The following is a 121,896-nucleotide window of genomic DNA, read 5'->3' on the forward strand; positions in this document are numbered from 1 at the left end:
CAGAGGAAGTTTCATCATCTCCCTCAAAGTGAGGATGGTAGTTACCGAGAGCTTTACTGCCCAGAGCTGCTAGTGAGCCACCTGTAGAGCCAGGGGCGGAACCAGGTCTGCTGACTTGCAAAGCTCTGTGCTGCCTTAAGAGCTTGTTGACAAAGTAGAAAGTGCTGTTTAGCAGTTCCAAAAAGCCCTTTGTGATCCAGCCTCAACTCACTCTGTTCTGACTTGTTCAGGAGAAGCCGAGAGCCTTGCTGATCGTTTACGTTCATCCCGCCAGAGGGTAGTGGAGCTGGAACGTACTTTGGCCTCCGTCTCCCTGCAGCAGAAACAGGCAGAGAAGGTAAGAGTCACCTCTGCTTATGCTTCACCAGCAGCTCTGCCTTTGGCTATTTGCTTGTCAGTACACTAATGCAAAGTCTGTAGTCCCTGCTCACAGAAGAGGCAGAAATTAACATTCTGAATTGTTAATTAACCTTGTAAAGCCCTGTGTTCTCCATGGTCAAGGCAAACTTCATTCAGGTTTCTGTGACCACTAATCATATGGTCCAGTTTCTGTCTTCAGATCCGGCACCTTACTTCATTAGTCTTGCCAGCTCCACGCAACAGAAGCGCCACTGAGACCTTGTCTCAGGAGGGTCTCCATCAGGCAGACACTTCAGTATTGATATTCATCCAGAAGTCTGCAGAAAGGACCTCACGTTCAGTTAGTAGCATCGCGTTTGAAAAGGCTGAGCAGATTTATTCTTGGCAAATTCAGGAGGTTCTAAGCAACCTGTCCTGAAGGATTTTGCCAAAGTTCTGATGCTTTCCAGTTCAGCTGATGTGCTAAAGGTGAAGTATTTTGCTGAAGTCTGCAGCTGAATCATTCATTTCTTTTTTCTCCAGCATAACGAACAGTTAATGAAGGAGGTAGAAGACCTGAAAGAGGAGCTGTACAAACAAAGGTAAGTCCATCTGCTGCTTGTTACTGCAGAGTAACACTGCTCTTCCCGGTAGAGCCACAACACATCACAAGGGGCATGCACCACAGGTGGTGACTTGGGAGGTTGGATATTCAGCTTAAAAAACGTGACTGGATGTGATGTTTCTGTGATTCTAAGTGTTAAGACTAGCTGGATTGTAAATTTATGACATGTACTTGCCCAGACCCATAGTACATACAGTGATGCTGCTTTAATTTTGGTTTGTTTCAGCAAAAGTAATGAGGTAATTAATCAGAAGAATTTAGAGCTGTCAGAGAAGATTCACTGCCTGTCTTCCAAGATCTCAGCTAAGGATTTGCGTCTGGATGATTTGCATCAGAAACTGGAAATGGCTGAACGGAGGATCCAACAGGTGCCCATACTGCTTCCAGGCTGTGAGGGTAGATCACACTGACCGTTGTAAGACTGTGCTTCTGAGAGTGGGGGCAAGGCTTAACTCTTGTTCTGAAAGGAAGGCACAAAACCCCATCAAGGCATCCTCTTGGTCAAAGGCCTTCAGCGAGGCCTCTGAGGAACAGAAGGTCTGTTTGAAGGAGCTGGAGCAGGAGGCTGAAAGCTGTTGTGACGCTGGTCTGCAAAAAGAATGTTCTGCAATATGAGAGGGTGACTGAACATACAGCGCGTGACAATACGAAGACTTTTCCTGCTTTGTATCTGTTTGGCATTTTGGTTACGCAGCTGTCTCGTGGTCTCACTGAGAAGCCAGTTGAATAGGGGTGGTGTTTGTACCCACCCTTGCAGAAGGTGAATTGGACAATGGTAACTTGAAGGTCAGCTGGGGAAAGTTAAGAGAAGCAGCCAGTTAGGAAGGGACTTCAGGAAGCCAGCTGTTAGCAGTTCAGAGAGCAAGCCGGTGTGAACCTGAGCCTGTGAGGGAAGAAACTGCTCTTTTGTTTGTTTTTGGGTCTGGTTTTTTTTTCCTCCCCAGTCAGTGGCTTAAGTTACCCTTGAAATAAAGGCAGCTGCTCCTCTTCTGGGAAAAGTACTGTGTGCCAGCTGACATGCTCCAGACATTGGCTTTAAATTCCTGATGTGTTTGACAACTTTTAAAATCACAGGTTTTTATACCATCTGATCTGGCTGTGTAATACAGACTCTGGAAATGCACAGAGTTTCTGAGCCAGATTTTTAGATTAAGAAAATAGGTTTTAATCAAACAAATAGTAAATATAAAATTGGTAGGGAGGAGCTGTCTAGCTCAGCCTGTTTTACAGGGCTAAAATCTAAGCTTTTTGATTTTAATCTCCTTCCCCCCTCCTCTTTTTTTTTTTTTTTTTTTTTTTTTAATTGAACATCACCGTGAGTTGGAGCACTTTAAGGTTGCAACATGGATCATGTGGCAGGTTGCTATCAGGGGAAAGGCTATGCAGAAGTGGCGTGTTAACATTTTGCCGTGACTTTTTGATTTTTCTTGGCAGTTGTCAAATCAGGCAGGGAGTCTGGATGCAAAGCAGCAGTTGCAGGTGGCACTGGAGGAGAAGGGCAGGCCTGGAAACCCGGGTTGCTCAGGACTTGTACGAAATGACATCCAGATCTTCATGTCTGTAAAGAAACTTGTGTGGCAGAAGAATGCAGCCTGAGCTTTGCGTTAACACTGGTTTCTTCAGGCTTTATCCCTGAAGCAGTCACTGCCAAATGTATTTAGCCAATATGATTTTCTTTGTGTTTTGTTTTGTTTTGAACAGCTCTCAGGGTCAGTTCCCCGGCTCCAGGCAGAAAGACATCAGTATGCAGAGAAACGGAAGGAGGTGCGGAGAATGTGGCAGCAGTAGGTGCAGCAGTTCTCTGAGCAGGTAACACCAGGGGCAGCGTCACAGCTGCTCTAGACAAACACAGGCAGGAGTGAATGCACCATGAACGTTGTTTTAACTTTTATGGTGTGGCCTTGCAGGTCCATGCAATGGCAGACGAGGAGGAGGAGCACATTGCCTGAGGAGACGATGACGTGGACTCCCGAGTTCAACCAGAAGACCTTTTATTAGTCCAGAACCCACGCTTATAATATCCTCGTTTGCTGTTCACACGCCCCATACTAAATTATCATTGGTTAATCAATACTGTTCACACACGTCTTGGCTACATATACTTGGTTAATTACTAAGCTGCAAATGCACTGAACTTCTTGCCTTTTTTTCTCTCTTCTTTCTTATCTCTGTGGGTTTCATGTTCTCAGCCAGCCGCCGAGATGTGGCATCGCGCATCCGCCCTGGCCTTGCTTCATATCCCGTCTTCCTTCCGGGCGTTCAGCCAACCTTATCGTACTTTCTCTCTTCTTTAGCCTTCAAGGCCCTTCACAGGCATCGTGGCCTCCAGCACTGGCCATAAAGCTCTCTACACTTCCCCCGTCTTTATTTTGAGCAGAAACAACATTAGAGGTTAAACTACTTTTGAATCATGGGTCTTGTACAGTTCAGCATACAGGGAATAATGGTCAGTATAACTACAATTAGCAATAACAATATTCCTCCGCGTGTTGTAAACTCCTGCAACCGTCTGGTGGTTCCCCGAGACTTGAAAAGATTCCGCAACCCATCTCCCAAAAGTTCATGCCGTAAGCCCTGTGACATGTCCTTCAATTTTTGTAACTGACTGTGAATCGACGCGGAACGGCCCGGAAGGTTCATACAACACATTCCTTAGCGCTGTGCACTATAGGCTACTGCAGAGGAACGAAGCTGGGTTAATGAGCATTGATAACAGACAGCTGTGGGCTGGCTTCAGGGGCGGTGGGTTGGCTGGTGTAGACAAGGTGCAGCTGTGGCTGGTTCTGTGAAGCAGTTGGGCAGCCGAGGAAGAAGCAGAGAGGGTGAGCGTGCCCTGGATGAGGCGAGACTAGAAGGCAGCAGAGGGACTGCCCTGGAGAGTGTGATGGTAAAAGACCTGGTTGCAGCTGGCTCCTTTGGAGAGTGCTGCGACAGGCTACTCTCTGCTGGTCACTTGCCTTCCACAGGTGAGATCACATCCCTCCTTTCTTTGTGTCTCATGCTGGTTTCTTCTCGTGCTCCCTCAAAGTTATTTGACTCTTTGCTGCAGGTTCTCAGCTGCACATTACCAATGTCAAAACAACCCACTGTCTCTGTTCTCTACAATTCACCCCTGTTTGTGGTTTTTGGTTTTGTTTCTTTGTTGGTTTTTATTTTGTAAAAGGTTGTAAAAGTAGAAACAGGAATAGGCTGTGGTGAGTTCAGTTTGTATCTGTATCTCTAATCTGTAGCTAGTGAAAAAAAAATGCGTGGTGGTAAAGCAAAAAAGCTTTGGGAACAGCCTTTGTTGCTCTGCCGTTTCCATTCTCTGTACTACACGTGACCTTAGAAAATAACACTCCTTTGCAACAAATAACCCACAGAGATACCCTCTCTTTAAAAACCAAGCAGCAACTTTACCTCAAAAGAGCTGCTAATAAGCAGCTGCCACAGTAGGTCATAAGAAACCACAGTTAAAGCAGTTGCGCTACCTTGTAAGCGGCACCCGTCTCTTTCCAGGCCCTTCGCTTGCCTGGGAAACACCTCTGCTTCTTGAACACAAACGTTTAACCCACTTGCTTCAGACAGGAAATAAATAAACCCTTGATCAGGATGGAAGAAACAAGGAAACCGTTTCATCCGGGGCTAAACCGGGCAGGTCATACAAGCCACAATCTCCATTTTAATTCTCACATGAGCAAGGCCTTCTGGTAGCATGATGTGTCATAGCATCACGACGGTTAAAACCGTTCATTCCCAGTTTACAGGTAATTGCCTCAGCAACACCTGGGGTAAAGTTAAAATCCTCCTATCCGAGCTCCTAGTAAAACCTGGGTTTGCTTTACCAAATAAAGTGGAAAGAGTTCTCTCTTAACGGGTCCCATAAATCAAGACAACGCTGTAATCAACGTTGCACAGCGCCACGATAAAAACGGTGGCGTAAGAGGACGGCTTTTAGCTCTAAGCCCTAGACCACTGGGGTTTTTTGAAACAAAAATAATTGAGGCATCACAGCGGCCACTGAGCTCGCCAAGGACGTACTCGGACAATAATTGTGCAGTTTCCTGGTCTAGAGCAAGGTCTTTCTGTTTCAGCTCTTCGATTTCATACTGCAGGGCTTCTTGGCTCGTTCCGTTAGGCTGGCAGGACGCGGGACGGGGCATCTGTAGAGCACAGGAGACATTTCACGCTACCTCAGCCCAGGGGAAGATGCTGCGGTGCTGGGGGGCGCTAATCAGAAATGGAGAAAAGAGGAGGAAAAAAAGGAAAGGAAAAAACACCGTGTCTCCTGGGCAGGGAGGGGGGAAGCTCAGGTAAAAGACTGATGGGTTTCTGTAACGTTGCCCCGCCCCCCATCATATTCTACGGCGTTTTGTAGATTTACAGCGTCAGGTGACAATAAGACCGTAACCCCCACAATTTCGGTGTTCAGAGGCGCTGCCAGGACGAGGCAGCGCCGGGGGGCGAGGCCGGCAGCTCCCCCCCAAGAAAACACACCCCGGCCCGTGCCGGGCCGTGCCGTGCCGGGCCGGGCACTGCCGTGCCGTGCCGTGCCGGGCCCTGCCGAGCCGTGCCGGGCCCTGCCGTGCCGGGCCATAGACGGCGGCCGGGGCAGCCCTGGAGCAGGGCCCGCTCCCCCCAGCCCGCGCAGGGCCTCACCGCGGACCTGCAGCCGGCCGCGCCGCTCCGCCGGCCGCCACCGGAGGCCCTGGCAGAGCAGGGGGGCGCCGCGTCAGGGGCCGGGCCGCGCCGCCTCAGCGCAGGCACGGCCCGCGGCGGGGGCGGGGCAGCGGGGGGTACCGAAATCTCGGAATGAAAAACTTCCCGACACCGATGTGAGGGAGAGAAGCAGACACTTCTTTATGGACGGCCGGGTGCGTGAGTGAGTCCTCTCCCGATCAACGCACACCGAGCTTCGACACCGTACACCTCATCCAGGACTGAGTCATGCATCTGCAGTAAGTATTCATGCATGAACATACTATTTCCCCAAAATCATTAACAGACTCTCGCTTCGTATGTTAATCAGCTTCTCAGTCCTTCGCGCCTGCGCAAATCCTTCCAAGAATTGTGGGCAGGGGTCTGCGGGACGTGGGCAGTGGTCTCTGGGAGGAAGGCCGTAGGTCTTCCTCACGGGGTACTTTTCACCTTTTGCCTGGTATGTGATGGTCTTGCAAGTCTGCAGTGTTCTCATCGGCCCGAGCTAATGGATGTCCCTGTCGACCATCTGGTCCTTCGGCTTGTTTCTTTTACTCGCTCCCTCTAGATAACTTATAAACAGGCCCCTTGTCAGAGAAAGTTAGAGAAACGGACTCCTTCTTTCGCTAGCTCTTTCATTAATCATTTCTTTCAAACTATGGTTCCATGACCTGATTACTAGACCGACATTCTTTGCGTAAATATATTTACCCGTAACTGATTGTCCCCATTCCATACCATTTCTTTATATCAATATTATTAGAGTTCACGATTTCTTGGCAGGTAGCTACGAGTTGTTTCATTCGGTTGCTCTCAGTCCTTGGCCTTGGTACAGGGCTGTACGGAGGATTCCATAGCAGCTTTTGTTGTGCAACTGCTAGTTCCACTGAAATATATTTCTTATTCCTCTATAGTTCTGTGGAAATGATTTTATAAAATCAAATAAGGTTAGTTAATTCTAACCGTTAGCAAATCTGTAACGCGGGGACCCGGCTCCTACCGCCCGGGCCCGGGCCGCGGCGGGGCGGGCGCGCTGCGACCCGCGCTCGGCGGGACCCGCTCGGCCAGGGCTGCCGCCGCCCGCCGGGCCGGCCGGGTGCGCGCGGGGCCGGCCGGGAGCGGCAGGCGCGGGCGCGCCGCGGGGCACGCTGGGAAGTGGAGTTTCCCAGCGACAGGGCCCACTGTGCCGTCAGCGCTGGGGAACAAACTGTCTCCTGTGAAGCTGCAGGTGAGGTTTGGGTGGGGCACGACGGGCCAGTCAGGTGTCACCCGAGCAGCGGGCAGTGCCGGCTGTCACCCGAGCAGCGGGCGGTGCGGGCTCCAACATGGGGAGCAGGCACTGCAAGGTGGCACCGGCTCCCCCAGTGACTGAGGGAAAAGCGGAGCTGCCGGGCCCGGCGGGGCACTGCGATGGGCCGGGCCTCCAGGACGGCAGCGCAGGCTGGGCGGGCCCTGGCTGCTGCCGCCGGTGGTGGGCGAAGCCAAGGCGGCGCAGGCGCGGGGCGGCCGTGGCGGACGGCAGCAGGCGGAGCGGGCTGGCGGCGGGCAAGGAGAAGGTGAGGGGCGGCGGGGGCCGGGGCGGGCCGGGCCGGCGGTGCCGTGGGTCCGCCGGGTTCGGTTTGGCGGTTTTCCCTCCCCCTGGCCTCCCCCACACCCTTTTTTGGGGGTTTTTGGTCTCATGTTACTTATTTCCCCGGCCGCGGCGTCGGCGGCGTATGTGAAAGTCCTGGGGAGGGGAAAGTGTCCTGGAGCGGTTCGGGCTTCCATTTTGGAATTCTGCCAATAACGGATCCTTCTTTCCCCACCTGGAGGCCGAGGCGCGGCCCGGCCCGGCCCGGCCCGGCGGGGGACCGGAGGGCGGGCTGCGGGCTGGGGAAGCGGGCGGTTGACCGAACTGCCTGGGGCTCGCTTGCCTGGGGGCTTCACCCTGCTGGAGCACAAACGATTCGGCTCGGAAGACCTCGCCGAATTCAAGCGAACGGCTTATCCGACTAGCTTTTCCGGGGTGAAGTGGGTGTGATTGAAAAATGAGTTGTAGGTTGCTTCTCCCCTTAGTTCACAGTGACTACGCTGCTTGTATTAACATGGCATTTGTCTGTAAGGACTGCAATTTTCCTTCTCAAAGTCTTTCACAGAGTGGGAGATCTTACTGTCAGGTGCTGATGTTTCACTTAACATTCAGATTTCATTGCCCTTTACTCGTTTTTCCTCAATGCTCTTAGTTAGAACCCTAAAAAAACCCCACCCCAAGATACTTCTTTTCATCTCCTTTTAGTTGCAGGATGGAGTGTCAAGTCGTTTCCCAGCAACTCTTAGCTGTGTACAAAAGTTGAACGTTTGCAGCTCTGAGCTCTTGTCGTAAACGCATCACATTAGATCTTACTTTAGCCTTTTTTTTGGACGTGTTTTGATTTTTATTTTTCTTGCCCCCCGGGCGACAAACTCATTGAAGAGCGTTTCTCTTGTCCTTACACTTGGTCTTTTTACCCAGTGGAGCTGGGGCTGGGGGGTTGACATCATTCTCACAGAAGGCATGTTCTGTTTGGATTTCAGATTATTATTATTTTTCACAGCTGAAGGAGTATCAGCAGAAGAAGAGCCCTGGAGCAGCTGCAGCAAGTAAGGAAAACCGCAAAACTAACGGAGATGGTCGACCTGAGACTCCCCCGGGCGATGACCAGCAGCCTCCAGAGAACGTGAGTGCCTCGGTCTTTGTCCCAGCTCACTTGCTACCTCCTTGTTCTTTGGTTTTCTGAACAACGTGACTAGAGCCGGGAAATGGTTATGCGGGTGTAATAGATGACTGGCGCAGCTGCCTGTATCGCCAGCACGCGAAGCGTGCCACAATAGTTAGCAGCTACCGCTGCTGGAAGGTGCACACTAGAGCTCAGGGTACGTGCCAAAGCCGCGTCTGATCGTGCGGTGCTGTCACGCAGCCCTGGGTGTGCCCAGAGCTGCTGCTTTGAGCTGCGTGCTCCTGGCCAGCCGGAGGATGCCGGTTTCTTTGGCTACCTTCGATTGACACTTTCTCTCTGTCCTTTTCTGAGCCGTTTCCCCTTTTCTTTCACCTCCTTCAGATTCTGAACATTCTGAAGGTGCCGGTGTCAGACCTGAAGCGCTCCAATGGGGTAGCCATACCCTCATTGGACAGGAGGAAGGTGAGGCAGTGCTCGTGTCCCTCGCAGTGACTCGCTCTCCCTACTGCATGCTTCAGGTTCTGTTTACGCTGGCCTCGATTTCTTGGGTGGAGCCTTGTCCTGACATAGCCCCTCTCAGTTGCTTGAGTTTTGTTGCTGTTTTTATTATCATGGAGCTAGTTGATACCATGCGTTGCCATTGCTCGTAAAGTGCTTGCGCCCTTCTGGTTTGTGTCGAACTGAACGTGTGAAAAAGTGAACCTTGTCGGAACCTCTTCCGCGAGACAGCTGAGCTTTGAGGAAAAGGAGGAGTGTGGGGCGAGGCGATAAACTAACTGAACTGCTGAGGGCAAGCGCAGCAGGGAGAGGTAGTGTTTTCTTGGTCTGTATTTCTCCCGCTGTGCGTGTCGTTGCTGTAGTCCCTAGGGCCTTGTTTCTGAAGGGCATGACTCTGCTGATCTGCAGGCAAGCAGCTGCCCTGAGGAAGCTGTCTAGTTATTCCTGCCAACCCATTTTACAACAGGCGATGAAACTTGCGCCGGGGATGTACAGTCTGGCAAGTTCCAGTACTGGGTTTAAATAGGTTTAGGCAGGAAGTCGGATCCTTTGAGTCAAGCGTTTACAGGCTTTAGCGTCTTCACGTTGCCAGGCTTCTGAAGAGGAAAGGGCAGGAACTATGCCGATAAGCAATAGAAACGTGTTCAGGCACAAACATAACCCCCCAGCCTTTTTAAAACAATTCTTTTCAGGCAGTTTATTTAAATGGAAGGCTTGCTCAAATTGTGATAGAAGCTCAGGGAAGTCAAATTTGGTAGCCCAGAATTGTCTTCCGCTGTTGCTGTGGCAAAGCTCTGATTTTCATTTCACTTGCATCATTTTGGTAGCTTATTTTCCTACCATTGTTTCAGTTCAGTTGTCATAAAGTAACTCCTGTTTCCTACATATCCGTGCGTCTCTTATCAATAAGCGTAACTATAGTAATCACCAGGGGTACCGGATAGATGCAGTGAAACCTGCAAGACGGAATGGAGTTCACTCTGATTTGCCTTTGTATTCCTTTTGTCCTATTAATTCTCTTGATATTTGATGTGGAGCTTTAAGCAGTCAGCTCAAGAAAACACTCCTGGATCTCAGCGGTGTCTGCAGTCATCCTACTGAACAATATGATATTTAAGCACTGAGAAGCAAAAAATCCTGGTTTAGAACGTAAACTTTCAGCAGTGGGAAGAAAAGCTGAGTGGGATGAACGGACAGCATGTATTTGTGGAAAGATGTATTCTTGATTTAGTGGAAAAGAATGGGAAGTCAACCTGCATCATTGACATTAGCTTGTCGCAGAGGGAGTCTGCATCTATCCTTACCCAGAAAAGGATGTTTTCTCTGTGTGGTACTTTGGAGTGAAAGGTGCTATAAGGAGTATTATTGTGATAGTCAGTTCTTACTTAGTAGTGACTTGTTGCCGTGGGGAATAAAACTGGCTGACTTGACTGCTTTGCTTGTAGTCTACATCATATGTGAATGGAGAAAGTGCTGTTTCTTCCACAAATATTAAGGAAACGGAAGGAGGTTGTTCTCAGTGTCCCCGTCCCCCCCGTCCCCCACCCCCCCGCCCCCTTTCTTATTTGCTACTGTTGATAACTTACTGGGACTCTGCTTTCGGCAGTGTTAGCGAGACCTAATTGAATGCACAGTTCTCGTTCATTGCTGTCTAGTGTTGTCTTGTGCTATCATCGGGTAGTTGTGATCAACACTGGGAGGCAGGTATCGGAGGTGTTTCCAGTTTGGGGACTGGGGATAAGCTGGCTTCCGTGCAGCTGCCGTTCTTATTTCTGAGTCACTGTTAGGTCAAAATGAAGCCTTGGCAGAATGGATAAAATGTGTTGATGTCTCAGCTGCTTTTGTGGAAACGGCAGATTTTTGTTTTGTTTGGAGAATCTGGTTATCACAGTTTGATAGGATTTATTTTGCTGTCCTTTTTAATTACTGCTTTTTTCCTCCCCTCCTCCTCTTCTGCTCCTTCCTTTTTCTCCTGTCTGCATGTGCCCATCAGACACGTTACCGGGAGCTGGCAGTAGCCCTGGATTCCAGCAATCTTAACGAACAAGCAGTTCGTTACACAGATAGAGGAGTTGGTAAGAAACAATCCAACCAACCAGTCTGACATGGTCCTCGCTGCTCCTCCAAGCTCTTTGGGTGTCTGCAGAGTTATGGGTTCTCTCCTAGTGCCACAAGGAAGGCTGCTTACACAGCACTCTGTAGGGAAGAAAATGAGCTGCACGGAAAACCTTCCGTGTCCCATCAGTGTTGTCTTGCCTGGGGCTTGAAAAAGTTCTGCTCGTTCTGACCCTGTTAACTATAGGGGAAGGAGTCAGAGAGTCTTTATCAGGTTCTGACATTGAGAACTTTTCTTTGCCTTTAGACCTGATATCTCTCTCTGGTTTTGTTGGGCAATTAGGTCCTGGTGGTTTTTGCCAGAGAGATCTGCAAAAGATTTACTTCTTTCATCTGTCTCTCAGAGGAAGGAAAGTTGAAACAAGATTAGTGATTGTGTTTAAAAAAAAAAAAAGGGTGGGGGCTGGGAGAGTATTCCACCCATCATAGCTGTTTGCAGGTGATTTTATGTTTCCTGAAGTAAGTTAGATTTTACTTTTTTTTTTCTAAACCATATTTTCATTGACCTGGTGAGCATTATGCCCTCAAGTATAGTATCTGCATCTGTTTGTTAACCGTGCTGCATGGCTGTCCTTTTCTGTGTTACCGTAGTTCCTGTCTCTCATCTGCATGTATTTCCTCTTCTTTTTAAAGCGTCCTTTGTGGGCCTGACACTCTTTTGGTTCATTGGGTGTCTGTGATGGAGCCCTATGCTTTCCCACAAGACAAGTAATAAATCATGATATCCAGTGCCGTAGGGACTTCCATAAAACAGTGTTACCTTTTAACTGGTACTGGGTTGTTTTCTTACTGGGTGCAATGCCTCTGTGGATATCCATATGTGTTATTACTGCTTTTTAAAATGCTTTTTTAGACTATTGTTAACCACTTTTGAAGGCTGGCGTGGAAAGTAAGTGGAAACGTATTCTGGTGTACCCTGGTTACTTTAAACTGAAATTGTGGGGTGTGGAGGGCAGGATTCAGAGCATTTATTGCAGACAAAAATGTAATCAGGCGAGTTTGGTCAGGCTGCCAAGCCCCAAGCAAGCTGGGTTAGGGATGGCAGTCCTGGTGGTGCTGCAGGATAAGCATCACCTCCCTAGTGTGAAGCCCAGGAGTTTGCAGCTATTTTGCAGAGCTGTTCACCTGACTCTTCTGGGAGCAGTGAATCTGTTCAGAGCATTTCTGGGAGCCTACAGGTGACCATTATTTCAGAATTTTTTGTGGCTCACCTTGAGAAGGGAAGTATTGTGTGTGTATGTGTATTATAGATACAGGCATATCTGCATACACACTGTTTCTGAAGCAACGTTTGCACAGGCTGCATTAGGAGGAAAAAGAATTAACCGCAGTGTTTGCTGTGAGCAGGTAAGTACAATAGGAAACTTTATCACTCAGGATTTTAGTTGTGTATCCCAGTAAGTGGACCATGTTGTGGAGTTAATTTAGTTCATTAGTTTTAATGTTTTGCTATATTTCCACTGAGGAGAATGTGTATCTGCAGGCGTGTGACTTCCCAGAAAACCTGCTTCTACTTGGAATATGTTTCCACCTGGAGCAAGTGTGCGTGTTGCAGGTCATTCTCCAGATGTAAATCTCCTATTATTTTTTATTTTTAAGACATGGGGGGTGGGGGGTGGGGTGGGGAGTGTAGATAAAGTTGGCCACTGTTCAGCTGACTGCATATGCTTCTGAAAAGCTCTTCTTAGCTGCTAGTATATTTTAGGTGAAATCCTTAATTTTTTGAGGTCAGAGGGGAATTATGTCAAAGGCTTTTGGGAGAGTCATGATTCAGGGGGCTGCAAAGAATGGCTTGCCACAGCCGACTTGTAATTCTTGTCAGCATATCACCAAAAAGGGTCTTAGATCTCATGCCACTGTTTCAGAGATGGAGCTCATAAGTGTCATGCTATGGAAATCCTTGCCCAGAAGCTGAAGGGTGGATTCTCTTTGTAGTTTACTCACAGATCTTGCTGATAAGCACCCACTGGTTTCTAAAAATAAGTGACCGACCTTAAGTTGTGCTGAGTAGGTCCTGCCTGAGTAGGGGACCCCAAATTTCGTCTTGTCATGTAGAATACTACACTTTCCATTTTGACTGTTTAATATATATCATGCTTTTATAGAAGTATGTGTGTATATATATATATATATGTATATGTATGTATGTATGTGTCATGGGCAGTTGCTGTTTATGGCAGAGACTCAAAGGAGCTGTGATGTCCAAAACACCAAGAAAAATCACAATTATTTATTCAAAGATCTACAGTTTAGCCATACTACTTGCTGGAGATGGCTAGTCTTCAAGGTCGGGGTAATTTCTTGAAAAATTAACTCTAAATTCTTGGCATTTGATGATGTAAAGCAAGTGGTTTAAATAACAAATATGTGACGCCCTAGATTTTTATACAGTTATTTGAATGACAGGCTGTAATACTTAGGGAGAAAGTCTTTTCTTTTGCCTGCCTAGCTTTTTTCTCTGGACAGTTCTTCAGGTTTCACACACTCCAGACAATACAAGCTTAAAAACAGATTTACTACTCTGGCAAACAAGTCCATAAACAGCACAAAGTAATCCTCACTCTGCTGTTCATAATTTCTTTAACAATGCAAATACTTCTACAAGAGCTTTCATGTTCTCCTTCCTAGGCTCTCCAGGGAACTGAAATTCTAACTTTGAGGAGGGGTTACTCAGTAGGAGTCTATTCTTTGTAGTCACTATGCTCCTTAGCAAAACTCCAAATACATCCAACTTGTCCGATTTGGGTCAGCCATAAAATAATTTCTAATTTCTGAACCTGCTAAGTGAACTGTATCTCTTCCTGACTTTGGAGGGGTTTGGGGGTATTTTTGTTTTGGTGGTTTGTTTTGGGTTTTGTTTTGTTTGTGTCGTTGTTTGCTTTTTTGGTTTCCCCATATTTTTTTTTTCTCCTGTGGTGAGATAGACGTCAGTCTGGCCTCTATGGCATTCAGCCAGCCTCCATGGCAGACAATCTCTAACTTTTGAGGATGCATTTGGGTTTCAGTCTCCTCCAGCTTATCCGTGTCCTGCTTCCTGTAGCTCACGGTTGATGCTTCCCAGTTTATAGCGATACAAATGATTTTTTTGTTTGGTTTGTGCGTTTGGGCAGTGTCCATCTGGGGACACCACTAATCCTAATGAAGCCCATTTTGATTAGATACCTAAAAAATCTCTGCTGGTAACAGAAAAGTTATTCCAGATCAGCATTATTTTAGCAAGGCTAAGAATTTAAGTTATTGTTTTAGATGGAAATGATACTAAAGTGCAATATCAAATGAACTTATGATTTAATATGAAATCTGAAAACGGTAAACAGATTCTTTTTCCTTAATTTATCTTAGGCTAACCCCTTGATACTCGTTTATCTAACCGCCTCTATGATGATATCTACTATGGTGGTTTATAAAAGTTTTTTTACCAGTGATCATAAAATTAATCTTACTACTGGCTAAAATAAAAAGCTAGAGTAGAGTAGTTTAAAAATGGGGTGAGTTTTGTTGTTACTCAGGTTCTGCTGGCCTCACCACAATTTGTGCTGCATTATATGTGAGATTTCAAGGTTGTTTGTCAGAGTTCACTGTTTTTTTGGGTCTTTTGGGGGGGGTTTAATTGGTTTTTGTTCTTTTGTTTGGGAAACAGTTAAGTATCTATTGTAACAGCAATGACTTTGAGTGCGGTGGGTAATAAATGGTGTGGTTTTCCATATTGAAGGCCCCAGTCTGATTTGCAGTGTGAATTTGTAAAAAGGACTGGTCCACCTGGCACAGCACCTAAAGCTTCCTTTATCGAGAACATGAGCATCTCAGTGTTATGGACCAGTATCTGAAATCCTGATATTTTAAGTGACGCCACTGTTAGGTTGGAGGGCAAGTTTAGCCTAACGGTTGGTTATACATCTTATGCACTGCAGTACAGGGCTTTAACCATGGACTCTTTCTGTATCTGTGCACCATTTTTCTACACTGGAAAGTTAATTCACATGAAGGAAGCCTGTGAATTTAAAGAGCAGTCATATCCAAGTATCTTCTTGTGCGTGCCTCTCATTACAAATGAGGTGATACACTGCAAAGGAAAAGATACTTGGGAATAGCTTTTTCCCATGATGGAGCCTAAATATTAATGTACTTGCATTCAACCTTTCTGTTGGAGACAGCGTTTCATTTGTCTGTTGTTCTCAACTGATTGCTTCTGCTTTAATTAAAACCATTTAAGTGACGTTCAGGTCAGGCTGGGATTGTACTTCTGACCTCTGATTTGAAGGTAGGTTGGCCCTGTGTTTTTGGAAAGCACTTAAATGCAGTTTCCTTTCCTGCCACCTAAAAATCTTCCTTCCTTTCTGTGACCTTAGCAAACCTGTTCTGAGCTGATTCAACTCTACCAGTCCAGCAGAATCTCTCTTTCTCTCTCCTCTGCCTCCCCGCCCCCCCCCCCCCCCCCCCCCAGTTTAGTTTCTTGGTGGACTGCTAAGTTGACATTCTTCATGAAGGGATGCAGTGAGCATCAGAACTGAGTGCAGGTCCAGCAGCTGAACCATGGCTGGAGATAGGAGGGCTTGGCTGGGTGAGAAGCAGGACCTACTTTCTCTTCAACAGCAGTGGGCCTGGTATGTCAGCTTACCCTGAACCGCTGCCTCTTTAGCAGCATGGAGGCTGGCCCTCGGTGATGCCTTGCCTTGCAGTATGCTGTAACGGTGTAAATATTAGCAGCAGAGGCATTTACTGCTGTAAGTGGGATATTTGTGAAGACGAGAGCTTGTCCAAAGAAACATTAGTTGCAATTCTCATCACTCACTGATGAGGCAACGGCCCGTGAGTCCCAAAAGTTGGGAGTGGAGAACCAGAAAGAAACGGCAGTACTGCTGTTGCACTGCTTTCTCCTGCAGGTCTGGTTCGGTTCAATGCCACGTCTCCCTGAGGCAGTCTGCCACCTTGCCTCTCTCTCTTTACATGTCCTCAGTCACTTCCTACTGTCAGACTCCTCCATTCGTAGTTACCATCTAGTTTCTGTGGTCTTGCTCCTTTATCACTTCATGTCCTTTCCTCATAAGGCCTCACAAAGACCCGTTTCCCTTGTGAATGCCCATCCTTGGGTGCAAATGCATTGAATTCACTGTTCTTCCCTCTTTCTGGTGATCTTCCACCAGTCCTCTTTGCCCATTATTTGTGGATTTATTTTCTCTTTTCACCTATAGGAAGAGCTAATGTAATACTTAGAGAGTTTAAGAGAATCTAATATTTTTACTAATGAGAATAGCTTCTCCATACTTTGATCTGGGTTTTGGAAGAGTGAGGGGAGAGAAGAAGGGCATTTACTAGCTGGGCATAGGAAGAAGATGAGGAATATCAGTGGTACGAAGTATGAGCAGCAGAAGTGCCCAAGGATGTAGCTGTCTGGTGCTTAGTTCTCTGGCTGCTGTTCCTGGGCTTCTTGGACATCCAGTGGGTGCTAGAAAGGGAGAGTTGTTTCTGCATCACCCTCTAGGGTGTCTAGAAATGTGGAAGGAAGAGATCTTCCATGGAAATAAAAGGTATTTTCCAGAAGGCTGGTACCTAGGGGCTGAGGCTTGCTTCAAAGACGTGCTGTTTGGGACTTGGCTAGGCTTTTCATTGTGCTCCTGTTTGCATCCTCGGCTGTATTGCCTTGGAAAATGTTTTCTGTGTGTAGGTTTGGCAACCCCTATAGAAAACTCTCTCTGTGTTTACTACACCCTTCTCCTGTGTCTCCTCTTCATTGTGGAGGAGGGTGTCAGATGTAAACACGGTGACAAACATCTATTGTATTTTCTGTCACATAACCTGAGAGCAAATCCCTAGCAAGCGTCACTTGAGTGTTATAATGGAGCAGTTTATGGAACCATAAGATAGTTGACCTCAGCCTCCACCTAAAATGCACATGGAAGTGTGTGAGAGTGTTTTTAGCTTTTCTCTTGTTGCCGTGGCGGGGGTGTTGCACAGCATGTGTTTCTCTTCTGTCTTTCTGGTATACTCCATCCCACCATGTAAAAGGATGCTCTTGCAGTTTGTGAAGTCTGTTCGTAGGTGGGTGTTTATTGGGTAAGGGGAATCACTGCTGGTGGAGGTCCCTGAAGGAAAGTCACAGGGTTGTTTGTTTGTTGTTTTTTTTTTTTTTTTAATATCTTCTATAAAATAGGAATCCAAGATAGCCTGGGGGGATGTGGGTATTTGATTCTCATGGGGAAACGCAGGCTGAGGCCACACTCCTCTCTCGGAGGATTATATCTAGTTCTCTTTTTCCTTTCTCTAGCAGATTTTGGAGTCCCTAATGGAGGAGATCAGATAATATCCCCATTTTTATCACTGAGAAAGCAATCATCTGAGTCACAGAGGGAGAGGCAGGAGTGGAGAGTGGCACTGTCGAGCTCCACCTTTGCATTGCTGATGGTTCCAGCTGTTTGGCCACGCTGGCTGCCTTCAGTCTTCATTTCTTCCCCAGGGGAGCTGGATGTGAACTGTTCCAAATATTTGCTGCAATGCCTTGGCACTAGCCACCGTCTGTAGGATGCACCTTTAACCCTTCTGCAGGCTGAGAGTAGAAGAAAACTGTTCCCTAGAAAAGACACAGTGTTGTATCCTGTTTAATTTGTTGTCAGCGTATGTAGAGAAAATTGGGTGGGAGAGAATAGTATTTCCATACTCGTATACCAATCCCGAGTTTGCAGAGAACTTTGGACCAATGAGGATTTTAAGCTGTTCGGTACTGGATTGATATTTGTGAGCAGTGAAAATACTGGGGAATGGGAGTATTGTGCATTGGACAAATGTCTGTTCTCACGATCTTTAACCTGAGTTTTTGTTTGCTACTAATAATGATGAGATCAGAGGCCAGGTATAACTTGATTAAGGAAAAGGGAGACAGAGAAGAAGCACTGAGCTGTGCTTGCACGTGTGGTGGGTTGACCTTGGCTGGACGCCAGGTGCCCACCAAGCTGCTCTATCACCCCTCAGCAGAATAGGGGGGAGAAAATAAGATGAAAAAAATTGTGGGCCAAGGTAACTGCAGTTCAGTGGAAGCAACAGCAAAAGTTATGTGTATGGAAGGTAAGGAAACCAAAAGATGATATTCTCTACTTCCCATCAGCAGGTGATGTTCAGCCACCTCCCGGGAAGCAGGGCTTCGGTACGCGTAGCGGTTGCTCAGGAAGGCAAACACTGTAAATAACAAATACTCCCCCTTCCTCCTCCTTTCTCTTAGCTTTTATATCTGAGCAGGTATCATATGGTGTGGGATATCCCTTTGGTCACTTTGGGTCAGCTGTCCTGGCTGTGTCCCCTCCCAAGATCTTGCCCACCCCCAGCCTGCTGGTGGTGGGGAGGTTGGAGAGCCAGCCTTGATGCTGTGTGAGCGCTGCTCAGCAGCAGCCGAAACACCAGTGTGTTATCACCACCTTTCCAGCTACCAACACAAGCACAGCGCTGGGAAGGCTGCTGTGGGGCTCAGCCAGGCCCAATACAGCATGCTGCAAATGAATGCATTAATGAGACTTTATATCTTAATAGCGAAAAGCAGGGCCCTGATTTAGAAAATCACTTAAACGTGTTGCTTCTCTTTAGGGAGTGACAGTCACATAAGGCCTGTTGACTCAAGAACTGTAAGGGATTTCAGCTCATACCCATACCTGAGTAGGCTTCAGAATAAGAGGGGGTAAAGGATTTTTTCATTATTGCTTTCTGATATTTTCCGCCACCCCCCACCCCCGACTGAAGGTGAACTGTGTGAATATTATGTACTGGGGAATTACAAACACAGAAGCATTCCTCCAAATTAGTGGGAAACCTTTTCTGCCAGCATGTTGTATTTGCCTTTGGGAACAGTAAGTCCGATTTTTACCTGGGCAGACCAAATCATTTGCAGAGCTTGTGAAAATAATTATCTCTACATTTCCAGCTTTTGTTTCACTGCCCTTAAATATGCACCGAAATGTCACTCTCAAAATTCTGAGCCAGAACATGATGTTGCTGGGAAAACTGCATATAAAACCTATTTAATACCATCATCCCACACTTTTCTTTTAAAAGTACATCTACTGCCATCGTGGCTCTAAATGTAACAGAGCTCAGCAAGTCTCTAGCAGCCAAGAAGACATGTAATTTAAAGGCTATTTCAGCATTTGATTAAGCACACAGTGATAACTACAAGCCCATGCCCTGCAGGCATGACAAGAGGCAATTATGTTCGAGGTCAAAAGCAAGGGGGAGAAAAAGCACAAGATTTTGATGACTTACTTAATTTTCCAGCTCCTGAAATCAGCAGAGACAAAGAAGTTCTAAATCGCTCAGGTAAAATCCTGTCGTTATCTGTTGCCTTTTTACCCTCTGCTCTTGCTTTGCCCTGCAGAGGCTCAGGAGGACGATTTTCAACCAAATGGCTGCACTTAGAACACTCAAGTTGGCACACGTTTAAATGTTAAAAAGAGTGTTTTTCAAAATCTATAAGTTCTGTCATCTGTATTTAGATGGCTGTCTGCACATAGGATCGTGGAAAAAGACAGCTGTTTTCCAAAGTAGTGAGCAGCCATCAGCTCCTCTTGACTTCAAGCCAACAATTAGGTCACTTATTTAGGAGATTAAATAAGGAGCTCAGTGAAAGACTGCAAAGATAGAGAGCTACTCAAGGAAGTGAGAAGTGTATTAATGAATTAATACAATTGTGCTGTGTATTTCACAGATGGCCTTTGATGTATCTTATTTCATAGCAAAACCAACAAAAAATCTTTGCTTCTCACAGGAGAACTAGTAGAAATGTTTAAGATTATCATATAGGGACACAGCATCGAGAAATGTGCTTACAAGGAGATAAACAGCCAACCTCTAATCTCCCTTTGGAGTATTTATTGCAGATTATCAGGGTAGAAAAAAAGCCATGCAGAGCAACTGATTTGTGGGAGGATGGCAGGATGTAAAGCATGCACCATTGCTTTCTCCTATTATATTCTATTATAGTGTTCGGCTATTCCTACGGTTTCTCCAGAGTGTCCCATTTCCTTTATGTCATATATCCAGGAAATAAATGTTAACTCCGTGATTCCACAGTGGGGTGCCCGTAAGTAAAAGCTGCCCTTCTAATGGCAAGCGGTCAAGTGATTATGTGAGAAACAAAAAGGTGAATACCAGTAAACAGAAAGCCACATCTAGAAATGTTTGCATCTGTCCAGAAGTTCTTCAATGTGAAGTAGAATGTGAGCTGTTACTTTGGGGGCAAGGGGTGGGTGGGTTGGTTTTGGTTTTTAGGGGGACACCAGGCACTGTCATTCATGCAATTTTAGTAGATCAATGCCATAGAGTCTCATGTACAGGGAAGTTACCCAAGGTACAATAAATGTGCTTTCTAATCTGGTAAAGAAATTTGTTTAAAAGCTTTTACTAAACTTCTGTATTTTCGTATTAACTGTGAAATCCTCCACCAGAAGCCTGAAGTACTGCATCGTCATGGTTGATAGAGTTGCTGTGAGATTGAAAATGCTACCTTTGCCCTCAGATAAGGTTCTATTTTAATAGAACCATATTGCTCTTAGCAGATCCTAATGTCTTCTTTCCAACAAAACACGAGAGTTAAGACTAGCTGCATATGTACAGGATTGCTGTTTGAGAAACACACCAGGTTTGTATGAGTGAACTCCCAGACAGTTCATTTCTGTGATTTTAAGCGTGATATTCCTCAACTATCATATGTTGAATGTTTGCTTTCTTTGACAATACAGGATGGTTACCGCAAAAAAATGTATAGGAATTAACAGCAAAAATACACTTTCTGAAGCAATTGGGTTGGAGGTTTGAGTTTTGTGTTCTGTAATGGGAACTGTGAAGTAGTATTAGCAACCGTCTTTGCTGTTTCTGTCGTCTACGGTAGCCTCCCAGAGACAAGGATCCCATTTGCCCAAGAACCGGACTGAACCATACCCCCAGACAGCTAATGTTTACTGTAAACCTGATTTTTCTGCTTCCTTGGCAGTTAATAGGAGTCATCTAAGCACATGGCAGGAGGGAGGGAGGGCACTTGGCCTCAGCGTTCTGCCAAATGCTGCTAGAAACTTTCTGCCTCCCGTGTCGCTAATCTGCTCAGGTTTAGTGCAGAAGAGGCTTGAAAAGAAAGCTCACCACAGCTCTTGTGAAAAGTCAGCAGCCTGGCATCAAACGTTTTCTAGTCAGCACTGGGCCTGTGAATGCTAAAGGTAATGCAGGCGAATATAAACTCTCCCTCTGTTGCCACAGAGCCTGGCGTTTCACGGAGCAGGGGCTGCTGCAAGCTTCTGCAGACAGATCCTTTTAAGCAGAGTTAATAGCTCTTGATGTCGTGTGTAGGACAGGTTAAAATTGCTGGGCTTTGCTGACTCTACCTTTCTGACAGGCTTACCTCTTTGGTCAAATGTTGTCTCTAACTTTATGTCCCGTTCTTCCTCCGCTCACCTTGTTGTTTAGTGATGTAAAGCCACAGGTAAGAACAAGGTATTGTGTCTCAGAGGTTCACAATTGTCCTGGCTTCCTTCCTTCTGTAATAGGAAAACTTGTTTGTGGTAAGAATTTACTGCATTACACAAACATAGGGTGTGATACAAGCTCAGGGCAAAACTGTTTCTCCGATATCAGGGAAGGACATCGTACGTGATCCAAGCTCTAAAGCTGTCTATGCTAATTGTAGAAGCTATTATTCAAGAATAGATGCATGTCTGTCTTGGGAGTTTGGCAATTAGTCCACAACTCTGGCACATCAGTAAGAATCTGATATTAGAGTAATCCCTGCAAATTTACAGAGATGGGAATTCTTATAGGTCCAATAATACAACTCTAAATGAGACAACAATAATAAAAGGCTTAACAGAAGTCAGAGTAACGTATTGGATTGCTGCTTGCTAGAAAAACGCAACAGCCTTGATGGAGTTAAGGGGTATACTGAGAATTATCAGTACACTTTTATTTCCATAAGCGAAGTTGGTGTGCATGTACCGTGCACAGAGTTTTGGAAGGGATTTTTTTGATTTTGAGAGGGTATAGCGGCTTTTAAAATGGTGCTTGAGGGTGAGTGAGTTGTTGAAAGATGCTTGGTGTCAGATGGGCCCTGAATCTGTTAGAGGGTTAAAACTTCCCTGACTGCTCTGTGACCATCACACAGATACAGACTTCGTTTCTATCTTTTGTTTTGTGGTTGGAAGTAGTACAACATGGAGCCAGAAGGGCATGTCATCCCTGCAGCTGCAAAGCTTTTGGTGTGGGTGAGTTTTCATTCTCGTGTAATAAGGAAGGGAAGGGGCTAGCTTTAGTTTCAGCTTGCAGCTGGTGTGTTCGGCTGGAAAAGAAGTATTTTATTCCCAGTTTCACCATGGATTTCCTTTGAGATCTTCTGGAAGCCACATAACCCTTCTGCGGCTGAGACGAGAAAGGCAATGCATAGCTACTTCGTATGGGTATTTGGGGGATTAATGCATTAATGTTTGCCAAGCCGTTGAAGATCTTTAAATCAAAGACTCTGTAAAAACGGGAAATATTATTGCTTGTTGTCATGTGAGTTTATGTACTAATAATTCAGGGCTTTGTTTTCAAAGCATCTCAAAGCGTGTTTCTTTTTTCTTTTGCAAACTGTAGCCTGGATTTCTTTTAAAACGGGTAAGATTTCTGAGAGATCTTTAACTTTGCAAGTACGTGCCAGTATTGAACATTCAGGCAGATCTGATGCAAAGCTAGGGCTAAACTTTAATCACCTAGTGTCCAATATATTGGCCTTTCCATGGAAAATATCACTGCAGGGCCCAAACTTTGGGATGGTTGCCAGAACCTGCAGACCATCCCCCGACACACTGCAGGCAACAGCAAAAGCCATTAGGCTCGTTTTCTAAGGACCAAGAGAAGTACCAGGAGCAATGCAGATGCTGTTACATCTGCAGGAGGACAGAAGCAATCTCACTGAGCAGGTGGGATCCTGGTGCTTGGATTGCTCATGGTCAGAAAATTTTCCCTGGTTGATCAGGTACGACAAAGGTCTGTAATTTTATATATCAAAGCCAACTAGCTTTTCACCTGGTAAGTAGAAGTAATAACAATGCCATAGTTGCTATTTACCTCATTCAATAGGGTATTTCTAAAGCTAGCTTTAGAACAAAGGAGATCGCTAGCTTATTTTTGAGATGAGAAAATCAAGCCACTGAGTGGAGAAGTAATTTCTCTGGGCAGCCAGCAAACTGGGGATCAGACCTCACTTCTGCAGATCATATCTCAATGGTACTGAAACTATCTCAGTACAGCATATGGATAAAATCTGCTGCTAAAAGTCGTTCCGCTTTTAATCCTAGGCTGGGTATGGAAAGTAAATGTTTGCTGTGTTTCTGTGTTAATCCTTGCAGCTCTTGCATTGGGAAATAAGAGGCAGGGATGTGCGTATTTTACAGATAGGATAATTCACTGCAATAATTCAAGAAATAGCCACAGGTTTTGATCGTACCAATTTTGGGATGTTCTGGCAGAGTTTTTTATAAAGTAGCTTGTCCCGGCGTACGTGGGGGGAAATGTGCAGGACAAGGAGAGCTGCAGATCTGGAAGTTCTGTAATGGCATGCCTGTCAGTAGGACTGAATGAGCAGACTTCAGCTGAATTGCAGCACAGTTGTGTCAGGCTCTTCAAAATTAATGGCATATTTCTCAGAAAAAAAGCCCCCTGCTTAGACGTTGTCATCACCTCTGACCTGCATACTGAATGTCCCATTTGGTAGGAACCCCTCCTCCTTCCCCTGCATCCTGAGTACATTTTGCAAAGACTGCCAAGATACTACTCATTTTTCTAAATTCGTTATCACACAGATGGCATGGGAAGTACATTTTTGAAGGACTGAGTTGTTGCAATGGGAAGCTTTTTTCGCTTCCTGGGAAGTGTGTCTGGTGCTTTGAGATTGCCACGTGAAAAGCATCTATATGGAAAAATATTAATGTTTCAGTTAAGCAGTAGTTTCTGTAACCAGTAGAAATTAATAGGGAATACTGAAACTCATATTCTCAGGATTTAGCTTCTAAAGGCTAGAAAACTAGCCTCATGACTTGATTAAACACTCTATTTTCTCACCATGTGGAAAGATATTTTAAAATGAAGTAAATTATACTGATCTCATTTGCACTTTGACCCTGGGACAAGGGCACATATACTATTGCTAAGAGTGGGGAAGAAATAAAAAAGAAAAAAACCAACCCGGTAAGTGCTGGGTGGAGCAGCGTGCACTGAGCTGTTGTATCACTGTAAAAAAAGACAGTACTTCCCAGCCTGTACAGTCTTAATTTATCCCACCTTTTCCTTTCCTGAAAATGCTGTCAGACCCGAGCAGAGGAGTAAATTCTGAGACAGCCCCCTGGAATTGCCCTGGTACCTTAGTAAATCAGGTCTTGTCAGTCCAAGCATCTCAGCTGACTGCAGCTGCCATGGTAACAGATGAGGAGGCAGTAGTTTCTGAAGGTAATCAGGTTCCAAATCGTGGAAGGCTCTGTAGATCAAAAATAATGCTTTAGGCGTCTTTGGTTACCAACCGGTAGCCGTGGTCTGCCATAAACCACCACACTTAAATAAATGAATAGACAGTTGTGTTGTGCCATGGCCGCTTTTTGTTGCTGTTAGCATGCAACTCCAATCTGCTATCATTTGAGAAGATCCAGGCTTGCACTGGGAAAGCGATGTGCAACTGGTGACCTCTGTGGCCAAAGGGAAAGGCCACCCTGAAGTGCACAGGCTGGAGGAAGCTGGAGGAATTAATCATTGCTGTTTTCTAAGACTGTTTAAGTTTTCTGGCTATTTTGTTTTGTTAATTTCATTCCCCCCCCCCCCTCACTGGCCTTAACTGACAAAGAGAAGGCATGGGATAATCTCTTGGATAAATCCTGTCTTGAAGTGGCCTCAGAAGCGCTGAACACTTTGGTGTGCTGAAAACCAAGCAGGGAAAATCCAGGTTTATTACTCCATCCATTTCTTTAAGAGTATGAAAGTGGCCAGCTCAAGCCTGTCAGAGGGAAGGGACCGGCCAGCCCCTGGCAGCTCGCTGCGTGTAGCTTTTGCCAGTGGGAGAAGGCCTATGTGAAACATGCTCCTGTCATCTGTTTTTTCTGAACGTTTGAGGCTTGTTGAAAATAGCAGCTAGTAATTTGTACCCAAGGAGGAGGTGTTGAGCAAAGATGGAGACATCTTGCTGACAGTGGTGTCCACCATTTGAAACGTGTGTTACATTTATTACTACGTTGCAGGAGGCAGGTGCAAGCTCATAGAAAGCCTTCCTGTAGCTGCAGGGAGGGCAGTCGGGGAAGATGCAGCTCTAGACCCTCAGGTACTGTTCTCTGCTTTTGCTGAAACAGATTTTGTACCTGAAAAGCATTATCCAAGATGCCTGAAAAGCAAAGTTTAAACCAAGTATCTGCGTGGTGCCCATGGTACCTCCTGTCCATTGCCTAAATTGCTGAAGCAGTCAACATTGAAGATGCTTCCGCTCAGTCTTCCTACATCTTCAGTCCACGTGAATGTGACAGCCTTACAAGGCCATCTCAGGGCTTGTTCTTCAGGTGCTTGGTCTTTTTGTCACAAGGCTTAAACTGATTTAGAGCATTGCAAGGTAGTGTAATGAGTTTATTCAGGCTAAATGGACTTACACTGTCTTAAGATAACAAAGAAATAATTTAGTTTCAGGAAATAGATACATGCATGCTCCTTCTCCAGTTAGTCTTCTGGCTAGAAATAATGGCTAAAAGGCTGAGAGGTAAGATGACTTTGAAGTAGTGCATCTATATCAGTTTATTTTGCTTTTATTCTTTCTTCTTGTACAAAAGAGCTCAGTTAGTCTTTGCCTGAGGTCAAAACTGGGTTTATACAGAGGGGATTGTCTGTTCTCCAGGATATTTCAAAGCTTGCATTCAGCACGTTTTTGACTGCATCATTTGTGGAATCTTTGGAGCTTGAACTCCATATTCCATTCCAAGACATGTAAAACCTGTGCTGGGTTATACCACAGCCTCTCTGTGTGTATCCCTGGGGTTTCTGTACTGCTCTGCGGGGCTGGAAATGCACTCTGCAGTCTTCACTCACCTCTGCACGTTTGTACTTTGGCATCCACAGTGTAGCTTTGCATTTTGTGTAACCACTCTGCTGATACCAAATGCAAACAGGCAAAAGATGGGCATTAGGCAAAAGTCATTTGCTTCCCAGTGTCAAAAATATGGACTGATGCAGGCAATGTTCCTGGATCATCAGTTCAACATGGTCCTTAAATTTTGGTGTGAGTTTTTTAGTGGGATGAACTGAAGTTTATTTCAGCCTCTTTGAGGAAAAGAAGGAACGAATGGCTATTATCAGGAGCAGTGACCCAAGAAAAGGTTTTGCTGCCATTATGATTCAGGAGAAGGAGTTTATGTATCAGTAAGCAGAGTGCATAAGAGATGCCAGGCCGCATCTGTGATGTAAAGGAAGGGCAGGATATGGAATTTATGATTAGAGCCATCTTCTATGCATTATGCATAAGATAATACATTGGTGTCAGTTATTTACAGTAGAAGCCTTAATTCAGCTGGAGTCCTGCTGACATCGTAAACTGGGAGACAGCAAGTAGTTTATGGGCAGTGGTAGAGCCTCTGGACTGAATTACGGTCTCAGCATTCAGTCTGTTAATGAGAGTTGCAGTTTGTGGTAGACAGTGTATTGCGTGCTTTTACCCAGAGTAGGACTGGTGACAAAGGAGGAAAACGTTTATTGCAGAGATGCTTTGAGGAGTGGGAGATGGAGTTACGGGCAAGAAAACCATAGAAAACTATAAAACTAATGCAAGGGAAGAAGGGATGATTTGGAGCTAGCCAGAAGAAAAGATGCCAGAATGGGAACAGGATTCCCCCATGCAGTCACTGGGCTACCGCTGTGCCTTGGCGTGCCCACCTTGGGCAAGAACTGCCTCTGCCACTCCCATGCATTTTTTTATCCTGATCCCTCATAGTTAGAGAGGGACTTTCACCCCAATGCCCAAAATTGTTAATACTCTTTCTAGGGTGGTTTTTTGTTTTTTTTTTTTTTATTAGCATTAATTGCAATTGCTAGGTGTTCTTGCTGTCCGCATAAATGGCCAAATCCTTTCTGAATCTCATCAAATCCCCGGCCATGATGACTTCCAGCAGGATAACAGCTTATCATGTGAAAAATGATTGTTTTTTTGTCAGGTTTTAATTTTCCCTCCTCAGACTGTGGAGAGGGAGGCATCCAAGCTACCTTTTCCGTTTCTGTTCATTAGCTTGTATGCATCCGTCATGTTGCTTCTAACTTATCTGCTCTCCAAGGGAGAAAGTTATGATCTTTCAAGTATTCCTTCTTATGGGTGGTGTTTTGAGTTTTTATTGAGTATGTGAAGGTTCTTCTTGGTTTTTCCCTGGTTACCCTTGAATTCTACATTGCCATGTTTGAGGCAAGATGAGCTGTACCAGTGTTTCAGTTCAGGCTGCATCCTGACCTATATAAAGGCAAGATGTTGTTTTTTTATTATTATGTGCTCTTGCTGCCCCCACCCCCTGTGAAGCCTACTCCAAATGCTGAGGGTTTTCTTTATTTTAAGCAAAACCAAAAGGACAGGAGAGGGAGAAAAAAGATCTTTATGATAAATTTATGATAAATTTGAGAGTTTGGAGCCATTTCTCTTTGGAAAGCTTGCTTCCTCTCTTCCTTTCCCCAAAGTGGCTTTGAATTAAGCAGAATGTCCCATTTGACTCAAATATTACAAGCCGCATAAATATATAGCTATGTCCTTCCCCAAAATGCCTGTGCTGTTCCTGATAAATTAGCTCTCTTGGTCACTTGGAACAGATTGTTCTACTTAAATGATTACAGTGGTGCCCAGCTAGCACTGATGGAAAGTAAAGTTTGGTCCTTGATGCTAGTACTAGCAAATGTGTGGAGTAAAATACAAAAGCAACCATTAGCTTGGAGGGAGCAAGGTTAATTCTGGAAAAAAATTAGTGCTTGTTGCAGATGTCCTGGGTCTTAACCGCGCTGCATATCAGAGCACCGTGCTGTTATCAGGGATGCTGGTGGACTGGAGGTGTGCTCAAGTTGTGATTTTTCCCATGGGTAACAGAGAATTGCGTGTGTGGAGACAGATGAGTAATCTCTGTTGACATTTAGGGGAGCAGGGGAAAAATCTGTAGGAACCCTGTAAAATCTGCCTGTGTCAGAACTGCTCCTTGGCATTCTTTGGAATTACTGGCAATGTTGGCGACAGCTGAACACAGACATCTAATATCTGAGACACTTTAAAAAAACTTAAAGCCCTTACCTATACACACACACAAATAATATAGGTCACCTTCAATGCAGTGGATTTAGACTGAGCTCTGGAAAATCAGTTTCAGTTGATTAGTTGCACTTGTAGCCAGATGTAAAGAGTTAAAGCCAGGTACCAGGCTACACAGACTAATGTCTGTTGTGTCAGGCTGCAATCCAGAAAACACATTGGTGCTTGTGTAATGCCATGCATGTGACAGGAGCTGTCTGAAGCCAGTGCAGAGGTAGAAGCATTCCATGAGATCTCTGCAAACTTTGTGTGTCGTGGATGGCATCGAGGCCAGCAAAAGCACATGGTGGGTCATCTTACCAAGTCACTGGAAGTCAAGGGGACGTAAGGGCAACTAAGCAGCCAGCTACTTCGCTGCAAACTGTGCAGGTGATTGGGTTGGCAAGCCAAGGGTGGATTGTATCCTAGTCACCACTTCCCCCGTTTCTGATCACTGCAGTTTTCTATGCCCAGGGGTGGCTGAAGTGAAACTGAAATTGTAAATATTTGTCAATTATTTAAAAACCAAAAGTACTCTATAAAGAGTGAAGGGAGAGGAAGAGGGTGGAGATTTTCTTCTATAGTGTTTAAAGAACACGCTGTTTCATCAGTTTACAGATTCAGTGCCAATTAACACAGCATCCGCCAAAGGTGTTTTGTGTCAGGAGACTTTGAGTGGAGCAGAAACCTCCTATAACGAAAGTATCCTTTCAGAAGGACCCACGTATTTTCACTGGTTTTGACAATAGGTGAAGTAAATTCTTTTACGTCTTAACAACCTTTCTCTGTAGCTTACAATTTAAGGGCTTAAAACACTCAAAAGTGCCCATTGCAGCCAGGAGCCTGACTCGCGCTGAACTGGCACGAGTCCTGGGTTCCCAATGTCCAGAAATTTCTTTTGGAAAGTGGAATTCACTCTGAAGTAGCTTTAGTGCATTTTAATATTTTGCTCATGATCGAATTAGGATCTTAAGTATACCAATTTGGAAACAGCCTGCCTGACATCAAGCTCTGAGTTTTTAAAACTCATGTGGTTTAATAAGCTTAACTTGCTGCAGTTCTGATACAGTCTTCTGTGAAAGCTTGTTCAAATTAAGAATCAGTCAGAGGGGAAGTAGCCTCAAGCATAAAGTTGGAGTGAGGTGGTGCCAAAAATCGGGGCTCTGAGAGGCTCTGTTGTCTCGCCCTTCAGTGAGAGCAGAAACCTTTAAGCAGCCAAAGAGGAGGGGAGGGGAAGCCTAATTAAGAGATGAAAAGCAAATATTCCCTTTTTCAGCTGTCGTCTTTGGAGATGTACACAGACAGGCACACACAGGAATGGATATGTAGTTCAAAAACTCATTTTTGAAGCTGTATAATATATATTAATATATGTGGGAACTGGGTACTTTCTCAAATGTCTGCTTGAATTACCAAGAATAATTCACAAAGTAGAGCATGGCCACTAAAATGAATGAATAAATAAGTGAGTCTGAGGAGTATTCCTGCCAAACCTGTGTTTTGGGGCTCTTCTGCATAAAGTAATTAATTTATGTTTTTTAATCATTTTAGTTTCTTCCAGTGTTCCCCTTGCATTTCTGCAGGTGAGCATCTCCACCATGAATTTAGTATCCTCAGTGTTGGTATGGGAAAGCCTGATTGTGTAACCTCTTTTGACCCAAGGTTGCATCTTAATCCTCTTCCTCCCAGGGGAAGACCCTCACGTTTGATAAGTACTGTGCAATTTTCAAATGTGTACCATATTGATAACATGTATATGGAGTCAGGGCCCTTCTGGTTCCGATTTGGATTCTGAGCATGCTGGGCATTTTTTTCTTCTTCCATGAAGAAAATTTTCAGCAGAGTTTCCATGCATAATTTCATTCCACTGTTTCAGCAGGAATAAGGCAGCTGTGAAAGAGGAATGTGAAATCAAGCGCCCATCACTTTCTGATAACACAAATTTTATTAAAGGTGTTGTAGGAAGGAGAAAATCTATAGGACAGGTAGGGCTTTGGTCACAGTCCAGTGTTACTCGTCTGGAAGAGAAGCTAATTTAAAGACATGCTTAGCATGGGCAGCAGGAACGGGCTGGAGTGCTTAGTCGTGGATATGAAGCCCTGGGGTAAACAGTAGGTGATTCTGAAATCCCTGTGCTGCGACAGGAGCCGTTGTCAGCTGTTGGTTGCCCAGACCTGGTCCAGGGGAGGACTTAACTAGAAATAAATGGTACAAAAAATGTGTTGACCACACAGGAAAATAAAAGATATTGAGAGGCTGAGATTTTCACGGGGTATGTCCTTTGTAGCGGTGGTAAAAGTGTGTCTGTCCTATCTTCCACAGCAGTTTACAATGCACTGAAAAGCAAGATGGTCTTCTGCTGATGTTGGTTGCCACTTGATGTAGCCTGGGTGTCCCTCATAAAGCTATTGCAGTAATGGGTAATTTGCTTGCAGAACAAAAAGCAGCTGGTAAATTTTCTTTGTGTAGGTTGGCAGAAGTGTACAAAATCTAGTTTGATTACATTAAGTATTTCTTCTATGTTTTTTTCCTCTTCCAGATGGCTATTGCCAAAATAGACAGTATACAGTATGATATTTTAAATATATGCATTTCTTTAATGTGAAACATTTGGCATGTTTGTATATATCTAGGTTGACTTGCATATATGTAGAAAGGGATATACGTATGAGAAAGTACAGAAACGTGCACAGAAAAATAGCAAATGACAGCCTTTTTTAAATGGGAAACTTCACAATTCTTCCCTTTCATGTGCACAAAGAGTAGAACAGACTTAAAATAAGAAGGAAAGCAGAAACAGCTCACTATCTCTGAAGATAATTAAACCCACTATCAACATCCAGAAGACCCCAAAGGTGTTGTAGCATACTGGCAAGTCCACATTGTTTTATGATGCATATATTTGTTGGTCATTTGTTTTTCTTTGAAACCACAAAGCAAGTAAGAAAGTTGCACGGTCCTGGATGTCTGTTAAGCCTGCACTGTCCCACCACACATAAGGCTGAAAAATTGCTGTGTCTTCATATCCCATACAGGTGTTGTGACTTTCAGCTTGGCACCTCCAAACTTGTGTGACTCCTAATCAATGATCTCACACTGTGACCTTATAGCCCACTTGGTGCGTAAGACCATGGGAGGCAAATAGGGTCCAAGGGAGCTGGCTCCATAATACACCCAAGAATTTAGACTTTGACTTCCAACTGTATAAATTTTTCCATCTTATCCAAGCTTTTAACTTTATTATCGTATTATTATCATCTCATTATTAGGCAGTGGAGAAAGCTGTAACTCTTGCTTTTAATACTTTCTATTTTTTCCTGACTTTATATCTGTTGGATTTTTTTCTTCCTAGGAGCTTTTCAGCGTCCTTTTGCTCCCGGGTGATCACTGTATTTTCTCTGTAACTGTGAAACCCGCACTGTTGTTGCTTATTTATAGGTAATCCTTATGTTTGGGGGTTTTGTGTGGTTGCAGGGACTCTCATTACGCTGTATGGAAGTCTAGGTCCTGAACTGCTCGAGGTAAGCTGCACTTTGCTGATGCAGTTGGAGCACCTGATCTGCAAGTTCTGAGGATCTGTTGCATTCAATACATCCATTGCATGGCTGCACCAGCAAATGCCTTCCATGGGGACAGCATCACCAGGGAGGGAAGTTTCTACTTTTAGTGACTTCATATGACCAGCAGCAGGCTATCTTCAGATTCAGGTTTTGCACTGAACAGGCAATCTGTGTCTTAGTGAGGTACATTGCATGACTGGAGAAGAGGGGAATTTTTCTGAAGTTGCACAGTCAGCTGGTATGGAATTACGTGAATATTTTGCAAGGCACTTGTTCTGTGGCTGTGTTCAATCCCTTCAATCTTTCTAGTACCTAATGAGGTGGGACCCCTGACTTTGTGGGCTGTGTGTGCGGCTCTGCAGATAAATCTGTGTTTGTATTCCTGGCCTTGGGCTGTGGTCTGAGCTGGGCATGGAGACTCTTCCTGCCATTTCAGCTCAGCTCAGCGTAAGTGGTCATGCTTCACTGAGGCTCTGAACAGCTTGAGATGGTGTGCAAAGCATCCTGAGCAGCACAGTAGGGTGGAAAGTACAGGGCCTGTACGCACAGGGAGCAAAACCAGATGAGTTTCTAGCCTGGGAAGCATTGGCCATGGTCAATGATGGTTCTAACGGTGTTTTGGAGCATGAAAAGCCTGATGCTGGAGGGTCTGAGGTAATTCAAAGCGCTGTTGTGCATTAGTGGCTTGGTTCAACTGAAGACATTTCCTGAGTCATAGTGGTCACCTTTGTGATGTTTGCAAGATCCAGCCTATTGCTTTTGAAGGTCTCTTGCTGTGGATTTCAGGAGGCCACAGGAAGGAGGGAGGTGGAAGAGAAACGTGCTTCGCAACAAGGAGAATAAAGAACATTTTTGAGGCAAACCTTAATCTGAGGAATTGGCTTTTTTCATCAAGTAATAAATTCATTAGTCATGTACAGCAAGGAAGTTGATTTATGGCTGTTAACTCTATTGAATTGATGAACGTAGCTTCTTGAAATTTAGTGGCCAAAATTAAGGCCTCTCCAGGTGTTAATAGATTAGACCGCTTAAAACAATTTATTAATTTATCCTGTGCAGGTGGGATAGGATACTTCTACAGTGATGCCTGTATTGCTTTAGAGATATTTTAGTATACATGTGATTAAAGGTCTGTTTGTGGTTCCTACTAATTAACTCATGGCATGGAGTGGTGAAGGATGGCAAGGACCTTGGCTGAGGGTTAAGAATTCTGAATTTTGGAGACTTTGGAGTGGGAGACCCCACCCCCAAAATCTCAATTTGATTTGAGCAATGCTCTCTTCCTCTGCTTTCCATAAACTCTTGTCAGCATCTGTTTGTAAAGGAGTCAAAGAAGTAAAATCAGAGGCTATTAACAGTACAGTATGTCTGCATTAAAATACAGTATTATGCATATATACTGTTATTTTTATTGCTGTAGTATGTGGATCAAGTGACATCCCATCATGATAAGCTCTGCATAGACATAATTTCCCACCTGGAGACCTTAAAAGATCACTGTATATTTTTGTGACGGATCATGTCACGCAGTCATGCCATCTCCAGAGGAAATGACTTATGCTGTAAGTGGCTCGTCCTTAAGTGCTATCCTACCCAGAAGAGAAGGAAATAATTAAGATGGTATGCATTCTGTAAAACAAACTTGAATAAAGAGTGACAGAAGGGCTGGTTGTGACAGCTGGATGCTAAATGAAATTTGTTTCTGTTGTTACAGATGCATAGACTGTTTTTAAATGTATAATTTATTTAGACTTATTTAAGGGGTAGAGGGAAGAAACAAGAAATCCCTGATGCGGAGAGTTGAAATAATGAGTTGTTACACATACATAAATAGTCACTACAAAATATTTTATTGGTCTGTTTTTTCTGTATTTGTAAGGGCATTTTAAGACTCCTTGAGTCTGCATTTTACGTGCATGCAGATACACGCTGCATTTTACCCAGCAATCCTTATTGCCTACTTAATTGAGTTAATAGCAGAAAGACATGAATACTCCTGACTGCTTCAGCTTGGCTCTGGGGACAGAATGGATTTTTCGTCTTTTCTAAAAGAGAATTTATCCTGAATGGCTGTACCTCAAACTGTGTTTTATTACTCATATCTTTAAGGATGCCAGCGCTTTAGGTAAGGAAAGGCTTTCTACTCTAAGCTGCAAGAGCTTTCTTTAGCTATGAAGTCAAAACATCTACAAAGAAATACTTAAGTTGCAATATAATGGTGGGGGAGAAAGGGCTGTTTCCAAAAAACCTTCAGATGGATGGCTGGAGTAGAGTTGATCCTCTGGTTATGATTGCAGAGTGCTTTGTTGATGTGTCATTAACACTGTGGACCAAGGATTTATACAGCAAGGGGAGGAATGATTTATCCTGGGTTTGTTAGACCAAGTCACATCAGAATTCATCTACTATTTGCTCCTGACTTTTCCACTTACGCTCTATGCGAATACTTGTTATCACTAATCTTTATAAAGAAATTGCTTTCAAAATTGGCAGTATTCAGCACCGCGTACTGATTTTATGGAGATTAAACTGGAGTGGTGCTTAGGACTTGAGTAGTCCCGAAGCAGGCAATTGTGAAAATTTGCCTTTAGGGCAAGTTCTTGCCACCTCTCCTTTCTGATCCTTGCTGTCACTGATTTAGTAGGTTTCACCAGACATAATATTACACATGTTGTTCTCTATTCTCTTTTTCTGGCATCCTAATAGTGTCTTAGAGCTCTTGGGCACCCCTGGGGCGAGTGGCAGAGGTTTCTGTTCTCCTGACCAGCTGCCTTGCCAGCACTGTGCTTTTGCTTTTTCTCAGTGTGAATACCTTCTGGGGTTTTTAAGGCTTATATATCGCTTCAGTGTAGAGAGAGCTGTCTTCCTGCCTGTCCGTGGCATTTACATTCCTGTAAGATGTTTGGAATGAGTTGATGTCCCTGGTGCTTCTGCTTCTGCTGATCCTTTTTGTTGCAGATGCCTTTGGTTGCTGCTGACAACAGGATTGTCTGATAGCCTGTATCTCTGTGTTATTGCTTAATTGCCTCTATGATACCTGCAGTAATATGGTCAGGAATTTGTCGCTTTGGTCCTGAAAATCATGAAATGTGTGGTTTGCTCTCAGGTATTTTGTGATTCTTACAGAGAACTCAAAACTGAGCCTCTTTCTTTTGTATTTTTTATGTATAGTCCCAAAGGTGCCTCCGAAGTTGCTTTTACACAGTAAAACAGAACTAGTTTTCAGTTTGGTAGGCGCACAGGCAGAAGTGCTGAGGGGCAATGGCATGGTAAAAATCTCTGATTCCTTCTCCAGTGCAGACTGTTGGCAAGTTCAACAGAGGAAAGAAGGCAGCTTCCCATGCCCTCCACTCCTCATCCTAATTCCACCTGAAACGCTCAATGGGTGGATCGCTGGGATAATTCCCGTTCTCTGTTGTCCAAAACCGGAAAGCATATATGTATTCAAGTCAGGAATTAAGTTGCAATAATGGTATTTCATCATTGTGTACCTCTGTTGCCTATATTGCTGACAGACAAATGAGAATTTCACCAGGGCAGTGAGAGCAGAGTTGGATGGTCAAAGCCTCTGGCATTTCTCGTGTTCCTACAATTTTGTCTTTTATGTGCTTCCTCAGAAGCAATCTGAAGAAAAGTCTTTCCCCTCATTTGAAGTGTGCAGTAGATTCTGTTTTCTGAATCCAGAAGTGATGCCATTCGAAAAGCCTTTTCTGTGATGAAAAATGTGATTACCTGATTGTGTGTCTAGATCTACCTAGATAAAGAGGACCAATTAGCATGTGAATAAAGTGTGAGGATTATTCTTTAATTATTGTTTACCTGAGTATGTTGTTCTTTGATGAAAACTGTTCTTTCAGCTTGCTGTCAAGTAAGAAATACCGCCTTGAGATCCCTTCTTAAGGGAGGACTATTTCTGGTCATGAAACAGAGAGACTGTTGGCTGAGACTTTGTCCACCAGTGCCTTTTCTCCACAAGTAAATGCATGCTTTCGGGAGAAACGTGGATCCTTCCCACGTCAGAGATGATGATTTTGTACTAGTTGATCACAAGGAGGGCCATCAGTGGTGTTGGCAGCAGCTGCTCACAAGTTGCAGAGTGTAAGCAGAACCTCTCCCACATCCTTAGCTGGGCCCTTTGGCTGCATCAAGGCAGCAGAAAAGTTTTAGCAGCTTCACAGAAGGAGGGTTATTGAGACCAAACTTGTAAGGAAAGCTGGGTGTCGCAGGAATCTGAGTGAACTTCTGGGTGAAGTTGCAGTTTGTCCCTTTTTTCTGTAATTGAAAGGCACCGGGTTTTTTGCCTTGGAGAATGGCAAGTATTGAGTACAGTAAGGATAGAGTAATTCCTTTTCTGTTAAGTCATTTTAGCGTGCGTTTTGGATCAATAGAAAGAATGAAATGCTTGTCAAAAGAGAAATTCTGGGAAGAATGTGCTGGGGAAACTGACACCGTAGATACTTGAATATATTTGTTTCCTGGCTCTCCAGAAGCTGAAAGATGGTGTGATTCAACTAACATAATAAAAACAGGTACTAGCAGGTCCCATTCAGGTTACCAAAGGTGTTTTTTGTGTGCTGAATCAATGTTTAGATGAGTGTTGTGAGCAGGGAGAAGTCCTCTGGACAGCCATTTGCAACTATTACTGCCAATAACCTTTCATTTCTGTTCAATTTTCTGCTTACAGGTTGCTTGATCTGAATGTGGGTGCTATATATTAATTTTACCCTTAATTTTTATAGGACAAGTTACTTGTGAACAGTAAGTGATTTCTGTTTCCAAGAAATATTAGAATACTCTGTCTCTTTGACATTCTTGTGTATTAAAATACATGGTTACATCAATACATGCTAAAAAAAAGTATGGGATAATCTGTAAAGCTTACTTGGTATCCTTTCCACCAACATTAAAAAGGTAATGGGGAAGAATGGGACTGTCTCTGTTAGCAGAGTCTATATTTTAATTAAATGTTGTGTCCTTTACATTGTTTAAGGAAGATCTTTCTGCGCGTAAAAGTTTGCATCCGTATCAGATAGCTTTTGCTTGAGAAGTACTTTTGTCTCTTAGAGAAATTTAGACTGGAAAAAGCCTCCAAGATATTGTAACCACCTTTGAGGAAGAAGAGATGTGTATGAAAGCCTGGTGAAGGACTGGATCATCTTGTTAAGTGCTGGATGGTTTGGTTTTGTTGGTTTGGGGGTTTTTTTGGTTGTTGTTTTTTGTTTGTGGTTTTGGTTTGTTTGGTGTGGTTTTTTTTTAGCGGGTGTGGTGGTGTTGGCGGTGTTGCTGCTGTTACCTACTACATGCTGTGCACTAGCAACATTAACTTGGAGAATGATGAGAGAGCAAAGCATGCAACAAGCATGCAACAGGCACAACCCGGAGGCAGACAGATTTGGTTAGTATTAAATGTGTGGTGGCAGGGATGGACATCTGTATGATAGCTGAGAGAGTTTTCTAGGCAAGTATTCTGGGAAGGAGCCTGGAGAGAGGATCTGAGGAAGAAAAGGGGGGAAATGTGGGTAAAGGCGGAAGAGTGCACTGACATGGATGCAAACCTGGATCATGGGACATCTATCTCAGTGATTCTGCCTGTCCCCTGGGCCATGGAAGAAAACGGAGGCAATCCCTGACTTCCATCACATCCCAAGTTAGATTGTGGCCATGGTGGAGATGTAATTTAATTATCTCAGAGAACCTCAGTGTCATCCAGACGCTGGAGTGACTTTGCAAGCATCCCTATGACTTCATGGTGTGTTCGTTATCCCAGCCTACTCTCCTGTCATGCCTCCCGCTTTCCAGTTGACAAGAGCCTCTGCCTTTCCATTTGGTCGATTAAATGCTGTAAATTCTGCGATGAGGGGCAAAGCATTAAATTTCTGAAGTGCGTCTGTGTGCCTTATCGTGGAGCCGCTTCCACGTTAACAGTGTTTGATTCATACTGAAGGAAAATTGATGACCTGAATCCTCCTCACGTAAGAGCTTCATTGTTAACATCTCTTGTTCTCTGTCACACATCTTTTTTTTTTTTTTTTTTTTTTTTTTATAATGCTATCCCATTCAGTTTATCAAGCGTGCTTTCAACGATCAAAGGCTGGAAAATCGGTTCTGTTCTTGAGGAAGATACTCTGTGTCATTTTATCAAGATGCGGAGCTTGATTCTCTGAAGAAAAGCGAAAGAAGTGGGGGCTTTAGCTTAGCACCGTCTTCCAAGTCACATTAACAGAGGATTGCAGCCAAGGTGACAGCAGACCATTCCCAGTAAAAGAAAGCTCCCTCACATGGTCAAGGAGCCGTGGGTAAAATGACCTTTCTCATTGTATCAGTGTTCAGTACTAAAATGCACCGAGTCAGCTCTGGCACATTGTAAACGGCTTGGGGAGGAGTCTTTGAAATGCCTGACTTGGAAGCTGTAGAAGGATTGCAGTGTGTGGATTTAAAAGAATAAGGAATATCAAGGGAGTTGATAGAAGGAAAAAAAAAGAAAAGAAGACAATTAAAACTGGTCAGACAGCATCAGCCCCAGTTCAGATAATCTCCTGCTTTACAAAGAGTTGAATTTCAGGTGGATTTTGTAGCCTGAGTTGACAGGCTGTGTGTGGGCAGGCTGCTCTCACCATTAGTACCAAGTATATTTTGTTTGTGCTTGTAAGATTAATTCTAACTCTTTGCTGTTGTTTTAATACAACTAGTACTTGCCCCGTTTATGTAGACCCAGTATCAGGACAAGCAGATCTAGGAAGACACAGGAGTAATTAAAGTGCAGTTAGCTGTGCAATGGACCCATACTTAATTTTAAGTTGCGTGCTCAAGACAGGCTTGTTTGATGTTTTTTAAATGGGGCTGAATAGGTGAATAATCCAACTGAAAACTTTTTTTTGCAGTGTCCTTCTAGTGATGATACATGTGACTCTCCAGTGTTTTGAGGGATTTGGCATTTGCTGTTTGTACAACCCCCGGTCTAGATGAGGAATGGCAGCATGGTTTTCGGCTCTGTTTTTACAATCAGAAGGGAGAAGGCATGTCATTTTGGAAAGTAAATTTGTTGGGAAATAGCTGTGAGACTGATCATTTTGCTGTCTGCCAAACCCTTTAAATATGACCTGGTTCACCTAACAACTCTAAACAGGAGCTGAGCGCGTTGGAGAATTTAGCCCAGAAAACATGACAGTCATTATGTATGACCTGGTGCTGGATACCTCAGATTTACACAAGCAAGATTCACGCAATTGCAGTTTATTGGAAAGAGGACTGAAACAAGAAGTCATATAAACTTAACTGAAAACATCTGTCTGGTCACCATTTCAATTTCAGTACAACTGGTAGGTCTGCCTGCTGTGTGGCAACTAGCTCACAAAGGTAAGGGGTAGGATGGTTAGTTATGCTAGTAGAATGAGGGGGAAATAGTAAGAAAGAACAATGAAGGGGGGGAGGGGGCAAAGATTACCTCACTATTTACTTTAAATACCTTCATTTATCTCTTGCTTGGTTGCTGTAACCTGACAGCTTTCACTCTGTGGAAGCTGTTGTCTTTGTAACCCCAATAACAGCTGAAATTTGTCTCTCAAGTTGTTTCTCATCATTGGTACTTGTCACTGCAGCCCTGCCAGAAAAGCAGGATAAACCCTTTGTAATGAAGTATCAATCACCCTATATGATTCACTCTATTTTTGTGCAGCTCTTTTTTTTCTTTTTTTTTCTTTTTTTTCTTTTTTTTTAAATCCTCACTTGTTAATGCCCTGGGTAGTTCAGCCCCTATGCAGGAATTTCTCTGACGCTGATCACCTCCCATCTATCTAGCCATTCTGTCTGCTAGGTAGTGCAGTCGAATAGCTTGAAGGTATGCGGCATGAAAACCATTGGAAAACGGTAAAAAATTGTATTTGGTGGTTTGCCAGCTGGGATTTTCTTGGTGCAGTCCATTTGGGTTTGACATGGTGATTTTGGAACATGTGCTTTCCTTCTCATTCGCCAGTTTTGGCTTTTGTAAAAGTTAACTGAAATTGCTTTCAGAGACTTCCTGCATTCAGGTTGCAGAGATGGGCTGGGTAGAAAATGCTGAATAGTCCTCCAGATACACTTAATTTGACGGCAATCTTAAACTAACAACCTCTTTATTTCTGTAATGCTTTAAAATAAACTGGTGTTGTAGCCTTTTCAGTTAGTGCTTTCACCCTGTTTTGTTTTCTGAGGGTCATAACAGGTAGCATATGCTTTCTCTGTTAAGGTTTCTTTGTTTTTGTTGGGGATTTTAGGTAATTGTTGGTTAAGTTGCTGTGGAGCTCTGCAGAATGTCTCAGGATCTAGATATGATATGGAGAAATAGTGTGAAATGGGGACACTTTGTGATTGTATATGTCTGCTCAAGGAATGTGGGTATGGTGACTGGTCATGGGTGCGGTGTCTGGTCACATAGGCACACAGCTCTGAGGAGACAACTACAGTTTTAGAGGAGACGCCTGCCCCTCTTCCTCTAACAAAGGGGAGACGGGGAGACGCCTGCCCTTCTTCCTCTAACAAAGGGGCTATTTAAAAAAGAATGAGAAAAGGATGAGAGATATTCCAATGCTATCTAGAGGGAGGGAGTGCTAAGTCTCCTTGCTGGAGAAGATCAGATGGTCACAAGAACATGAATCACCTACAAACCTGCAAGACCACCACATTCCAGGCAACGGACTGATAAGCTAATTAACATACGAAGCGGGGTTTAGCTAACGAATATGTATAGGCGTTAATTGAATATTCATTTGTTTCATTGTATAAATGTGGGATGGTTCGTCACTTCGGGCACGCACGCTTGTGGAGGAGCGATCCCCCGTGCATCTGCGCGCAATAAACATACCTACTTTATAACTTTCGAGTTACAGAGTCTAATTCCGCACGTCATTTTGGCGAGCCAGGCAGGAGGATTTCTGCTCGGCCGAGGGACCAGCTGCGGAGCGGCCGCTCCTAGGCGCGCCCCGGGAGATTTCCTCGGAGGAGCCTCCTCTTCTCAGCTGTTCAGCGTAGTCCCCAGGAGGAAAGGTACCTTGGGAGGGGGTTTGCTGACCAAGGGGTGGCCGCTAGCGATCTTGAGGGCAGATCGAGCAAACCCGAGGTTACTGCCATTCCTAAAAGCCCGGAGGCCTCGTGACGGAAAGCGGGGGGCGGGACGGAATGAGGCGGAATCTCACAGGAACAAGAGGGACCTCTTAGCAAAAGTAAAAGGGAAACTTTTGCGTAGGAAAAAGAAAAAGGGGGAAGCTAAAAACTTCCATTGGGTTGTCTTAAGAATTGGGGAATTCCTAGAATATAACAACTGAAATAGCGCTCTGTGTCTTGTTTGTTCTATGTGTTGTCTTGTTACATGTTCAAAACTTGGAGTTATGAAATGTATGTTGAAAAATAATAATATTCTGGTAATTCGTGGCAAATAGCGGAAAACTTAACACTCTGCTTAAGACCAGGAAAAATGTGGTTTTTTGTTTGTTGTTTGTTTTTTGGCAATTGTTCATTGAAATGCATACTTTGTGAACTGTCAGTGTTCCTAAAAGTTGTACATAAGTGCACGGTACCGTATAACATACTGCTTGTGTGACTGAGGGCTGCCCGGAGAGTGTGAATGGTGTGATTGAGATGCGCATTTTGATTTTCCGTGTATAGCTTAATTATTTTGACTGAGTGTGAGTGCAAGAGTGCTTGAGACGCGCGTTTGAGTGCAAAACAAGTAAGGAGCTCTATCTGTGTTTCCGACCTTGGGTGGCTAAGGCGGCCGGAGAAAAAGTAATTAAAATTGTAAAATGGGAAATGGAAGGAGTAAGCCCTGTGAAAAATCGCCCTTGGGTTGTATATTAAAACATTGGAGTGATATCGTAGGACATGGTGGTACCGAAAATAGAAGGAAATGGATTAAATATTGTAATCAGTGGTGGCCTTTGTATAAATTGGGGAGTGATGCGAAATGGTCTCAGGAGGGAGGAACGTTAGATTATAACACTCTCCTGCAATTAATGTTGTTTCTGAGGAGAGAGGGAAAATGGGACGAAGTATCGTATACAGACATGTTCTTCGTCCTCCAGGACAAACCTGAGTGGCAAAAGGACTGTGGATTAGTACCCCCTCGGGATCCTATGGTACTGACACTAGAAAGAGTGCGGGATTAACATCACCTGATCTTTGATTATGGCTCTAGAAAAGGACAGAAAAAAAAAAAAAGAACAACTGAGACCTAAACTAGAAAGATGTTCTTGTTGAAATTTTTGTGTTTAAAAGCTCAGGTTGCGGTTCCTTCTGTGGAGCAACCAGAATGAAACACGTTGTAAGATAAAAACTTGTACTAATGTATGTAAAACCTGAGGGGGGTGGAGAATCAAAGACCTTGTGAAAGTGTTAAAGTATTGGGGTGAGTTTGTACAAACCCCCGTAGCCCCTCGAAGGTGCGGCTGAGTCACGCTGGACGCATGGCAGGATGTTTGCTATTTGCCTGCGAAGGCTGATATGTAATAACACAGACTTAAAGCAACAAGTAGCAGATTTGCATTCAGGGTAAGAAAGAGTTAAAACAGAAGTGCTGTTGCAGAGGCAGGCCTGTGTAACCTGCAGAGCAGGAACAGCATCTCCTGCCCCGAATCCTCCTGATGGTGGGGAGGAGGGGGTTGCTGTTGCTGACAATTGAGCAGAAGGACCTGACAATGTCACCCCAATTGCTGCAGCATTTGCAGTACAACAGGACCCATAACTGCCCTTTAGGGCAGGGAATGGGTATGAGGTGGAATTTTAGTGAATACGAAACCAACTTATTTGTTGAACTTCAGTAAAAAAATAATTATTTGTTACAGTTGTGGGAGCTGCTGGCCACCAGGAAAACATCCTGAAACCTTTAAAGTACAAACTAAGAAAACAAATAAGAATGCCAAATTCACCAAAATCTTTGTTGGGATGAGATTTATTAGAACGTCTAGACGTTTAAAAAAGGGGAAGTTACTCTGGAAGTAAATGATCACCAATACATACAGGTTATGAGCCTATCTTTGGCCAGTACTCCTATAAAAAGGGAAATTGATACCAGAATTATTGATCAGGTATATCCCGGAGTATGGGCAATTGACATACCGGGACGTGCCAAGAATGCATCACCTGTTATAGTAAAATTAAAGGAAGGACAGAGTGCGATAAGAATTAAACAATACCCACTGAAAAGGGAAGATAGGGAAGGAATTTGTCCAAACATAGAGCGATTCATAGAATTAAAACTACTAAAAGAATGTGAGTCAGAATTTAACACACCTATCCTCCCAGTTAAAAAACCTGATGGGTCTTATAGGATAGTTCAAGATTTAAGGGCCATTAACAAAATAACAGAGGATCTGTATCCTGTAGTAGCTAACCCCTATACCTTACTAACCACCCTGACACCTGACCTAGCTTGGTTCACAGTTTTAGACTTAAAAGATGCCTTCTTTTGCCTCCCTCTCCACGAAGCCAGCCAAAGAATTTTTGCTTTTGAATGGGAAAATCCCAGAAGCGGTCGAAAGACCCAGCTCACATGGACGGTGTTGCCACAGGGGTTTAAAAATAGCCCCACAATTTTTGGAAGCCAATTAGCAAAGGATTTGGAGATATGGGAACCACCGTCAGGAGAAGGGAAAGTGTTACAATATGTAGACGATCTTCTTATTGCAACCAGAACCGAAGAATCTTGTATTATTTGGACTGTGAGCCTGCTGAAATTTCTGGGACTACAAGGATATCAGGTTTCTAAGAAGAAGGCACAGGTGGTGTTACAACAAGTCACATACCTAGGGTACGAGATCAGTGCCGGACAACGGGTCCTAGGGAAGGCCCGAAAAGAAGCCATATGCCAAGCCCCCCGACCACGAACTGTAAAGGAACTGCAGACATTTCTGGGAATGACAGGATGGTGCAGGCTTTGGATATGTAATTATGGCTTGCTTGTTAAACCATTATATTCCCTGATAGCAGCTAATCAGAAGGATCTTCAGTGGGATGCTGAATCAGACAGAGCTTTCCATGAACTGAAGAAAGCCTCGATGTCGGCACCAGCACTAGGACTTCCTGATGTGAGTAAGCCATTTTTCCTATTTTCCCATGAGAAACAGGGAATGGCATTAGGAATACTGGCACAGGATTTGGGACCATACAGATGGGCAGTGGCATACTTCTCTAAACAGCTGGGTGCCACTGCAAAAGGGTGGCCTGGTTGCCTGAGAGCAGTAGCAGCTGTCATCCTAAACATCCAGGAGGCCCGGAAGTTTACCTTGGGCCAGAAAATGACTGTCTTAGTATCCCACACAGTGTCTGCAGTCCTTGAAACAAAAGGGGGGCATTGGCTCTCCCCACAGAGATTCCTAAAATACCAGGCCATAATGGTGGAACAAGATGATGTTGAGATCGTGACTACAAACATTGTCAGTCCGGCCTCATTTCTTAATGGGAATGTTGGCGAATCAGTCGATCGTGACTGTCTAGAAACAATCGAAGCCACTTATTCTAGTAGGACAGATCTCAAGGATGTTCCTATTAATGGAGCTGAACATTGGTTCACGGATGGGAGCAGCTATATGCTGAATGGAAAACGACATTCTGGATATGCTGTTACAACCTCTGAAGAAGTGATAGAATCGGGACCGCTACCAGCTGACACTTCGGCACAGAAGGCTGAAATCATAACCCTTACTCGAGCTCTGGAGAGAGCTCAGGGAAGACCTATAAATATTTGGACTGATTCTAAATATGCCTTTGGAGTGGTACATGCTCATGGAGCAATATGGAAAGAAAGGGGACTGTTAAACTCCCAAGGAAAAATCGTCAAACATGCAGAAGAAATTCTGAAACTCCTAAATGCGGTCCAGCTTCCTGAAAGGGTGGCAATTATGCACATCAAGGCACACCAGAAAGTGAGCACAGAATTAGAAAGAGGAAATGAACTGGCGGACAGGGAACCAAAACAGGCAGCCAGAAAAGCAATCAAGGTAGAGGGTGCGCTAATACCCGATGGACAAATATCTCTAGAAGGTAAACCAGACTATACTAAAGAAGATCGCAAACTGATTTCTGACCTAGAGGGATCATATAATGAGGAAGGGTGGGCTGTAATCTCACATGGGAGAATAGTGATTCCTTCCTACATGGTATGGTCAGTAGTTCGGGAAGAACATAGAAAAAGGCACTGGGGGGCAGAAGCTCTCACTAAAAACATAATAGCACGAAACTCGTATACTACTATTAGACAAGTAACCCAACAATGTGATCTTTGTCTCCAGACTAATCCTAAGATTACCAGGGGGCCAAAGTTGGGAAAAATTGGGAAAGGAAATGTTCCAGGGCAACATTGGCAGATTGATTTCTCGGAACTTCCTAAAAAAGGGGGGTATCGATATTTATTGGTACTAACAGATACCTTTTCAGGTTGGCCAGAAGCCTTCCCGTGCAGAACTGCTAAAGCCCGGGAGGTGACCAAAATACTGCTCCAAGAGATAATACCTGGGTTTGGAGTCCCAGCGGTAATGTCCTCGGATAGAGGACCACATTTTGTGTCCAGAATAGTGCAACAGATCAGCCACCATCTAGGAATAGATTGGCAATTACATACCCCATACCGACCACAATCAAGTGGCCAGGTGGAAAAGATGAATCATCTAATCAAACAACGGATTGTCAAGCTAGGTCAAGAAACAAATCTAACTTGGCCCCAGTCTTTGCCATTAGCTCTTACACAAATTTGAACTAGACCAAGAGCAAAAGAGGGGCTTAGCCCATTTGAAATTTTATATGGACGACCCTATGGGGTACAAAAGGGGACGTCTTCACAGATTGGTGAAGAAACAATGACTTCCTATATGGTGGCACTAAACAAACAATTAATAAGAATTGAGAAGCATGTGATGGAACACGCAGTAGGGGTCTGGATGGACCTGTTCACGATATACGACCAGGGGACTATGTATACGTTAAGTGTTTTGCAGATAAAACCCTGGAACCACAGTGGACCGGACCTTTTCAAGTCCTACTCGCCACCTACACTGCAATCAAGGTTGAGGGACAGAATTCTTGGATTCACCATACCCGGATCAAGAAAGCCCCTGCAACTTCGTGGAAAGTAACCCCAGATAAAAAAGAACTGAAACTCAAATTTACTCGGACAAATGGGAACAATGTGGGTGGCAAGTAAGTGAACCTGAGCGGTTGTGGATCCACCATATGGGAAGGGCACCACAACAAACAATATAGAACAAAAGAGTCTGGGACTGAGCCAGTGGCCAGTCTTGCCCAATTTGTTATCGGTAAGCCCCAACTCAAACAAAGATATTTTTTATCAAAACAGATTTTATATGTATATATGAGGAACGTTTAGATTCTTAAAATGATCAATAGTGGGTTTAAACCATTTGTGTTTTTTTGTACCCTCTCTCTTGCCTACAACCAAGAGCCTGATAACTGGCCTTGGAATCATGCCCAGAAAAAACACACTGGAATAATGGGAAAGGTGGACTCAAAGACGAAACTAGCTATGGTGTTTTTTTTCTGAAAATGAGGTGTACCAAAGGAATCAATGGGATCGGGAGGATGTACACAAAGTCGACCGATTATGGGGAAAATTAGGAGATAGGATAAAAGTAGGGTGTCAAACATACAATGAAAAAGATAACACCAAGATTTCAGGAGACACCCTGATTAATGTCAGAAAGGTAAATAAGGAATTTACCCTTCTAAATACAGCCATGTGCTTTAATTCACGGGAATGTTGGCACAATTTTACCTTAACCGAGCCCATCTTTATAATATGCCTAGGAAAATATCCTTTTGAACATAGAACATGGGCCAGAAAGATAGGCGACAAGTGGCAAACAGTAGATTTAGAATCTTGTATTATGCGAGAGCAGCAGGGCTTCCTCTGTGAAAGCAATACTATAATGGCTCAGGATACTTGTTTAGATACAGATCAGAAAATATGTCATTTCGAGGCCCGACCAAATGCAAACTTGAAAACAGTAATTATATATGCAGGGAAGGGATGTGCGTGTTTGAGAACTAAGTGTAACACAATAACCGTAGATGGGGAGGTAAAGGAGACTGCACAATATTCAAATTATTGTATTTGTAATTTCACTACTATCACAGGATGCGATTTTAGTCACATAGCCCCAGTAGTGTCTCATCAATTCTTAAAATCCAACTTTACCCTATCACAGATGATAATTCCTACCCCCATAGGACTAAATATAAGTAGTATAAAAGAACTATTAAAACATGCAGTTTTACAACGTATACAGAAAGAAACCAAAGAAAAGGGACATGAAACTCTTCTTATGATCCATCATGATGTAGAGGGGATCAAGAAAGTTTTAAAAAAGGTAGAACAGGATGGAAACCATAATTGGTGGAATACTCTCTTTGGCAGGTCACCTTCTGCAACAGGAATTCTTAACACTATGGTACACCCCATTGTGATCTTATTGATCAGTTGAGGAATTTCCTTAATACTAACCATTAAGTTATATTTGTGGGTTTGGAGAATGTTTAAAAGGGTAACACTTATGTATGATGCTTTATATCATTCGGGAAGACTGCTTAAGTAAAATAATTTACTTAGTTTGATAGAAAAGGGGGGATTGATATGGAGAGATAGTGTGAAATGGGGACAATGGACATCGATTGTGATTGTATATGTCTGCTCAAGGAATGTGGGTATGGTGACTGGTCACGGGTGCGGTGTCTGGTCACATAGGTACACAGCTCTGAGGAGACAACTACAGTTTTTGAGGAGACGCCTGCCCCTCTTCCTCTAACAAAGGGGAGACGGGGAGACGCCTGCCCTTCTTCCTCTAACAAAGGGGCTATTTAAAAAAGAATGAGAAAAGGATGAGAGATGTTCCAATGCTATCTAGAGGGAGGGAGTGCTAAGTCTCCTTGCTGGAGAAGATCAGATGGTCACAAGAACATGAATCACCTACAAACCTGCAAGACCACCACATTCCAGGCAACGGACTGATAAGCTAATTAACATACGAAGCGGGTTTTAGGTAACGAATATGTATAGGCCTTAATTGAATATTAATTTGTTTCATTGTATAAATGTGGGATGGTTCGTCACTTCGGGCATGCACGCTTGTGGAGGAGCGATCCCCCGTGCATCTGCGCACAATAAACATACCTACTTTATAACTTTCGAGTTATAGAGTCTAATTCCGCACGTCAGATAGACTGATCCAGCCCATGGTGCTGGCTTGATTTAATCCCTCCACACAGAGCTAATTACTCACAGTGCTGGGGAGAGGGTTGGTTTTGGCGTGTACTAGAGAGCACTTAGAATGGAATTGAGAAAATTCTCCCCCCTTTTTTTGTCCATGTACGATATCACCGCTATCACAGGTCTGTAACTTTGATGTATTCTTGCAAACTTCAAGTCAGAACCCAACTATTCTCCATTTCCAGTGCATACCTGCCATGCATTGTATATACATACGTCTTTTCCTCTGACGTAGGTCATAAAGCTGAACTGTCAGGTATGTTTTGTTATGAAGGAGGCACTTACTGTAGCAATGAATTGTCCTCACCGAATTAATTTTCACTACAACAGCGTTTTCAATGGAAGTTTACAGTCACCGTAGTTCAGGCAGGCAGACAAGGCAGAAGGGATTTCTGTTTGTATTTCTCTGTTTCAGTGCCAAAGGAGGATTAGCTTGTGCTGAAAGGAGTAGAGAGGTGAGATAGAAATGCTTGACCTGGTCTTTACTAGACATTTGCTCGTTATTTTCTTTTGAATGTTTTGCAAGTCCTTCTTCATGCCTGTGGACAAGAACAGGTTAAAAACCATGTAGACCTGCCAAAGCTTTACAAATGTCTTTACTAGCTTTATTAAACGAAGCTAAAAGAAACCGCGTATATCTTCTTTCTTTCTCCTTTATTCTCACCCCACCCCCATCCTCCTACCCCTATCGGATTTGGGGTTTTTCTTTCCAGCCCACACATGTGTAAGTGCCTGCTTGGTGCAGGAGACGCATTTTCATAGCTTATTAGCTTGCCTTTCCAGCCCCAGCTTGTCAGTACCCCTGACTGATGTGTTCAGGGCTTTGTTGGGTTGCTTGTGACCATGCTTGGATGAGTGCTGCAAATTTTCTGTAACCTATCTGGTAATTTAGTTGAATGTAGCACAAGCTGGAAGATGGGCACAAGCCTTTGATCTCTGACACTGTGATACCAGCAGGGGAGAAAATAAAAAAAACCCAACCACTTCAGAGTCAAGATGTGTTAAATTAGTTGGAAAGTAAATTGACAGAGAGTTGGCAACTAATGCATGCTATAAAATCGCTAACCCTTTTGGTAAAGTATGGGTATTTTCCAGCAGTGGAAAGTAGTTTGCCATTAAGCTTTTGTCTAAGTAAGCTGGCTAGTAATGGCAAGAGCAAAGGCTTAACGCTTCTGTTCTATATCCAAGAACTTATTTGGGGATACCACAGCATTGTCTTAAGAAAATGAAAGTTGTTAATATAGCAAGAAGCTCTTCACATCTTATTTGGAATTCTTAACTACTTGTTTAAGGGTGCATTTCCTATTAATAGCCTATCAGGCTACTGTTTCTGCCAAAACCTCCCCGTGCCCCTCTTTTTGTAAGTTAGTTTGGTTTCCCATTTCCCTTCCCTGAGCTGCATAGTAAATGTAATGTAGTTCATTTAACAACCAAAATATTGCAGACTGTCAACACTGTCAGGCGGACTAGCAGAGTAAGACTTTGAAATCTCTGCAGTATTTTTGAGATAACATACAAAATATAATCAACAAGCTACACTGATCCAAAACAGTCCGCCACCTGCCAAACCCAAACAAAACCCCGAATTTTTTTCCATCGGCGCCTACCAGTGAGCAGGTAATCCCCCTGCTTCCCACTTTGGAGGAATGCGTGCGTTGATGAGATGGCAAACATGGTCTGTAATGTAAGTTAGTAAGTTAATTTCTATATCCAGTGGCTTTTGTTGAAGTTTCAGAAATAGTTATTTAACAAGTGTGTGGTTAAAGCCTTTTGAATCACTTCCTAGAAGCCTTCCTAGATTCCCTTTCCAGAAGTATTCTCTCTGGGTAGAGATGTCACGTGGTCTAAATAACTTGTGTGCAGATTTCTTCTGCATGAAATCTGACAGCGTCTTTTCAGGAGCAGTAGTGGGAACGGTAAATCCATAATGTGTTGCGACAAGGAAATGTGGAATAAAATGGTGTCATTTAAATTTAGGCCAGAAAGCCAGAACACATCAAGGAGCGGCTCTGAATTAAGGCAGATACACTGGGCGTGGAGGAGAGCAGCCAGGGATTGGAGGTTGAAGGAAAATCTGGAATCGAACCACTTAAGTTTTCCCAGAGAGCAGGATGTATGATATGGCTGTTCTCTCCAGTTGCGTGTGTGGTAGCAGTTTGTGTGCATGGTTACTCCTCAATCTGCACATGTTTTATGTTTTTTTCCTAAGGTTTCCTCTCTTTGTAATAAGATCAAACTCAATTATTGAGCTATGGACTGACTTCCCTAAAACTCCACAGGCCTAGATTTTCCAGTAGTCTGACTGGAACACAGATACCCGAGTAGTTTAAACAGGTGGTCATTTGCAGCGTAGTTACTGAAGTTGTTAATGATAAATAGCAAGCTCAGCTTGCAAACCCCAAGAATATCTAATTTGTTTGCCTGCCTGCAATGAATTGTCTTCTGTGCAGAATACAGATGATCCTGCTATTACAAGCCATAAAAAGGAAATTATTTCAATTCTTCTGCCCTAGTCCTGGAAGCACTTGCAAGCTATCTGCAGGATTAGGGCCATCATTTGCTTCTGTGAGGGCAGCCAGTCTTTACCAGCTTTAATGGTATCCCAGTTTTGCAGAGGAGAGAAACCCTGGAGCAGCTTTCTGAAGTTTCCAGTGTGATAGTGATTTTGTTTTCTTTAGCAAACGACGTTTTTTCACCTTAATCTCTAGCTGCTGCAGGCGTGTTATTTTTTACCATTTTGATTTTTGAAACTATATTTTTACACTGGCTATTTAAAAAGACTTTTATTTGAGAGAGAGATTCGTGCTCAGAAATGTCAGGAAAATGTTCCTTCTTTTTACATATTTTTTTTCTTAAATCATCCTGTTTTTAAGGGAATTAACACGTGATGTTCAAGCATCTGTGTTTGCCAATACTACTCAGTTAGCAATCAGTATAGGTTCTTCTTAAGGAGTACATGATTCAGGTGAATCTTGTTGCCTTTTCATCCATTTCCTTAAAAAACTGAAATAATGATTCACCATCTATACTCTTTATAATCCCAAACACTTCCTCCCTTTCCCTGTATTTCTTAGGTACAATATATAAATTTGTGAAGAAATGAAGAATTGTCATTACAATGAAGAAATAGTCCAGCAAAAAAACTATGAGAAGGAAAACATCACCACCTTACTGTTAGAGTTAGGGCATGCATTTTTTTCCCACTTACGAATTCTGTATTTTTAGTTGATTTGTATGGTTTGCTACCCACACAAATTACACAGAATGGAGTAGAGGGAAGTGCATTTCTATAAAGCTGTCTTTTCTTTTCTTTTTAAATACAAAAACTGTGAAGCGTGGATTGCAATGCAGAGGTTTTTTTCTTATAAAACCCTCCTTTAAGGTATGGCAGATATTGGGCAAAAATATTACTGATTTTTACTGATAACATTTACTTACACATTGTAGTACTAATCTTAGTAAGCGTATGCTTTTATATATTTGAGACCAATACTTCAAATTTCTTTGCTGTTCGTTTCCCTTTGTGTTTATTAAACTCCAGTAACTTTTAAGCACACAAATGCTTTTTGATTTGGGTTTTATTTTGTGTTTGGGTTTTTTCCATTTTGAGATTATGCATCTGAACAGTTTGTCAAGAAATGCAATAAAAGGCTTTGCCTAGCTTTATGTCCTGTACACCGTTACAGATCATGATATCGTTGACACTCCAAACTTGCATTGACATTACACAGCTTTGGTTCTAGATGATGCGTTGGTAGAGGGAGGGAGGAATTTGATTTCAACTGCAAGTATGCCAGCCAAAAAATAATAAATGAATAATAAAAGAAAAATCAGTTGACCATTACTATTTTTGTTTCTTGGGGAAGTACCTTTCCTTTGTTTAATCTGTGAAAGCTGGCCTACCAATAGATACTCTTGGCTGCCTTCTGGGGAGCTTGGAGTCGTAAACCATTTGTCTGCCTAAAGACATCTTAAAGAAAACCTATAAAGCAAAAATATAACACATAGCTTAGCATGTAAAAGCTGAGCATTCATGTTAAACCTGCATATATCACAGAAAATGTGCCTTGCAGGAAATTTCACCTAAAAATTTTTAGACTGTTAAATCGCAATGATTTCTTGATACCACGTTTGATATATTGCCCCTGTCATTGGCCTCTTGTGTTTGTGAATATAGCCTTTATTTTGAAACTTTGCTATTGATTGGTGATGACATTAATTCATGTTTGTTAGGAAACTGCTGCATCTTGTTAGTTTGAGCCGCTGAACACTGAGGAATGTCGAGGTGGACTTGTCAATAGAGTCGGTAATCCCGCTTTGAGTAACTCAGATTGTCAATATGGTGCAAGAAAGCAGCATGCAGATGCCTTTGCAGAGAGTTAAGCTTTGTTAAATATTTCTGATGTGTTTTGTGGTACCTGACTGAACTGCCACTGGGGGAGAACTATGTCTTGAAATTCACCTTGCAGTTTGAGCCTGATCTTTCTGCTGCTGGTTGTTATGCTCGCAGCTTCCAGGCTTCTGCTCACCGTCAAAGATGTCTAAGTAAAAAATACTAATGACCTGATGTCCGTTCTAGCTGGAAGGCTTTGTAGGTAGTTACGCTGTTATTAGTTCTAGCTGCTTGTTTTTTCTCCACCTCAGGAACATTACATTCTCAACTTCCTTTTGTCACAGCGATGCCACTGTCCCGTATGCATCCATTGTTTACAGTTTCCATTTCCATGTCGGTTACATATTACTGGCAATGCACCCATTTTTATTAGTTAACAGCGTAAATCCATGTTCTGCTCTCTTTTGGACAAAGCTGCTTTTGGTCATATCCAAGTAAGCTGCCATTACAAGCTGCTGGAACTTGGACTGCTTTTGTTGGACATGTTCTGTAATGGCATAAGATTCTGGCACATTATGTTGTAGAGGCTGATTTCAGTCAGTGCTGTTTAAACAGCCAGATTCCCCATCAATTACATTGCTAAATCTTTGACAGACTCTGCCAATCTTTGGGTAAAAACTTTACAATTCTTCATTTTGACAGCCAAAGGAAGAGAGGGAAGTGAGAACTACTTTGTACAGAACATTCAATATGGGGAGTGTGTCAAAGTTTTCTTAGCTGACTCTTTCCACAGTTAAGAAATGTATGGTAGGTTTTAGTTGTGATAGAGTTTCTTCAGATGCTTTACATCAGAAATGGCCTGGTGTTGTGTTTGAGTCTAATTTAACTTAGTAACTCTGGTTTTTCTTTTTCTTTTTTGAAACTATTTACATATATATATATATATATATGTTTTAAATGGATGGTGTACTGGTTCGCTTTTTAGCCAAAGAGGTTTTGTTGTTTTGTTTTTTTTTTTTTTATTGAATGCAAATGAAGACACATGTCAGTGCCTTGAATCTTACAGCTACTATATTTCTTTCCAAAGCATCTTTGAAGCAACACTTCAGTGATACAGTACAGGAGTCTTCCAGTTTTGTATCCATGACTGTCTGCATGATTCGTTCCTGTACAGAAAATCAGCTGGATGCTCTTTGGAAGTGTGTGTTTAAATATGCATGAGTTGCTTCATTGCCTACACTTTAAACTTTTTCCCAAATTCCTGGACCCTTTGTGCATGTGCTGTGTAATTTCACCAGAGCCTGTACAGTGTGCACAGCTAAGATTTGTGGACATACAGTAGCTTCATCTGGGCTACCAGATGCCCAGACATTCCTGCATTCAGCATTGTAGATGTATGAGCAGTCCTCGGTCATCCACAGAACATTTCTAAGAAACGCGTGCAAAGAGCAAGTCTTAGATTGTACTATTACCCTATTTTCAGTCATATTCAGAATCTTTGCTTTCATTTGTTGGGCGGCATCTTATTGAATATGTTATACCTGTACACTAGCTGTGTGCGTATGTATATTGTGTGTGTAGTTTTATAAGTGTATTTTGGAAAAGATCTGTATTTAAGTACATATGCCTATAGCATAAGTACCCTTGTGTTTGAAACCAGTATTGGCCTATCCCTGTACGTATTTTCTGTGTGAATATGTACAGAATGAAATTCTGTTATTAGGAATGTGATTTTATGCAGATGTGAACAACATCTGAATGTAGTGGTTGAAATCTTGTTCCTATTAACTGTCTACCCCTAGGCACTCAAGAACGGTATTTCAATGAGCATAGGTAAGTCATTCAAGGAAACAGGAAAAATAATCAGGGGAAATAAACTTGATTTATTTTATTAAGGCTATTCTTTGTTACTCCTTAAAATAAACCTTATTTCAATTGTCTTGCTGCAGAGTTAAGTGACCACTGAAGAGAGAAGTCAGAAGTCATTTGACATAATAGTTCATTGTGGCTTTCAGTGCTGCTGTTACTTGATTTTATGTGAACACAGCGGTTAAACATAGGTAAACTAATGGAACTGGAGTTGTTTTGAAATGGTTATGCCAAGGGGAAAGAGATGGTTTCTTTTTCTGGACATACCTGAACAGCAGTTTTTCTCTTTTTGGATGGAAACCTAGACCCTAGGTCTAATGAAGCGCAACATAATGTGGGCTCATGGTTCTGGCTGTTCCTTTGCATTTTGGAGCTCTCTGCACCACAGAGACCCAGCTGCAAAAACTACACTGTTAAATTGCCAGCTTGGGCAAATTGAAAGGTTAAGACAGTCTTCATGCCTCTCTTCTTGCTATTTGTGTCAGCCTTTGAGACCACCTTGCTGTTGTTTTGTTAAACTGTCCCCTTCTGAGGGTAGCTGAGAGGCCGGGATTGGCAGCTTGTCAGGACTCCTGAATCCCCTCGTAGCTTTTGGATATTTGGCTTGAAGTTTGAGAATGTATTCCCTCCTGTAAATGTATAGGTTGTTATTACTTTGTTTTCAACAAGTGAGGGGCTTTGAGAATCTTTTTTTGGCAGGGATTTTCAGCATCTCCCCCTCCTGCCCCCGCCCATCCCTTAATATTAATAAATGTTTTCTTAGGGTTTACCTCAGGCTAAGGAATTTGCATTGTGTGTGACAGTCGTTTATAGCAAGGGTATTCTGTTTTAATCCCTTCACTATCATTGAACAGGAAAGGAAGCCTGTTCTTTCAAGTTGATGCAGGGAAGTGCATCAAGTGATGCATTATCAAGTGATGATAAAAGGATATTTTGTTTTAAAATGGCTGAGAAAATGTGCTGTCTGCATTGCTTTTTCCACCTTTCCTTATCTGTGATGGGCTTAGGAGGAGCCTTCACTCCCTCTTTGGGCATCTTCATTGTGGCTGCCCTGTGAGGGGCAAGGAAACGGAGAGAGAGAAAAAAGGTGAGAGCGCTGCTAGCATCCTTTTCCAAACCTGGTTAATGGCTCGATCAAAGGGCAGAATCTTGTGATGTACAAAGACGTTAATTAATGATCTGCAGACACAGAGCCGTAGCACTAAAATAGGATTTTCGGCTCTTCCTTGTTAACAGTTTTTTATCATTATTGTTAGAAGGATGGCACTTTTCACTCCTTTCGTGCAAGCTTCAGTCATGCTATTAATACAGCTTCCTAAAGTATATGTGAAAGCAGCTGCAGTCAGCGATTTAGCAATGCAGACACACACTCATGACAATATTGAGCAGCATCACAAGCATGATTTGTAATGGTAAAGGGCTAGAGGATGAACCTAAACATGCAGCACATTCTCAAATCTAAGCCTCCAGCATTTGAATCAGAGTTATGTTAGCAGATCCTGCTCATCTTTGGGTAACTTTTGAGAAGAGAGGTTTTCACAGATATGACTGAAGGCTGGGGTGTGATTCAGTGTTTCACCTCCATGGGAGTACTAAAGGACTCTGATTTTGAATGTGATCTCAAAATGGATTAAAGTCTTTTAAAGGGCTGTAATTGTTACATCTGACCATCTAGCACCACGCCAGTGATGGCCAGAAAATGAGTTCTCATGCCCTGTGGGTTGTGGGTTGCTGACCAGCAGAGGAACAAAAGATTAAATGGAAATTACAATCCATCTGGAAAGGATTTCTTATCACTCAGGATGGACTGGAGTCAACAAGGGATTTTATTAATTGAATTACTAAAGTATTTTCTCTCTTCCTTCTGAAAAAGAGAGATTAGATAAGGTGGCTGAAAAATAAGGTGTCAGTGATGGGATTAGAGAGGTTCCTGCAATTTTTCAGTCATTTGTTTTGAATTAAACATCATTCAAGCTTTATTTTGGGGTGCTAATGCTCCCCCCTCCCCCACCCGCCCCACTTCAGTTTCAGGCTATAGTTGTAGACCTTTTTTCCTATCAGGGCTGGCCCTTGTCCCTAATCCAGACTACGAAGGGGCCACTTCTTGTAGATTGCATTTCTGGCAATGTGTCTGAGTGTTTGCCTCCACGTGTCCTTGTCAGCTGCTTCCCTGGAATAAGAGCCCTGCTCCTTCCAGGGTCTGATCTGCCTCTCCTGCTGGCTAAATGCAAATGGCTTGCATGTGGCTGGCTGTAGTGACACGAATCTTACCAGCAGGATAAGACCATATACTGGATTTTTGTAAGCGCTTGAAGGTTTGTGTTTTCCTTTTATTTTGAATTAGCTTCTTATTGGTAGGCACACAGCAAACTATCTTGGAGTTTCTTATTGGTAGGCACACAGCAAACTATCTTGGAGTTTCATTAAGAAGTAGGTTATTAGGTGAAAGCTTTATTTGTTCTGTCTGTAATTCAGTGATTTGTTCCAAAATCATAAATCCGTCTTCCTCTTTCTTTTGCCACTGACCAGCTCATTCTTTCAGCTTCATGTCAGGCACTTCACTCCCCACTCCCTTTCTAGATCAGGTTTTAAAAGGTGGCGGTCTGCCTATGGTTATGCTTTGGTTTTCCCACTGATTCATAATCTGCACGTTTGCAGGTATTAGCTAGAATGTCCATTCTCTTTATTATGAGTACAGCTTTGGACAAAATAATAAAGATTTCCTTGTCCTCTTGTGACTGCTGCAGCCCACCCACATCCCAAAGGGGGGACCCCATTGTTTGGTTTTTTTTCCCCTCTGGATCTCCTGAGTTACTGGGACATGTTGACCTTAATTTTCTGCTAGTACAATTTTTGCTTTTAACAGTGTAGGAAAAATGGCCTTGGCCATCTTCTTACCTTTCCTGTGGCCATTAGTTCATTTTCCAGACCTACTTCAAAAATGCTGGGAAATATCCTTTGGGGAACAATACTATGCTTTTTTGTTTTGTTTCTTTTTTTTTTTTTTTCTTTTCAAGAGCATCATCTAGGGTTCCCTGCTCAACAACTCTACTTTACCCTTCCTTGTATATTTTTTCCTGCAGGTTCCTTTACAAATGTCCTCTTTTAGACCATAGGTGATGTCCTGAAGCTTGGACTTTGCTGTGCTCCCTCAGCCTGGTGAGCATGTATGGGTTCAGCTCCTCTGCAGCACAGGAAGAAGTTCCTGTTGCTTTCATTTTCTTTCACTGCTCTCAGATAAATACTGAGTTCACCTCAGCCCAGCAGAATTCAAGTGCTGTGTCGTGATCACGGGGCCTCCCTCAAAAAGCAGCTGAGTGAAGGTCAGCAATGCCAACAGGCAGTGGTAGGAGCAGGTTAAACCTCAGAAGTGGTGTGTCACAATGCCAACACAAGCAAGATCTGAATGGCAACGGTTGTCCCAGTGGTTGCTGGATACCCCGGCACTCTTGCAGCTGTGGAGTGAAGGGTCATCTTGAGGAGGAGAAAATAAATGTGTTGATAAGAAAACTTCTTATTTAAAAACAGGAGTCGTATTATGAGAGCTAAACACACAGTGGTATACAAACTGCTTAACTTAAAAGGCCTTACAATGCAGCTGGACCAACATGAAATCTTTTTCCCTCCTTACAAGCCTGCTTCCTGTAAAAGGCTCAGGCTGTCTCTTGCCGAGTAGTTTCTCCTAGGCTGCAGTGCAATCAACATCTCATGTGTGCACACTTGTTTTTGCATTTTAATGCCCAGAAATCTGCTCAGCCAGTCCTTTGAAATACTGTAAGTGTCCAGGATTAGGGACCAAGGAAGGGCTTTGTCTGGACAGTGAGGCACTGCAGAACAGTGGCTCTGCAGTAACTCTCAAATATATATATGTATGTATGTATGTATGTATGTATGTATTTTGAGGGACCATATAGTAATCCCAAGTCAATTTTAGGTAGCTTGTAAGCTGCATTACTTGGCATTTGCTGAAAGCATGGTCAGCTGCTGGAGAGCAAATACATATTCAGTTAAAAGACAGGAATAAAAATAAGCAACTTTTGGAGTTAACTGGAGACCAATTATTCTGTGCTGCAGGAAATTCTGTCATTGAAGTGGCAATGTAACTTCATTGTAAAACAATTCTGTATTAACATAAGATCAAACATTTGTAAATAGTCCAGAAAACTGATTTTGCATTGAAAGAAATATTTCTGTTGAATCAGAGTATTTTGCTTTTCAAGGCTACATAACCAATTTTAACGAGAACACATAAAATGCATTTTAAACTGGAAAGCTTTTTCCTAAATGACAATGTGAATAGAATAAACATGTTCATAACATTTTGATTCAATGGTTCCATCATATTCCTAAGGAAAACCATCCCTCAAAAATATTTGGCTGTGACAACTATGTGGATTCAGTTGTGTTGATAAGAAACAACGTGGTGGTTCTTCCTGGGAATGCATGTGGGAGTCTAAAGAAACACAGAGACTGGAGTGGTGCAACATTTGGTGGTACTAGCTCTGCATTCAGCAGGGATTACTCGTAGCTCCATGGGATCTTTGTTGACTGAGACCTGCTAAGGATCTAGCTTGCTAAATATGCAAGATAGTTGTATCTCAAGCCTCCAGCATACTTAGGAGCCAATGACAGACAAGCTACAGATTAGCTGAGTGGTTTAATTATTCTTATCATTTGTCCACGTTAGCCTGTGGTTTCTTGAACTGTACTTTGATTAAAATTCTTTGATTAAACAGATGAGTTGACAAGACTTGATGACAAGTTCAAGGCAAGACAAGCTGGCAGTTCCTCACAGCCCTCTGAATTGTGGTACAAAATGAGGAACCTTTTCCTGCTTCAGTTTTCATTCCTGCTTTCTCTCCCACCCATAGCCAAGTGGACTTAGGCTAAATCAATAGGGACCTAAACATATTTTGGAGCAGTATCTCTTATGTAAGAACGTGTAGCAGCTATAGCTGAAAGAGGGAGAGAATGGAGTTTCTTAGTAGCTTTTGCAGAAGACCATTGTGATTTTTTAATTGGTGAAATGGTTACAGACTTTTTAGCTCCCTGTTTAACATCAATAACAGAAGAAGAAAAGGAGAAAAAAAAAAAAAAGGCAGCAGAGACCTCGACAAATACAAGCACTCGGTATCTGTCTTGCTGATGATGTTCAATCTGCATCTGAACAAAGACGTCCGATTCCTTTTGTGTTGCTATAATTGGGATTTGCCTGAAATGGGGTGGCAACACAGGAATAGGCAGGCCAGTGTGAGAGAGGATTTGGAGTGGATAAGGAGGGAGACTCCAGCTTTGTGCCCTTGTAATTATGCTGTGAGGTAAAGTGGATGGATATTCTTAAGGGCAGATGTTTAAGGGCATATCGGCACCAGAGGAATCAAAAGCTGAATGGGATTTTCCTGATGTGAGGGGGAAGCCTTTGGAAACAACACTGGACACCAATCTGCAGGCTGGTCTGCACTGGACCATTTTGTCAGTGCGTTTGTTAACTGGGAAGTCTGGGAAGTTGTGCCATGCTACAGGGACTCGTAATTTGAGCACATAACTATTAGCAAATAACTTGTTTTGCAAGGGTAGCTGGTTTTACAAAGAGCATGAGGAAAGCTCTGCCAGCAAAAGCCCTCACTTACCAACCTCTTTTACTTCACAGTGTTGTTCACTTGGTTTAGTTTGGATATGGTTACACAAAAATCAGTTTTTTATGAAGCAAGCATTATTTTTATTAAACACAAATGCTAAACTGGATTCAACATCACTTGCAATACTTCTAACGGAGACAGTGCTGACTTTGCTCCCTATGCAGACCTTAGACAGAGGCTGGCCCCTTCAGACAAGGTCCCCTTCTCTTGGGTGACACAAGGGGCCTGGGTGCTTCCCTGATTTCAGAGCATCATTTTGAGACTGTCCGCAGGTTAGACTGCAAACTCGTCAGGTCAGGGCTTGTGTTTCAAAACCAAGGGGGGCTTTGGACACCCAGTGAAGGTCTCTCGTTGGGGTGATGTAGTAAAAATAATCATCCTTGTTGGAAATCATTAGGTAATGAGAAATGTGGTTAGATTTGATAAGTATACAGCTATAATAAAGTAACATAGTGATGTCAGACCACCAGTGCTGCTGAGCATGTGCCATGTGGGCCATTATTTACTTTTTCTTCACCGAATTTATAGGTGAAGGTTCACCAAACAGGAGCAAAGAGCTTTCATTTTGCTGTGATTGCTTGTCTGCTATTTCACTTGATGTAACAAGTTCCAGGTGAATAGGCAAAATGTCTTTCAGTTCCATGGGTTTTTTTAGATGCAACCAGCTTTTGACACTTACATCATCACAAGAAAGTGCTGACCATTTATCGTATCCGAGAGTGTCCCCTTTAAAAGGGAATAAAACCTGAAAGCAGTCTATGAGCCGGTTTCAAAGCACTGGGCATCCCAGTAGTTCTTAGCACAAAGGTAGCAGGGGCAAAACCACAGCGGGTTTGATTCACTGCAGTGTTCTAGTACTGGGGGATTGGAATAACTGCTGAAATCAATACTGCTATTCCAGTGTACAAACAGAATCTTGCCAGGGTGAATTTCTTCCCTTGGAAACAAAGTGGACATGGATTTACTCACCTAGTCGGTAGTCCTCTCAATTTTACTTGTGTAAGTAACTGTTGTTGGCATGGGCATAACAGAGTCTTACGCTTGTGGCCTGGCTTTTTCAGAAGAGCTATCTGCCTTTTTTTTTTTTTCTCCCTGTATCTGGTGAAAACTGCCTTGTTTGCCAGAGGTCATCCCACATCACTGCAGCTCACCAGGGAAATGGCAATAATTCAGCTACTTGGTATGGATGTCAGGCCGTCTCCCTTTTGTTTTGTGGCATGACTGCTGTTACTTTGCATTGGTTGAAGGCAGCAGTTAAGGGGACAGGATGAGTAAAGCTACGATTGCATGAGATGTAAATGTACCTTGACTCTTTAGGTGTTAATACCATTCCAGGAACAGTGTGAGAGTGCTTTGAAGTAGAGCAGAGGGAAAGTGGTGAGGAAGGATGAGCAGAGAAGGCACAAGAGAGAAAGGTCAAAATGCCAGTAGCTACCTCTGGCAGCTTTTGGCAGCCTCATAAAAAGTGAAGGACTGAACAGATCTTGAAAATACTGCCCCTAGGATGGTAGAAGATGCTGAGAGTTGCTGGAGCAACGGCAGTATGTTTGCTCCCTTGTTGTCATTTCCATTTAATTTTTGCTTACGAGAGAAGAACATCTGTTATGAAGAGAATACGTCTGTTGTCTCCTATACAACTGGGACTTACTCGTGCTGTAGTGGAGACACAGGGGTCTCTGAGCTGCCTTTCTAAAGCCTTTAATGGCACAAACCCATCTTTTCAAATACATACCTTCGAGGAGAAGAGAAGGAGATGAGAGGCTGCATATGATTTGTTAAAGACACCAAGGAAAAAGTCTCAAGGTGTGATTCTCTGCATCATAGAGTTGAGAGTGGATCTCACTGAAGGTAATGCACGTTAGTCATATGGTGTTCAAAGAGTAGAGAGTCCCAGGGTTTTGCGTCCATAGGCACATCGGGTCCTGTAAGGAACAGTACCATGGTGGTGTGTCTGTGCTCCAGCTGAGTTAGAAATGGCTTGCATAAGACCCAGGGACCACTTACTTGAGCTGTCCATGCACCAGGTGGGACACATGAAGGCCACAGTTATGCATGCGTGAGTGGAAGGGGTCAGAAGGAAAACGGTAACATTCTTAGGTACAAAGGGCGGCCTTAGTGTAATTTAGCCCACTACCCCCCCTTCCCCACCCCCCACCCCTTTCCCAACCCTAGCATTGTTTGGAGTCAGCTAAAGCTGTGGTTTCATGTTTGTGTAATTTACTCCTGCTTGGAGACATGTGTTGGTGTTTTAATATGCCTTATTTAGTTTTATCATAAGTCAATTAGCAGGCAGAACAGGACAGAAACTGACTCTGTCACTCTTAACCAGGGGTTTGTATCAGCTTAACTGAATTAGTTTAATTAAATCTCAAACACTACTGCTTTCGTCAGTCTCCCAAAAAGGTTCCTGTGCTTGTGCATATGTATATGCAGAAGGTGCATGTGTGCCGAATGTGTATGCCACCATGTACGTGCAAGCAACTTTCTAAATATCAACCAGTATGTGTCTGCACATTTATAAGTTTCCAATTACTCTAATATCACATCTAATGGAGAGATGTAAATGCCCCTATAAATTCAGCTCACTGCTTTGGCGGCTTTGCTGACAGACTAGTAAACAATTTCTATGTAGAGTGCAATTTTTCTACTTTAGGAATGGAGCCACTTAGATTAGAACTCAGTGTTTTAGTGAAAAATGTCCAAAACGTTTACGTAACCCATTTACATATGAATACAAACATTACAGGCTTTATATTAACAGCCCTTGTTGTTGCTCGTTACTATGCATAGAAAAAGACATCAGCCTTTCTAGTAGCATCTACAAAATTATAAATATGTGATAGAGTAATTACTGATTTGGAAATCCAAATGATATTAAAATGATTGTAGCATCCGTGTCTCCAAAACCCTCTCCATTTGTCAATTCTAATCTTCTTTTGCTTAGGCAATAAACGTAAGTCTGATGTCTGTTTACATAGTTCTTTGTGAATCCCACCCTCCCCTTGAAATTTTTAATAAAAGGTGGAGGAAAGAGAGGTTTGATATCAAGGTACCTGAAATTGGTCCACAGCTGCTCCTCTCACCTTTTCTTTACCCCACACCCTCAGAAATATGAAAATTGATGGTAGCGCTTGCAGATTTATCAGAGGAGCTTCCAGGAAGATCATGCTGGAGCTGACGATGTTTTGCCCTCATGGTAAAAACTGCAAGGGATGTGCCTTCCAAGAGACAGGGATCCACTTGGGACCGATCCTTTACTCTTTTTACCGCAAACTGGCTTGAGTCAAATGGTTGTGAGGCCTCTGTAAGCCAGGGAAGCATTTGGTGTGCTCCATGGCATGAGTGAATGAAACTCGAGTCTTACTGTGGTGTCAGTGCTGCAAAGTGGAAACAAGGGACAGGTTCTGCTGCCCTTCATCCCAGTGGTGCTTTACTTCTAGAGGAGATGCCGTAGGTCTCAGCAGGTTTGTGTAGCAGACTTGACACATCAATGAATAGTAATGAAAGTAATATTTTTTTTCTATCTGTGAATCTCAAAAGACTTTGCAGGGAGTTCACTGTCATTCTTCCCATTTTGCAGAAGAGCACAGGTGCTGCCTCCAAGGTCACTCTGCCTTGCAGTAGAAATTACAGTAGAAGCCCTTTTGCTGCTCCCTGTCTGATCTGGCCACTAGAAGACGCTGCCCAAAGGAATTTATTCATGTCTTGCAAAATTGTAGTTATTTGTAGCAGCGTCTGCTTCCAGGTTTTTCAGTCCTGGACTGAAATTCAAATTGGGGGGTGTCAATGGGAGATGATTTGCCTGGAAATAATGTGCTCGCTATATACAGTGGATACTGATGCCATGAGTACTCTGATAAGCTGAGCGGGGATTGACAGTGTAACTAACGCTGACCTTTAAGAGGTCTTTGAGAATGGGTCCGTGTTTTTCACCTTGCCTGCTGGTGGGGACTGAACGCTTCTGAAGTGGTAACTTTCCTCTGGCACACATTCTCCAGTTTTAGCTGAGCCATCCATGATTACCCCTTTGGCTATAATTACAGCACTGCCTCTTGTTTTCATCTCTCTTTACACCTTCTGCTTATGCCACACAGGGACTTAAAGGGCTGCATATGCGTAGTAACAGTTCTGTGAGATGAAGTGCTGTTGTATAAATAAAGCATTCATCACACCTGCAAGGGAGGTTTGAATAAAATCCCACATATTTTTACTGTATGAGCAATGAAAGATTTGAAATGACAAATGGGTTGACAAACGGTTTGCAGTGCATAAACAGCATTATTTGTTTACTCAGTCATGTCAGAGTAAGTGAGATGAGGCTTGCTGGCTTTTTGAGAGAGTTGTTAAGAGTATTTGTAAAGGCAGAGGCCACAGAATCAAACCCGATCCCCTGGCACTAGCAGGTAGATCGCTGTTAGCCGGAAAATTGAAGCTTCTCTTGCCCAGGCTGCACGGTTGTGGGGAGTGACTGATAGGATGAGGCTGGTTGGGACACATAGAGAATTTCCTCGTTGGTCAGTATTTTACAGTTTGCCTGTCAATTTGTTTGCACTAAACTGTTCCTCAGCGCTGTCCAGATGCCTGTACTGGCTAATTCAGTATACTGAGGGGCACTGGTTTTCTATACACAAAGCTTCAAAAAGCCTGGAGTGAGATGAATGCTGTTAAAGGCACTGACTGACATAAGGGAAAGCATCGTTTTCTCAACACTTGGAAAAGAATTTACTTTCCATAGATGCACTGAAAAAAAGGAGGACGAATTTATATGCAACCTGTGACTTAAGCTAGTCTTATTTACGCTAACAAAGCAAATAAAATACTGAGAGTCACCCATTATTTTTACTGCCTTCAGGGTTGGCAGTAGTGAGTATACGGAGAGTTTCTTTAACCCCAAAGCTGACTTGAGGTGTCTTCACCCCTAACTGCTTACTCTCCAGCACCTGAGATACCATTCACCACAGCTCCTTATTACAGCCAGGCTGTAAAATGGCCTACCAAAGTATTGCAGGATTTTAAGTCATCACAATTGTAACGGCATTACATAGAACTGAATGCATCATTTTTTCCATTGCTGCTCTTGCTTATATGTTAATTAGTCAAATATTCATAGAGACAGATAGCAGCAGAGCCTGCCTGATACTTTATTCTAACAGTCCAACATATACTAGAAAGTGAGGATGCCATTTTCAGCCCCTACCCAAACGCTTCCTTAATTATTCAGAAAAAGTGGAGCCCGTTGCAGAGAAGAGGTTGGACTTCATTGTAAGGCTGTTCTGCTACAGGATGGGAACTAAAGGTTTACAGCCATCCATGGAATTAAATCCAACTTTTTCAGATCCTGAACAATGTCTGTGGTCCTTCAGAGAGTAGGAATAAAGTAGGCCCAAGGGACAAGGCATCATCAGGCCACTGTGCTCAGCACTAATGGCCCTGATGGGGTGCAGGACTTAAGAGCTTCTTGTGCGGTGGTCTTGGGGATGATTTTTGTTGTTGTTGTTTTTGTTTGTTGTTGTGTTTTGTGGTTGTGGGGGTTTTTTGTTTTGTTTTTTTTTTTTTTTTTAAGCCTGGGAGGTGTTGTAGCATTTTTACCAGTTAATTTCTGCGAGTTGTTGAGCTGGTAGAAGGACTCCTGTGTCATGAGGCTGGGGGAATTGCTCTTTGGTGCATGACTCTCACCTCTGCACCTGTCTCTTCATCCTCTTGAGAGAATAGGGAGCTTTATAAATATAGATGTCAGCAAGGCACATATGGAATTGGATTTGGCAAAAAGTCCAGTAGCAGCTTCATGGTCTCAAGCATTCAGCACAGGGTTCAGCAGGACTGAAAGCCAATTGGAAAATTATCCCTTGATTGGGAAACGTGGGAGGAGCTGTCGGGTGTTCAAAAGTAATTTTCTGACCATGATGCCGGTGCTGGAAGGGCTGCCCACCCACAGTCTCTGCTCAGCAAGGAACAGTTTTTGGGTTTTCTCCCTCATGTAGAAAAAAAAATCCTATTACCTCACCAAAGTTTCACGGGTTTGTCTGAGTATCTGTAGTCACTTCAACGAAAATCTAGAGGATCTGGGCAGCTGGTGAGTGTTTTTGTCTAGCTGTTTACGTTTTAAGCACTTGCTTTCATTAGTTGTACAAGGCTGGGGACAGATTTCTCCCCCCAAATGGATCTCTGATAAGTCAGAGCAGGGGAGCTGTTTGTGTGAGGGCAGGAGACAAGGAGGCCAAGATGAGTGTTTTAGGGAGGAGGGTGATGAGCACGTAACATGTGGCTGAATAATCCTGTAGAGAGGTTCGGCACAGTTACGGTGGTGAGTGTAGCCGAGTGTGGGTCACATGTATGGGGTGGTTCTTTTCATTAGCAGCATTTTAAAATGTTAATATTCATGGGAGGCTTTGGGTAGGTGATTTGGGGGGTCGCTTTGGTGACATGAGCTGGTGAAACTCCTGTGTATTTTCTTAGAACGGGAGCATCCTTCATTGTACGCTGCCACTACCTAGCTCATTAACCCTGTTAATGGTTAGTGGTGCCTGTAAATGACCATTCACCCCCTGAATTCAGCGGGGTGTGGATCAGGCCCATGGGTAAGTGCAACTATATGGCCAGCAGGATGTGGTTTGGTTGTTTCGTTTGTGTTTTTTTCAAGGCACAGGTTACTCTTTTACTTCTTGCCATGAAGTGAATAGTTGATGCCTTCCTCCTGGCAGGGCTGAAGTACTCGTGACCTAGCCCATGATGTGACTGGGAGCAGACCATATTGCACAGGTACAGTAGGTCTCATAAGATAACAGGGTGGGTATCACGGGCTACAGTCTTCTCCACCTTGGCGGTGGCTAGCAGAGTGAGCTAGCCTGCCTTGAGGAGCATTAATGCATAAAAATACCCTGTATCTTGTTATCTCTCAAATGCAAAGAGGAGGAATGTGATAGTGGGAGCCACACTCTCTTGGGAAACTGCTGACAAATTTGAAAGCTTTACATGGCTGTAGCAGTGCAGCTCCTTGACATAAAATGGAGGATTTTATTTGCTTTTATCAAGGAACAGAAGCTTAATTAAGTTTCTCCTGTGTAATAAAGCGATACAGCTGAATGTAGGTCAGTCCCAAGTAACTGTTCAAATACTTTAGCAGCTGTTTAACTAATGCTCAAGTATTAAATAAGAATACTGAAAAAATCTTAATTTTGTTGTTGTTTGTTTGTTTGTTTTTTAAAGGGGCTAAGTGGTCTCTTTCTCAGGGGGCTGTGAGGTTAGCCTTGGCCCTCAGAACCTAATTAATCAATGGCAAGGCTTTCTGAGTGCTGGCTGCGGAATGCTCTGTAATTGCTCACTTGTGCAGTCATTTGTTTTGTTTAACCTTCGACAGATTAAACTCTGTTATAAAGGTCCTTGCCTCTGTCGTAGAACAACTCCAGCCGCAAGAGCAGGTTCTCTGCTCAATTCCTGACCGGCCCAGGGTCATGGCAGGGAGAGGGCAGGACGGCTCTTCCCGCTCCCCCTCGCCACACCGCTTGGACCTGCTGTTGTTTTTGTGGGTCCTCCCCATCCCTGTCGGTGAGCTTCCCAGGCCTGTGCTCTTGGCAAAGGGAGTATCGCTAGTTGTTAATATAACCCAAGAGTTCTCCAGGTATCTCTCTTGCTTTCTTTCATTAAATGTGAAACTTTAGAGACAGAAACTTTAATGATTTTCTGTACGTGTGCGTGTGTGTAATACTGTATGCTCCGCTGGGACCCCTCTGGCATGCCACATCTCCAAACAGCTGTCACACAGCTTAGATTCTTTCCCAAAATGCCAGTCTCCAAAAATATTTTCTCCTTTCCTCGAGTACGGAATTTTGACCCTGAGTCAGAGGGTCTGCACAAAGCAAGGTCAGGATTTGGTGACAAACTTAAGACTGCCAAAACATTAGGATCAGAAATAAGATCTTTTCTACCAGGTGGGGGAGTGGAGATGAGGACTGTGAATTTCCAGGCTGCAGTGGGACTCTGCTTTCGTTCCCAGCCCCAGTGAATTGTTTTGAGACAGTATGTTTCTTGTAATGCTTGCCATTAACATTCAGAAGAAAGCTACATCATTTTAAAATGTTTCAAAAAGGGATGTTAAACTTTATCTTCCTTTTTATTAGATCTACTGCACCAAGGCACCCAGTGGCTTTAGAAATGTAAGTAATGAAAGGCAGAGAACACATGTGAACTATAGAAATGATTTATGGAGACATCTGATGAATTTATTCTGCATCTTTACCCTTTCATCCACCTCCCTGGACTTCAGCTAGTATGTCTGAGCAGCATCAGTCACAGATTTTAAAGTTGACTTGCTGGAGAAATGCTCCATGCTCTGGAATGTGGATTTCCCAGTTTCTGCTCCACCTAAGGCTCTTGTGAAATCCCAGGCAGGCAGGGTTTTTTTTCTGCAGAGCTGTCTGGGTTGAATTACTAAAGCGGTTACGCACTCCATGACACAGCCTGCTGCCTGAAAAATGCTTAATAGCCAGCAGCTTCACTGCTGTCCATGAGAACACAGGAGTCCCTGGCCATGCTCAGCAGCTGCGCCTTTTTGTAGTTCCTCCGAGAACCAAGCTCTGGAAAAATTCAGCTCCAGTGGGAGGCATAGCCTTTCCAGGAAACTTGGTCTTTGAGTTTAGCTTCCTCAAAGGAAACGTCCTTGCATACAGCGAGTTTAATTCCGTGAGTACAGCATTAGGCAGGCTCTGTAGCATGAAATTGTCAATCCTCCACTAACAAAGTAGTTTCTGCATCTCACAAAAAAGACTTGAAGTTTTGCAGAAGCCCAGTTGCTCGGTTCGTGCCAGTTGTTGTCCCACAGGTGTTCAGAACTTTTTTCCAGCATAGTCTTTTTAGCTAAATCTGTATGTATTTTAATCATGTATTTTAAAGGCAGATAAGATATGTAATGAGCAAGTCGTGTCCCTTTCAGGATGGTGACCAGATAGGGTGGAGCAGGAAAAGAGCTGGTGGGTGTATATAGCTGAAAACTGAGATAGTTACATAGATAGATCTGCTGAAAACTACCCCTGGAAGAAGAAGCGAGGAGGGAATGGGGTGGTGGGAGGGCAGGCAGCAGAGTCTGATCCCTGACTTTCCCCAGCTCAGTGCTGAGCACAGCATGAGAAAGCCTCAAGGGGAGCTGCTGGACAGGTGTTCTCAAAAATGCATCCCTCCAGCCCCTCCATGTTGCTGCATGCAGCCACAGAAAGTTCAGGGCTGTGTTTAGTAGACATTTTGAGGAATTTCACAATGGACGTTTCCAGTAATATATTTAAGAATAGGCTTCCTGCCCCCCCACCCGCCCTACCATTTGCTTTTGTGTATGCTTGGGTTGGGCAGTGCCGGGCTGGGAAGCACATGAAGGTTTTGTGAGGCTGTGCTTTCTCTTGAGCTTAGAATCAAAGTGCAGGCTGCCTATATTCAAGCTTTGGGCTGAAGATCAGAGAGGCAGAGTTGGCTACGTTGGGGAAAAAAAACCCACCAAAAAACCCCAACAAAAAACCCACCACAGGCTTTTGAATATCAAAAACATATTTAGCTCATTTCAGGATTATTTTTTGAGAAAGTTTGGTTTGTTTCTGATTAATGTTTGTACTGATTTAATGCCTCAGACAGACAGGGGCCAAGACTCCTTTGCACAAGGTGCTATACAAAATCAGGCACCATAAACAGATGCTGTATTAACAGCATACAACCCTGGCAGGCTGTTTGTTTTACTTGGCAGTATTACCTTTTTGTCTGAACTGATTCAGCAATGATGCTAAAGGCATAACCTGTCACATGCTGATCCTAAATCTGACTCGGTTGCGAAGCTTCCCCCCGCGCCCCCCCCCCCCCCCCGCCCCCCCCCCATCAAGAGGCTGAGGGATGATTGTTTCTTAACTAAAATCGATGGACCTGTACTTAAAAATCACCTTGGTATCATGTCATCGGCGAGAGTGATGAAGGGAGAGGTTGCTCTGGGTTTTAGAAACAGTGCTGCATGGCTGCCTTCGGTTCACTCCTAAGTTCATCAGGGAGTTGGCCCAGCTTCGACCTCCTGTGCTGTTTGGATGCATTCATTTTTGTTTCATTGAGTCATTCAATTATTATGTCGAATTTGAGATGGAGAGCAGTACAAATTATTTTGGCCCAAACCCCTTCTTTAACCCTGTTCGCAGAGGTGAAAGGCTAATACATTAAACCTACCAACCCATGAATACAGATTACTTTAGCCCTTTTACAGACAATACTCTCCAATCTCAGTTTTTCCTTTTGCAGGAATCAGTCGGTGGTTGGGACAGGGGCATTGGGTGGTGACAGTAAACGGCAGCACTGTGGTTATTACAGGCTGTGTAATTCCTTGTCCTTCAAGAAAACTTGACAGTTACTGAAGGGGGATGCGGTGGGAGTAATACTGGATTTTGCTTTAACAACAGGACAGAATTATCTTTTTTTAAAAAAATATCTTTTGTTAGTATTTTTAAAAGGCTTCTACGTGCTCACATTCAGATTTGCTTTTTGCTTTGCCAGTGCTGAGCGCCAAGTTCACACCTTTGTGCTGCTACACGGCTGCAGCACCTTGGTGTGCAGCATGGCATGGGCTCCCTGTGCTGCCGACTCAGTGGATAGGTAGGCAATAGTAGACTGAGGGTCTGAAAGCACTTCAGAGCTGTTCTAGAGAATATAATCCTTTGCCAGTTCCCCTGGCTATCCTAGCTCTCGGTAGCTGTACTAAAGAAGAAAAAATGGGCTTTAACTTGCAATGACTCTTGTTAAAGTGGCAGTGAAGACAAAGTAATGTGGAACACCAGCTGAAATTCAGCCTTGACCTCATCTAGCATTTAATTTGAACTCATAATCCAAACTAAAAGCCAAATTGCTTTCTGTTCGCAGTTATTTTAAGTAGTGTTAACTCTGGCTAAACTGATGAGCCTTTTATTGGTTGGTTTACTTCAGGTGTTTACTCTCCTCTCCAGATATCCTGTCAGTGTTTTGTAAAGTGGATTTTTATTAGTGTGCTACAGAAGTTTATGGAGTTGGAAGAAGTAGAATACCTGTAAAAAGGCAGATGTAGTCCTTTAAAAGATGTACTTTACAGCCTTAAGGCTTGCCTAGTTTGGTTTTCAGCCCTACAGACCAGCATCCAATGAAAGACATTAGTCTCTATATTGCAAACCTGCCCTTGCTTGGAACCTCAGCTACTTGCAGCTGATGCAGCACTGTGACTGCTTCAGACGTGCTCAGTGCAGATCTGGTTTCCATGGTGACCCAAAGCTTTTGTCAAAATATACCCAATGGCTTGGACAGAATTGGGTATATTGCTTTGTTGTTCTTGCGCTAACATGGAATGTTTCTTTCGCTAGCCTTGCATTCAGGTTGCCTTTGCTGCAGGGATGCTGTAGCCAGGCGCATTAGTACATGGGTTCTTGGCAGGTTTTCCTGTTGGGTTACACGTTCATTGCCTTTGGGGGTTTCATCTCCCCTTCTCACTCCGTTAATCACAAAGAGATGGGACAGAAAGAAATCCAAGGAAACTATAAAATGTGAGGCATTACATGATGAAGCACAGAGGACAAACCTTTCATTGCTTGGGGGAGACCCTCCTTGGAGGGTGATGATGAGGCAGCACGCCTACTGGCAAGTCCTGTCCGAGACCTCAGATTCCTAAGCTGGGGAGTCCCTGGCAGGGGAGCAGATGCACCATTTAAAGGGGTGCCCCAAATTGCCATTAAATCTGTAAAATCTTATGAATTTGCTGTTTAATGCTCTTGTTAAATTTTAAGGGCCTTATCAATGAGTTGAAACAGCATAATTACTTTTTTTTCCCTTATGTAAAACTAATATTTAAATTCTTTCCAGTACCTGCTTTCCGTCTTGCTCCCAGGCTCTCCATAATATATGAAAGTAATCCCATTGGTGACCTTTACAACTCTGATTCGGTTTGGCTCTGCAGGAATTTTCTGCTGTTTGGCTGGCTGTGGTTTTGGTGGTTTGTTTTTCCTCAGTTTTGCTTTTCTCAACGTAGAATAATAATCAGAGGAACAAAATTGTTTGAGGCTATAGAAAGAGGACTATTTTTTCTCATCAAACATAATAATATTTTACAATAAACACAGCAGTTTAAATGTATCTCATTGGCATATCTCCACAAAGGCACTTGGTGAGGCTGCAGTTAGTGTGCTTTGCCTCTCCTTGTATTAGTTTGATCACATAAGCAGCGGCCCATCTGACAGCTCTAGCACCTGGATAGATAATTAAAACTCATCAACAAAACAACAAAATGCGGTATGTAGTGGGAATCACCTGTACTAGCATTAAACACTGCAGATAATTATATCGCAGCAGAGGTTGGAAAGCCAGCTTCTCCGTGCTCTGAAAGGTCAATAAAAAGGCCCATTCATAATGAAGAAAACATTAGAGAGACTGGATTTTCATCTCCCTGTCATTAGATCCTTTGCTTTTAAGGTTTTGCAGAGGCAGAAAAAAGATTCTGTTGAGGAATTCATTGTTTCTGGAAGCTAAACAGGTGAAGATTTAGGTTTGCTCTTGTGTACTGCGTTATTGAAAGCAAATGTGGTGAACCAAAGGCTTTTCTTGGGGCTTGCGGTTCTGTTCTCCCCTCTCCACCTTCCACTGCCTTCCTTCTCTGCTTGCTTTTTTTCTTCTTATTTGCAAGGCATCACATTAACTCCACTTACAAGTGAAATTTCTCTTTTCTTCCTGTTTACTTTCTCCAGGGCATTTTTATTTTTTTTTCCTTGGCCCTTCCTAAAGGGCTGATTTGGAAATATCACATATTGACAAGGGAGAACACACTCCAGGCTGACTTATTTGCTGTGACAGCCTCTTTCTTAAAGCAGTCATCCAGAGAAGAGATTTTCGTGTTCCAGAGATGGAAAAAGGATGCCTTGCAGCGTTACCATGAAGGATAATGAATTAAGTCTGTCTCTTACTGTAAAACCATTAGAGAAGTATAATAGACCTTGAGAAAGAGGCTTAGGTACTGATGTCTTGGCTATAGTAGTGTGCCTAGGCACACGATGGCTGCCGTGTCTGTCATTGCAGAAAAAAAATAAAATAACATCTGTGTAAAGTAAGTGTTTCAGTTGAGGGCAGAGGGAAAGAGTATCTTTGCTTTTGGTGACTGGTGCTCATGAAGGCAGGTGAGGCAGCTCGGTCTGCACATGTGGGCATTAAGAAACCCTTGTTAGAGGTTGCTGTAGGTGGAGGGTAGCGCCAGCTCTGAGCAGGGTTTGTCAGCAGCAGCAGCAAGGGATGGAAATGGCAGCACAGTGCTCTCCGTACAAGTCCAAGTTCACAGACGTGTAGCCTGAAATTTTCTGATCCTCAGGGTATTTAAGAGCCTAGCCCTGGACTCTGACCATCTGCTTGTGAATTCAGAGGGAGTGGGTGACTTCCCCATTTGTAGCGTTTTCCAGTACGCCCTGTTTGCAGGAGCTCCCCGCCCTGGTGTCGCAGAAAGCCTTGCTCCACCTCAGAAGTGCTTGTCTCTAGAGTATAAGGGTGAGGAGAAAGAGGGTGTGTTGGGCTGAAATGGATGCTTGGGCCTCTAGGCTTGTTGTGGACTTCTGCACGGATTTTTGGTTGCTCTACTCCTGCTGACCCTAGTATGATGGCTGCCTGCCCCCATGGTTTTGGCACCGGTTTTTCTTGTCTTCTTACTGGCATTGCACCTGCAATGATTAATGCTGAAAGGCATTTTTCTTCTGGCAAACATATCACCACAGACATATCTAGCCTGATGCTGTCAACATGTGTGTGCTATTAACGTTTGTGGAAAGGCCTAAAATAAACATCACCTGCCAAACTATTATTGTTTCTTTCTTTGTTTTTTTTTTGTTTTTTTTTTTTTTTTCTCTTGGTAAATATATCAGAAATGTCAGCATTGGAAGAAAGCAAAGATATTGGAGCAGGAGTAAGGAGCTGTTTATGTCTTAAAGTGTTCCTATCTCACTATCACAAAACGACCTTGTCACTTAAAAATCATAAAACTGTTGCCAGGGAGAAGGAATGGGAGTTTGCTGAAGGGAAATGAAGTTTTAGTGGTGGGGTTTTTTTTTCGTTGGTTTTTTTGTTTGTTTGTTTGTTTTTGTTTTTTTTTAAGTCTGAACTGGGAGTTGCAAGCAGCATTGAGCCCTGCAGCTGCTTCTGAACTCAAATGCTTCCTTCAGTCCCACTGCTATAAATGCAAAACAAATGCCACATGAATTATTATTACTGTTTCACATTAAAACTCTTGAAAGTCATTTTCCACGGGAACTGGGAGAAGTTCTGAAAAAATAATCCATGCTTTCTGTTACAGTGTCTGTGTTACACTGGATTGACACTTCTCTTCTAGGATAAATACTTTTCCACATCTGAAAGACAGAACAGGTACATTAATAAGTGGTGGGAATACATGTAGCTAGAAAGAAGGCAAAAAGAAACCCCCTTTCTTTCTTCTTCTTTCTTTCTTTTTCTCTCTCTTTTTTTTTTTTTTTCTTATGACTGGGACAATTTATAATTTTCCCAGGGGGTAATTTTTCCTCGCCAAAACATATAAGTGAATAATGTGAACTTCTGTTTATGAGATGCTGGGTTCTTAAAGACTGCTGAGTATCTCAGACTGATTTTTAGGAGGGTTTTGAGTTATTCTCTTTTCCTGAGCTACAGGAATATATATTTCCATCAGTCTTTCAAGTCGGGGTGAAAATACAGATCTCGGGTTATGCTTTGGTTTCTGATCTCTTCGTTGGTTTTGGTAGGCATCTGCACCTTGGCAAGTGGATGTGACGTACTGGCCTTTTCATTGCCCTTTGCACCAACATAAGCATTTTCAAAGGAAACCTGGGCACTGGCAAGTCACAGTTTCCATGTCTTGCGAAATGGAAGATGCAGCAGGCTTTTTGCCTTGCTAGCCTGAATGCTGTGGCAGCGTGGTGAGTTATTTCTGAAGAGCTGTGTGGATGCTCTTGGTCCCGGCAAAGTGTCCACGAATCCCAGCACCAGTTATGGAGGTGGCCTGAGACATGCAGGGTCTCCGAGAAGCAAGCTGTATCTTCATGTGCCCACCTCGCACTTCAGGGAGCAACAGAGAGGAGCGATTACAGTTAGAAATAAGGATTTCCAGATAAAACAAACCAACCCCAAACAACAGGATGGTGTTAAATTTCTTGTCAGATTTAATGATAAATGGCAATAAAGGGAACTAAAACCACTTGAGGGGCTCCTTTAATTCTTCTGTGTCTCCAGAACATTTGCCTTAAAATATGGTACAAACTCATAAAATTGAAGCTACTTTTTTAACAGGCATAAAATTGTGTATTTGTTCCCCCAAATTCACAGATTTCTCCCACAGCTCTCTTGTTTTCTTGGTGTCGGAGCATATGGAGAATGAGAATATATTCCAAGACACCAGGGTTCGCTTGGGAAAGTTGTGCCGTGAGGGTAATGCAGGGGCAAGGGAAGTAGTTTCATCTGAAGGAGCTGATGAATCAGTGTTGGAAATATATTTATATAAACTAATATACTGCTTGCCAAAAGACAGTAAAAGAGGTATTGATGGCTGTAAAAAAGGTGACTGTAGTTTTTTGGAGTACAGTTATGCTAGAGCCAATGATGCAAACAGTTTCTGCCCTGTTTTGGAGGGGAGTCTGGCAAGATGTAGAGCTGCTGTTTCTAGCATACAGCTAAGGGACTCGGGTAGTATTCCTGCAATCGATCTACAGAAGAGACAGTTTTATGAACCGATGCAGCACTGGTTCTTACTGCGAATTGTAACTCCAGTAGTTAGTGAAGATCTTCCTTCAAGAAAGGAGGGAAAAAAGAAAAGGAAAAACAACCCATAATTAAAACAAGGGATTCTTGTTGTATTGGCTGGAAAGGTCAATACCCAGCAGCGAGCTTCGCAACTTGCAGGAGTTTGGAGCAAGTATTACTAAAACCCAAGCACCAAGAAATCCCAGGGTTCATTGTATAATCCCATAATTCACAAAGAAGAGCTCATGGGCTGATTTGCTGGGAATGCAGTAAAGCAAGATTATATTTCCCCACCGCCCACCCCTGTGTTTTCAAGTCTACAGATGCATCTTCTTTTAAACATCTCCTTTTCTGTGTCAGTTCTTGTGTGTCACATAGTGCCACCCGGGCCTTTAATCTGTTGGGAAAGAAATAAAAAAAAACCTGAAGGGACCAGGAAGCTGTTGTGAAAATGAAGAAAAAGTTTGAGCAAAAGCACAGTGACCAGAGCTTTAATGATGAGTTTTTTTTACCTCTTTCTCTGCTTAAAATTTTCATAGACTGATGTCTGACAGTAGTAGTTGGTTAAACAGTTATTAGGGTTTTTCCCTAAGGTTTTAAGTCCATATTGCCCTCATCTCTTAGCGTGTTAGAATGGGAGCCTGCGTGTTTCACCCTGGGGTGATAAAAGGAAACTAAAAATGCTAAGTCTAGACTCTGGACTGCTGCCCATAGGAAATGGCTGTGAAAAAGAGAGGAGGCTGAGTTTCTCTGGTTTTGGTGGGGTGTTTTGTATGAGCCCTTTTTTGCAAATTGTGTGAGGTGACATGGCATACTATTTGAGCTTTTATTTAGGACTTTTTCACCTGCTTTTCTGTTGTTTACCCCCGTAAGGTGATACTGTTGATTTGATTTTGCCTGCTATTGAAGTTTCTGTGCTTGGTAGGCACAGTGCTTTACCATCCCCCAGTCCCCAGGGATGTGCAAGGGGGCTTCAGGACTGCCTAGAGTTAGGGGGAAAAGCCCATACCACCACTCTGCATTCCCAACTTGACCTCTTGTATCATGGTGTTTTTTACTCTCTTTGGTGATATCTCAGAAGGCAGTGTGCATTTGGAGAGGTTAAAGCTGGTGTTCACGACTTTTGACTTCCAAACCAAGTTTTGAAATACTGGTTATGAACCTGGAGCTTTCTGGGTTGCGTGTTTTCACTTCTGGTTTTTGACCACAAGGAAACGCTTGGTCAAGTGGTGATTCAAACCAAACACTTACAGATAGAAAGAAAGAAAAAACACGCAGATGAACCCTAAATGTCTGTTCCTCCCCCCACATCCAGTTCCTTGCAATTTTTGATCCTCACTCATGCTTTTGAAATGTCTCTTTGATCCATTGCTGCTCTTCTATATAACGTGGCCAGGAATGTCGCTACAGCCAGAGAGACTATTGATTAGGCCAGTGCAATTGCTTTTTGAAAGGCACATTGAGCCCAGTAAACGATTTTTGTTGAAAGTGAAGGTTTGGATGATGTTCAAAGCCTCTCCTGGAAGACTGCCCGCTTGCATGGTCTAGTCTACCTGTGATATCCCAGCCAAGCCACCTAAGTGTGAGTAGCAAGGGTGAGGACAACATAGTTACCCTGTTCTGTTAATTAAACTGTTTTTCTGTGTGTATAATAAACCTAGTCAGTTGCTGTGATAACTGTCATCTTTCAGCTAGGAAAAAAGAGAACAACCCAGCCCTCTGGATTGTGTGTTATCCAGCAAAACAGCCTGATGAGCAAGCGTATCAGCTCTTATTAATCTTTCCATAAAATTAAAGAAAGTATGGAGCTTAAGGCAGTCACTAATGAATCAATTTTAATTTATGGGCTCAAATAAAATCTGCATTAAGGATGACAAACTGTAGCCTCAGGTAAACATGAAGCATTTCCACTGCAGACCTAAATGAGTTCTGTGCTGGATGTCACAGCTTCTGCTAGAAGAGCAGGAGTGTCAGGGGTCTTATGTCACATCAGAGGATGCAGCATCGCAGAGAAAGTAAATGCAATGAACTAGCCCTTAGGAGGTCTCTTTGTCGTGCAAAAGCATAAAAATCAAATGCTAACTATACTTCTCTCTCTTCACACACATACACCACACACACACCCCCCCCCCCAACAAACAAGCTGAGGATTCTTCTCTGTAAAACTGCTGTAAACTAAGTAATTTGGCATTCCACACATGCTAAAATCAGTCACCCATGGATGTGAGTCATATGTGCCACAGAGAAAGCATCTCGCAAAGCCCAACCTGTGTGCGTGCATAATCGTAACCTGAAAGATGCTTGCTGCAGCGGACAGGGTCGCTTCCTTCTCTGTGCACTTGTATGGCAAGTTCTTTAGTGAGAACAAGGTTTGCTTCTGGAAAAAATACATTGTCTCAGTAGGTGCATCCATGCTGGGCAGAATGCGTAACTAAAACTTGGCCATTTATAACTGATGTGTGTTGGCTCTGTGTGAAAAACTACTTGACAATTAAAAATCCACTTAAAATTAATCTGGTTTTAGACACCTTATTGGGTGATTATTTTTTTCCCTCAAAGGTTGCTGTTTCTAGTCTTTGTATTAAACATTATTTGAGATGACTGTTTTTGTGGGAACACTTTATAAATACGTTGTAAAATGTATTTATTATGCCTGCTATAAAATATACAATGATTATTTTTGCCACAAGTGTTGTCGGTTTAGTCTTTGCGTTTTGTTTCGTGGGAATGCTGGTATTTAAGGTTAGTTGAAATCACTGTGATGGAGTTTGTGTTTCAAGATTTAGAGGACCACATATCTGTAACTATTTGGTTTTATTTATTGTTATTTGTTTTAAACCATCCTCTCAGTTCCGTTTTAAAAAAATAATTCCTAGTGTTGTAAGAACTGCTTGGAGGGAAAGGGGTTGTGCCACCATATGTCTTCGCTTCTGGCGATAAGCTGATGAAGACATCAGCGTTTGCCATCAGCCTTTACACGCTCTCTGTCGAGCTTCCCCAGCTGATGCTGAAGTCCTGGCTTCTGCGTGTTCACTCCTGTTGACACTGTGGGGGCTGCTGCTCAACCTCTTGACCTGTCCTTCTGTCTGGACTGTTTTCTGACTCCCTTTTTTCTTGTTTTTCAGATGCAGTAATCGGACCCAATGTGCAGTTGTTGCTGGCCCTGATGTGTTTCCAGACCCTTGCCCTGGGACATACAAGTACCTGGAAGTGCAGTATGAATGCGTCCCTTACAGTATGTATTTTGATATATTTGCCTTTGTTTCTTTAATAGAGATCTGATTGATTGTGGAGACTAGGCCATCCTTGAGCTTGTCTGTTGTTGCCCAAGGGCAAGTAAATGCTTGGTGACAAACCAGGTACATCATATGAGACTGAGCTAGCAAGCTATAAAAAATTTCCTCTGTGCAAGATTTGTGTTCATGTTAAAAATATCCTAATAGTGCCCCATGTTTTCCATGTAGTACAGTGTAACAGTGACATGTCTCCTTTTGGAAAACACTTGGGAAGCAGACCGGGAGAATGAAGCACTATTGCTAGCTTATAGTTTCTCTTTCCAGGGTTTTATGCTTGTAATCATATAGCAGCGCACTTTGACCAGCATGTGTCCATGTAATTGGTGACATTTAATAAGTGCCTTAAATACAGTATTTGTATCACTGAGGAGGTAGAAAGCTAGTGTTTCGGGAAATTTGATGTTTGATGATAGAAAATACTAATTTATAAGCTTCTAAGATTATGAAGGCAAATTACAGGCAAGCTATTTAGCCTAAATTTTTGCAGGTAGACAGACAGTCATCTGGGATTACAGAATATGTGCCAAATGGGAAGTGTCAGAGCTACAAAAAGTTAAGTATATCTCAGGTTTTGCTTCCTGTAGAAACCAAATGTGTTAGGTGCAGTTATGGTCCTACTATCAAAAACGGCATACCTCAAAAAAGGCATAAAAACAGTAATAGTAGGAGTGCACTTTTTGTTAGCAGTCGTAAAGGCTGAGCGGTGAATAGCAGCACCATCTCTAGGTTCTCAGTTTGTGTAGGCCAGTGCTCATAGCACAGCTCTCAAAATAGTAAAGCAGGTACAGGAATGGATGCTTTTTAGCTACAGAGTTGCATTAGACTTCAGTTTGCTGAAACCCAGGATTTGGCTTGAGGACTAAAAGCATCTTCTTTGTTGCCTTGAGCATGGGCTGCTGGAGAGCAGATGTGGCTGACAAATGATAGACATGCTGTCTGGAGGGGAAGCAAGAATTTACAATCCTTTGGGTGGTCCCTGTCCCTCATGCAGGAGGTGGGCACCTGTCTGCCACTACGATGTGGAAAGGTTGTGCAAGGTTTTGCTTGTGAAACCACGAGTTGAGGGATGCAGCTAAGACCACCTCTCTGAGCAAAGGAGACCCTCTCTGCTGAGCGACTCTGTCTGCTGGCAGGGGTCTCAGCATAACCATATTTGATCTTTTCTAAACAAAAATGTGAAGCTTCTAAATGCAGTGCTGGAATATTTTTAATGGGGTGAGCTATTAAACCCATGGAAAGAATGACATCAGGGCTTAGGGTCTGCCCTAGCAGGCTCGTACCAAATTACTGGTTTGGAGTTGTTCCACTCTAAATGAGATCTTTCATTTTACACACAACACTGTGTGCGGGGAGGGCAAGGGGAGATTGGTTTCTACTTATCATAGCAGGTTGTATTTCCTTGTGATTTGTGATTTGCGTGAGGTATGCTGCTCCCTTCTGAGACTGAGCTGGTAAAGCAGTAGTGATTACATAGTATGCCTCTGTAGCCCTTGTTGCATATAAAACAAAGAGGAATAGTGGTGTCTTGTGAGAAAGGTAATATGTGAATATTATGCCCTGAGGTGTTAATCGGACCTGTGTACAAGATGTAAAGTAACTCTTGTGAGGGGCTGCTGAGTACCAAACATACGGTAGGGATTGAGTGTATTTTAATGAACTGAATGTGGGGAGGAAAACAATAATGACAAGTCATGCTGCCTTTACAGTTAAGTTAGTGGTTTAGCTGGCTGTTTCCTCGATTTCTTTATAAATCAAATATAGGGCCTCTGCTACTAGCTACAGTTATGGGGGTGGAAATGAGGGGGAAGCACATTGTAAAATAGGGTCCCATCTCCGCCCTTGTTTTTCTGTATCGTCTAGGAAATTTTGGGTCAAACCTTAATTATTGTTATTCAGTGTAGCTCCAGGGAAGTTGGTTGTGTTCAGGCAAACTGTGTCCCTTCATCTGCAGACATGGAAGGGGAAACCTAGGGCTCCTTTTTATTCTTGCCCTACCTCGGTCTCTGTCTGGCTTTGTTACTTGCTCCGTTTCTGCCCTCTGAAAATGGTCAGCTCAGCTGTACAGATGTTCCTTGCCTGGGCCCCAGGAGTGCCCCATGAGCGAAGGCCATCCAGGTGATGGGGAAGGTGTCAGCTCTGGACAAGGAAGTCAGCGAGGGTATGGTCGGACCAAAGCTACCCCGGCGGATGAAATCTGTTTCCCCTTTGATGCCCTTGGTGATACCTCTGCCATTTGCTGTGGGTCAGTTGGTCCCCTTGTCACTGAGCCCACGTGCTTCAGCCTGCCTAGCTGAATTTGGGCTGTTGCCCATGTCCTTTCAGGTCCAGCTTTCTTAGCATTGCTACCCACACCCAGCTGCCTTGCGCGATGCTTCACTGGAGGGAGGGGAGTGGGCTCTACAGGTTCCATGGTGCTGGCTGCTACTGGGGACAACCCCTCCTTATCCGCTGACGTTTCCTCAGTGGCTTCGTGCACCAAGCCCTTGGTGAATGGTGGTGTCTGCCATATGGCCACCTCCTAAAGAAAGACAGCAGCTGCGTAACAAAGGAATTAATATGTCAGCAGGCACTTGTACTTGTGTGCAATTCCAGCTTTCTTTGTCTGGTTGGATGAGTTACTCCTTATGGTTTCAAATTACTCCTTATGGATGGAGAGAGAGAGTTTACCTAAGCGCTCGCTCAGCAGCAGAAGGGAGTGTGTGTGTGTCTCAAGAGAGCAGCGTTTAGGAGTCATCTTTAACATATGTTGTTAGGGCTGACCTTAGGTGCTTATGCTCAATATAGTGCTAGTGTATACACTCCCTTGGAGAAAAATTACAGAAGATTTAAAACTCCATTGGGTAGCATGCTCCTCTTGAACTCTTATTTATTTATTAAATTTCCCACCAACAACTCATTTCATTTTCAAAAGGAAAGCATCCCCCTTTCCTGTCAGGAGGGGGGGGAAACCCAACCTCTTCTAACTTCAGTAGTTCATATATTTTAAAATGTCCTCTGTGTTACCCTCTGCACCACATTCCTGTGTGTTCAGTACAGATACTCCTGATAATGAGAGTTTCATGAGGCTGCAGTTACTTGACATGTGGGGAGGAAAACAGATGATCACGCAGACAGCCCGGTTGTCTCCTCGTTTTGCTGATCCTGTAGTCAGTTTATGTGATGGCAGATGCTGTCTGAAAAAATGGACAGTCATTCCAAGGATCTCTGGACTTTGTTTGTTGCCCTCGACAATGAAAACCAAGTGAAAAACTGATGATTTCAGCAGGTTAAAAGATACTGGGCCTAAATTGACAGGCCTCAGTTGCATTGAAGTTGCCAAATTATTTTTGTCCTTGTCAGAGCAGGCCTTGGCATGTGCTCTTTATTCCTCTGACACCTGCCTTAAAGACTGCCCCTTTTCTTCCAAAATACTGAAATTACTACTCCAGTTTTCTTAAATTGAATTTTCTTTCTGACCAAGACAGCTTTTCCCTGGTTTTCTATTAATTATTTGCTACTCCAGACCTGTAGTTTGCTATTGCTAGAGCTGTGCATACATGGCACGTTGCAGAGAGATGTCTGAAACTGCATTTTAGGCAGTGTTGCTCTGTATGTAAGTATGAGAAACCTTGCTCTGCGAGGGTCCCTTTGATCCAGTACTCTGTTGTTTCCTAGTGCATCCCTTCCCTCTCTCCTTCTCCCTTTACAAAGCAGCATTAAATGGATAATGAGAATAGCAGTGGTGGAGGTGGTTTGTGAAGCTAGGCCAACTCTCTGATTGCAGAAACACCTCAGTATCTTCTTCTGGTGCTTGTACAGTCCTGTTGTCCTGGTGCCAGTACATGTAGGACTGTAATTTTTCTTACTTCACCCTTGTAATGTGCTGAAGAACTTCCCGTTTTGCTCATGAGCCAGCACAGAAAGCAGATGAACAATTTATCCGATGCCATACACGAGACTGGTGACAACCAAGAGAGTCCGATTTTGCAAGAGCTTTGGCGACAGGGAGAGCTGCTGAGCTAGTTGTCATTGTAAGTAGCCGGTTTTTGTATGGGTAATCTGACAAATTCAAACCAACGTGTTGGTTTTCCGTATAGAAACACAGCCTTTAGTATGTGTAAACCCTCCATGTTTTAGTAGCCCTTTATGTATTTTCGAGATGGATGAAGAGAAAGAGCAATCCACTTGGGGCTGACAAGCCTCCTTGCCTTTGCTCTCCTGAGCGTGGGAGCTCTGTGAGCCACAGCGACAACGCTGCCCTTCATGGGTGATACCCCAAGTCAGAACAGGGGGAGATTTTCCAACATGTGAGCAGCTACCCCCCACTGGCTTTGACCGAAAATCAGGGATTGTCTGCATTTAGATTTTACTTTAGTTTTGAAAAAAAGTGTGAGTTGAATGTGTGGAGGTATTTCAAAGTGCTTTTTCTGTTCATTTCCCCCTTGAGACAGCTGTTCAGGCTCCCAAGGATCCAGCATGGTGCTAGGAAGAGGATTTAGCTAGCAGAGTTGAAATTTACCTTCAGTTTTTTCTGAACTCTCAGTTCCCTTAGGTTCTAGGTTTTGGAGTTCGCAGAATAACTTGTGCACTGTTGTCCTCCAGAAACAGTCTATTTTTCTACTAGAATTGGAAAATCTAAGGTAAAGGGCAGGACAAAGTGTAAAAAAGATGGGGGCTTAACGAGGGCCGTTGCTGCATTAACGGAAAGGATGGCAGCAGAAGGGAGCAAGACAGGTGGCCCAGGCATGGCATAGCCCACTGTGATGATAACTTGTCTCGCACCCAGGCGACAAGTCTTCCATCAGCTTTTAATATTGGGGAGATCTATTCAAAGGGCTGCTCCCCGCAAGGGAAAAATATTTGTGGCTTCTGAGGAAAGATGATTCATCCTTTCTTTCTGTTCCTCTGGGTAAATGGGCTAATAAATGTTATGAAGGCACCAAATATCTTTGGTGCTCACAGAGATTTTCCTGCTTCTTAAATGCTAACAAGGGGAAGGAAAACAACACTTGAGCATGGTTCATCTTCTCTTAAGACTTTTTTTCTTTTTACACATGGAACCTGAAATCACATTTCCCAATTACTGTATTGATGGAAGGAAAGGTCATTTCTTTGCTAGAAATATCCCTATTATTGCTGACAGAAGAATAGACGGGCTCACATATCAAAAAAAGTGTGGGATGGTAAATGTGATGTGGGAACAGACTTCAATAAAGTTTTATTGTATCACGAGTGGACTGAAGTGCATTTAAAAACATTAAATGAAGGCTCACGATATCTGCTCCACTGGACCTTCGGGCCAGTGAATAGACAGATAATTGAATAATGACATTTTTAAGAGAATGCAAGCACTAGAAAGCAAACTGATGTTTTCATTGCTCCAAGATTGCTGGTGGAAGGGGGAATAGGGGGGAGAAGCTGGGAGAAAATTGCAATCTGAAAGCAATTTAATGAGACCACTTTTCCCAAGAATACAGTTCTTAATAATTTCTGGAGTGCTACAAGACCATTATGTGGCCTCCAGACTTTCCCTGCGTGTGTTTTCTTGCCGCCTTCCCTATCGGTCGAGAAGCAGCGTTTGCCCATTGAGAGCAGTGCTGTGTTTTGTTAAACAAATGGACGTGTGGCTTCTCCACTTTTCTTTTGCTCTGGGTTTCTGGGTGTTTTGTCTTTTCCCAGGAGAATTTGGTCCTCTGGGGCCCACCAGCGAAAATGGCAAGCATTCCCAAGGAGTTAAACCCAGCTATTGGTGCTTTGGTCAGTAATGAGTGATTTCCACCTGAAGCCAGGAATCCTTTGTTTTATTTAGTTAAATAAATGATTTGTGTGCTTGGGCTAGGAACAATAATTAAGACTAACCAACCAAACAAAAACCACCAGACCTAACTACCCATTATGATCATTTCTGAGCAAAGATTCTTTACTTTGTATCCTGCTGACTAATTGCCTTTCTTCCAAGGCATACAATTTCCTGGGCATTGCAACCAAAAAAACCTTTTTTTTGTATTCGCTGAAACTTCCAGCTTTGCTTGTTTGTTCTTTATCCACAGAGGCAGAAATTAAGGATGTGGTACTTGCCCTGTCAGTCTCCTTTCACTGTGTGTTTGTGGGGAGAACGGACCTACACAACAGCCAGCTGGAAAAGACCCTTAATTAAAATAACCTGCTATTATGGTACTTTGCGATCATGGAGGCTGAGCTATCTGCATAGGTGTGTGCATGGTTTTCAAGGATGGGAGGAAAGGTAAGTGCTGAGATCTGGGGGAAATTTTGGTGTTTGAAAACTTGAAAGTAGCCTGAGATGAGGGGAAAAGGACATTTTTTTGTGAGACACGGTGAAATATATGGCAATGTGGTTCATTTTTGGACCTAAGGTGAGTTTTGTTTAGATTAACAAGATGATTTCAGCTGTTTGTAATACCTACTGGTTTAAAAGTCTGTGGTCACCAGGAGCACTATGGATTTTCTTAGGAGAAGTTAGATAAATGTTAGATGGTCTCCATGGTATGAATGCCATCACTGCTTGCTCCATCAATAATTTCCAGCGTGCTCTTGTGTAAAACCAGCTCCTGCTATCTTGGTCCTTTCCTCTAGTGTCTGTGGGACACTTCTTCATGTCTCCAACTTCTGCCAGTACGAGCCTTTGTGTGAAAAGTAATCTTTTCTCTGTTTACCTCTGTTTCTCTCTTCTGAGTGTTTAGCTGGTCACTTCCTGAACTAGCTCATCACTCCCCAATGCCAGGCTTAAAATATTGAAATGCCTCTATTTACTGATGCATTCTATCTTTACGCCTTGTGTTGGTTCTGAAAATCCTATCTCCACATACAACAGGCAGTGCTCCCGTGTGTCTTTGAATCGCACATGCTATCTTTATCAGAGAAGTCGCCACGGTGCTTCTGGTTAATGGTATTAGTTCTGAAATGCAGCAGAGGAAAGGAGTTGGAGTCTGTTATAGCCTGGGCACCTATGAACTTGTCAGCCAACCACAGGGTGTTTTATTGTACATTCGCTGTCAAAGTCAGTAAGGACATAATTTGATGGACATGTATGAATACCACTTAGAAAAATAACTCGGTAGCTTACCAGCTGAACAGGTTGTTATGGAAGAGTCATTGCCAGGAGTAAGTGTAAATTCAGTCATATGAATGTTTGAGCGTCACTTCTCTGCCCACTTTAAAGTTGCACTCCTAATTAATCATGGAAGTGAGGTAACCCCAGAATGAGATCTGGTATTTAAGCTGGACATCTACAAGCTTTGTAGTTGTTGAAGATCTTGCACTCAAGCACAGTGAAAACCAAAGTGTTGCAGGAGGTGGAGGGGGGGGAGACAGTTTAATTTGCTCTCAAGAATACAGAAGGATGCCTTCCACCCCTGTATATTCCTTTTTCTCTGTTCTATTGTAACAGTTTCATTACCTCCAGATTTTTCAATTTTCACTCCAAAAAAGTGTATTTTTTCCCGCAACGTTAAAACATGTCTTTTTTTTTATCTGAAGGCTGAGCTAACCCATTATATGAACTACAAGCAGAGCAGCCAGCAGCATGCTCTACTGACAGGCGTCTGAATGGCACAGCTTGTTAGGCTACACGAGGTATAAATTAAACACACATGGTCTGAATGTCAAGTCTCAGAGTGAGAAAGGTGTATTTTTATTTATTTTCTGAGGCAAATTGAGAACTTCCTTTTCCACTAATTTGGAAAACCCTGAGCATCTTTTGGAGATGTTGGACACATTGAACATAGGTGAGAGAAACAGCAGGAATGATGTGATTCTTCTGGTGTGAAAATTTGGGTATTCTGGTGATAGATATAATTAAGGAGGAGATTAGATTTTTCCCTTCCATTTTCCCTTCCAATTAATACTTAAGTAGGTGGAAAGTGAAATGGGTACCAGTGAGAAGTTTGCAAGAGTAAAATTCACAGACTGAAGGGAATGCGGGGGAACATGGCAAGTATGACGGTAATTTAATGTTGGGTTTAATTTAATATTTTTTTTTTTCTGAAACAAGTGTACCTGGGAGAAGGTATTCTTAAGAGAATATAAAAAGGCTTCTGTGGTACAGCAAGAGAGGCAAAATTTACGTCTTTATCCCCGCCATCACCTCATGCTCACAAAATTTGCAATGTGGAGATCCAGACTGAATAAGTCAAAGACTTTACTGTAGATAAGTGTTTCTCACATCTGATGTTTTTCTTCATGTAGAGCCCGGTCAGTTCTCCCTAGGGCCTCTATAACTGGTTTATTATGGAAACTGAAGGTGGAAAACTGCGATGAGAGACATCTCATTTTATGAAGATTATGAATGTAAGGGAGTAACTCAATTCCTTGTGTGACTTCTGTGCACCACTTACTCCTTTCTGATCTTGTCTCACAGCAGCTGCATTTTTGGTAAGAAAGCGTATCTTGTTGCTTTAGGTTTAGCCATTTAAACTAAAAGTTGCTTAAAATCTTTCAATCTGTTGCCTGAATGCCTTTGGCCTTTGAGTCTGAATCAAAGGTCATTAAATCACAAGGTAATGATCAGTGTCAGCAAACTTTGGGTCATATCCTGGCAACCTGAGGCTATCTGAAGCCATTAGCTTTTCTCCACAAATTAGTCTTTGTCACCCCCATTTCTAGCATAGCAAATAACTGATACTGGCTCACCTAAAATTGGAATTGTAACCAGTACCGGGCAGAAAGAAGAATGAAATGTTGTTGAATTCCTCAATATATTAATACACTACCATCCTTCCACCTTAGAGGTTGATGGTTCCACATCCAAATAGCAGAGTGTCTTTTGGATGTCTGCAATAGAATTGTGTTTGCTTAACAAACATGTTGACGAAACAAAGCAGCGTGACTCCTGCAAATGTGCTTGTCTGGCATACCAATGGGGAAAAAACCACTGACTTTAGGTCATTTGTACATCTTTTCTGACAGGTCTACTACTAGATATTTGCCACCAGTTTCTTGTCTAAACATGACCCCATACTTCCCAATTATCTCTGAACAATTCTGTCATCATTAAGTAGAATGTATTTCTTTCTGTCTTCAACAATCATTGTTTAAATTGTGCTGTTATGCCAAGTGCCCTCTGGAAACATGGATAGGGATTTTATACATTTTATAACAGATCTACATGGAGATTATATTCATATTTCTAGATTTTTTTTCCTGTTACCCTTTCATTTCTTCAGCAAAAAGTACTGCAAAGTTTTCTTTCATTGGTGCAAGCAGTGTAAGGAGATTAAGACCATCCTTGCCAGGTGCCATTATAAATCCAAAAAAGAAATTAAATACATTTTTTGGTTTCTATTCTGGCCAATGGGGAGAACAGAATACGTATACCCAGTGGTTAAGTTGAGGATTGAAGTTCATGTCTTCTAGCACATGAGGGAGGAGGAGGGAGGGGGAAATTCGAGTGTATTAAGGCAAATCCCTTTAGTGTGTGAAATACGAAAACGCATCTTTCCAGATCTAAAAATACAACTTTGTTGAGTTTCTTTATATTGAAAGAGCTCCCAGGAAGAGAGCCAAATGTATCTGAATGTATTACTTTTTTACTCATTTCCTGCACTTCCCTTGCTAACAACATTTCCAGTCCACTTTTAATAACAATATAGGCCTGCACGAAACCACAGTAGTTGTATGTACCTCAAACTCTGGCAAAAGAGACAGAAACACAGACTGCATGGCATTTGACTTTTGTTAGCTGCTGTCTCTGTTTCCAAGAGCAATTAAATGGGAGGAGGATTTGTGGGAGGCTAAGGCAAAGGGGCCTTCCCCAGGGCATACTTTGGGGGGGTTGGGAAGGGATCAAGTTATACCTACATGTTTCCTAACCCAGACCTCACCAAAAAAATGACATGGCATGTCATTTACCCAGGCTGATTGCCAGGCTATGCAGAAATGTTCTTAAATGTTTTTCGGGGATGTGTCTGGCTTTTGCGGGGGGCAGTGACCAATTCAGATTAGAAAAGATTTCTTCCAATTGATTTCCTAGATGAATGTCTTGTTGAGGGTCTAAACTAATCTCCTCCTCCAAAGTCTTTTTCCCCTCCATGGGTAATTTAAATATGTCTGAGGTAGTTTCAAAAAATGCCTTCATCTTATTTATCTTTAATTTCTCTGTTCTACTCTAGAGGCCCACATAAAAGGATTTACATTGGGTATTTATCCTTTCCAATATCAAAAGCAAATTCCCTTCCAGGTCTCAATTTTCACCAATAATCCTCAGAGATGTATAATTTTAATTTACCTTGCAGATGACGTCTACCTGGTTTCTCTCTCTGCTTCTGTGAAGGTATTATTCAGCTGCCCTGCATTAACTCTGTTTTCTTCCTCTCTTGTGTGTGTGGAACAGTGTGTGTGAGTGAAACTATTGTCTTGCCCTTTGCAGGAGAGCACATGCTAGTTCAGCAGAGGCTTCGGCTAGCACCTCACTACGTAATCCAGCTGAGTCCTTCCTTTTTATGCCAGGAGAGGCAGTGTCGGGCCTTTGTCATTTTTGCTTTAAAACGTAATAATTGCACAGTTTTCAATTTAAGCTCTTGCAGAAGCTTGTGGGACCACGCAGACACACACTCATACCTGAAAGCTTCCAAAACCTCAGATGTTCAGATTCGCAAAATAATGGTTCTGCTAAACAGAACAGGAGCTGTTGCACTCTGTGGGATTTTGAAAATGAGCCCATTATTTTCAGGTGCCCTAATGAAAGCTAAGCTCCCCTAGAAATCTGCCTTTAGTGTCTGTATATGAGACACTCCAGAGTTATTCCACCTGTGTTGCTATTTAAAGTAACAAGTCGTGCATTTAAGTGCTATTCTGAATGCAACCTTAAAAGATGGTTCCATGTTTCTGCAGCAAAACTGAAGGAATGGGAAGGAATGTAAAGTCCACGTAGCAAATGCAGACTAGGGTTTGAAGATTTGACCCTGAATAGAAAAAAAAAATCAAGAAACAATACAAAGCTGATGTTGGAGGTATTTTTTATTGATAAGGCTTGGCAGAAAACATTGAACTTGTAAGATGAATGACTGATATTCTACCCTTGCTTAGGAGAGTAGAAAGGAGTGTCTAGTGGCTCTAACCACTAGTGGCTTCAGTATAAAATTACACTATATGGATACTGGTGGTCCTTTTCTTATCATAGGCTGAAATTAGTCCTGCTTCAAGTATAATTGCATTTGTATGCTATTGCTACTTTGGGTATTTATACTCAGGTTGGCAGTGCCTTTTTACTTTTAGAAACTTTTAGTTGATAGTCAGCGTAGAGCTGAAAATATGGAGGCATCAGCTATTAAAATGTCACAGGGAAAATGTGGTGGTATCTGAGTCCTGCCACAGGTTTGATACGGAGCAATGCATGTGCAGGGAGTGCCAGCAGTACATACAGGCACACCTGAGGTGGCTTTGATACCAACTAGAAGTGATGCAGAGGCACAAGGTGTGGCAGAGGAATAAATGTACCACGTGAATATTTGTATGAGGCACAGTTGCACCCCTAGATTTTTCCCCATTTTTTTCCCATTGAGACCACTGGGATGCTTCTACCTAGGCATGTGCTTAAATGCTTGATGAATGTCAGCTTGTTTTTACTTTTATGTATGCTGTGCACAAATAACAGAAGCGTAGTTTGGGGGTCACTTTATATGCTGAGGCTACATTTTCAAAGAAGGAACAAATGGGCCTTTGTCCATTTAAAGACTTACTCCGAACAGTGAGCATGTGCCATGTACATTTTCAATGACATCAATAATTAAATACGTTCCAGATGACTCTGGTCGGGGAGGATATTAGTAATTACCATAAAGTGACAAATTTACATTCTGTGCAGGTACTTTGAAAACAAAGTCTGTGTTTCAAATAGAATCCATTAAAAATATGTCTTGGTTCTATTGTCACATTTGTTAAATTAATGTCTTCAGTTTTAGGGGTTTTTTTTCTGGGTGTTTTTAATTGTTGATTGTGTTGTATGTTTTTAGTTTTTTCAAACAGACTTGATAAAGGTGCAGTAGTTGTCTTTGAGCACGTGCTTCTGATGAGAATCCAATGAAACACTTGGGAGTTTTCTTGTTGACTTGGAGGGAATTTGAATGTACAGAGTAAAATTGGGCAGTATTAAAATCAGTGCAGCCTTGGTTATTAAACAGAGTGAGTCTGAGCCCTCAGATTTGTGAGTGGAGAAATCTGTGGTGCAGAGATGATAATGAAGATATTTCCAGTGCAAAGGAAAGGCATTCCTTTCTCAAAGAGGACTGCTCCGTCCTCCTGTCTCCTCTCAGAGACAAAATTTAATTGCTATCAAAGTCCTATACCAGTTCCAGAGTACATAAAGCAATCATTCTGTTTTTCCCTTGATACAAGGAAGATTACAGAGCTATGGTTCATATATGCAAGAAGACATGAAAGGCCAAAGCTCAGTTAGGGTTGGAACTGGCCAGTGTTGTATCAGATAACAAGAAGGACTTTTTAGAGTACATTCATAGCAAGAGGAGGTCTAAGAAAACATTGGACCAATACTTGTTGAAAATTGTTATCTGACTGATAGGGATTGGGGAAAAAAAAAAAAAAAAAAAAAGAAGAAAAAGAAAAAAGGAAAGAGCAGAGGCATTCAGTGATGTTTTGGGTTTTTTTCTTGCCTCAGTCTTTTGGTGTTCAACTTTGTGGAAATCCTTTTCTGATTTTGATGGGCATTTTACTACAGCATTCAGTTGGAGACACTTACCCTTTAAGTACTACTGAGAGAGGCAATTGATGCAAAATCCTTCCATACCATTTTCTCAATAGTTAAAAAAGAAGCGGTGTTTTACCTACCAAAGTGTTATTAAAGGAAACTCAGCCATAGCAGCCAGTGTCAGCAATACGCCTTGCAATCGAACAAGAAATATGGTAGATACTCCAAGACATGAGATAACTGCCAAGGCTTATTGCAGAGCAAAGAGCTTTTCAAAAAATGTTTTCTCTGAAGAGTGTCAGATTTCACTCACTTCTCACAGCACAGACATGCCTTGGCAATCATGATTAGCCTCATTTGGGCCTGTGAAATCCATTATTTTATAGCTAGTCTCATAGCTGGCAGGATGACAAACAGTTTATTCCTCTTTGGAGAGAAATCAGACCAAAAGACACAGAGCTTTAATTCTGCGTTCCCCCACCTAAGACATTTTTTCCTTCCTGCTTATTGCTTAAGGCAAGACACCTAATGTTTGCCCTGATGGCTCTGTCAGGCTCTTGACATCCCAGATTTATCTCATGCCTGGATGAGGACAAATCTTTAATGAACTTCAGGGGTTTGTTCCTTTTAAAGTCAGGCGAGGAGGGTTTACAATTCATCTGGCAAGGAAGACATAAAGAGCTATGCAAATAATAATTATTCTTAATTAGCTATATTTGCCTAGTTGCCAAGTAATCTTTCCATGTGTTTGACATCTCAGGGGGAAGAAGAAGTGGGGTGGTTTTGCGCGTCTGTTTACCTGACCCGATTCCACTCCCTTACAGAGGGAGTAAGGCCCAGACTCAAACTTGCTTACAAGAGCTCTCCAGGGTTAGATTTTACCAGGCAAGGTTATTTCTCAAACAGCTGTTCTGTTGTGGGGGTTTTAACGGTTCTGTTGGTCCGTGTCTCCATGCCCCTTCTCTGAGCACTCCTGGGTTGACCTGGCAGCACTGGGAATCAGGTGTAAGGAAGGTTCATTCCCTGGAAAGCCACGTTTAACAGCCCTGGAGAATCAAACCCTGCTGCCAGCACCTCCTTGTGCTCCTTTATGTGCACAGAAGCCTTTCCTGATGGAGGGGAGCAGCATCTTAATACTCATTCTGTGTCCAAATCTTTTCCAGAGGGGCACCCTGGAATTAACATTCTTGGAAAATGCTCAGCTTTTTTTTTTTTTTTTTTTTTTTGGACCTGGAGCTGTAAGTAATGCATGGTAATGCCGCTCTCCCCTATAAAAGGAGCTCAAAACCCAGGTGAGGTTTAATCCACACCTCCATTGGAGGGACCAGATCTCCACATAACTCTCTCGTCCTAACCATCAGGCTGTGTTGCAAAAGGCTGGTGGGTTTTCATCGGCAGCAAGAGCCGGCTACAGAAGCAGTGCTGCAGAGGGTCAGTCCTGCCGTGCTTGCCTGCCTTTCTGGATCTGCACTTTCACTTTTCCTGTCCTGTCGTGTGTTGTCCGTCCATGTTCCCCGCGCCCCCCCCCCCCCCCCCCCCCCATTATTGGACAATGATGTCCAGGTGGCTGATTCTGCTGTAATTTAATGGCAGCTCACTCATCTGCTGTTGTGCTGGAAACAAAAGAGGCCAACTGCCAAGGGAAGTTGGGCTGAATGACTTGCAGCCATAATTGAATTTCACGCAGTACTTGTATGCTCCTTCCCCCTCTTTTTGCTAACTCATCTTGCTGCTTCTTTTTAATTGACAAATTCTAAAGGAAAATTCGGGTGTACAACAAGTTGAGGGTTGCAGTGAACTGAGAAGTTACTACTGGTTTTTGTATAAACTACTGACAACAGGGGGATGTGCTACTGGCAGTAGGGTCACAGCAGAAGTCTGCAACGGTTCATTTTTCTGCTTGTGATGGTGGTGGGTAGTGGCCACTGCTCTGACACTTTGACTAGCATAAACAACCTTTCTATTTCAAAAATTCAGGTTGCTGTATCTCAGGAATAGTGCTCCAAACATAAAATGTCATCTACAGAAGAGATTTATACACTTGAAAAAAATTAGATATTCCTTCTGAAGATGAACTTTGAATATAACAATACTTGCTCCTTTTTTTCCCAGTGTAGTATATTTCAGGGCTTATTAGACCTTAAATGAATTATCTTTACTTGAGCAAAAAATATTTACCTCTTGGAATAACACATTTAGAAATGCAGTGCAATCACATTCAGTATCTGCTGAAGCTGATGAAGTGTCTGCTTCTTCAGAGAAGCCAGTCACTGTGACTGCCACCTGGAATAATAACAAGAAGAGAGAAGCAAAGAAAGAGTAGAAATTATTCACAGAATGTTGGGAAATCTGAATGTTTGCAGAACTGTTCAGAATCATCTCACTGATGATCTCTGCTCTGCACACCACGTCAGCTCTTGCAGGGCCGGGCATGTAGTAGGAATCTTACAGTTTGACCCTGAAACTCAGAATCCCAATGTTGTGGGTTTTGTGTTCCCCCCCCCCCCCCCCCCCCCTTAACAAAATATTTAAAGGCATAATTTTTGTGTACTTTATTACCTAAAATTTGGAAATGAGTTCATAATGTTTAAGCTCCTAGAAAATTGGCCTTGAGAGGATAGTGCTGTGGAAAAGCATTTGTTGATTTTTGGGTTTGGCAGAAACTCTGTGTGAAGGTTTGGGCCTCTGATGCCTGTCGTTCCTTATAGAAATGTCTAACAAAAATACGGCTTTCTCCCAAAATAGCCTAGAGTTTGATCTGTAATACACAAGACAATTTTGTAGATAATGGTGACTTTTTTCATCTCTCAGAAACCTCTAGTGGACAAGAAGAGTTAATGTATATTAGTGGTTTCCTGGGTCCTGATGATTCACAGTTAGACTGACAAGGATTTTAACATTAATAATCCTTAGTATTATTTCAGTGAACATCTATTAAATTTAGTTATTATGTATTAAAAAGCAGACTAAAACCACTGACATTTTAAGGAAGCCCAAATTAATGGTTTGAAAGGTTTCACGAATTTATCAGATGAGTGGAAATCTAAGCAGAAAAAAAAAAAATCCACTTACGAAAAATGACAGCTTTGATTTCTGAAAATCTATAGATACCATATTTAAGGATCTAATTTAGGTTGTGGTTCGTGAAAGCATTTATGGATTATTGACATTTTCAATCTCTGTACTTCACAATGAAATTAATTAGGAAGCGATAATTTTGAGAGTGTGTTACATGGAGCTGTTGTAAGGCAAGGTACTTGTAGAGCACCTTCATTCACTGATGCCTGGGTATTATATGAAAAATGTAATTTGGAAACAGTGTAAGTGAGATTATTTGTCCCTTTTATTAAATAAAGGATTAGCACTTCATTTGCTGTAAAAGGCAAGCATTTCTCCTGTGCAATAAATCAAGATTATATTTTTTTTCCCCAGCCATATGGGGGGGAGTACAATGTGCACACACAGGTACATACAGTTAATAAGAGGAAAGTACTCTGTTCACTGCAAAAGTTAATACTGTTACAGCCTAAGTGAGTCCCACCATTATAATCATTTGAACCTAAACAAACTTTAAAACTCTGTTTGCAGAATAGTTTTGTTCTGGTGGAGAACTGCAATGGAGAGGCTCAAATTTGTATGTGGTTCTTTCGTAACAGAAATTGGCAGCTGTGAGAAAATTAATTTGTGGCAATATAATTGATAAGAATAATGTCTTCATTCCTCTGACTGGAGTATGAAAATCTAAGTGCTTTACATTCAAGTGTCACTTTTTACCTGACTACAAAGCCAGGCAATGTTAATAGGGTCTGTTTCCCATTTACATCCATGTGTGTCTTTGCCAGTACCACGAGTGAAGATCCCCCAGGTAAAGCAGTGGTGGGGCACCAAGTGCAATCTGCGGTGTGTTTCTTTATTGTACCTTGCCAAAGGAAGCTGACATTGTTCTTGCTCTGAAAAGGAAGGGAAATGAGTTCTAGAAAAGTTGTCGAGTGGGGAAAAAAAAAAAATTAAAATGATAGTAAAGTGGGATTAGGTGGCAAAAGTGGGAAGGTAGAAATAGTATGTATTGGCAAAGTAGTCTTAGAAAACTTAGTTCTTCTATTCTCTGTGCTTGCTCCTGAGCCAAGACCCAAAAGGGCTTCCCCTGTTGCATGTTAAAGCTTTTCACGTTAAAAACTCATTTTATGAGAGCTTCGCTGGGGCTAATGGGGTGGGAGCTGAGTTTCTGACTTGGGGGCAGCTTGATGTGGTGGATGGGGACAGAGGATGGTCGCTGTGTCTTCTGTAGCAAGGACAGTTGCAATGAAAGGACTGAGACCAAAGACCACTGTATTGCTGTTGGTTTTCCTTCGCTTACAGGCAAATGTCATCTGACCTTCTGCTGGCTACAGCTTGCTGCAGTGGATGTAACTGTTCCCATTATTAGGGCGTTCAGGGTCCAGCAACCACCCACCTGCACTACAGTGCGACCCCAGGCTTTCCTAGAAGGAGCAGGTGGATGAGAGAAATGGTGGCATGTGCTTTGGTTTGCATCTGTGCTGCATGGACTAAGTGCTAGGCTTGGCTACGTGGTCTCTTTTGTCATTTTAATTATGTGTCAGGAGAAGAAAATGAAACAGAGAGGGGTACTTCTGCAGTGTTTTGAATTTTAGGTTGCCAAACCAGCTTGTGTCATATAAATGCTGAGCTAGCTCTCTAACTGTTCTTCTGGCAAACTGTATGTGGGGGTTTGAGTGTTTTAAGAGCATTTCCATATTTTTTCTATTTTACTGGGGCTTTGAGCAACCTGGTCAAGTGGAAGGTGGCCCTGCACATAGCAGGGAGGTTCGAACCAGATGATCTTTAAGGTCCCTTCCAACCCAAACCATCCTATGATTATACAATTCTCACTCCCTGGGTTTAAATATATTTATTTTACATCTGCTGCTGCAGAGTTCAGCTTTCCTTCAACTGTATTTCCCTATCAGGATCTGTCTGTGTAGCACCTGCACTTCTAGATGGGAGAGCGCTATGGGTTTGAAAAGTGTACAGGTGTGGTCCTCTTCAGCATTGCTAGCTGAGTGCTAGGATGAGGAACCAGAGGGACGAGTGAGAAGCTGATGACCCTCCTTCAGTATCTGTGCCCCACTCTCATCATCTGTCAACTGCTGCATTTCCTCAAGGACCTTAACCACTTTCCTAAATTTTAGATGTTGAGAAGAGAAACTGCTCAGGACCTCACGTGCCTTGTTACTATTAGCATGACTGGGAATACATCCTGCCCAACAGCAGATTTTCCTACACCCTAGAGGACAGAGTTTCTTTAGCACTGACTGCGGGGTCCTGTCGTCAATGATCTGCCACGCTGGACATGCTGGGACTCTGATGCCTCCCTCGCCTGTATATTGCCTAGTTGGCTAGACTGCTGCTTTTTGTTTTGACAACTAAAAGGAAATCTGTTATCGATACGTGCTTTGGTGCCCTGAATTTTGAACACATCTCTTGTTTACTGTAACCTTCTTTTAGTAGAGGAACACAGAGGCTCCAGCACCCAACCATGTCTTCAAAAAAGAAGAGCGCCTTCATCTCCAAGCAAGCTCTACATGGGTACACTTTGGGGTGCCTTGCTAGGTTTGCAGCTTCCCTAACATGTTCCTGTTCAACCTAAAACCCACACATGGGGGGGGTGGGGGGTGGTGGTGTTGGGGAGAAATGTGTAAACTGGGAGAGCTCTCTGTGTATGCTACAGGGAAGCCCTCAAGTCAGAGGTTGAGAGAGTTGTGGGTGCTTTGCTTTTTGCAAAGAAACTTGCAGTCTAGGGATTAGAGAAAGAAAGAAAAGGCTGTAGGTCTGAGACCATCCTTGTCTGAGAAGCCCTGCCACAAGGCATCTTCAAGACTTCGTTTCATCATTAGAGGGAGCTGAATGCTGGAGTCCAGAACAACAGGGCTCAGGGCCAAACAGTGTCAGCTCAGCAAGATGGTCACCATCTTGCACCATGAGTCATCTGTCAGGACAGGGTGCAAGGCCAGTGCTGTGCCTTCTGGGGATGTTTCTCCCTAGTTGGTTCCCTAGTGCTATGACTGCTTTTCAGCTTCATCTCCCCATGCATCTGGTCAGGCTGGTTGGTGGAGGCGAGATGCAGTAGTTAGCCAAGACTGGCAAGAATTACCCTCAGCGTGGCTGAGATGCTGCCTCTTGAGCTACTAAGATTAGCCTCAAAAGCCTGTTTTCTTAGTCTTATTTTGTAATTAACTATGTGTTTAATGCTGATTCTCTGTATATTAAATCAGTTTGACCTGTGAAGGACAGGAACAGAGATGCCACTTATTCTGCTATTAAATACGTCCTGAAGAAAACCAGCTGGCAAAGTACAAGGCACAACCTTTTACTTACTTCTGTAGTTGCCTTTTGAAATCCCCCCATATTCCATTTTTTTCCAGGAGTTTTGTGCTCCTGCTGTGGGTTTGAAGCATTGCCAGGGAGAGAGCTCTCTACAGGACTCTGCCACTGCATACTTGTGTCTTAAATCGTTGAGTGCACCTCAACGCAGTGGTAAGAAAATGAGCAGTTAATGTTGCTCAAGTGTTAATTGTGCCAGAAATTAAGAATGTGTTTTCAGAGCCCCAACCCAGCAGTACTAAGAGCATTCAATTAATGTGTTTGTGTGATTTCCCTGAATGAGTGGCAGGAATCTGCCTGATCACTTGGCTCCAGGCGTAGCACGCACAGGCTGTAGCAGCCGATGATTGCACATTAAACGGTTTTTCTTCCATCCGAAGAAATCAGAGAAAATCAGGGTATGTGGAAAGTCTTGTCTGTAAGTCCCCTCAGACTTGGCAGGTGGTCCTTTGGGCCTCTGGTGCTGTCGAAGCCAGTGGCACTGCCCTGCAAACGGAATAGGAAATCGAGGTGAAATACCCTTGCTCTACTACAATGCATTAATAGCTGGAGCAGAAGATCTCACTGAAAGAGAAATAACTGTGTATGCTTACTTTTTCTGTACCTCCCTGTAGGGAAGGTAAGGTGCCTCCTGTGCTATAAGCAGTATTTAAATTCTGTGGACAGGCACAGGCATTGCAGAGACGTTAAATTGTCTGTAATTGGGCAAAATGTTAAAAATTCTTCCAATACTTTATGAAGACAGTTTTGCAGTGAATATTTCTCTGATATGGAGAAATAGTGTGAAATGGGGACAATGGACATCGATCATGATTGTATATGTCTGCTCAAGGAATGTGGGTATGGTGACCGGTCATGGGTGCGGTGTCTGGTCAAATAGCCACACAGCTTTGAGGAGACGCCTGCCCTTCTTCCTCTAACAAAGGGGCTATTTATAAAAAGGATGAGAAAGGGATGAGAGACATTCCAATGTTATCTAGAGGAAGGGAGTCCTAAGTCTTCTTGCTGGAGAAGATCAGATGGTCACAAGGACATGAATCACCTACAAACCTGCAAGACCACCACATTCCAGGCAAAGGACTGATAAGCTAATTAACAGACAAAGCGAGAGTAAGCGGGTTTAGCTAACGAATATGTATAGGCGTTAATTGAATATTCATTTGTTTTATTGTATAAATGTGAGATGGGGCATGCACGCTTGTGGAGGAGCGATCCCCCGTGCATCTGCGCGCAATAAACACACCTACTTTATAACTTTCGAGTTACAGAGTTTAATTCTGTACGTCACCTCATGGGGTACTTTTCACCTTTTGCCTGGTATGTGATGGTCTTGCAAGTCTGCAGTGTTCTCATCGGCCCGAGCTAATGGATGTCCCTGTCGACCATCTGGTCCTTCGGCTTGTTTCTTTTACTCGCTCCCTCTAGATAACTTATAAACAGGCCCCTTGTCAGAGAAAGTTAGAGAAATGGACTCCTTCTTTCGCTAGCTCTTTCATTAATCATTTCTTTCAAACTATGGTTCCATGACCTGATTACTAGACCGACATTCTTTGCGTAAATATATTTACCCGTAACTGATTGTCCCCATTCCATACCATTTCTTTATATCAATATTATTAGAGTTCACGATTTCTTGGCAGGTAGCTACGAGTTGTTTCATTCGGTTGCTCTCAGTCCTTGGCCTTGGTACAGGGCTGTACGGAGGATTCCATAGCAGCTTTTGTTGTGCAACTGCTAGTTCCACTGAAATATATTTCTTATTCCTCTATAGTTCTGTGGAAATGATTTTATAAAATCAAATAAGGTTAGTTAAATCTAACCGTTAGCAAATCTGTAACGCGGGGACCCGGCTCCTACCGCCCGGGCCCGGGCCGCGGCGGGGCGGGCGCGCTGCGACCCGCGCTCGGCGGGACCCGCTCGGCCAGGGCTGCCGCCGCCCGCCGGGCCGGCCGGGTGCGCGCGGGGCCGGCCGGGAGCGGCAGGCGCGGGCGCGCCGCGGGGCACGCTGGGAAGTGGAGTTTCCCAGCGACAGGGCCCACTGTGCCGTCAGCGCTGGGGAACAAACTGTCTCCTGTGAAGCTGCAGGTGAGGTTTGGGTGGGGCACGACGGGCCAGTCAGGTGTCACCCGAGCAGCGGGCAGTGCCGGCTGTCACCCGAGCAGCGGGCGGTGCGGGCTCCAACATGGGGAGCAGGCACTGCAAGGTGGCACCGGCTCCCCCAGTGACTGAGGGAAAAGCGGAGCTGCCGGGCCCGGCGGGGCACTGCGATGGGCCGGGCCTCCAGGACGGCAGCGCAGGCTGGGCGGGCCCTGGCTGCTGCCGCCGGTGGTGGGCGAAGCCAAGGCGGCGCAGGCGCGGGGCGGCCGTGGCGGACGGCAGCAGGCGGAGCGGGCTGGCGGCGGGCAAGGAGAAGGTGAGGGGCGGCGGGGGCCGGGGCGGGCCGGGCCGGCGGTGCCGTGGGTCCGCCGGGTTCGGTTTGGCGGTTTTCCCTCCCCCTGGCCTCCCCCACACCCTTTTTTGGGGGTTTTTGGTCTCATGTTACTTATTTCCCCGGCCGCGGCGTCGGCGGCGTATGTGAAAGTCCTGGGGAGGGGAAAGTGTCCTGGAGCGGTTCGGGCTTCCATTTTGGAATTCTGCCAATAACGGATCCTTCTTTCCCCACCTGGAGGCCGAGGCGCGGCGCGGCCCGGCGCGGCCCGGCCCGGCGGGGGGCCGGAGGGCGGGCTGCGGGCTGGGGAAGCGGGCGGTTGACCGAACTGCCTGGGGCTCGCTTGCCTGGGGGCTTCACCCTGCTGGAGCACAAACGATTCGGCTCGGAAGACCTCGCCGAATTCAAGCGAACGGCTTATCCGACTAGCTTTTCCGGGGTGAAGTGGGTGTGATTGAAAAATGAGTTGTAGGTTGCTTCTCCCCTTAGTTCACAGTGACTACGCTGCTTTTATTAACATGGCATTTGTCTGTATGGACTGTAATTTTCCTTCTCAAAGTCTTTCACAGAGTGGGAGATCTTGCTGTCAGGTGCTGATGTTTCACTTAACATTCAGATTTCATTGCCCTTTACTCATTTTTCCTCAATGCTCTTAGTTAGAACCCTAAAAAAACCCCACCCCAAGATACTTCTTTTCATCTCCTTTTAGTTGCAGGATGGAGTGTCAAGTCGTTTCCCAGCAACTCTTAGCTGTGTACAAAAGTTGAACGTTTGCAGCTCTGAGCCTCTTGTCGTAAACGCATCACATTAGATCTTACTTTAGCCTTTTTTTTGGACGTGTTTTGATTTTTATTTTTCTTGCCCCCCGGGCGACAAACTCATTGAAGAGCGTTTCTCTTGTCCTTACACTTGGTCTTTTTACCCAGTGGAGCTGGGGCTGGGGGGTTGACATCATTCTCACAGAAGGCATGTTCTGTTTGGATTTCAGATTATTATTATTTTTCACAGCTGAAGGAGTATCAGCAGAAGAAGAGCCCTGGAGCAGCTGCAGCAAGTAAGGAAAACCGCAAAACTAACGGAGACGGTCGACCTGAGACTCCCCCGGGCGATGACCAGCAGCCTCCAGAGAACGTGAGTGCCTCGGTCTTTGTCCCAGCTCACTTGCTACCTCCTTGTTCTTTGGTTTTCTGAACAACGTGACTAGAGCCGGGAAATGGTTATGCGGGTGTAATAGATGACTGGCGCAGCTGCCTGTATCGCCAGCACGCGAAGCGTGCCACAATAGTTAGCAGCTACCGCTGCTGGAAGGTGCACACTAGAGCTCAGGGTACGTGCCAAAGCCGCGTCTGATCGTGCGGTGCTGTCACGCAGCCCTGGGTGTGCCCAGAGCTGCTGCTTTGAGCTGCGTGCTCCTGGCCAGCCGGAGGATGCCGGTTTCTTTGGCTACCTTCGATTGACACTTTCTCTCTGTCCTTTTCTGAGCCGTTTCCCCTTTTCTTTCACCTCCTTCAGATTCTGAACATTCTGAAGGTGCCGGTGTCAGACCTGAAGCGCTCCAATGGGGTAGCCATACCCTCATTGGACAGGAGGAAGGTGAGGCAGTGCTCGTGTCCCTCGCAGTGACTCGCTCTCCCTACTGCATGCTTCAGGTTCTGTTTACGCTGGCCTCGATTTCTTGGGTGGAGCCTTGTCCTGACATAGCCCCTCTCAGTTGCTTGAGTTTTGTTGCTGTTTTTATTATCATGGAGCTAGTTGATACCATGCGTTGCCATTGCTCGTAAAGTGCTTGCGCCCTTCTGGTTTGTGTCGAACTGAACGTGTGAAAAAGTGAACCTTGTCAAAACCTCTTCCGCAAGACAGCTGAGCTTTGAGGAAAAGGAGGAGTGTGGGGTGAGGCGGTAAATAACTGAACAGCTGAGGGCAAGCGCAGTAGGGAGAGGTAGTGTTTTCTTGGTCTGTATTTCTCCCGCTGTGCGTGTCGTTGCTGTAGTCCCTAGGGCCTTGTTTCTGAAGGGCATGACTCTGCTGATCTGCAGGCAAGCAGCTGCCCTGAGGAAGCTGTCTAGTTATTCCTGCCAACCCATTTTACAACAGGCGATGAAACTTGCGCCGGGGATGTACAGTCTGGCAAGTTCCAGTACTGGGTTTAAATAGGTTTAGGCAGGAAGTCGGATCCTTTGAGTCAAGCGTTTACAGGCTTTAGCGTCTTCACGTTGCCAGGCTTCTGAAGAGGAAAGGGCAGGAACTATGCCGATAAGCAATAGAAACGTGTTCAGGCACAAACATAACCCCCCAGCCTTTTTAAAACAATTCTTTTCAGGCAGTTTATTTAAATGGAAGGCTTGCTCAAATTGTGATAGAAGCTCAGGGAAGTCAAATTTGGTAGCCCAGAATTGTCTTCCGCTGTTGCTGTGGCAAAGCTCTGATTTTCGTTTCACTTGCATCATTTTGGTAGCTTATTTTCCTACCATTGTCTCAGTTCAGTTGTCATGAAGTAACTCCTGTTTACTACATATCCGTGCGTCTTTTATCAATAAACGTAACTATAGTAATCACCAGGGGTACCAGTTAGATGCAGTGAAACCTGCAAGACGGAATGGAGTTCACTCTGATTTCCCTTTGTATTCCTTTTGTCCTATTAATTCTCTTGATATTTGATGTGGAGCTTTAAGCAGTCAGCTCAAGAAAACACTCCTGGATCTCAGCGGTGTCTGCAGTCATCCTACTGAACAATATGATATTTAAGCATTGAGAAGCAAAAAATCCTGGTTTAGAACGTAAACTTTCAGCAGTGGGAAGAAAAGCTGAGTGGGATGAACGGACAGCATGTATTCATGGAAAGATGTATTCTTGATTTAGTGGAAAAGAATGGGAAATCAACCTGCATCATTGACATTAGCTTGTCGCAGAGGGAGTCTGCATCTATCCTTACCCAGAAAAGGATGTTTTCTCTGTGTGGTACTTTGGAGTGAAAGGTGCTCTAAGGAGTATTATTGTGATAGTCAGTTCTTACTTAGTAGTGACTTGTTGCCTTGGGGAATAAAACTGGCTGACTTGACTGCTTTGCTTGTAGTCTACATCATATGTGATTGGAGAAAGTGCTGTTTCTTCCACAAATATTAAGGAAACGGAAGGAGGTTGTTCTCAGTGTCGTCGTCGTGTCCCCCACCCCCCCGCCCCCTTTCTTATTTGCTACTGTTGATAACTTACTGGGACTCTGCTTTCGGCAGTGTTAGCGAGACCTAATTGAATGCACAGTTCTCGTTCATTGCTGTCTAGTGTTGTCTTGTGCTATCATCGGGTAGTTGTGATCAACACTGGGAGGCAGGTATCGGAGGTGTTTCCAGTTTGGGGACTGGGGATAATCTGGCTTCCGTGCAGCTGCCGTTCTTATTTCTGAGTCACTGTTAGGTCAAAATGAAGCCTTGGCAGAATGTGTTGATAAAATGTGTTGATGTCTCAGCTGCTTTTGTTGAAACGGTAGATTTTTGTTTTGTTTGGAGAATCTGATTACCACAGTTTGATAGGATTTATTTTGCTGTCCTTTTTAAGTACTGCTTTTTGCCTCCCTTCCTCCTCTTCTGCTCCCTCCTTTTTCTCCTGTCTGCATGTGCCCATCAGACACGTTACCGGGAGCTGGCAGTAGCCCTGGATTCCAGCAATCTTAACGAACAAGCAGTTCGTTACACAGATAGAGGAGTTGGTAAGAAACAATCCAACCAACCAGTCTGACATGGTCCTCGCTGCTCCTCCAAGCTCTTTGGGTGTCTGCAGAGTTATGGGTTCTCTCCTAGTGCCACAAGGAAGGCTGCTTACACAGCACTCTGTAGGGAACAAAATGAGCTGCACGGGAAACCTGTTCAGCGGCCTTAGACGTTGAGCCCCTTGTGAATGTATTGGCTCAACTGAGGAACAAGAAACGGAGTTTTGTTGTTTCCATTTAAGTGTGCTCTGCTGATCTCATCAGGCTTTCCCTGGATGATAAGCATCCTGATAAAACAGCTATTTCTGCGCCTGGTCCGAATCCTTGAAACACACAATTCTGGTGCTGGCAGCAGTGTGAAAAGCTGTTTCTGCAGGTGGTGCTGCTGGTCTAACGATATCGGCGAGGTGGGAGCAGTAGGCCTGAGAGGGTCTGGGGCTGGTTTCTGATCATATCCTCAGCTCCTCTTGGCACGACTGCTTTGTCCTGTGGCCTGCATGGATTCCCGCTGCAGCTTTTCAGCCTTCAGCTTTAACACTGCAAGAAATGCAGCCAAGTGGACTTGTTTCAGTCTGAAAAGAGCCTTTCTTGTGTGAAATGCTTTTCCCCATTTTGTTCCTCTGTAAAAGTACACTTTTTGCAGCAAAGTTCAGCATTTCCCGGTGTACGCCGTGACCCCCCCTTGTTGTTTTCCTTTGGGCTTTGGGTTATTTTTGTTCCATTCTGTTTCTTTTTGTGTTTTAGCTGGGCTGCAGAGGAACTTGGCATAGTGCATTGCCCACCCAAGACTCTCCTTGTTTGCCTGCTTTTACGCCAGCCTGCAGCTGTGTAGGGCCTTTGCTGCATTTGTGGTCTTGCCTTTGCTTTTGCTGGTTATGTTGTGCATGGGCATTGCTAGAATCAAAACCTCTCACTCATCGCTCTTCCCATCTGTAGTCATCTTTCAAAATGCATTGAAGTAGTAGCAGTAGTAGTAAAGAAAGAGCTTGGACAATGCTCATTCTTTGGGAAGGCAAAAAAGTCCTGCGTATGTAGTTAGTTACGAGGCATCTGTGAAGAAGCTGTCAGGGAGACAACAAGCAAATAGCAAACACAGCAGCACAGTTGTGTGGCGGCCTGGGTAGGCAGCTGCCACCTTTGTCTCCTTCACCTCATATCTAAAGGTGCATTACCTACGGACAACAAATCTCCAAATACTTCACCGCTAAGATGGAAATGGGCTAGGACAGAATTACCCCTTCTCTTTGTATCTGGCTTCAGCTCTCCCGTACCACCTCCTGCAGAAGTCTGTCAACACCAGTGTGGCTCTGCGTGACTTAAGGCCAGCTCTTCAGTGGAATAAAGGTCTGAGGTCTCAGTTAAAGGAAAAGACTACGTTTTTGTTTGGGGTTATTGGTTCGTTGGTTTTTTTATTTATTGGTGTTGTTTTTTAAAAAAACCCAGCTTTTCTGGCGATCATCCCAATACACCAGGATTACTGCCATCAGTTGCACAGATGTGGGGATGCGAGTTTAACTGAAGTTGGTAGATGCTCAGATGTAGACATGGAGGGGTTTCAGCAGCGGTGTCGGAGAACAACTGTGGCAATCTACTGAGCGATGAAAAAGATGCCTGGCATATGAAGTACATTAGTGAAGGCAGCTCCAGATCTCGTATTTTTAATAGCTAAGATGAACTTCCTAGTCCTCTACAGAAAGGACAGTGGAAATTCTGTTTGCGTGAATTGGGCATGTATCCTACTTTGTTGAAGTGAAAATGTGTTTCAGATGTGTGAGAGTATTTTCTCTTGACACTGGTGCATCACTTTTCTTCCACAGAAAGAGCAGAGCCAGGAGGCAGTGGATCAGCTGGAGAAGGTAAAGTGTGTCCTGGTTTTGCCTGGATAGGCAGAAAAATAGTATCTCTTCCTTGGCGGCGTAGAGAGTATAGTGGGCTGTGGCCCAGGCACGTGTGGTCTTGTCTTATGTTAGATTCAGTTTCATTGTAGCGTAGGGTTGAATAATTCGACTTCATGAGTTCGGCCTGCCTGGCAGGTAGCGTTCTTATTTTGACACAAGCGAACTTTTAAATACTCAAGTATTAGAGGAGTGTGGTGGAGGCAGGGGAATACAAGTCCTTGCCAGTAGCTTGCTTCCAAGCACTACTGTTTTTTATGCTAGCAGCGATGGTGCTGTGCTGTTACTGCCAATCTAGGATGGATAAATAGTGAAGGCGTTCAAATAACGCAAGGCTGAAGTATGTCTTTAAAAAGACTGCTGTCATTTCGATGCTGCAAGTACTACCAATGTATCACTGCTTTTTTAGTTTGACACAAAACAAGGGTTACCTATCTACATTTTTGTGCTAAATAGGCATCATTTGTTTATACAGGAAAAGAAGGAGTTGGAAAAGAAATTTTCTGAAGAGCAAGCCGCGCTGAGGGAACAGCTACGGGTAAGGCAGTAACACTACCTGCCTTCTGCTGTTCTCTGGATTACTGACCATTCATAGTCTTTACTCGGGAAGCCACGAGCGCGTTCCTTCAGGAAAACTGGGAGTCAGCCCGACTGTGCTTAACTGCACGAGCTCTTTACCTTTACTGAGTTAGCCTTTTGTGGCAACAGTGATGTTGCAATTGCAAGCAAAGAAGTTTTGTGCTGAGCCGATTTTCCTTTCCCAAAGGTTCGTATCCAGACTCTTGGAATTCTAGCTTCTGAGAAGTCTGAGTTGCAGGCGGCCCTTGCAGATACTCAGGAGGCTGCGCGGAAGAAATCAGGTAACTGACTGTGAGCACTCCAGCTCAAGCTGTTGGTCAAAGTGTGAATTTCAAGTCAGAGGCATGACAGTTGCTGGCAGCCAGCTCACAGCAGTGGCCGACTCCTCGGTGGGCAATAGTGGGCACCATCGCTGCCTCTGTCGCCCGAGCTGCCCCCAAGTGGGAGCATGTTGATCCCATGGCAGTTGAGGTTCTTTAGTGCATTGCTAGAGCCTTGTCAGCCCTGTTCAGCCCCGGTGACTACCCCAGGCTGCTCCTTTCTGACTTTCTTCTGATCCTTTTAAAACGTAGTTCCCTTTTCGTCACCCTCCCTCCCACACAGCTATCGCGTAAAGGTAGGTTTTACCCGAGCCCTTCATTCTGAACCAAGTTTGAGCAACAGCTTCTATTAGAAAGAAAGATCCCAACCAATATATTGCCTATTCTGCAGAGGAAGTTTCATCATCTCCCTCAAAGTGAGGATGGTAGTTACCGAGAGCTTTACTGCCCAGAGCTGCTAGTGAGCCACCTGTAGAGCCAGGGGTGGAACCAGGTCTGCTGACTTGCAAAGCTCTGTGCTGCCTTAAGAGCTTGTTGACAAAGCAGAAAGTGCTGTTTAGCCAGTTCCAAAAAGCCCTTTGTGGTCCAGCCTCAACTCACTCTGTTCTGACTTGTTCAGGAGAAGCCGAGAGCCTTGCTGATCGTTTATGTTATTCGCGCAAGAGGGAATTGGAGCTGGAACGCACTTTGGCCTCCGTCTCTCTGCAGCAGAAACAGGCAGAGGAGGTAAGAGTCACCTCTGCTTATGCTTCACCAGCAGCTCTGCCTTTGGCTGTTTGCTTGTCAGTACGCTAATGCAAAGTCTGTAGTCCCTGCTCGGAGAAGAGGCAGAAATGAACATTCTGAATTGTTAATTAACCTTGTAAAGCCCTGTGTTCTCCATGGTCAAGGCAAACTTCATTCAGGTTTCTGTGACCACTAATCATATGGTCCAGTTGCTGTCTTCAGATCCGGCACCTTACTTCATTAGTCTTGCCAGCTCCACGCAACAGAAGCGCCACCGAGACCTTGTCTCAGGAGGGTCTCCATCAGGCAGACACTTCAGTATTGATATTCATCCAGAAGTCTGCAGAAAGGACCTCACGTTCAGTTAGTAGCATCGCGTTTGAAAAGGCTGAGCAGATTTATTCTTGGCAAATTCAGGAGGTTCTAAGCAACCTGTCCTGAAGGATTTTGCCAAAGTTTGATGCTTTCCACTTCAGCTGATGTGCTAAAGGTGAAATATTTTGCTGAAGTCTGCAGCTGAATCATTCATTTCTTTTTTTCTGCAGCGTAATGAAGAGTTAATCAAGGAGCGAAAAGACCTGAAACAGGAGCTGTACAAACAAAGGTAAGTCCATCTGCTGCTTGTTACTGCAGAGTAACACTGCTCTTCCCGGTAGAGCCACAAAACTTCACAAGGGGCATGCACCACAGGTGGTGACTTGGGAGGCTGGATATTCAACTTAAAAAAAGTGACTGGATGTGATGTTTCTGTGATTCTAACTGTTACGACTAGCTGGATTGTAGATTTATGACATGTACTTGCCCAGACCCGTAGTACATACAGTGATGCTGCTTTAATTTTGGTTTGTTTCAGCAAAAGCAGTGAGGAAATGAAGCAGAAGAATTCACAGCTGTCACGGAAGTTTCGCGGCCTGGTTTCCCAGGACTCAGCCTTGCAGTTATATATAAAGGATTTGCATAAGAAACTGGAAATGGCTGAACGGAGGATCCAACAGGTGCCCATACTGCTTCCAGGCTGTGAGGGTAGATCACACTGACCGTTGTAAGACTTTGCTTCTGCGAGTGGGGGCAAGGCTTAACTCTTGTTCTGAAAGGAAGGCACAAAACCCCATCAAGGCATCCTCTTGGTCAAAGGCCTTCAGCGAGGCCTCTGAGGAACAGAAGGTCTGTTTGAAGGAGCTGGAGCAGTAGACTGAAAGCTGTTGTGACGCTGGTCTGCGACAAGAATGTTCTGCAATATGAGAGGGTGACTGAACATACAGCGCGTGACAATACGATGCCTTTTCCTGCTTTGTATCTGTTTGGCATTTTGGTTACGCAGCTGTCTCGTGGTCTCACTGAGAAGCCAGTTGAATAGGGGTGGTGTTTGTACCCGCCCTTGCAGAAGGTGAATTGGACAATGGTAACTTGGAAGGTCAGCTGGGGAAAGTTAAGAGAAGCAGCCAGTTAGGAAGGGACTTCAGGAAGCCAGCTGTTAGCAGTTCAGAGAGCAAGCCGGTGTGAACCTGAGCCTGTGAGGGAAGAAACTGCTCTTTTGTTTATTTTTGGGTTTGGTTTTTTTTTCCTCCCCAGTCAGTGGCTTAAGTTACCCTTGAAATAAAGGCAGCTGCTCCTCTTCTGGGAAAAGTACTGTGTGCCAGCTGACATGCTCCAGACATTGGCTTTAAATTCCTGACGTGTTTGACAACTTTTAAAATCACAAGCTTTTATACCATCTGATCTGGCTGTGTAATACAGACTCTGGAAATGCACAAAGTTTCTGAGCCCAGTTTTTTCTCCGCTCTCGTTTTCTTAGCGTGGAGAGATACATTTTGATCTGATTGGCTGTTATGTGGACCGTTGTGTCTGGGGTTTCAGAAATCATTTGTAAACTGATCTTTAATTGCAATATGTCATGACAGATTTCTTTTTCCAGTTGCCGTCTTGTAAAAATCCTGCGTCAGGAAAATGCTGTTCAGAAGCTCACTTGACGCTAATAGGGCAGGAAAGCTGATTGTTGGCATGAGCTTCTGCTGCCATTGGTGTCTTCATGCGAGGCAGACCCTTCCCATCTCAGCCACTTCAGCTTTCTTGGCTGTGAAACGCAGAAAGCCCATCAAAACAGGACTCCGTGTGTGAAAGCAAATGGGTCAAGCATGGCGTTCCAAGCTGAGCAGAATTACTAACTTTTTTTTGTTGTGTTATTAGAACCTCACAATGCATAATTTCCCGAGAAGTGTCTTGTTCCTAATTCTCTCTGTTTCCAACAAATCCAGCTGTTCAAGTAGTTTATTGAGTTGTTGGTTGGGTTTTTTTTGATTTATTTCACAACTGATGGTGAAGGAAGAAGGAAGTTCTTGTGGTTAAGGCACATGACTGTTCTTTGCATCTTGAAGCGTTAAGCAAACAGAATGTCTGGACCGGAAGAAATGAAGGAAACATTTTTGACGTGTACTGGTGAAGGTATTCCTCTTGTCCATCTGATGTTCCATATTGAGGAGTGTTTGAACCAATAAGGGTGAGGTGACCTGTAGCTGGAAGAAGTAAGGGAATTCCTGACCTTCCTAGAAGCACCTAACATACGTTTTCCCTTGAGAGCACAAGTATCTGTCCTGCTAAAAAGAAACGGAGAAAATTCTGTTTGTTTCCCTCTGCAGTCTTCCACTTTATTGCTTTCCTTAAATGTCTTCACCATCACCGTATTCTTGCTGCTCGATTCACGAGAAAAGTGCTGAGCAGGTAGACGGGGAATGCCAAGAGAGAGATTTCTTGTTTCCTGTGAAGTGCCAAGAAGGAAGCGACTGAAGTAAGAGGGAACCCTTGCAGGTGGCATTGCAAAGAGCTGTGATACATTGGTGGGGTTGAATGTTGAAAACGATTATCTCGTTTGTTTTGTAGTGGTTTTAAATTATGGCTCAGCAGAGCTGGATGATGAAATAATTTGCCATGAAACGCTAGAGCACTGCTCCGGGTCTTCATGGCGCTCTGATGCTGTACAAGATAAATGAAGTTGTCCGGTTCACGGTGGGTAGAGGAGTGGTCAGAGGCTGTTCATCCTCCCACGAAGGCTGGATGAGAACTTGCATTGCTGTCCAGGAACAGGTTTTTGGCCCTTCTCCGTTTAGTTTCTTCTAGTCATGGGATTCATAGCTCCATGAGGGCCACTGGCACCTGCTCCCAGCCACGCTGAGTTTGGCCTGTTCGTAAATGTCTTCCTTCTAAACTTGTGGTTCATAGCGTGCCGCACATCTCACCAAGTTTTAGAGGGAGCGTTTGAGTTTGACTCAAAAACTAAAAAACAAAAAGTTTTCAGGTAGTTGCTGACCTGTTCTTTTCTATCTTAATCTGCATCCAGCGATCTCTGTTTTCCCCAGATACATCCTGAAGGTAGCACTTTTCAGAGCAGAGTGGCCACCATCTGGCTTTGCCCTCGCTCGCTTCTTGGTGCGTCCTTTGCCATTAGTCTAGTGTGTGAACTTGAAGAGTTGGGTGACGTTACTGCCCCGTGTTCTCGGGTACAGCCTCGTTTTGATCCTTTTGTCCTATTAATTCTCTTGATATTTCATGTGGAGCTTTAAGCAGTCAGCTCAAGAAAACACTCCTGGATCTCAGCAGTGTCTGCAGTCATCCTACTGAACAATATGATATTTAAGCATTGAGAAGCAAAAAATCCTGGTTTAGAACGTAAACTTTCAGCAGTGGGAAGAAAAGCTGAGTGGGATGAATGGACAGCATGTATTCATGGAAAGATGTATTCTTGATTTAGTGGAAAAGAATGGGAAATCAACCTGCATCATTGACATTAGCTTGTCGCAGAGGGAGTCTGCATCTATCCTTACCCAGAAAAGGATGTTTTCTCTGTGTGGTACTTTGGAGTGAAAGGTGCTATAAGGAGTATTATTGTGATAGTCAGTTCTTACTTAGTAGTGACTTGTTGCCGTGGGGAATAAAACTGGCTGACTTGACTGCTTTGCTTGTAGTCTACATCATATGTGAATGGAGAAAGTGCTGTTTCTTCCGCAAATATTAAGGAAACGGAAGGAGGTTGTTCTCAGTGTCGTCGTCGTGTCCCCCACCCCCCCGCCCCCTTTCTTATTTGCTACTGTTGATAACTTACTGGGACTCTGCTTTCGGCAGTGTTAGCGAGACCTAATTGAATGCACAGTTCTCGTTCATTGCTGTCTAGTGTTGTCTTGTGCTATCATCGGGTAGTTGTGATCAACACTGGGAGGCAGGTATCGGAGGTGTTTCCAGTTTGGGGACTGGGGATAATCTGGCTTCCGTGCAGCTGCCGTTCTTATTTCTGAGTCACTGTTAGGTCAAAATGAAGCCTTGGCAGAATGTGTTGATAAAATGTGTTGATGTCTCAGCTGCTTTTGTTGAAACGGTAGATTTTTGTTTTGTTTGGAGAATCTGATTACCACAGTTTGATAGGATTTATTTTGCTGTCCTTTTTAAGTACTGCTTTTTGCCTCCCTTCCTCCTCTTCTGCTCCCTCCTTTTTCTCCTGTCTGCATGTGCCCATCAGACACGTTACCGGGAGCTGGCAGTAGCCCTGGATTCCAGCAATCTTAACGAACAAGCAGTTCGTTACACAGATAGAGGAGTTGGTAAGAAACAATCCAACCAACCAGTCTGACGTGGTCCTCGCTGCTCCTCCAGGCTCTTTGGGTGTCTGCAAAGTTATGGGTTCTCTCCTAGTGCCACAAGGAAGGCTGCTTACACAGCACTCTGTAGGGAACAAAATGAGCTGCACGGAAAACCTGTTAAGGGGCTCAAAGTCTAAGGCCGCTGGTGAATGTATTGGCTCAACTGAGGAACAAGAAACGGAGTTTTGTTGTTTCCATTTAAGTGTGCTCTGCTGATCTCATCAGGCTTTCCCTGGATGATAAGCATCCTGATAAAACAGCTATTTCTGCGCCTGGTCCGAATCCTTGAAACACACAATTCTGGTGCTGGCAGCAGTGTGAAAAGCTGTTTCTGCAGGTGGTGCTGCTGGTCTAACGATATCGGCGAGGTGGGAGCAGTAGGTCTCTGAGAGGGTCTGGGGCTGGTTTCTGATCATATCCTCAGCTTCTCTTGGCACGCTGAGTGAACTGCTTTGTCCTGTGGCCTGCATGGATTCCCGCTGCAGCTTTTCAGCCTTCAGCTTTAACACTGCAAGAAATGCAGCCAAGTGGACTTGTTTCAGTCTGAAAAGAGCCTTTCTTGTGTGAAATGCTTTTCCCCATTTTGTTCCTCTGTAAAAGTACACTTTTTGCAGCAAAGTTCAGCATTTCCCGGTGTACGCCGTGACCCCCCCTTGTTGTTTTCCTTTGGGCTTTGGGTTATTTTTGTTCCATTCTGTTTCTTTTTGTGTTTTAGCTGGGCTGCAGAGGAACTTGGCATAGTGCATTGCCCACCCAAGACTCTCCTTGTTTGCCTGCTTTTACGCCAGCCTGCAGCTGTGTAGGGCCTTTGCTGCATTTGTGGTCTTGCCTTTGCTTTTGCTGGTTATGTTGTGCATGGGCATTGCTAGAATCAAAACCTCTCACTCATCGCTCTTCCCATCTGTAGTCATCTTTCAAAATGCATTGAAGTAGTAGCAGTAGTAGTAAAGAAAGAGCTTGGACAATGCTCGTTCTTTGGGAAGGCAAAAAAGTCCTGCGTATGTAGTTAGTTACGAGGCATCTGTGAAGAAGCTGTCAGGGAGACAACAAGCAAATAGCAAACACAGCAGCACAGTTGTGTGGCGGCCTGGGTAGGCAGCTGCCACCTTTGTCTCCTTCACCTCATATCTAAAGGTGCATTACCTACGGACAACAGATCTCCAAATACTTCACCGCTAAGATGGAAATGGGCTAGGACAGAATTACCCCTTCTCTTTGTATCTGGCTTCAGCCCTCCCATACCACCTCCTGCAGAAGTCTGCCAACACCAGTGTGGCTCTGCGTGACTTAAGGCCAGCTCTTCAATGGAATAAAGGTCTGAGGTCTCAGTTAAAGGAAAAGACTACGTTTTTGTTTGGGGTTATTGGTTCGTTGGTTTTTTTATTTATTGGTGTTGTTTTTTAAAAAAACCCAGCTTTTCTGGCGATCATCCCAATACACCAGGATTACTGCCATCAGTTGCACAGATGTGGGGATGCGAGTTTAACTGAAGTTGGTAGATGCTCAGATGTAGACATGGAGGGGTTTCAGCAGCGGTGTCGGAGAACAACTGTGGCAATCTACTGAGCGATGAAAAAGATGCCTGGCATATGAAGTACATTAGTGAAGGCAGCTCCAGATCTCGTATTTTTAATAGCTAAGATGAACTTCCTAGTCCTCTACAGAAAGGACAGTGGAAATTCTGTTTGCGTGAATTGGGCATGTATCCTACTTTGTTGAAGTGAAAATGTGTTTCAGATGTGTGAGAGTATTTTCTCTTGATACTTTTCTTCCACAGAAGGAGCAGAGCCAGGAGGCAGTGGATCAGCTGGAGAAGGTAAAGTGTGTCCTGGTTTTGGATAGGCAGAAAAATAGTATCTCTTCCTTGGCGGAGTAGAGAGTATAGTGGGCTGTGGCCCAGGCACATGTGGTCTTGTCTTATGTTAGATTCAGTTTCATTGTAGCGTAGGGTTGAATAATTTGACTTCATGAGTTAGGCCTGCCTGGCAAGTAGCGTTCTTATTTTGACACAAGCGAACGTTTAAATACTCAGGTATTAGAGGAGTGTGGTGGAGGCAGGGGAATACAAGTCCTTGCCAGTAGCTTGCTTCCAAGCACTACCGTTTTTATGCTAGCAGCGATGGTGCTGTGCTGTTACTGCCAATCTAGGATGGATAAATAGTGAAGGCGTTCAAATAACGCAAGGCTGAAGTATGTCTTTAAAAAGACTGCTGTCATTTCGATGCTGCAAGTACTACCAATGTATCACTGCTTTTTTAGTTTGACACAAAACAAGGGTTACCTATCTACATTTTTGTGCTAAATAGGCATCATTTGTTTATACAGGAAAAGAAGGAGTTGGAAAAGAAATTTTCTGAAGAGCAAGCCGCGCTGAGGGAACAGCTACGGGTAAGGCAGAGCCTCCATTACAGTAACACTACCTGCCTTCTGCTGTTCTCTGGATTACTGACCATTCATAGTCTTTACTCGGGAAGCCACGAGCGCGTTCCTTCAGGAAAACTGGGAGTCAGCCCGACTGTGCTTAACTGCACGAGCTCTTTACCTTTACTGAGTTAGCCTTTTGTGGCAACAGTGATGTTGCAATTGCAAGCAAAGAAGTTTTGTGCTGAGCCGATTTTCCTTTCCCAAAGGTTCGTATCCAGACTATTGGAACTCTAGCTTCTGAGAAGTCTGAGTTGCAGGCGGCCCTTGCAGATACTCAGGAGGCTGCGCGGAAGAAATCAGGTAACTGACTGTGAGCACTCCAGCTCAAGCTGTTGGTCAAAGTGTGAATTTCAAGTCAGAGGCATGACAGTTGCTGGCAGCCAGCTCACAGCAGTGGCCGACTCCTCGGTGGGCAATAGTGGGCACCATCGCTGCCTCTGTCGCCCGAGCTGCCCCCAAGTGGGAGCATGTTGATCCCATGGCAGTTGAGGTTCTTTAGTGCATCGCTAAAGCCTTGTCAGCCCTGTTCAGCCCCAGTGACTACCCCAGGCTGCTCCTTTCTGACTTTCTTCTGATCCTTTTAAAACGTAGTTCCCTTTTCGTCACCCTCCCTCCCACACAGCTATCGCGTAAAGGTAGGTTTTACCCGAGCCCTTCATTCTGAACCAAGTTTGAGCAACAGCTTCTATTAGAAAGAAAGATCCCAACCAACATATTGCCTATTCTGCAGAGGAAGTTTCATCATCTCCCTCAAAGTGAGGATGGTAGTTACCGAGAGCTTTACTGCCCAGAGCTGCTAGTGAGCCACCTGTAGAGCCAGGGGCGGAACCAGGTCTGCTGACTTACAAAGCTCTGTGCTGCCTTAAGAGCTTGTTGACAAAGCAGAAAGTGCTGTTTAGCAGTTCCAAAAAGCCCTTTGTGGTCCAGCCTCAACTCACTCTGTTCTAACTTGTTCAGGAGAAGCCAAGAGCCTTGCTGATCGTTTAAGTTCATCGCACGAGAGGGAATTGCAGCTGGAACATACTTTGGCCTACGTCTCTCTGCAGGAAAAACAGGCAGAGAAGGTAAGAGTCACCTCTGCTTATGCTTCACCAGCAGCTCTGCCTTTGGCTATTTGCTTGTCAGTACGCTAATGCAAAGTCTGTAGTCCCTGCTCGGAGAAGAGGCAGAAATGAACATTCTGAATTGTTAATTAACCTTGTAAAGCCCTGTGTTCTCCATGGTCAAGGCAAACTTCATTCAGGTTTCTGTGACCACTAATCATATGGTCCAGTTGCTGTCTTCAGATCCGGCACCTTACTTCATTAGTCTTGCCAGCTCCACGCAACAGAAGCGCCACCGAGACCTTGTCTCAGGAGGGTCTCCATCAGGCAGACACTTCAGTATTGATATTCATCCAGAAGTCTGCAGAAAGGACCTCACGTTCAGTTAGTAGCATCGCGTTTGAAAAGGCTGAGCAGATTTATTCCTGGCAAATTCAGGAGGTTCTAAGCAACCTGTCCTGAAGGATTTTGCCAAAGTTCTGATGCTTTCCAGTTCAGCTGATGTGCTAAAGGTGAAGTATTTTGCTGAAGTCTGCAGCTGAATCAGTTATTTCTTTTTTTCTGCAGCGTAATGAAGAGTTAATCAAGGAGCGAAAAGACCTGAAACAGGAGCTGTACAAACAAAGGTAAGTCCATTTGCTGCTTGTTACTGCAGAGTAACACTGCTCTTCCCGGGAGAGCCACAAAACATCACAAGGGGCATGCACCACGGGTGGTGACTTGGGAGGCTGGATATTCAACTTAAAAAAAGTGACTGGATGTGATGTTTCTGTGATTCTAACTGTTACGACTAGCTGGATTGTAGATTTATGACATGTACTTGCCCAGACCCATAGTACATACAGTGATGCTGCTTTAATTTTGGTTTGTTTCAGGAAAAGCAGTGAGGAAATGAAGCTGCAGAATTCACAGCTGTCACAGAAGATTCGCTGCCTGGTTTCCGAGGACTCAGCCTTGCAGTTATATATAAAGGATTTGCGTAAAAAACTGGAAATGGCTGAACGGAGGATCCAACAGGTGCCCATACTGCTTCCAGGCTGTGAGGGTAGATCACACTGACCGTTGTAAGACTTTGCTTCTGCGAGTGGGGGCAAGGCTTAACTCTTGTTCTGAAAGGAAGGCACAAAACCCCATCAAGGCATCCTCTTGGTCAAAGGCCTTCAGCGAGGCCTCTGAGGAACAGAAGGTCTGTTTGAAGGAGCTGGAGCAGTAGACTGAAAGCTGTTGTGACGCTGGTCTGCGAAAAGAATGTTCTGCAATATGAGAGGGTGACTGAACATACAGCGCGTGACAATACGAAGACTTTTCCTGCTTTGTATCTGTTTGGCATTTTGGTTACGCAGCTGTCTCGTGGTCTCACTGAGAAGCCAGTTGAATAGGGGTGGTGTTTGTACCCACCCTTGCAGAAGGTGAATTGGACAATGGTAACTTGAAGGTCAGCTGGGGAAAGTTAAGAGAAGCAGCCAGTTAGGAAGGGACTTCAGGAAGCCAGCTGTTAGCAGTTCAGAGAGCAAGCCGGTGTGAACCTGAGCCTGTGAGGGAAGAAACTGCTCTTTTGTTTATTTTTGGGTTTGGTTTTTTTTTCCTCCCCAGTCAGTGGCTTAAGTTACCCTTGAAATAAAGGCAGCTGCTCCTCTTCTGGGAAAAGTACTGTGTGCCAACTGACATGCTCCAGACATTGGCTTTAAATTCCTGATGTGTTTGACAACTTTTAAAATCACAAGTTTTTATACCATCTGATCTGGCTGTGTAATACAGACTCTGGAAATGCACAAAGTTTCTGAGCCAGATTTTTAGATTAAGAAAATAGGTTTTAATCTAACAGATAGTAAATACAAAATTGGTAGGGAGGAGCTGTCTAGCTCAGCCTGTTTTACAGGGCTAAAATCTAAGCTTTTAGATTTTAATATCCTTCCCCCTCCTTTTTTTTTTTTTTTTTTTAATTGAACATCACCGTTGGTTGGAGCACTTTAAGGTTGCAACATGGATCATGTGGCAGGTTGCTATCAGGGGAAAGGCTATGCAGAAGTGGCGCGTTAACGTTTTGCCATGACTTTTTGATTTTTCTTGGCAGTTGTCAAATCAGGCAGGGAGTCTGGATGCAAAGCAGCAGTTGCAGGTGGCACTGGAGGAGAAGGGCAGGCCTGGAAACCCGGGTTGCTCAGGGCTTGTACGAAATGACATCCAGATCTTCATGTCTGTAAAGAAACTTGTGTGGCAGAAGAATGCAGCCTGAGCTTTGCGTTAACACTGGTTTCTTCAGGCCTTATCCCTGAAGCAGTCACTGTCAAATTTATTTAGCCAATATGATTTTCTTTGTGTTTTATTTTGTTTTGAACAGCTCTCAGGGTCAGTTCACCAGCTCCAGGCAGAAAGAGATCAGTATGCAGAGAAACTGAAGGAGGTGCAGAGAACGTGGCAGCAGTTCTCTGAGCAGGTAACACCAGGGGCAGCGTCACAGCTGCTCTAGACAAACACAGGCAGGAGTGAATGCACCATGAACGCTGTTTTAACTTTTATGGTGTGGCCTTGCAGGTCCACGCAATGGCAGACGAGGAGGAGGAGCCCATGGCCTGAGGAGACGATGACGTGGACTCCCGAGTTCAACCAGAAGACCTTTTATTAGTCCAGAACCCACGCTTATAATATCCTCGTCTGCTGTTCACGCGCCCCATACTAAATTATCATTGGTTAATCAATACTGTTCACACACGTCTTGGCTACATATACTTGGTTAATTACTAAGCTGCAAATGCACTGAACTTCTTGCCTTTTTTTCTCTCTTCTTTCTTATCTCTGTGGGTTTCATGTTCTCAGCCAGCCGCCGAGATGTGGCGTCGCGCATCCGCCCTGGCCTTGCTTCATACCCCGTCTTTCTTCCAGGCGTTCAGCCAACCTTATCGTACTTTCTCTCTTCTTTAGCCTTCAAGGCCCTTCACAGGCATCGTGGCCTCCAGCACTGGCCATAAAGCTCTCTGCAATTTCCCCGTCTTTATTTTGAACAGAAACAACATTAGAGGTTAAACTACTTTTGAATCATTATACAGTTCAGCATACAGGGAATAATGGTCAGTAGAACTACAATTAGCAATAACAATATTCCTCCGCGTGTTGTAAACTCCTGCAACCGTCTGGTGGTTCCCCGAGACTTGAAAAGATTCCGCAACCAATCTCCCAAAAGTTCATGCCGTAAGCCCTGTGACATGTCCTTCAATTTTTGTAACTGACTGTGAATCGACGCGGAACGGCCCGGAAGGTTCATACAACACATTCCTTAGCGCTGTGCACTATAGGCTACTGCAGAGGAACGAAGCTGGGTTAATGAGCATTGATAACAGACAGCTGTGGGCTGGCTTCAGGGGCGGTGGGTTGGCTGGTGTAGACAAGGTGCAGCTGTGGCTGGTTCTGTGAAGCAGTTGGGCAGCCGAGGAAGAAGCAGAGAGGGTGAGCGTGCCCTGGATGAGGCGAGACTAGAAGGCAGCAGAGGGACTGCCCTGGAGAGTGTGATGGTAAAAGACCTGGTTGCAGCTGGCTCCTTTGGAGAGTGCTGCGACAGGCTACTCTCTGCAGGTCACTTGCCTTCCACAGGTGAGATCACATCCCTCCTTTCTTTGTGTCTCATGCTGGTTTCTTCTCGTGCTCCCTCAAAGTTATTTGACTCTTTGCTGCAGGTTCTCAGCTGCACATTACCAATGTCAAAACAACCCACTGTCTCTGTTCTCTACAATTCACCCCTGTTTGTGGCTTTTGGTTTTGTTTCTTTGTTGGGTTTTATTTTGTAAAAGGTTGCTTTACCATGTTATGGAGTTGTCTGCGGCGAATGAAGAGACGGGACGCAGCTTGATGCAAGCAAGTTGTCCATTTATTAGTGATTTTCTTACAATTATAGACGTTTCTACCTTCTACATATTACACACTGATTGGTTAAATCTTAAGCGTAAAAAACACTGATTGGTTGGTATTTAAGGCACACCGTTAGAACAATAGGAACTTACTAGTTTACCTTGACATAGCAACAGTTTCTATTCCAAAGTTAGGGAGTTTCTTTCTACGCAGCTTTCTTGATTAACAACGTTACATATCGGCGCTATCCGTTCCCTTATCTGGCTACTTGTTTCTCTGTCGGTCTGGTTGCCTCCTCAACTGTAACGGCTCAGGGGTCCGCAGTTACCTTGTTCCTTTGTTCCCAGGGCTTGTGCCCTACAAGTTCTAACAAGTCTCTATTCATCAGGCTATCAGTACTTGGACTCTTGTCCTTGAGGCCTTGTCCTACAGTTGTCATCCCCTTTACTTTTGTTTTCTTTCTCACTACTTAATTACCAATTTTGGCCTTATTTTATGTGTATGTTTGTACGTTTCAGTCGGGTTCACAAAATGTTAAACTTGTTATCGGTGCATTTCATGCAGAGGTCAACATACAGGTTTATGATTATTTATAAGAACGTGCAATAAGCTATGGAAGTTTTATGAAAATATTTTTCAGGAACTTCTAATCAAATAAATGAGCATGAGAAATTGTGTTTAACTTGTAAATTCAATATATAAGCTGTTAAGGAACATTTTCTATGCTAATGTGAAAAGATAAAACCTACTTAAAAGCTCTTGAAATCTCGCCCTTGGGCGAGTGTTCCGCTGTGCCTCCATTCTAAGGCATGGAAGTGGAAATTGTGTAGAGCAAAGTTTTACTTTAAATAACCGCTCAACTGTTACTGCTGCTTTTCAAAGAACCTGAAAGCATAGAGTGAAGACTTGGAACTAAACAAACAGCTGAATGGACACCTCTAGATTGTTACTGGAATTAAATGCAGAAGTTAACTATAAAAGTTTCTCAAAATGTTCTGGTTGCTTTGTGTTGGTTGTTTACATAGAGATAGATAGATAAAACTATACACAAACAGGGAAATAAAAAAATGCTTACAAAAATAGGGAAAGAGAATAGTATACGGTATTTATAGCTTAGGCACCTTTTTAAAAAAAAAAAAAATGTAGATAAACTATTACCTGAACATGCAGTACATCCACAACTCTGAATTCATACCGGTTTTGTAGTGTGATATAGTCCTGTATGAACCATAAATCAACTACATGTTAAATCACTCTTCTCCATCGCTGTTGTCACGATCTTTGAGCTTCGTAGCAATGCCTAGGTCACAATCCTTTAGCTTAGGGAACTTCACCAGGTGAAAATGCAAGCATCTATTTCTGATACAAATTTGCAGAATGCAGTTTAGCCACAAGACACTTTATGGAGAGATATTGTGTTGTATGGTGTATAACCTGTGAGAAGTGAGAAAATGGTGTTTCTGAAAGAAAACACTTCACTAGATTGTTACTTTGGAAGGGGTTTTGCACCTGCTATACTGCAAGAATACCCTAAGCAGTGATGTATCTTTGTGGACTTTGAGATATCTGTGTGATTAGGTTGAAACTTAACACGCAAACTGATTTCAAGTATAACTCTAGGCACAAGTGTGGGAAAGAGCATGCTGTCAGGACACAATCTTTCTCGCTTACAAGGTATCAAATGGTATGTTACTCAAGTTAAAGTCTAACTTCTACGACAACTTCATTTTCACCAAAGGGGTTGCAGTTAAGTACGCAAACTACTGCAGCTCAACTGAAGTTTCACCGCTGCAACGGAGTACAGAATGCTTTTCCCACCGACCTTAAAGGTTGTGGTGGTGGGGATGAAGGTGTGACAGGTACTTGACTTCTAACCCAAAACAAATTGTCAGCTGTGTTAAATTCACCTGTACACAAAGAACACGTTATTCCTTCTGAGGCAACAGCTGAGGATTTGAACAGTCTCTTTTCACCTTGAGCTGTTCCCAGTTTAGAGGTTATGAAAAAAAAGAAATAACTCAAAAGGTATTCTGTCAATATGCTGATGCAGTTGCATGTTAAATTCTGGTCAACTGAAACAGAGTTATGTTCTAGCATTCATATATAGGTAGCACTCCATTACAGCTTATGAACAAAATTCAGAAGTTCATCTTATCTCACGTTTCTTGGAATTCGATTAGGTTGCAGTCTTATTAAAGTCACTTTTTTTTTTTTTTTTTTTTTTTTTTTTTTAATGCAGCCAGAGACACTTTACCGTAACAGAGAAGCCCGTATCGACATCTCTGAGCCCGGACACAAACCGCAGCTGCACGTACCACCAGGCTCAGGGCAGAGCTCATTCACGCAGTTACATAGCTATGTACTGCTACAC

At 43.7% G+C, this 121,896-nt stretch overlaps 1 protein-coding gene across 2 annotated transcripts; it reads left to right on the forward strand.

The window, feature by feature from the left end:
• Nucleotides 1-40,137: 40,137 nt before the first annotated feature.
• On the forward strand, nt 40,138-120,676 carry LOC308069074 (uncharacterized protein). 2 transcript variants are annotated; one of them, XM_080400820.1, is made up of 8 exons: nt 40,138-40,812; nt 78,745-78,854; nt 95,915-100,349; nt 101,373-101,495; nt 113,993-114,031; nt 114,541-114,603; nt 114,846-114,939; nt 118,024-120,676. In XM_080400820.1, the coding sequence occupies exons 3-8, from the start codon at nt 100,119-100,121 to the stop codon at nt 118,113-118,115; spliced, it is 642 nt and encodes a 213-aa protein (XP_080256946.1). In that variant the 5' UTR covers nt 40,138-40,812; nt 78,745-78,854; nt 95,915-100,118; the 3' UTR covers nt 118,116-120,676. The 2 variants fall into 2 exon arrangements, 1 of the variants encoding a protein (XP_080256946.1); XR_013930274.1 differs by lacking the exons at nt 40,138-40,812; nt 78,745-78,854; nt 95,915-100,349; ... (2 more) ...; nt 114,541-114,603; nt 114,846-114,939 and adding exons at nt 115,612-115,703; nt 116,250-116,308; nt 116,558-116,699 and having other exon boundaries at nt 118,024-118,086.
• The last annotated feature ends 1,220 nt before the right edge of the window (nt 120,677-121,896 follow it).

The sequence above is a fragment of the Falco punctatus genome (assembly GCF_963210335.1).
Source record: "Falco punctatus genome assembly, chromosome: 9".
Lineage (NCBI taxonomy): Eukaryota > Metazoa > Chordata > Aves > Falconiformes > Falconidae > Falco > Falco punctatus.

Bases quoted from the DNA above. Each gene is read 5' to 3' on its own strand.
- LOC308069074 (XM_080400820.1), top strand. From the start codon at position 100,119: ATGGGGAGCAGGCACTGCAAGGTGGCACCGGCTCCCCCAGTGACTGAG. The intron at 101,496-113,992 runs GTGAGTGCCTCG...TTTCTTCCACAG, and splicing joins ACCAGCAGCCTCCAGAGAAC to AAGGAGCAGAGCCAGGAGGC. The intron at 114,032-114,540 runs GTAAAGTGTGTC...TTGTTTATACAG, and splicing joins CAGTGGATCAGCTGGAGAAG to GAAAAGAAGGAGTTGGAAAA.